General features: G+C 32.1%; 2 protein-coding genes across 3 annotated transcripts; one reads left to right on the top strand and one right to left on the bottom strand.

Annotated features, from left to right (window-relative positions):
- Positions 1 to 22,261: 22,261 nt before the first annotated feature.
- On the bottom strand, positions 22,262 to 23,806 carry LOC118185561 (zinc finger BED domain-containing protein 5-like). The gene is made up of 2 exons (XM_035355437.2): positions 22,483 to 23,806; positions 22,262 to 22,419 (listed from the first exon to the last, which is right to left on the bottom strand). The coding sequence occupies exons 1-2, from the start codon at positions 23,804 to 23,806 to the stop codon at positions 22,262 to 22,264; spliced, it is 1,482 nt and encodes a 493-aa protein (XP_035211328.2).
- Positions 23,807 to 58,596: 34,790 nt separating this feature from the next.
- On the top strand, positions 58,597 to 140,438 carry Sec24AB (Protein transport protein Sec24AB). 2 transcript variants are annotated; one of them, XM_035355430.2, is made up of 24 exons: positions 58,597 to 58,752; positions 62,735 to 63,413; positions 70,387 to 70,455; positions 76,806 to 76,895; positions 81,785 to 82,035; positions 86,984 to 87,307; positions 89,343 to 89,449; positions 89,587 to 89,689; positions 89,784 to 89,910; positions 92,649 to 92,758; positions 93,061 to 93,127; positions 95,873 to 96,037; positions 99,045 to 99,100; positions 99,200 to 99,301; positions 102,489 to 102,590; positions 105,888 to 106,011; positions 112,547 to 112,705; positions 116,645 to 116,818; positions 117,952 to 118,062; positions 125,114 to 125,289; positions 128,614 to 128,751; positions 133,717 to 133,917; positions 136,426 to 136,529; positions 139,255 to 140,438. In XM_035355430.2, the coding sequence occupies exons 2-24, from the start codon at positions 62,744 to 62,746 to the stop codon at positions 139,367 to 139,369; spliced, it is 3,645 nt and encodes a 1,214-aa protein (XP_035211321.1). In that variant the 5' UTR covers positions 58,597 to 58,752; positions 62,735 to 62,743; the 3' UTR covers positions 139,370 to 140,438. The 2 variants fall into 2 exon arrangements, with proteins under 2 accessions (XP_035211321.1, XP_035211322.1); XM_035355431.2 differs by lacking the exon at positions 76,806 to 76,895.
- The last annotated feature ends 3,741 nt before the right edge of the window (positions 140,439 to 144,179 follow it).

Here is a 144,179-nt window from a genome sequence, read left to right as displayed (position 1 = left end):
GGCTTCTTTGAGATTAGCCATCTGAATACGAAAAAGGTTTGTGAAGATATCTAAGCATGTAACATATTTGATTCAGGGAAATAAATATGCTTCTGCAAGTATTTTTCGTAGAAAGAAGGATTCTTTCTAGTTTCTGGCAGGCTTTTCGAAATAGCCGTACTTTTCTCATTTCCAGAATTTGCAAAAGCGTCCAGGGCCGGTGCTTGGTTTTTACCATCTAGTGCAAACTCCGCGAGTTCTAATTTATGCTGTCCGGTGCCTCCCTAAGATCTAAAAATTGTGACAGCCTCTAAATTATGCTAAATTATGCAGTGGCTTTCTAAGTTCTAAACATTTTGTCACTCCTAAACCTTCCTGGTGGGTGTTTCACTGAATTCTAAAAATTTTGCTGCTCCTAAATTTTGCCTTCCGGTGCGACCGTGCCGGTCTTCCAGCAATTACCTGCCAATTGTCCTTTAATTAATTACAGTGGGAAAACGGTTTCTTTAATAAAAAATTTGATGTGTACACCACATGACTTCCTTGTACGGAATATTAAATTATACGCATTTTTTCTTGCATTTTATTTAAACTTATTAGATTGAATTAAACCTACTTCGCCGAAAGCGTATAAACCACAATAGAATAAATGCATTCTTTAAAATTCCCTTTGTTTACCATAGCGACACTCTGGCGCTAGGTTTACTTAACATTCCATTCATATTATAACTCAGAATGCACAAAATGTATATCATTTAAAGAATTATCTAATCCCACACGTTCTATTCAAATACTATAATAAAGCTAGAACTATGTATAAAAGAAATTAAGCAAACAAAACAAAATAGAAACAGTTTTTCACAGACGATTGAGTATTTCTCATTTAATTAATTCAGTTCTCACTTCGCAAGAAGGCAAAAATACATAAAAACTCAAAATATCTATATTAAAAATTACGAAGTAAATCTCAAACGCTTATTTCCTCGAAAAAATTCCAGAAAGAATTAAGCATGATTTAATTGGCAATAATAAATGAATGCGTTATCTTTGTTGTTGCGAAGCTAAGTTACTCTAGATTGGCAACAAATCCACTAGTCTCCTGCTTCAAATGGCCGCCATTAAAAACAGGCTTAGCGGCAATTAAACAACTTTAAAATTGCTTATAATTCTAAAAATATTGCACACAGATTTACTAAAGGCATAAAATCCTTAACCGGAAGATAAAAACAACATAATTCAATCATTCTTAAAGCAAAAAATGTACAATTTACAAACATATAAGAGTAAAGAAACTGAGATGACTGAGCCGGGTAACAGAGTGGATATATATATAAATATATTTATATACGTTTGGTGAGGCCGATTGCAACCAAAATACGAGGTGCACATCTACATGTTATAGCAGTCCTATATACAAAATTTCAACGTTCTGAGGCTACTCGTTTTTGAGTTATGCGAGATACGTACGTACGTACATACGTTCGTACAGACGCCACGAAAAATTCTCTTCAGAATTAATTTTAAAGCAGTTTTATAATTTTTTTGAAGGAAAAGAGTATTTTATTCGGTCCTTACGTACAGATATGACGCAAAAACATCGTATATAAACATCGTATATAAAATAAATTGCATTCGATAGCGGTCAAAATGGATATTTTCGTTGAAATATGCTGCCTGAAACTTTTCGAGATTACAATACTTCCTTTTTACTTCGTACAAAGAAGTAAAAAAGAGAATATAAAATCTTTTCTTCTATAGAATTAAAAATCTCTCGTTTATCACATAATGGTAAATGACTAATTTGAAACACTTTGTACTTTTTTTTATGTATTTCTTTGTTGAGGCATTAGGTATTTTGGATACGGGAGACGTGAAAAATGAGCAGTGTCCTCGCCGAGACTCGAACCTCGGACCTTTCGAATACGCGCCGAGTGTGCTGACCATTACACCACGAAGGCATGCTAAGAAAGCGAGATAAATATCTCATATACTTCCCCTTTTAAAGGGCGACTGGAGATTAGGGGACCCAGTAGCCAAATCCTGGTGGCGGAGAATTATCATCCACCACCTTTTTAGTTCGGGCGCCACTGTAGAGACGTTAGGTCATTTTGAAGCAGGAGACATGAAAAATGTGCAGTGCCCTCACCGGGACTCGAACCTCAGACTTCTCGAATGCGTGCCGAGCGTACTGACCACTACACCACGAAGGCATGCTAAGAAGGCGGGAGAAATACCTTATATCGTTAACAATTGATTGTAATAATTTTATTTTATTGTAATAATTCACTCGAAAGACTTCCATAATTCGAAGCATATGACTATACGACCAAGGATGTCAAAAATAGAGGCCGAGTAATAACTTTCAAGCCGGGTAAGGGGATGGTATATGTATCTATCTATATATATACATGAACATTTGGTACTGCCAATTGCAATAAAAAAAGGGAGGTACACAACTAGATGTTATAGCAGTCCCATATACTAACCCATATTTCATCATGAAGCTCCTGTACCTGTTTGCCCTCGAAATCGATAGAGTCTTCAGTAAACTCCACACCAAGCACAAAGTTGATACTTTGCTCATTTTATGTATCTGTCTCCGATTCAGGTTTTTTTCTATAAATTGCTGTAAGACAGAAGACGTTCAAGCACTATTCTTTGTTAAAAGTTTGGCGAATTGGTAGAAATTCATCATGCACGATGTCTCGACAATCAAGGAAAATAGTGAATATTACCTTGATTTTTGACAGGCTTTGACGATGTCTTTTTGGCCTTAATTTACTTTCTCAACGATATGCAAATGAGCTGCCTTTCACCTGTTAACACCTCACCTATCCAAGTATTCACAACTCAAAAATCTCTCTTTAGACTTTGGGCTGTGAAAAAGTGGACTTGTATAAAAACTTATTGATGCAATTACTAATATTGGCTCTGATTGTACATAACCTTCATTCGATAAACACAGTATAAAACAAGTAGTAACGTTCACTCGATAACACAGTATCAAGCGAGAGTAACTGTCACAAATTATTAATGGAGTTTCGAGAAATTACAAAGACTCCATACGTTGATCAGGAAGAAAAACATTCTGTTGTGCACTACATCCCGGCCGTTGGACCTCCAGCCAAGGCACTTCGATTCGCGCCTGACCGCCTACGCATTGCTAAGGGCAAATTTCGAAATATGATCAATGCGTCCTCCAAAGAATCTCTCTACCCTGCATATGGTTCGAAGAAAGAAGCACAGAATGGGGACCAGTAAATAATTATCGTGCTCTTAATACCCAGACAGTCAAAGGCAACTATGGAGTTTCCAACATCTTAAACTTCACTTTGGAATTACATGCCTCAAAAATATTTTCTCATGAAGAACTTATAATAGGGTACAATGAAATCCGAATAAATTCAGATGACATCTATAAAAGTAACATAGTAACACCCTGTGGGCTATTCGAAAGTATCAGCACTAAGTTAGGCTTTTGCAATGCTGCAGCTATATTCCAGCGGTTCGTTGACGACGTAACTCGCGGTCTAAAATTTGTTTATGCATTCGTCGATGACATTTTATTAGCTTTTAAATATCCAAAGGAGCATATAGAACATCTTAAAATTTTAATTCAAAGCCTACGGAACTACGGTCTAAGCTTAAAACTCTCTACATGCACATTCAGGGCTTCATCCATAAATGTTTAAGATTCCAAGTATCTGAGCATGGTATCGAACCCTTGAAAGACAGAGTATATTGCATTTTCAATTTTCCAAAACCTGGCACCATCACACAAATAAGAAGTTTTCTTGGCCTTTCTAATTTCTTCCGTTGGTTTGTGCCAAAAGCTGAAGACATCCTAGCATCCGTAAACAAATTTTCAGAGGGAATTCAGAACAACAACAACAAAAATTCTAAATGACAAATACAAACAGATACATAAAATACACTTCAGGGGACTGAAGTTGTTCAGCAGGCATTTGAGGATGCCAAGAATATTTTAGTAGGATCAACCCTTCTGAAATACCTGGTGCCAGACTTTGTGTATGGGTGACGCCAGTGACTTCGCTGCTGGTAGTTCCTTGATGCAGCTGAGCTGAAAACAGCTGGGAACCAATTGTCTTCCTGTCAGTAAAACTCGCAAACAGCCAACGGAGATTCTCCACATACGATCGAAAACTGTTAACAGTATACACACAGGGAAAAGATTTGACAGATGCTTAAAGGTCAGAATTTCACCCTTTAGTACATCGACAAAAAAAAGGGTACTTGTCTGGTTATGTATTTCAGTTAAAACCCTACAAGTGCAGCTCATGTCAATGGCGACAACTGGATCGCATCTGTCATTTTAGTACCGATATTTATCATATAAATGGAGTAAACAACATCGTAGCGGATGCGCTTTTCAGTATCAAGTACATACAAGTTGATCCATCCATTCTAGGTAAGTGTGGCCAAACATGAGAAAAAAAAATCAAAGAATGTGTCAAAAGTTGCAAAGCCTGTCACCGATCCAAAATTCATCGGCACACAAAATCACGTTTATGCTCTTTCACCTGCACATTGATATCACTGGCCCTTTACCTCCATCAGAAGGGAAAATATACTGTCTCACAATCATCGACAGATACACAAGATAGGCTGAAGTAGTGTCTATTTCTGTAGAAGCAATTTTCAGTGCACAGCTCAGTGGTTGGATACCTCGCATTAGATGTCCTGCTACTATAACTACAGATCAGGGATGGCAGTTTGAATCTTCCCTCTTTAAAGAGCTGACCCAGCTCATGGAAACCACGAGAACTAGAGCCAATGCTTTTCATCCACAAGCAAGTGGTTTGGTTAAACGATTCCACCAAATGCTAAAGAGCTCAATAAAAAAAGCTCATGAAATTCCCAGGTGGACAGAAAGCCACGCAACAACCTGTTTCAGCTTCTAATTTTATTAAACATTTGCTAGAAAGGATGAAATGCATGAAACCTTGTCTTACAGCATGTCTTAAGGAAAAGATATTTGCGTATACTGAATTAAAAACCTGCACACATGTTTTTCTTCGTGTAGACAAAATCATTCCACCCTTATCTCAGTCATATACTGGTCGCATATAAACCCTTATCTCAGCTATGTACTGGCCGCACATAAACCCTTATCTCGGCCATATACTGGTCGCATATAAGCAAACTGTGCACTGCTGGGACAACTATTCTCAGTTAGCCAATAAGAGTCTAAATAAGTGTCATCGTTAACTCTGCCTACAATGAGGATATCACGCGCTATATTGCTTATATTCTGCTATTGCCTGAGTTAATTCTGCTATTACTGAGATAGCGCTATTACAATACCATGTGTGCATAAATCGAATCCACCCACAGTACTTTTTCCATTAAAAGATATATTTAATTCTGAATGCGAAACAAAGCTTAGTTAGGTCTCAATTCCATGAAATATGGTGGGCGGGGTTATAAGCTGCACTTATTGGCTAATTTCGAGTGGTTGTCCTAGTAATGTACAAATTGCTTATATGCATACGGTTCACACGAAGTCCTGTCAGGAAGCGACAAAACCAGGAAAATTGATATAAATGGAAGAATAAGTTGTGTTTCCATTGACAGAGTGTGAAGCCCAGCGTTTACATATAATGATACTCATGAGTCAAACCTTTTTGGAAACAAGCCTGCAGCTAAAACAGCTGATAAACCAGAAAGTGGACAGAATGAAACCACAAGATCAGGTCAAGTATTAAAATTTAGTAATGACTGATCACAAATATCAATGCCGACTTTGGCATCATGGACAATTTTAGCAGTGAAAGTAGGATTGTGTTATTTCAATAATCAATTGTCATAACATTTTCACTTACTCCTTATTTTTAAAATTCATGCACAGTCATCATCTTTGACTTCTTTCCCTCCTCAAATTATTATTTTTTTTCATGTTTATTTTAGTCCAGTAGAATGATCAAATGCATAATGCATACTCTTTTTATATTGCATTTTCATGCGTGTATCTAAAATTTGTTTTGTTAAGCATATTCAGTAACCAACGCCTACGTACAAAAAAATTATATAGTTGTTTTTATTTTCCCATATAAATAAACTCATTATCTCAATCAGATTGTCGTTTTTATTCCTTGCTGGGGTGGGGGTACTCTTGTTATGCATATTCCAAAAATCAAATTGTTCATCAAAATGTCAATAGATGGCACTACCCAATAAGTGAATAAAATTTTGAGAGAGTTGTTCCCTGAATGCGTGTGCCATTTTTCTATATTTATACATACAGCGTTTAGTTGAAAATTTTGAATTTTCGTCAATCGATCTTCTCATCATCAGAGGTAGTTAATAAACTTGTAAACTTATTTATTACTACATATACACCTGGGAAATCAAAAGTCATAAATAGTAAGTAAATTCAATTCTAGAGGACGGGATTTATGAATAACCTTTTTTATAGCGCATTCTAAATCTTAAATATTAAATTTAAATATAACTAATATGGCGAGAAACTTTCTAGTAATTAGAAAAGATTTGATTTGATTTTCTTGTAAGATAATTTTCTAAAATATTGCATTCGAGAAAATGGTACAAAAACAACTGCGATTTTAGAATGAAGCATCAGTGTTATCATAATATATTTACTTTCTTTTATCTTATTATTTTTATTTTATACTTTTTTCTAACGTCCCGCCAAAATATACATGGTAATGTTTTTAGTCCAAGTATTCCATAATGAGTTTCCAGTGTTTTTATAAGCAGGAAATAGGGTCTCCACAAACTTGTTTTTACTATTTCTACAATCACCTCTGGTCTGTCTGCGCCTCTGTATGTGTGTGAAAGTTTTTCGTCTGCGACAGCTGTCATATCAAACTTCTAAAAATGTCCATTTTTCGTATTTAAGCTTTCTACATTTATACAAAGAACTGATTAGATTTTGAGAAAAACTGGACAACCGAAAAGGTGCTTCACATGAAACCCATAACATTCATTAGCAAACAACCGGAAGTGATTCCTTGCTTAAAGTAACAATTTTTGATGAAAAATTACATAAATATATAATCCAAAACCTTTCAATTTTAGTGTTTAGATATCAATGGGAATAAGATATTAAATTTTGGCTAAAATAGATAAAACGGAAAATTTATCAGTTTTAGCCAACATTTAATGAACTACTTAATTTGGAGCTGTGAAGTTTAAATTACTTTATTTTATTTGAAACTGAGAAGTTTAAATTACTTTTAATTTTATTTTTACAAATACACGTTCGTAAACAAATATATTATGAGGTAATCCAAAACGTGTAAATTTAGTATTTAAAACAGATATGTGATTGAGAAAAAAAAATTTTATATTTATAAGGTCTGCTGATGTTGCTAGTAGGAAGGTTATCTGCTAGCCATATCAGACTTTTTTCTTAATGAAGAAACATTATACTGAAATCTAACAGAGAACCGGGTAACAAAAGCTTTGAATAAGTGGTGCAGAAATCAAATCAGAGATTCTAATTTTCGATAAAACATGCAATACCATTAAAAAGGTTTTAATGTTGTAAATATGTACTACTAGATGGCAGCACAATCCACTCAGTCTTCGATATGGTATGCACTTCCGACGTTTTCAAAGCTCTTTTTACTAATTTGATACATTTAAGAGTATCATCACGTAGGCTCACTGAAAGTTCAAACAAACAAGTCTTCCTTCATCTTCTTTAATATTTGGTAAAGGATAAGTTTATACTCCCAAAACTTAACAACTTTGTTACAACTATGGCAAGGCATATTTCGATTATTTTTCGTGGCCTAAAATCCACTATTTGAATGCATATTTTGAAATATATTAATCGTAAAATTATTTGTATAACAAGAAAATTTATATACATATACATATATGTACGTATATAGCTGTTAAATTATAAACTTTATTTTAAAAATGTATATCCGTTTTTTCGTATCAATAATTTGGCAATAGATGGCAGCACTATACATGTATTTGAAATTCCTTTTTCTCATTGACGTGAAACACACAGATTGCATTTGTTTGTACAGCTTGTTAAATGAAAATGAATCTTATGTTTCCCTTTCTTTAAACACAATGTGTATTCTTTTCATCTTAGTTTCTCTTCTGTTCAAAGTAAATGCTTCAGAACTAAACATTTTATATTCTTAAAATATGATAAATATGAAAGAATGTATAGAATAAGATACTGATTACCTGATATATAATTTAGACAAAAAACTTTTATTTCGCTAAATATAATTTAATGAACAGATACAGATAATGAATGATACAGATAATTTACAGATAATGAAACACTATATAAAAAAGACGTGTATTTTATCATCAAAACTATCCATCAATAAATTTAATTTACTTTATTATAGCTCACCTGGCTGCTAGCCATAAAACACTTTTTTTCTGAACACTTCGAAGGTTTTTCAGTTCAATTCGGTTCGATTTGAGTTCCAATAAAAAAACATGGAGACATCGCTGAGACTTATCTTCATCGAGAAATTAAGTACTTGGGAATGTATCATTAACGATTAATCAGTTACGTGAATAATGTTGCAAAGTAGGAAAGCTAAGAAAAATTTAATAACATCTGATGCGCTGAGTATATTCTCGAAAAATATATAGAAAAACTGCAGAGATGATGAGAAAAGTATCGATCAGGTAACCGAAAAAAGCTGAACATGTCAGCCTGAAAAATGTAGGCAAAAATACAGCATGTAAGGCACTGCAAATGTCATTAAGGCACAGTAACCGAAATAGAGATACATCAAAAAGGAATTATACGTAAAAACGCAGTGCCAAAGCAAGAATAACAAATCAACTAAAAACAACATATTTACAAAACTACGAAAAAAATGCAGGAAAAGCTCTGTGAAAGCACCTCTTGGGAACTTAAGATTACTAAAGGGGTTTTCAACAAAAATTTTTTCGAAAATATTGAAGCCTCCGTATAATGTGTCTATAGGGTTCGGGCCGTTACGACTGTCATCCATTCGTCTTGCTATTGTTCTAATTACATCGTACATGGAATACTCGAAAACTATATCTTAATTTCTTTAGTAATTTTTAGGAAATTGTTTTAAGCTCCAGAGATGCTTTCGAGTGGGTTGAAAAAATGGGTTTTTGTTTAAAATATAATTTAATCATTTGAAATATTCTATCTGGAATTTTTAACATTTATCAGCGAATGTTCCTTTGCATTATGGATGCCATAAATAAAAAGGGGGTAGATAGTGAAACGCAGGATATCAAGTAAAAATTTTCGGCCTAAGATTTACACTAAATATTTCACCAAATTTCGAAAATATTCCCGGTGTATTATTTGTGTTCATGATTTTATGACACTTTAAAGCCTAAGATTATACAGTAATAATTTCGCAAAAGTTTTCTCATTCAAAAACTTACATTTACAGTTTCCAAAAAATATCATCTAGCTACAAATTGATCAATGAACTAGCACGTTAATAGATACTCTTGCGTGCGTACGGGTTCGTAATAGATTGAATGCACAAGTCCGATAACAGGTTAATAAAAATTAATTTTTATCCAAAGAAATATTTCAGAACTCTGGGATTTTCCAAGGAATATTCGTACAAGAGTTCACAGTATCACACAGTTTAATCAGTCATTACACTACAAACTACTGAGAACGTTAAACACAATGCAATGCAAAGCGCACCTAAAGAGAAAGCTAACCCGATTTCACGCTGAACTCGCAAAAATAACAACAGCCGCTAACTAAACAACTGAGAGCAGACGCTCTCTCTTCAGCCCCAAACAGGCTCTTAACCCGCCACTAGACACTTCTAACCCCCTCTGTTTCTCGAAACAGACAGACAGACAAAGTAGACAGATGTCTTTTGTTGCACCCGTTAAGTCTTTCTGCACCGATGGGCGCACGGGAAAGCAACACTAGGGTGGAACCACGGTCACAGCCAACACAGTGTTCAATTACATTTATTCAGTTTCAATACGAATTTTTGTGATACCCGTTTACTCAATTTTAATCGCACTTGCCACTGTATTCTTACCCTTCCAGATAGCTTTCTCCCAAAATTTGTCCCGCGCCACATTACACAAAAAAAAATACAACATTTTTTACTTATAATTCCACTAAATTTACCTATCTAAGAAGAAAATTTGTAACAATACATTACATCACATATACATATTTCTAAACATTTATAAGCTGCTTAATATAATAGCGTTATTATTGCTTTACTCGAAATCAAGAACTCTACTTATATAAACAATGTTTTCACAAATTATAAACAATTAAAATCTGGAGAGTTCGATATGGATATGGAATCCCCATGAATGGGAGTTTTTTGTACTACTCTCCATGTCTAATGCATATACCATTCAATTTTCCTTAGAATGTCCTCTACGAAGGCTTCTTTCTTCTTAGGGATAAAGCTTTCTTGTGCTTTGCATAATTAGAACAGTAAATTTATCACCGCGTGAATTTTCTAGGATCATTTCCGCGAATTTCATGGGATTTTCTAAGATTTTGTGGAGGTCAAATTTTCTTGCGAATGTCAAATTTCGGATTTTTCATTGCAGTTGTGAATAATCTCACTTATCTGAGAGTATTCTACCCCCCCCCCCCCGGGGTCGACGAAGAGAAGCTACTGGCTAGGATTTGTAACTAGGCAGTCTCGACCACGGCCGTATAAAAATTACGAACTTAGTGGTTCTAAAGGCCCTAGAAAGGTCATTTGTTGTTGGAATTTCTCTTTAGGTGCACGTTCCAGAGCAGATGGCCCTAGTAGTCCGGGGGGGTAGTGCTTCGGTTTTGCTTGGTAATGCCCTTCTGCCTGCTACGGGCAGCCCGAAGGACTGGCAGGTATCAAATCATAGACAACGATTGGTGTCGCATAAGCGATGCGTCCCTCCCTCAAAGGTGCCAGGGCAGGGGTTGAACTCTTGTGCCTGGTTCTGAGGGGTGAGAGGAATCTTAGTGCCATAAGGCGGAAAGAGGGATGCCCAATTGCTGAGATATCGAAGATGTTATGTAAGAATTTAATTTAACATCATTTGCAATAAAATTATTTCATAAATTTGTACTTTTCAAGTACCTTTTTCCTATACTGTACATGGAAAGAAAACTTCAAATGAATACTTATAAAACGGTACAGTCTATTTTTTATGCTTCTAAAGCGAAATATCCTGGTGATAAAAAAAGTTTGTTGATGCAGAAATCAAGTGCATAAAGTATAAATTTGAATATATATATATATATAAAACAGTAACGTTTTTTAATAAAAATGTATAACTTAAAGAAGTTAAAAACTACAACATTCACCAGATTTTGTCATATGAACACTATTTAGCAAAGGATAAATGGAAATACATTCTTTGATGAAGTGTGGATTTGCAAACTAAGACCTACTCATTAAGCAATAAAAGAATTTCTATTTCTATCCGAAAACGAGGAGGAAAATATGCAGAAACCTGATTCCAACAATACAAAAGAAATTTCAATAACAGGTTTATCGTTGTTGCTGGTTTCTTCCCTCAGTGAGAAATTAAAAGTAAGAAGAGTAGAACAAAAGGTTAAAATCAGGAAAATGTTTTATGTCCAATTTTTACAGAAGATGTTATCTTTCTATACTCCAACTGCTTTTAGAGAATACTACTGCAGCAAGACAAAGCTATCAGTCATATTTCGAAAGTAACTACTGCATTTTTGGAGGAAAAAAATGCAGGATAGCTAAGAAAACTCCAGAAATTAAAGAGAGCTGTAGAGAAGAATTAAAATCTTATCTCCCAACCAGCTGAAGATATTACTGAAATCTTATCTATTTTCAAAGATCCAAAAGTCGTCGATTTACTAAACAACATTTCTACAACAGCTTAGAAAATCAAAATTGCAAAGACATGTAAAATGATTCTTGCCTTTCAAGCAGTTGAACTGAACTAAACTCAGTAGCGCAACAACCCTAGTGCACTTTTTCTGCAGTGCCCCTTGCTGACCTTTGAGTCCCGGAGTGCCCTGGACAGGTGGTCGGTCAGCTTGTCGCAGAACCCCGATGTTTAGTCTGGCCTTAGGGTCGCGCACCGATTAAAGAATGACGATCTCCAATCTCCGCAGGATCCGAGCTAAGTATTTCGTCATCCGGTGCATTCTTTCCAGGCCCTCAATTCTACTGCCCAATGCTTCCATAAATTCTGAAAATTTTGCCGCCCTTAAATTCTGCTGGCCAGTGCGTGCCCTAAGTTCTAAAAATTTTGTTATCCCTAAATTTTGTTGCTCAATGCTTCACTTAATTCTAAAATTTTTGTCGCCTCAAGCAGTAGCACTGGTTGCACCGGCTCTGACGCCCACCCTGATTTCATGCATATCCTTTCAACATATTCCTGCACAGTTCTATGACATTTCACTTATGCCGGTGCCTCTGATCTTGCTGAAGAGGGGTCTATAAACCCAAACCTACCACGATTGACAGAAAGCAATTAACCTTAGAAAGTTAAAGAAGAATAGAAAGTTAAAGAAAAATGGAAGCAATACCTCTTAGAAATTTTACTAGAAACCGTCCTATTATGGAAATTATGATGCAAACTTATAATAAATAAAGAAATTTCTCATTTGAATAATAACTATTTACATTTTAAACATTAATTAAACACCCTAAAAACATTCTGCGAATGTGTCCATATTCCCTGTATTTGTTTATACTTATCTCTTGACTCATAATCTTTGCAACAAATGTTTTGTAAATTTACAAGATGACCCAATAAAAGGATATCAAAAAATACAGCAAGTCCTTTCTACTGAATGTATACACTCATGTGCAAGATTTATTTTATTTTTGCCAATATTACGACACGTACGTGTCGTCATCAATACAGAGCAATTGTTTTTTTCACCTCATTTGAGAACTATAGTTCAAGTTAATTCGTGGACTTTTACTGAGCAAAACGAGCTAAATCGAAATGAAGTGGGAAAGAAACAGTTAGAGGAATCGACCATCTGCCGCAGCTGTCGTTACTATAGTTATAAGGGGGGGGGGAACGCTCCTGTTGTACTTATTCTAAAGTAACAGACTACAGTTAGAGTTGAATAATGTACGAGATTTATCAATTTATTTTTAACTAATAGTTCATTTTAAGTTGAAAGACTTTCCCATTTCTCTCTTTTCGTCCACGCTTTCCATGCCAGGATGTAGTTTATTCAGATTAAGATTAATTAAGATTAAGATTAAGATTAAGATTAAGTTTATTCAGATTAAGGTACAAAGAAGTGCTATTTAAGCAAGAGTTTCGAAACTTAGTTTTAGAGCTTGTTTGCCTATTACAGGCCACGTTGTGCTCTGATTATTAGCCACTAGCGTTAGCGGCGTTGAGTGTTCTAGCCAGTCAGCTTTGTCTCGCCGGTTTTACTACAAACCAGAGTCCTTCGTGAGCGTTAAAGTATTCTATAAGCTGTTAGACTAATCTACCACACCTGAAATTATTATTTGTCTGGTATTCCTGTTAAGTCAGAAGTGCTTGTCTTATTGTAACCCACTTTATTTTTAATTTGTTAAATTGGGTCATTTGTTAAATTGCGTTCGAATAAAAGGGTCTTATACATCCTTCTTCTGATTTCTGTTTTCTTTCATAAGGCTAGAAGATAATTCTTCAATAATAAGTCTATATTGTATATTTTCAAAGAGACATAGACTTTATCAGTGTTATAAGTTCTAAGACCTTAGTGCTGTTATCGGAAACCACCAGGAATGTTCGATTCTAGGAGAGAAATGAATGTTTTTCTATCCTGTACCCTGTAAAGACTGAGACTCTTTCTTTGTTATTTACTGAAAATGTTCTGAGTCCCCCCCTTTTTTTTTTCTGATGTATGTGCATGTGTATGTCTGATTGTTGATTTCTTGTGTGCTATGTAGCATTTAGAAAACGAGAAACTGTAGCAAGTTCTCTTACCAAAACATAAAATAAACCTATATATCTCGGAAAAACTGGCTACCTGATTTTGCAAATGGATTGCGTTTCCATGCCATGTGCAGAGATACATTAAACATGAGTAGATTGTATGTAAATATTAAATATTTTTCATTGAAAAATCCTTTGCTTTTCCTATAGGAATTTTTCAGTTTCGAAAGTAGTCTTATAACGCGATTCTAATAATAAATCCATTCCCTTCTTATAACAAAAATAATATAGCATGTGATTTTTTTTTTTCTTAGTCCAAAGGGATTTGAATCCCGAAGGACTATTACTTTCGTTTTGGCATTTTGCGTCGGACTCCTATAAATGTCGGTTCACTTTTCAAACTGTTGCCACCAAATGTTAGAGTCCTGCATTATATTTGAAGAAATTAAATAATGAAACATCTGCATAAATGTATGTATATTTCTCGCATTGTGATAAAACAACGGTACCTAGAGCCATCCAATTTTGAATGACGTAATCCAACTGCGAATATGGGCATGTGGAAGACAAAATTTGAAATTTGGAATTTGTTTCATTATCGATTTCCTATTTTGTAAAATTTCAACGAATTTTTTAATAACAAACTCAACGATTTCAAAGCGAGCAATGACAACACTCTACGGGGGGGAAAAAAAAACTTTTTATCTCCAGCACGCGGAACTTGTATCGGAAATCCTAAAGATAGGCTTATTTTAAAATTATTTTGCGACATTGCTCTTGAACTGAATTTTATGGTTTAATTGCAAAGAACATGATATTTAATAAATAAAGGTAACACACAAAACGTTAAAAAAAGCCCCTTTGGACGTAATTTAAAATCTGAAACATTTCAGATTTTTTTTTTTTTTTTTTTTTTTTTTTTTTTTTTTTGTTGTTGTTCCCATAAATAATTTTTTTAGGAATATCGTGGTAATACTGGCGACGAAGTACATGATTAATTCAAAATCATGGTTGATTTGACGGTAGTTTTTAATATTTATAATAATTACCTGCATTTTAATAATTACCTATTAATAATTTACCTGCATTTTCAGACAGTTTAATTGTACAGAATTAGCTAAATTAAATCATTACTCAAAATACTAAATAATGGAAGTAGAAATGTCATTAGGAATGAAGAAAATGCATTATAAATAATATTAAGGAATAGTATTTACAAGAAAGCATGAACATTGTTATTGATTTTGATTCACGTAAAAAACTTTCTTAGAACATCCTGTTCTTTTATTATATGACTATATAACATTTTTTTACTTCCTTGTACCCAGTAAAAAGGCAGTATTGTAATCGCGAAAAGTTTCAGGCAGCATATTTCAACGAAAATATCCATTTTTACCGCTATCGAATGTAATTTAACGATGTTTTTGCGTGATATCTGTACGCAAGGACAGAATAAAAGACTCGTTTCCTCCAAAAAAATTATAAAACTTCTTTAAAATTAATTCTGAAGAGAATTTTTCGTGGCGTCTGTACGAAAGTATGTACGTACGTACGTATCTCGCATAACTCAAAAACGAGTAGCCTCAGAACGTTGAAATTTTGTATATAGGACTGCTATAACATGTAGATGTGCACCTCGTATTTTGGTTGCAATCGGCCTCACCAAACGTATATAAATATATTTATATATATATCCACTCTGTTACCCGGCTCAGTGATCTCAGTTTCTTTACTCTTATATGTTTGTAAATTGTACATTTTTTGCTTTAAGAATAATTGAATTATGTTGTTTTTATCTTCCGGTTAAGGATTTTATGCCTTTAGTAAATCTGTGTGCAATATTTTTAGAATTATAAGCAATTTTAAAGTTGTTTAATTGCCGCTAAGCCTGTTTTTAATGGCGGCCATTTGAAGCAGGAGACTAGTGGATTTGTTGCCAATCTAGAGTAACTTAGCTTCGCAACAACAAAGATAACGCATTCATTTATTATTGCCAATTAAATCATGCTTAATCCTTTCTGGAATTTTTTCGAGGAAGTAAGTGTATAAGATTTACTTCGTAAATTTTAATATAGATATTTTGAGTTTTTATGTATTTTTGCCTTCTCGCGAAGTGAGAACTGAATTAATTGAATGAGAAATACTCAATCGTCTGTGAAAAACTTTCTTTTTTGTTTTATTTGCTTAATTTCTCTTATACATCATTCTAGCTTTATTATAGTATTTGAATAGAACATGTGGCAACGATTAGATAATTTTATTCTTTAAATGATATAAATTTTGTGCATTATAAGTTATAATATGAACGAAATATAATACTGTTAAGTGAATCTAGCGCCAGAGTGTTGCTATGGTAAACAAATACTAGTGTGAATTTTAAAGAATGCATTTATTCTGTTGTGGTTTATGCGCTGTCGGCGAAGTAGATTTAATTCAATCCAATAAGTTTAAATGAAATGCAAGAAAAAATGCGTATAATTTAATATTCCGTACAAGGAAGTCATGTGGTGTGCACATCAGATTTTTTTTATTATATGATTATATAATATCAGACTAAATGTAGTTAAATTATGCACTGTTGTGGAGAAAAATAGCTGCTATGTTCCATAATATCATCTGCTATCCTTCGGCGAACTTTTTTCTTTCTTTTTTGTATGTTCAGTAGACAACTTTGTTTTATGCTGATGGTAAATAATAGTAACTTTTTTTTTGTTCCACAATAAGCAAAATTACTTTTTTAACAAGGCCTGGTTAATTTACAGCTCGATTGAACCACCTTCGATCAATAAAGAGTTAATTGTAAATACTAATTTTGCGCATAAAACCCTTCCGTCCATTTCAATAAAATCTTATAATCGAAAGATCATTTAACTCCTCATAGCGTGCCGCCAACGCATACAGATCAGAAGATTAATAGTGAAGTTAACAGTGTGTAACATCCTGTGCCGAAATAACAGCTGAGTCTGAAATTTATCCGTTCAAAGATACGTTAAGAATTAAAAATGAATATTTCAAAAATGTATCTGTCTGAAAGTGTTTACGGCTTCTGCGCAGGCATTCTTGTCCCAAGATATTTGATTTCTCGAGATAGCTTTCACAGTTTGTTTCCTTTCGGGGCCAGATTTTGAATAATAAAAGAAACTCGAAAAGATAGGGAAGGTATTAAGTCTTTTGAATCTTGAAATATTTGTGTAATATCTTCCATATTCAAGGATATGTTGCATAGTGCACATAAAGGAAGGAATCCGAATGTGTAAATCGGAATATGACAACGCATGCCATATTTTATGTTGTAAAATTAGATACTTAAAAATCTTACACTTTGAAAATTAAAACAAACAAATAGTAGACAAATAGACAAAATGGCGCTACTTGTCTCCGAAGTTCTACAATAATTCTATTTAGGACAAGCAACATATAAAATCCTACACAAGTAGTGGTTCAATAATAATTCTGTATTCAAATATCCAATCTAGTTGTGAAAACGAATTTATTTGAATATCACAGGTTCTATAATCTAATCTAACATCTCATCGGCAGCATTCAAACTGCGTCAAAGCAAATCGAAAATCAAGTTCTCGTGTTTAGACTGTTGCCATTCAGAGGCAGAGAAAAGTTTCTATTCAAACCGGAACAAAAATATTCATTGTAACTTTGTTATTAGATTTCTCTGTTACCCATTGTGGTATTTTTGTTCAAGTATTACTAACCTAAACTTAAACTCAACGTATAAACCATACCGCCAATGCTGGCAAATCGGTAAAATTAAGGAACAATCAAAGAACCAAATAAACTAATTAACCAAATTAAAAAAACTGGGCAGGTCTCGCTAAACTCGTCCTCCGAGGAAGATTCTCTGGCTTCGCCAGCAGGCTTACCTCGACCTTTATTGTGAATAGATTCAACATAACAGCTAGAATAAATATAATAGAATTAAAAATTTTGTTTTAACAATTTTGTGAATCCAGATTTTCCATCTTTCTAAAACATTGAATCACTTATTTATTTAAATTAATGAATTTTACATAATTTTTAACATGAGTTCATAGTTGTGAAACCTATTATTGCTTATTGCATAATCTTTCTAACTAAATTACATAAGTAATCACAAATATACAATTCAATTTAGTTATTTTAGAAATTTACTACATAATCGATCCACTTCAAAATATTCGTATCCAACTAGATTATATATAAGCTCCATTATAAGATAATTCTTTCTATTCCTTTTCATACAACTATTTGAGTATGCTTTTATTTTTAGAATTATCTTCATTTATCAATCTATTTAATTTATTAACAATTTTTAAACCTTTGACTTAACATTTGTCAAATGTGGAATCCAGCTAAAGTTTGTGTCCATAATTATTCCCAAATATGTTATAGTGGCTTTACTAATAATATTCCTGTCTTTTCACGATACTGAATGTGGACGAACTAGCGTCGATTTCTTTGGAAAAGTTATCATGAATATTTTATCTTCACTAATTTACAACTTATTTTCTTCACTCCGCTTACAAAAAACATCCAAAGCTTTTCTCGTTTTTTCCTCTATAACTAATCTGCTTCCTCCAAAGAAAAATAAAGCAAAATCATCAGCATAAGCTTGTAGTTTTACTCCCTCATCAAATTTCAAGTTCGAAGCTTTATCTGTAACCAAATTCCATAAAGTAGAACCAAGGACAGACCCTTGGAGTGCGCCTTTATTATAATTTTTCTCTCTATATATATTCCATCTCTATTATATATTATTTTTTGATTTTCTAAATAGCTAGAAATAATTTTATACAAATTTATTGGACATTTTAATGTGAGTAGATTCAACTTTATGCTTGTTCACCAAAGTTCATTAAAAACATTTCTAATATCTACTAATATCAATGCAGAACGTAAATTATTTCTTTTATTTTTTCCACAATTCCTTTTACATTTTTAATTGCTAATATTGTATCTTTTCCAGACGTGAATCCATACTGGTTTTATTCATTAATTTACTATTTTTCAGATGAAAACATAATCTATCATTAATCAGCTTGTCCAAACATTTTCCAAAGGAGAACAGTAAACATATAGGTCTATATGCCGAAGGATTAGTTGGATTTTTTACCTCGTTTTGAAAACAGAATTAAAGAGACAGCTTTCCAAACCTTAGGGAAATATCCCTCTTCTAAACGTCTGTTAAACAGGCTAGTAATCGAATTCTCCTTCACAAACATTGATCAAACCAAGTTCTTGAAACAGATCCAAAGGAATTCCGTCAGGTCCAAGAGCCCTATTTCTTCTCATATTTTCAAGAGCATTGGTAATTTTCTGGAGTACAAAGAGAACATCCATTTTATCTCTTTAGAATATATCAAGTAATAGTTCAAGTTAAATATTCAAGTTCTATTTTCTTACTTTGTTTTGATCTAGATTTAACTTTTTCTGTGGGTAGGTTTCTCTTGTTTTTCTTTTTCATCTATCAAATAATTTTCTCTTTCTTTCAACTGACCTCTCAATTCGCTATTTTCTATTAAAATATTAATCATTAAGTTTTGAAACTTTTGAAGTATTTTCCTTATTTCATTGCCAGTTGTTTTGTTAAATTTTACAGCGGAATCTCCTAAGAAAAAACTTAGTGTACGGATAGTTCTTAATATTCTGTGTGAAAGTGATTATATGGAAGAGAAGCATGAAGAAAAACTTTCATTTCAGAAAGAAACAGAAAAAAAAAACGGCTACACTTTGCAAACTTAATGTTAGTTACCCAGCAGAATTTTGGAATAAAGTCATATCCCCAGATGAATCAAAGTTCAGTATATGGGCCGCGATATGTACGGAGAAAGCCTACTATAGAGCTTGAAACACCAAATATAACACCTCTGTGAAACACAGAGGTGGAAGCGTGTAATTTTGGGGCTGTTTTGGTGGCTACTAGAGCTGGTAATCTGTACTTCATTTGAAGATAAAATAATAATACTTACATGCATCGATATAATGCTCTGTAGTTTAATGGCAAGTTCTCAAAACTTTTGCTTGGGAATGTCGGTTGTTTTTCAGCAGAACAATGACCCCCAAGTATATAACGTACAAAGCATGGAAATGGTTACGCGACCACAGTGGTCTTCAAACTGTGAGGGTTCCGCGAATCCAACTTGGGGTTTCACAAAATGTGTCATAAATCAAATTAAAAATTTGACATGTGACAAATGTCAAAGACAATGGCTTAGAATGCTTTGCAAACCTGAACAGTTTTCTAATGGTAATAGTAGAAAAATACAGTTGCCAGTCTGTCTCAGACAGAGAGGAACTATTAGGAGCGGAGCATACGCTTTAATTGTAAGCTACGCTGATCGTTTGTGAAAAATTGTTTCTTTTTTACTTCCTTGTACGAAGTAAAGGAGGTATTGTAATCACGAAAAATTTCGGGTATCATATTTCGACGAAAATATCTATTTTCACTGCAATCGAATGCAATTTGACGATATTTTCGCGTGACATCTGTACGTAAGGACAGAATAAGGGATTCTTTTTGCCAAAACGGAATTTGATGATGATTGGAAAACAAAGATGATTTAAAGATGACATGATGATTTAAAAAGACAAAGATGGATTTAAAATGGATTCAGAAGAGATATTTTTCGTGACGTTTGTATGTACGTACGTATGTATCTCGCATAACTCAAAAAATGAGTAGCCTGAAAGCGTTGAAAATTTTATACATAGGACAGCTATAACACGTAGTTGTGTACCGCCCTTTTTGGTTTAAATCAGCATCACCAAAAGTATATATATATATATATATACCATAAATTACTTCACCCAAGTCTTACCGACTGATATTATTCAAAGCCCCTACTGCCGCTAAGAATTTTCGGACAACCTACACTTCTGAGTCAGACACGAAGAGAACACTTTGCCAACTCCCCCACTAGAAAGAATGTAAGAATGTAAGTTACTTAATACCTTTCTGGCCTTTATATCTTCATGTACATTCACTGATCTTATTTATATTATTTTCTATATTGTTTTTATATTATTTTTATGTTTTCTTTGATTTGTTTTTACAAAGTTTGCATTGTTTATCTTTTTTATAATCTTCTATGTTTATTTCAACTTTACTTTGAATTCGATTTCATACTGACAATTTCCAATGTTTAATTTCTACAAATAATATAGTACTCAAATACATAAAGATGATAGTGTCGGGGACGGTTACTCGAGGTTTACAGGATTTCTCTACAGTAATTGATTTTCACTCCAAATTGAATTGACTAAAATACTTCATGAGAATAAGTTCTTTGAGTAGCAACTATTTGCGGAAATTTTTGGCCTGACTAGAATTGCCGGTTTGGCTTTAACTTATAACTCGAGTAAAGACGAAACACTTTCATATTTACGTATTTTTATCAATTATTGTTCATTGAACGGGAGTTCATTGAACGGTTTGTTCCCCTTGAAAAGTCAACTAATTTCCGATCAATGACAATAATTACATGTTTTAATTTTTCCTTTTACAATTGATATATTATTCTTCGTGATGATTTAACTCCAGTCCCCGTTAAAACATTATTAACATTTTGCTTTCAAATTACTTCAAAACATCTTTCAAAATATAACTTACCAGTATGGATGCACACTTTTAAAATAATTCTACTTTAATTAAACTTAGGAGATAATATAATCAATTAATCAATACTGTTTAGGAAATAAATTATTATATATATATATATATCCCCACTCTCTTACTCGGCTCGGTGAGCTCAGTTTTTTTTATTCTTACATATTTGTAAATAGTTTTTTTTTTTTTTTTAGCCTTAACAGTTATTGAATTATGCTGTTCTTATGTTGCGGTTAAAGTTTTCATGCCTTTAGTTATTCTGCACACAATAGCTGCAGAACTATCAATAATTTAAACCTTGTTTAAGTTCGACTACGCCTAACAGAGCAGCCATATTTGTTTGCATTTGAAACATAGTAGAATAGTGCAGCGTTTCCCAACCTTTTTTGGCCAAGGCACACTTGTCGCGGGGAAAAAAATCACGAGGCACACCACCATTAGAAAATGTTAAAAAATTAACTCTGTGCCTATATTGACTATAATAAAGTAATTCTCTTGAATAGGAATCAAATAAGCACAAAGAAGGTATTTTATAATTACTTTATTATGAAATATTAAGTAAACAGGATAGTGAAAAATTATAAAATACTTTCAGTGCGAAACCTGGGCCTGTTTGGCTGAACACAAAGCTGATATTCTGGCTGGAATCGAAGAAAGACACACACGTAGCTCTTCGTCAACAGTTCTCAGTCTCTCTCTGTATTTGGTTTTCATAGCAATCATGCTTGAAAAGCTAATCTCACACAGATATGTAGTGGAAAAAGGGAGCAATGTCAAAATAGCTTTGTTTGCCAGAAGGGGGAACTCCTTGGCAGTATTCAATTAAAAACTGTCCAAAGATAGATCAGCAAATCTTAGCTTGGAACCACGATTTTGTCTCAGTTCAATTAGTTCCTCCTGCTCCTGTAAAGTCATTTCCTTTCCAACAACTGATGCTGAGCTATAAGGGTCCCTAACCCAGTCAAGGCATTCAGTGGAGACTGAAGAGAAATAAAATGACAACTTCTCCTCAAGAGTTTTTAAATGCTTAACTATTATCTCACACAGTGCAGCAGTGTGAACACCTTGCCATTGCATGGTGAGTGTGAACATTTCAAGATTGCCACTTTCCACGTGTTGATGCCAAAGTTGCACCTTTGAACGGAATCCATTTATTTTATCTGTACTTGTAAGCAGGTTTTCATTTCGGCCTTGCATTCGGGTGTTCAATTCATTCAGATGATGTAATATATCTGCCAGGTATGCCAGCCTTGCACACCACTCATCACTTGCAAGCTGCTTTGCGTAATCTGACCCCTCATTTGTCAGAAATACTTTAAGTTCCTCCCGCAGCTCATACACACGAACCAAGACCTTGCCACGCGACAACCACCGGACCTCCGTATGAAACAGCAAGGTTTTATGCTTTGCTCCCATCTCCTCACACAAAGTTGCAAATATGCGACTTTTCATGGGTCGTGACTTTACAATGTTTACCATGCGCACAACATCATCCAACACATGAACTAAGGCTGATGGTAAAGTCTTGGCTACGAGGGCCTCGCGGTGTAAAAAACAATGCGTAATAATCACATCTGGATTTCTTTCCTTCACTCTGCTTACAAAGCCTTTGGTGCGCCCGACCATGGCTGCAGCTCCATCGGTGCAGACACTTGCGCAGTTTTCCCACTTAAGTCCTCCTTGTTCAAGGTATTCTGATGTGACCCGAAAAATTTCTTCTCCTGTTGTTTTTTCTGGCAATACCTTGCAAAAAAAGAAGTTTTCTCTAATTGCATCACTATCAACAAAACGCACATTAGCTAAGAGTTGAGCATGTCCACTGATATCAGTAGACTCGTCAAGTTGCAATGCAAATTTCTCACTGATACGGATGTTTTCCAAAACCACACTTTCGATGTCTGCAGACATGTCATTAATACGTCTGGAAATTGTGTTGATTGAGAGAGGGACTTTGGCTATTTCCTTTGCTGCTTCAGGTCCGAGCATCTCCTCTACAATAGCTTTGCAGGCAGGAAGTATTAATGTCTCTGCCACAGTGTGCGACTTTTTTGTCTTGGCTATAAGTTCAGCAACTTGATAGCTAGCTTTAAGAGCTCTTTCATTTACCTTTGTTGTTTTTCTCATAAAAGTTGCCTGTTTCTCCATGTTGTCACGCAGGCGAACAAAATAGTCCACATTCTTGTTTTGAAGCAAGGGGTGTTTCGTTTGGAGATGGCGTTTAAGTTTGCTTGGGACCATAGCACTGTTAGCTAGCTTTTCACCACACACCACGCACAGTGGAGTTGGTTTGTGTTCATCTCCAGTGAAAGTAAATCCAACTGAAATATAGCTTTCGCTATATTGCCTTGCGCCAGAGAATTTAACCATCTTTGCTTTCTTTTAACCCCCACTCATACTCGGGCTCTCATCTGGCTCCAGATTTTGTTCAGAGTCCAGTTCTTTCCTTTTTAAAAACTTGTCCATCACTGCAGTATCAGTGTCTCTCTCCTCACAGCAGCCGTTGTCTCTCTGACACTGTGTGAGGCGTTTGCCTGCGTCTCATGGGGGCGGGGACACGGCGGACACTTGTCAAGATTGGCAGGGGGAGGAGTTATAGCACTGCACAGCGCCGTGACCACCTATGACACTGGCGGGGGGAGTGACGGGAGGAGTTATAGCGGGCGAACAGCACCGTGACACCCAGACCCGGCGGCACACCACGGTGCTTCAGACGGCACACTGGTGTGCCGCGGAACAGCGGTTGGGAACCGCTGGAATAGTGAATTAGTTTCTGCACCTTCAGTGTCTTTTTACCAATTGGGACCAAAAGGAAAGTTTGGTTTTGTGCACCGAAAAATCTGCCTTCTTGCCCGCTGGCTGAATTGCTTGTTTTAGAGCAAAAACTCTAATTTTAATTGTAAAAAAAAAAAAAATGTTTAAACTGTTTTAATTGTATTTGGTGTTTTATATTTCCCTACATTTTTCAATTTTTAATCAAGATGTTTTGATGTTTTATGTATTTTTGCCTTGCCACGAAGTCGGAACGGAAATTTAGAAATATATCTCTAATGAAATTCGAGGAAATAAGTTTAAATTAAATTCAGCGAAAACTATGTATAATTTAATAGGCCGTACAAGGAAATTACGTGGTGTCTACATCCGACTTTTATTTGTTTGGTTTCTGTTATACATCGTTTTAGTTTTATTATAGTATTGGAAGAGTACATGTGGCAACGATTAGATAATTCATCAGTGATAGCTATTCTTACGTAATCTTTTCCTGCAGTGATGGTTGTTTTCTAAACTACCTCCTGAGTGTCAGTAAATAAACAAAGTGAATTTTTCATTTAGTCTATAGTGTGTTTGTGTGTATATCTATCGACGGAGTCAATTCAGTTGAAATCAGAAATGAAATACATTTAGATGATCTTATTAAAAATTATGTAATGGACCACCGTTTTCAGTTGAAGAAGACTATAAGAAAGTATTTCCCAGAACAAGAAACTAAGTATGACTGGATAAAAAGTCATTCGAGCCCTACGATAAATTAGAAGACGAGCCAATGGAGGAAAGGGAGCAACGTATAGACGTATCCAAACAAATTCGACGTTCAAATCTAAATTTAAGCAAGAGCAGCTCCAAAATATTTGGTTGCAGATTCATGAAGAATACCTAAAAGTTTCTCAAACAGCTATAAACATTTTAACGCCATTCGGAACAACGTATTTAAGTGAAAAATCTTTCGCAACGTATGTGTAAAAAAAAAAATAAAAATAATGAAAAGCAGAATATTAATACGACTGCAGAAGACATCAACAGAGCCAAGACTTCGGCAGTTTACGGAAAAAAATGCAAGCAAATTCCAGTCACTAGAGTAGGTGACATCTGGTGCACGAGTTAATGCTATCAATGGGTAAATTACATCAATTTTATATTTAAAAGCTTTTAATAAAAATTATATTACTTTTCTTTAAATGTTATTATATGAAGTACCTATAACATGATTTTAACCAAAGTTTCCCGCCACCTCCAAATATCATCTGCGCAAAGAGTTCACGTTGGGGTGTTCAGTCATACTTTGTCAAACGATTATTGGCATTTGAAAGAAAGACTTGCTTTAAAACACTGAGTTGCGAAATGTTTAAAAAAATATCGTTCTCACTAAGTACAAGGTGTCTGAAATGGAACTATCATGCTACCAGAATAGAATCATCATTTACTTCTACTTCTGTTTCAAAACGTCAGCTACAGAATGTCACCAAATCCTGTGTACAGCTTTAGGTACTAATTTTTATCATATGACACTGTGAAGGTTTTGTGCCCAAAGCTCAAAAACAAGGATTATAACATTAAAATGCAGAGCGCTTTGACCGGCCTACTGATGTTGATAAGGCCCGCCTGCGAGAACTTGTGAAAAAGATCACTATGCAGTCAATCACTCGAGAGCTTGCTAAGGAGTTAGACGTTAGTGCGATGTTCATTAGTCGTGCTATGTATCGCGTAAACTTCACGTACAAGTTCAATCGCTGAGTGCCGCATGAGCTGACTCAAGCAGATAAGGACAGACGTGTTCGGGCCTGCACTAATCGGTTGGAATGTCAACGCAAGGACAAAATTATAGACTGGATCGTCTCCTGTAATGAAACGTGGATTTACTTCATCAACACAGGCCGAAAATAGGGTTGGTCTGCGCCCGATGAGCAAAGCGCAATTTGGCTAACAAATAGATCATGCCTTGTATTTGGTGGGATTGCCGCGGTGTTATTCACAAAGAGTATTTGGAAAAAAGTAAAACCCTCGACAGTAAGGTGTACAACGAGATGCTATCCGTGTTGATGCTGCTATCAAGGAAAAACGTCTAACTGAGTTCCTGGGCAAAAATGTAATGTTCCATCAAGATAATGCAAGAGCACATGGGTCTGCATTCACCGGCTGGACTCTGTACGGACTGGAATGAGATCTTTTGCCACATCCACCATATACTTCCCGAAATCGCTCCTTCGGACTTCTACCTTTTTTCATACCTGCAGCTACATCTTCGTGGTGCTATCTTCCATTCTGTGCGGGACGTCCGAAATGAGGCTGATCTGTTTTTAGACTCGTGGCCACCAAGTTTCTGGGCCGAATTCTTTGAAAAACTGCCAAAGCGTTGACAGAAAATCATAGATTTGGGTGGTAATTACTATCCGCACTAAAGGTACTAACTTTATTAAGAACGTTTTTTGGCGAACAACTTTAGTTACAGTTAGATATATTTTCTAAGGGTAAGACTGAGTTCCCCCAAAAACGTTTTTGTTCTAAGGTTTCTGTGAGTTGACAAAGTCTGAAGACCATTATTCTGTAATATATCTCGCCAGTTGAAAACATCATTTCAATCACCGGACCTTCAATTGAAGTTTATAGCACCCAGTTGGATCTACTTGTCAGTAGAAACTAAATTTCGTCTAAAGAAGGAGTTTAAGTAAACTTCTGCAAGAATGACAAAAGATTTCGATGATATGGCAGAGACTGTGGTTTCATCAGCGAAGAATAGACTACAAGCAGTCATAAATGCAAAAGGTATGCAGACAAAGTATTAAATATCCACTTTAATGGGGATGTATTGTATTTTGTATGATTTTGAAAATACTTTTTTAACATGGATATTTATGTTTTGATTTCGTTTTACTTCTCAAGGGCATATTAAAATCAACAGTTTCATTATATTTGAGTTTTGACTTCCTTTCTGCTTCATTACATTTTGCTTAAATTATCAGTTATTTCCTCTTAGGTATTTGTCAATACTTTTTTAACCCATCATATATTCCTTTACTTTCTATTGAGCCCAAAGCAGCGTTAGCTCAGACGACTGTTAATCTCGAAACGGGATTTTTCCTTTCATCACTATGAACGGGTAACTCACTTTTCAGATTGTTGCCACCAAATATTAACACCCTGGATTAAATTTTAAAGAAATAAATAATGAAGAATCTATATTAATGTATGTTATGTTTCTCGTAATGTGAAAAAACGACGGTACGTAAAGCATTTTGAATAACGTAATCCTTCACCCGAACATGGGCATTTGGAAGCCCCAATTTTGAGTTTCGATTTTGTTCTATTATCTATTTCATATTTTGTAAACCTTTAATAAATTTTTGATTAACAAACTCAACGATTTTAAAGCGAACATTGGCAACACTGTACGAAGGAAAAAAATATCTCCAGCGCGCGAGACTGTCTGTCGGAAATTCTAAAGCTATACTTTAAAATATTTTGTGGCATTGCTGTTGAATTGAATTGTATATGGTTTATGTGCGAAGAACATGATATTTAATAAATAAAGGTAACGCATAAAACGTTAAATATAAAAATCTGAAGGCTTTCCGATTTTTTTTTATTGTTTAATTTACATTAACTGACCGATTACAATTTTTAATTAGTTATGCATACTTTCGTATCACATAGTACAATTGTGTGTCATAGAAATATCAATATTATATCAGCTGCACATTATACAAATAATTATCATACATTTCAATAGTTATCATGCAATACAACTGTATTTCGCACTAATTTCAAGTTTCAGAACTTTTATCATATCCACTAAATCTATAACAGTAGCATCGATATTGACACATATAATATTTGAGAATAACTTTTGCGAATTCAGAGTATTCTAAACACAGATTTTACGCGAAGAAGTTATTGTATATTTCCCAATAAAGTAATGATTTTATCGATTATTATCCATTTATAAAATTACTTTCTACATCGCGTAGGAAAGGAAACATAACAAACAATAGGTAAATTTAATACTGTTTCAGTAAGTGGTTTGTTCTATTCTGTTGTCCTTCTTCGCTATCGTAAACTAACCGGATTGGTCGCTCAAATTATTGATAGAACTTCTAAGTCAACAAACACGTCTCAAGGTAAAACTGCTGCGTAAATGGGAGATACTGCTCTGCTGTGTTAAAGTTTTTCATCTGTTAGGTCTAGGAAGGAGAGAAAAACACTATTCTTGACTTAAAAAAATTATCTCATCAATTTATATTATACAAGATTTTGCAAAATGGTCGCTATAATTTTTACATCCTTAACTACTGATACATAGGTTTTATACAAAAACAGACTTTTTTGATAAACCGGTTTTCGAATTCAGTATTTCGAAAAAAACCGGTTTTAACCGGTTTTCGAATTTTTGTCAAAAAAATATAATAGGGAAAAATATTTTATTTAATTTATATAAAATAACAAAATCCGAAATCAATATCAAAGTCAAAATATTAAAAAAAAATTAAGGATTGCATATACATATTACTTACACAAAATAGCGAAAACTCAAACAAAAATTTCAAATCATATTTATATTTTTTCACTAATTTTAATTTCTCGGAAGAAAATAGAATGTAAATAAACATAAAATATCCACTGAATGGTGGCTTAATTTTGTTTTTATTTTGGACACACTATTATCTGAAATTGAAAATACTCTTTCGCTAGCTACTGACCTTGGTTTTATAGATTTTATGGCGTCAAATAACAAATCTAGGTTTTCTGTTTTTTAATTCGCTGCCTCAAATACTGAAAATTCAGCTTTCAATGTCGCTGGATTTGTAAGTTTTACTTTAGGGTCTTCAAAAAAATTATGAATTGATTTTTCTATGGCTTCTTTTAAAAAAGCTTTACTCTGATGAGTAGTTTCTTCGATTTGCTCTTCCTCAAAATCGGTTTCCACGTAAGAATTTGGAAATATACTAGAAAATATCTTTCTAGATAACTTAATAATTTCGGTTTTTGAAATTAAAGTACAGTAGATTTCTTCACTGAACTAGGTATGTTTTGTGGATTTTGCAAATACAGCAAAAGAGTTGATAATTTCATTTGTCTTCTTTCTTGAATTCATTCTTTTAAAGCATATCATAATCTCAAACTTACTTCAGTGTTTAAATTTTTTAGATCATTTAACAGAAATTCAAATATACCTTCACTTGTTAGTAAATTGCATCTCGTCGCCCCAGGCCTTCAGTTGCTAGAAGAATCGGTCCTAAGACTTCATGGAGCTCTAAAAGTTTAGGATATTGAGCTTCATTCCACATATAACTCTTCATTGATCTTCATTGAAGAACCAATATCATTCAATACTAAAACAACACATTTTCCAATCATGCCATCGATACTATTCCACCTTGCTTTGCAGTCAAGAATTAAATTTAATTCCTTTCTTTTTATTACTTTCTTGTACAAAATAAAAAGGAGCTATTGTAATCGCGAAAAGTTTCAGGCAGCATATTTCAACGAAAATATCCATTTTGACCGCTATCGAATGCAATTTAACAATGTTTTTGCGTGACATCTGTACGTAAGGACAGAATAAAAGCCTCTTTTTCTCAAAAAAAGTTATAAAACTGCTTTAAAATGAATTCTGAAGAAAATTTTTCGTGGTGTCTGTACGTACGTATGTATCTCGCATAAGTAAAAAATGAGTAGCCTCAGAACGTTGAAATTTTATATATAGGAATGCAATAACATGTAGATGTGCACCTCGTATTTTGGGTGCAATCGGCCGCAGCAAACGTATATAAATATATATGCATTTTTTGCTTCAAAAATGATTGAATTATGTTGTTCTTATCCTCCGGTTAAGGTTTTTATGCCTTTAGAAAATCTGCAAGCAATATTTGCAGAATTATCAAAAATTTAAAAGCTGTTTAAGTGCGGTTAAGCCTAATTTTAAAATAACATGGAAATGTTTGTTTACATTTGAAACAGTAGAATAGTAGATTTGTTGCCAATTTAGAGAGACTAAGCTGCGGAACAAAACGATAACGCTTTCATTTATTATTGCGAATTAAATCATGCTTAATTTTTTCTGGAATTTTTTTCGAGAAAATAAGTGTTTAAGATTTACTTCGTAATTTTTAATACAGATATTTTGAGTTTTTATGTATTTTTGCCTTGTCGCGAAATGAGAACTGGATTAATTGAATGAGAAATACTGTACAGTATGTGAAAAACTGTTCCTTTTATTGTTTTGTTTGCTTAATTTCTTTTTTGTACATCGTTCTAGATTTATTATAGTATTTGAACAGAACATGTGGCAACGATTAGATAATTCTTCAAATGATATAAATTTTTTGCATTCTGAGTTATAATATGAACGAAATATAACGCTGTTAGTGAACCTAGCGCCAGAGTGTCGCTATGCTAAACAAATATAGTGAATAAGAGTGTATTTATTCTATTGTGGTTTATGCGCTATCGACGAAGTAGATTTAATTCAATCCAATAAGTTTAAATGAAATGCAAGAAAAAATTCGTATAAATTAATATTCCGTACAAGGAAGTCATGTTGTGTACACATCAGAATTTTTTATATAATATTTAAGAATAATGTTCTTAGATTTTTAAATTATTTTTTACGTATCAATCCTTTTAACCGGTTTTCTAATGTGACAAACTTATTTTAAAACCGGGTCAAACCCTACTGATACCAGACAATACACATGTAACAGTTGACTTTTAAATTCAGCAAATATTATGACGGACAATATACTTCTAACTTTTATGCTTATTAACGATTATTTTATTATTTTTAGCCCAAAATAGCATTAGTCCGAATGGGCTATTAATCTCAAAACGAAATTTTGCGTCGTCCACTATAAACGGCTGTATCACTTTTCAAATTGTTGCCACCAAATATTATAGCTGTGTATTATTTAAAAAAATTAAATAATGAAGTATCTACATGAATGTATATATGTTTTTCGCACTGTGAAAAAAAAACTATACCTAGAGCTATCAAATTTTGGATAATGTACACCTTCACCCAGATTTAAAAGTGCTCCCACTATAATCCACTCAATCAATACTTAATTTTTATTATACTGAAATGGAGGCAAATTTGTCCTCATATATATATAATAAAGAAATAATTATTTCTTGTAGATGTCTAACAGGAAGTACATATGCCAAAACTGAAACAAGAACAAAACAACTGAATGCAATAACGCAATAAAAATAACATGCCAAATTTTTGAAAATTCTGTAGTCTTTTTCAAGGAGCAGATGAAGAACTTTCAACAGACCTACGTTTCTAAATAATATCAACATGATTATAAATTCTTGAAATAATTCAAGAGAAAAAAAAAAAAAAGGAGTAAAAATTTTTAAAAAAAATCTGAAAGCTTTTATATTTTATATTACGCCCAAAAGGGCGTAATATAAAGGGCGTCTTTTAACGTTTTTTGTGTTATCTTTACTTATTATCATGCTCTTCGTACTTAAATCATAAAATTCAATTCAACAGTCACAAAATATTTAAAAGAGCATGACATGGAATATGAACCTACCCTTATTTGGAAAATTGTCAGAACTCTTAAAAGGCCATATGAGGTTGGCATCGGCCTCTCTCAATGAACTGGTTTATTCTGAACAGGAAATGAGAGAAGTTTTAGCTCAACACCTTGAATACACGTTTACTCCTAATTCCAGTTTCGATGCAGAAACTTAACAAGAAGTCCAACGAGAATTTAATTCATCTCACTGACGTAAATTACTTATTACCTACTTTCCCTACAGAAGTACAGAACATCATTGAGGATGTTCTGTACTTCTGTATCGTAGCCTTGTGCTTTTCTAATCTTGAGATCATTGAGGATCTCAAGATTAGAAAAGCAATATCCAGTAAATATATCAGAAAATTTTCCTGGCGTTACATCGTATTATTAATAAATCTCTTTAATGCTTGCTTTCGTTTAAATTATTTTCCACATCAATGGAAGCATGCTATAGTCATAAACTTCCTCAAACCAGGTAAAAATCCAAAAGAAAAAGCCAGTTACCACCCAGTAAGCCTGCTGCCCTGCATTGGTAAAATTTTCGAAAAAACGATTCAAATTCGACTAATTAATCACCTAGAAAAGAATAATATCAACGACTCCGAACAATATGGATTTCGCCCAGGATATAGTACCACACACCAGCTTAATGTGACTGAATTTATTGCTGACGCTTTTATTAAGAAAAATACTGTTACTGCATGCGTTTCAGACATAGAAAAGACATAGGATAGAGTATGGCACGCCAAGCCTTCTTTTCAAAATGCAAAAAGCATTTCTTCCTATCAATCTCATCAAATTAATATACTCCTATTTAAAAAATTGTACATTTCAAGTGAGAATTGGAAAACCTCTCTCCAATAGAAAGATCATTATAAGTGGCGTCCCTCAAGGGCGCCTTTTAGCGCCGATCCTATTTAACATCTTTATAAATAACATGCCGCAGCCGTTAAACGCAAAAATCGCTAAATATGCTGATGATACTGTCATTCTTACGAAGTCTTTAAAACCGCAACTTACTATTGACTAACTAATTTCAAGATCCGGAGAATTGAATTAAACCCAAATAAGTTTAACGTCACTATTTTTAGAAGACATAAAAAGAATACTCCTGTCGACATTGACATTCAAATTAATAATGTGCAAATATCAGTTAACAGCTCCTAGGTGCGTTCTTTGACTAACAACTATTGTTAAACAAAATATGCATGCATTACGAAACGCTGACGCAGGGGTCATTGCCCTTTATCCTCCCCTACGAAGAAACTCGAAACTCTACATAAGAACAATACGTATGCTATATCTCACTATGATTCGACCCATTTTACCATACGGTATTTTTGCCTGCAGTATTGTTGCTAAAACCTATCGTAAAAAATTTGAAGTTTTTTCAAAATAAATGACTAAGGATGATTTTAAACGCCTCATGGTATGTTCGGAACAAGCAAATACTTAAAGAAATGAAGATCGATTCTATACATGACGAAATACTTTCTACTTGCCATAAGGATTTCGAAAAAAAAAAAAAAAAAAAAATTCAGAATATCATCATATGAGAACTTGTAAACTGTGACCCAACTATTGAACATGCTGTCAGAAGGCCAAGAACCATTTCTCACAATCCAAAATGGTAAATTTTTAATTGTTTCTCAAGCTTAAATCTTCAAATTCAGGCTCATTTCCCAGCATCATTACCGTGGTCAGCACTTGGGTGGGAGACTGACAAGTGACTGACACGGACGAATCTTCTTTCTTCTGTGTTTACGTTTGTTTACAATCTGACAGAGTAGGGTATGAACCGTGTTTACTCAATTTTTTACAAAGCAGAGACTTTGTTCTTCATGTATTCATTTATTATCATCATTTCCAAATGCATAATTTCAAGTTTATGTATTTTATCACCTGACTAAGCGGGTTATAGACCTTGCAATACCTGACTAAACAGGTTTTTGACTTAGTGATTTGTATTGTGTATTTCATTTGCAAAGTATTATAGTTCCAAGTATAATATTTCAGCATACTCCAAATATTACAAGAAATATGTGTTCCAACTGGAAGTTATATTTTCATAGTTTTCATTCACTAATGGCGGCACTCGTCCATGGATTCGCCTTTTCGGCATGAGCACTTCTGTACTCGTAAACATTCCTGTAATCTGAACGCCAGCGCCCTTGGGCAAAAACTTCAAATATAGTTTAAAGCATACTTTAAAATATAAATGCCTATTGCATCCTGATGACAAAAGAGCATATCTTTATAATTTCCGATACACATTCTCGCGTACTGGAGATAAAAATGTTTTTTTTTCGTACAGTGTTGCCATTGCTCGCTTTGAAATCATCGGGTTTGCTAATCAAAAATTCTTTAATGTTTGACAAAATAAGAAGTAGATCATAAAACATATTCCAGATTTTAAATTTGGGCTTCCAGATGCCCATATTCGATATGCCCGTCTGCGTTATTCAAATTTGATGGTTCTAGGTACCGTTATTTTATCGCAGTGTGAGCAACATACATACATTTATGCAGATTCTTCATTATTTAATTTCTTCAAATATAATACAGGGCTCTAATAATTGGTGGCAACAATTTAAAAAGTGATTCCCTGCAAAATGCCAAAACGAAATTAATAACCTTTCTGGGCAAACTGCCATTTTGGGCTAATAAGAATTAAAAAATGTCGTTAATTTAAAACTGTTAAGATATTTTGACTAAAAAAGAATGCAATAAACATAAAATGAAATGCTTTTTAAAATTTTTATTAATCGCTAAGATATAATCGCCTCCGATGTGACCTCAAAACAAATAATAACGTAAAAATAAGCTATAAGCTATATTACAATTAACAGAACAATATTATTACAAATTTATTTATATTTTCAAGCAATTAAATCAGGATTCGAAACAAAAAGAGCACACTGTAACTAATGAAAAAAAGGAACATAATTAGAAATAAAGAAACTAAGTTATAAAAGGCATTACAGTAATATTTACAATAATAGAGCCTGAATAATAACGTTGAGTTCAAAACCGCGTACAAAGGTAATTAGAACTTTCCATTTCTTTATTTGGTGGGTTTATATGATATATAAGAACTTGTAATACTCTTAAGAAAACCCTGTAATGAATGGGAAGAAAAGGCACAAAGAAATTTCTAGGTTCTAACCTGGAATCAAGCCCACCAGCGGCCGAGCGGTAAAGTCGCTGAACACTGGTAGTTCGGTCCGAGGTTCGAATCCCGCGAACGGGCTGGCTGCATGGGCGTTTTCGTGGTTTTCCCCATGTGTAACGTGTATACGAGCCAGTTTCCCTTAGAAAGTCCTCCACGAAGGCATCCCTCCTCTTAGGCAGATAGCCCTCGTGTGCTTTGCCATAATTAAATACACACAAACCTGGAATCAACAGAAAAGATAATTTCGCTCAAATCCTTTATTGCAGTGGTTTTCAGCCCAATTCCATAAAGACGTACGATGTTGGGCGGCCGTTGGAACACAAACAACTGACACTGAATTATCTCCAATGCTCGAGATTGTGTATCGGAAATTCTAAAGATATGCTCTTTTGAAATATTTTGTGATATTGGTGTTGAACTGAATTTTACGGTTTAAGTGCGAAGAACATATTTAATAAATAAAGGTAACACACAAAACGTTAAAAAAAAAAACGCCCCTTTGGGCATGATGTAAATTTTTTTAAATATTTTTTTTTTCATATTGTAAAATGAAGTAATGTAAAAATGTAATGGTTATTAATTTTATTTTAAAAATAGAATCTTTTAATATTTCTTGAAACAGAACTCATGATTTGTACCTAAAAAAATAAAATAAAATGCATTTTGTTTTGAATTTTGCTAACACCAAGCAAATGATGACTTTTATACCTATCTTACTTGCTGAGTTATTGCTGCTTTTCATAAATTTATGTTAATTTTCTGCAACTGAGTCTATGTTCCTGCTAATTTGTAAATAAAAATTTTAAAACATAAAAGACCAAAAGGTAACCTATCTGTTAATCAATAAATTTTTTAAATTAATTTATAGAAACACATAGAAGTATGTTAAGATATTTGTACGCTTATTACCAGCGTACGCATAATACAAAACGCTGAAAGGAAGTTATTCTACTACATGTAAAACGGTGTAGTGGTGTATTTAATTATGGCAAAGCACACTAGGGCTATCTGCCTAAGGGAAGGGATGCCTTCTTGGAGGACTTTCTAAGGGAAACTGGCTCATATACACGTTACACATGGGGAAAACCACGAAAACACCCATGCAGCCAGTCCATTCGCGGGATTCGAACGTCGGACCGAACTACCAGTGTTCAGAGACTATACCGCTCGGCCGCTGGTGGTCCCTACATGTAAAACGGGGTAAACATATAAAGCTGGTACTCTCTAATTCTAGATAAAGAATGAGAATGCATTTAAGTGGATTTTCTGAAAGAAAACTTACTATCATTCTATAAAATATTACACAAAGAGTGGAAGTGGATTTGTTGAAATAAAATTTGCTGTTAATCTATAAAGCATCCGAATGCTGTAAATTTTGTTATTTATTAAAGTATTGACTAGAATTAAAACAAAATTTGCATCACTAATACTTATTGATGTTGCTGTTTTTACTCTAAAGCAGAGTTTCTTAAACTTTTTTCACTCGCGACCCCTTTTTATTAGCGATATTTTTTTCGCGACCCCTGGACCCCATAATATTTAAGAAAATTTTGTGGCATAAGCATTGCGCAAATCCGACACACGCGTGAGAGAAACCATCAATTTTTTTTCACTTGTACTGAAATATACTCTTACATTTTTAGGTCATTAACTTTAATTTCTAATTTTAACACATAGAACAATGTGAAAATTTTAAGTAACAGACGAAATGACAGCGTCACGTGCAAAGCAAATAAAATGATAATAATTTGTTTGTATTGTCTTATCTTTATCTATTTTCAGATACATTGTATAAAAAGATTTAGCAATTGTAAAATTATTATAATAAGTTAAAGAAATATCAAAACTGCTAAAATATTTGGCGAACCCATGCTGCAGGTCCCGCGACTCTCATGGGAGTCGCGACACGGAGTTTAAGAAACCTTGGTCTAAAGGACTATTATTTTCGTTTTGGCATTTTGCGTTGGTTCACTATAAATCTCGGATTCATTTTTCAAATTGTTGCCACCAAATATTATCGCCCTGTATTATTAATTTCAGATTTTGTAAAACTTTAACGAATTTTGGATTAACAAACTCAATGACTTAAAAGCGAGCAATGGCAACACTCTACGGGGGTGGGAGGTGGGGGGGGGGTAAAAACCTTTTTATCTCCAGCGCGCGGAACTGTATCGGAAATTCTAAAGATATGCTTCTTTTAAAATTATTATTTTGCGATATTGCTGTTGAACTGAATTTTATGGTTTAAGTGCGGAGAACATGATATTTAATAAATAAAGGTAACACTCAATACGTTAAAAAAAACGCCCCTTTGGACGTAATTTAAAATATGAAACATTTCAGATTTTTTTTTTTTTTTTTTTTTTTAGTCCAAAGGGGCTTTGTCCCCGAAGGACTATTGTTTTCGTTTTGCGATTTTACGTTGAATCACTATAAATGTCCGTTTCACTTTTCAAACTGTTGCCACCAAATGTTAGAGTCCTGCATTATATTTGAAGAAATTAAATAATGAGAAATCTGCATAATGTATGTATATTTCTCGCATTCTGATAAAACAAAGGTACATAGAGGCATCGAATTTTGAATGACGTAATCTTCCTACGAATATGGGCATGTGGAAGACCAAATTTGAAATTTGGAATTTGTTTTATTATCGATTTCATATTTTGTAAAACTTCAACGAATTTTTGATTAACAAAATCAAGGATTTTAAAACGAGCAATGGCAACACTCTACGGGGGAAAAAGAAAAAAAGAAAAAAAAAAAAAAAAAACCTTTTTATCTTTAGCGCGCGGAACTGTGTATCGGAAATTCGAAAGATATGCTCATTTTAAAATTATTTTGTGACATTTCAATTGAACTGAATTTCATGGTTTAAGTACAAAGAACATGATATTTAATAAATAAAGGTAAGACACAAAACGTTAAAGAAAGGCCCCTTTGGACGTAATTTAAAATCTGAAACCTTTGAGATTTTTTTTTTCCATTTATAAAAACGTTTCGTGACGAATCGATAAAATCTTCAACTTCAGAAGATTGAAACCCTGTCGAACGTAATTAATTTAGTTCCTTTGAGTCGGTGCTTCATTTAATGAAATGCACTTTTGAACATTTGAATTTTGGAATTCACTTTTACCCGTAACATCTATCATGTTTCCCTAATGTATTCTGAGGTTTTTTGAACATATTTTATTAATTTTCGCTTTTGATCCCATTTTAGCCCTTATCTTATATCTTATTGTGAAACAATTATTGACATAAAACTTGTTGACAAATTTGTTCTTCGATTATAATTGTCATGACAGTATAAGCAAATGCTGCTAAACTAAAAACGCTAAAAAGTAATCACACCTAAATAATTATGAAATGGAACTGACATCTGAAAGGTCTCAAAAATCAATAACATGTAACAGAACCGCTCATAAATGCGCAGATTTTGAGATAGAGTTTTATTAGCAATGTAAAATGTTCTTTTCGAATTTAAGAGAGTATGGCAGCAACAAGTAGTCAATCAACACAATTTATCATCTACCGCCTTATTTTTCTTAGATATGATGGAATATGACAAGCTGCTGACATACTGATCTGAAAATGGCAGTAATCCATCTTTCGTAAACAGTATCGAATTGACGACTGTTTTTCTTTGAACTTGGTTACTGATATTTTTCGCCTCCTATTTATTAACCTTTTTAGCTCACCTTTAAATTAAAATGTTTTAATAAAATAAATAAAAAATTAAGTTAAAAAGATACTTTCTTTTTTCTGTGTAATGAAATTAATTTAACGTTCTTTCAAGGATTTCGTTCTCAAAGTTTCGTGATTCAAGAGAGTAGATTTTGATTAATTAATGCCAGCTATTTTGTTTTTTGTTTTCTATAAATCTAGAAAATTAATACTTAATCTATAGCTAAAATAAAATCTTGAAAGGCTGTTCAAAATTCGAAGTTGTAATTAATAACTGGCAATCTGAAAATTGGATAATATAATGTTACATGATATTTTCTCCCTGCTTTCCGTATGGCTTCGTGGTGTAATTGGAAGCACACTCGACGCGTATTCGAGAGATCCAGGATTCGAGTGCCGGTGACGGCATTGCATATTTTTCACCTCTATAGCATCAAAAACACTAATGACTTCACAATGTAACACTTAGTAGTTTTCCATTAAAAATTATAATAATAAAAAATATAAAAAAGAATGCAAGCATTCCTTAAATATACTTTGTTTATTTGATCTAAAAGTGCAAAATTTAAAATGTATATCAACATTAAAACCCTATTCAAAAAGAATTTCAATTTTAAAAGATGTGTTTATTTCTGCATTTCGTTTTTGAACTTGAAATGATAAAAGTAGAAAAATCTGTCTGCAACATTAAATTTTAAGTACTTACTCAATGATCCACCAATGAGAAGCCTTCTTGATTTTCATTGTTTAAGCTTTCTACAAAACAATTCTCTTCATACGAAATCGCTAAATTGTTTGTCAGACGCTCAGTTTTTAAAATAACTTTTGTCAAATGCACGATTTTTATCTTCTTTTAAAAAAATTAATGGGTTATGACATTCAAAATCACTGCAAAATTGACACAACAATTTTCTAAATGTATGCTTGCATTTGAAGAACAGAAAGTAGGATTAATACATCCCTTTCTCCTTCATTACCAATATTTAAATATTCATTGGGAAATTTGTTTTCAATCAGTTCTTCTGTGGGCGTATTTTTGACATCATTAGATTGGCATCATACCTCAACGAACTCCTTGAGAAATAATGTCTGCGTCTAGAAAATAAAGTCCTCTGCATCTACGATCATAATTTAATCATCGCCTTTTCTACCGAGAGTTTCGTCTGAACTCTGTATCTCAAGTATGTTTACTTTTTACTGAGTAAATCCTGCCAAAATGATTTGAAAGGTGGTTTGGATTCCTATGCAACGATTTTAAATTCTTGATGACGCCAATGCATTTGGGTATTAGTTTGATGGTGGAAACAACAACAACTACAATTTTTCAAATAATTTGTTACTAGTAGATGGGCAAGGCACTTATATATGAAAAAAAGGAAATACGATATTGTTACGTTTTTCTTCTGACACCAGTTGTTACGTTATTTTCTTTCTTCACGTTCGTACGGGGTTTGTATGGATTTGGAGTGAATAATGACGACACTACTTGATGAAGTATCCAAACACACTTTATTAGCCACTTTTGTCAGGACAGTTCCAAAACACGTTTACGGTCATCGAAGATCTATTATACACCTGCTGGAACAATCAGCGACACGGCCTTCAGGTTATCAGGCTATAACGGTGGAGACAGCTTCACTGCAAAGCACCCGAGTACAGCTCCCAACTTTGCTTGGTTGTTCTCGGAACTTCACGTACTCTCGAGACTCTCCACGCGATGCACTCGACGATACACAAGAGTATAGCTCTCGACTGAGCACAGTTTAAGACAAAACTCGACGATGCACTAATTCGCGATGCACTAAAAGACTCTCTCGATGCACTCGACGACCAACTCGGCGCTAGACTTCGAGACACTCGCTCAATGACTGACTATCAGCTCGCTAGACGAGGCACACACACACTGACTGCGGGCCAGCAGGGTTTATATAGCTTTCGGCTTGTGTTCGAGAACATTCTGGGCTAAAGCGGTAAGAATTTGTTCCAAAAGCTTCTCCATCCGTCCATGGCATATCGCCAATTTTGTCGGCCAAATGTCGCCAATTGGGCAATTTCTCGCCAAATGTGGCAACCTTGCCTTCCATTGTTATTTTAAGGCAACCGTAAAACTGCTTTGCAAGGAAGCTACCTCACCGCGCCTGTAAATTCCGTAACAAAATTTTATTCAGTTGTTGCTATGACCATTTTCTATAGTTATTCTGTAAAAATCTTCAAAGCCATCCACACTTCATTATTTTCTTCATGCAATAATGATGGGTTTAAACACCTTTGAAGCATTTTGATTTCTGCCACTTGTCTACAAACAGAAGGGTCAAATTTTCTATTTTTCAGCATTTGCACAACATAAAGCAGAAAAGCAAACTTCCCTTTCTTGACGCACTACACTGATCGCTGGAAGAGTATGATAGTTTTAAGCATGAGGTGAAGAAAATGCAATGAATTTTTTCTTTACTTAATACGTGCTTTCCTAGTGTAATTGATAGGTGCCTCCGGTGTAACATGTGTGGAACTTCCGTGATGGAAACAACAAAGACCAGTTGTCTTTTTAAATATTTATTTTCAAACTTGAAGTTTTCTTGATTAAATAAAAGGTAAATGTAACAACTGAATTATAGAAGAGGAAAGACAGTAGCTTTCCCGCCGCGTGATGCGACTTAATCCTCCGGTATTTCTCAAAAAGCGCTTTTTTTTTTTTTTTTAACTTTTCCATTTTCGTCACGGAAAGCGCACAAGGGTGGGTGTCCTTAATGAAAATCTCCTTAATCACTTTCTGGCCATTTCGGCGGACACAGTCGTTCATTCCCTAGAGAAACAGGAATTTGTCTAATATGAACCTGATGTTACACCGGTGAGCAACCAGAAGGTTTTGCGCTCGAATCCCTGCTAGAACATCGGGGACATTCATGTTTCCTTTTCTGAAATAAGTCTACTGATTCTACACGAATACAAATGTCACCGATGATAATTATCACGACCAGGATTTATGGACTGGTTTTTTTCTCCCCAATCCCCCACCAGCGGCCGAGCGGTAAAGACACTTCGGTCCGAGATTCGAATTCGGCGAACGGGCTGGCTGCATGGGCGTTTTCGTGGTTTTCCCCATGTGTAACGTGTATTCGAACCAGTTTTCCTTAGAAAGTCCTCCACGAAGGCATCCCTCCTTTTAGGCAGATAGCCCTCCTGTGCTTTGCCATAATTAAAATAATCCAATCCAATCTTCTTCCCAATTATTCTTTAATTGAAAGGGAATGAAAAAACTTTTCTCCTTCCTTACTGCATGCTTTCGTGGTGTAAAAAGAAAGCAAATCCAGTTAGCAGTCGCGAAGCCCGGAGTTCGAATCTCGATGAGGGTATTGTTAACTCTAAAGTTCCAGTATCAGACCAAAGTTTGATACTTGGTTTAAAGAACTTTTTACTAAACTGAACTTTTAACATGAAAGGCACATATCGTGCTGGACAAACCACAACTCGATTTGTGGTCAAGAACTTTTGCGCATAGAGCTGCAAAAATTAGAAAACAAGGTAAAAAAAAATATTCTCAGTACTTCCGCTAAAAAGTTGCTTTGATACTGTGGTTCCGGTGAAAAAAAAAAATTATGATAAGTAAAATAAAGTGCAATGAAAAGTGTAAACACTAAATAAACAATATTATCACTAGAATATTTACAAATAAAATTCAGATCTAATTGTAAGTAATATGTTGTTCAAAGTAAGGCAAACTTTAAACAAGAGAATAAAAGTGTTATATAAGACTTGAGCAAAAATACAAAAACAAAAAAGCGGTAAATGGAAATTAGCCCAATTCGAATCTCGTTACAGACTCTTCAGGGGAAATTTATAATGATTTTCGAATCCAGCTAATTCCATATCGCGTTTCGTCGAAACAGACAATTGAAACTGTACACGAAACTCTTTTTGAATATTAACTGAAAAAACTTAGTCAAAACCTATAGTCTCAATTCTCTGTTTCATTTCCTGACGCGCCCGCTTGAAAATGCAAATGAAAAAACACATTAATGGTGTAAGAAAAAACTATATTGGCTTGGTTAGGCAAATGTACAAAATAAAATAAAATAAATAGCGATTTGCTATTAGTCAAAAATGCAAGATTTTTAGGGAGGACCTACTAGCTTATAGAGTTTAAACATATATAAAAAGAAATATATAAATAGGCTAAAAATTCGAATAATTTTTTTTTAAACCCGTCCTGCACTATAGCTGCAGGATGGAAGTAGAATGAAATTAAAGCATCTAAATTAATTAGTAAATTAGAATAACAGCAAGGCAATTCTTCTATAATATTGTAAGGATCTTTAAGTTTTACTAACGTTTATTTTATTTTAAATCTTTACTATCACTTCTTATTTTCTACTTCCGGCCAGAATTAAAAGCGTTAACTTATTTATGCAAAATTTGTCTGGCGAACGCCAAGTACTTAAGTTGTGGCTTTTTGCCAAGCGAGAGAGAGGAAGGAGTTAGTCGAAGCAGGCCGCTTACCTTAGAAGTTTTACTCAGTTGCTGGTTGCCTTCCAGGCCAGAGGTTTAATCCTCTTGATAATTTTAAACGTATTGTAGTGTTAACAGTTCTCTGTACTACATACGGCTTCCTGTTAATATAAGGCCAATCTTCCACGTTTATTATTTCAAAGTTAAGTTAGAGTTTAGTTATATTTTTATATTCTTACGTTTAGACCACAAGTAGTGGGTCTTTGTATTCCGAAGTACGGAAATTATTGTAAAGAGAGAAAAATAAAGGGTTTTGTATACCCTTTTTGTGTATCCTGTCTACTTCCCACAGTTATTGAACATAGCTTTAGTAAGCTCTCTGTTCCGAGTCAGGTCCTTGCATGTTCCCAAAGAAAGTAAGACGGAACATTGAACCTGATAATATAATAATTGCAACCGTGTATAAGAGGTTTAACAGAATATCAGAACTAATCCAATTAAAGAGAGAATTCATAGTAGAACAATCTCGAAAGATAAAAATGCGAAAGAGAAAATATACAAAATTATACAAATAAAAATTAATCTTCTTTTATTGAAACTCGAATTCAGAACTTATCACGGGAAAATGAATTAAAGCTTGTAGAGACATCAGGTTAATGTTTTGGAAGCAGGAGAGATGAAAAATTGACAATGCCCTCGCCGGGACACGAACCATGGACCTCTCGAATGAGCTGGCCGCTACACCACGAAAGCGCGCTAAGAAGGCGGCAGAAATACCTTATATACCCCCCCTTTTAAAGTACCACTGGAGATTAGGGGACCCAATCGCTAAATCCTGGTGATGGAGAATCACCATCCACCACCTTTTAGTTCGTGCGCTATTGTAGAAGGTTATTTTTTGGAAGCAGGAGAGATGAAAAAGGAACAATGCCCTCGCGAAACTCGAACCACGGATCTATCGAATACACGTCGAGCGTGCTGACCACTACACCACTAAGGCAGGCTAAATATGTTTCGTTCTCCTGGTCCATTTGCGATCAAACACTGTAAAAAGATTTCATCAAATTTTTTGCAAAAGTGCACAGCTGGATGTTATAACAGTCTCTTATACAAAATACGTTATACCTCTAAACATTTTTGAGTCATGCGAGATACATGCTTACGTACGTACGGATGTCACGAAAATGCACATTTTACAATTCATACTGGAATAAAGATTTTTTTTTATTCTATCCATATGTACAGACGTGACGAGAAAAAAATAGTCAAAATGCATTCGGGAACGCTCAAAATTTATATTTCCTTTGAAATCTGATAACCATAATGTTTCGCGATTACAATAATTCCTTTACTTCGTACTAGGAAGTAAAAGGGAAATACCTAAAAATGATAACTATGATTTAAAAATATAAAATAAAAATGTTTCCAAGAAAGAAGAAACCAGACCTTTTTCCGTTACATGTAGAATGAAAGGAAAAGGCGAAAAGCGCACATACAACTGAGAATTTCGCCAAGTGAATTACTATTGGTGAAAGGTAAAAATATGCCCTAAACTGTATTCTCGAATTACTCCGTTGTGGTCTCCATCAAATTTTACAAAATTTGGTTTGTAGGCATAATTTGAGTCGTAGAATCAATATATATATAAAAATCGGGTTGTTCTTTCAAAAACAGTTTATTTTGTGTCGACGCTTTCGAGAAATATAAAACGCAAGTCGAATTTCGTTGACTGTACTAGTAGAACATTTTTTTTTTTTTTTAACTTGGTACACATGATAGCGTAACGTAATGTGAAGAACATAAATATCCAGAATTTTTGTAAAAAAACGCCACTAAGGAGGTGTCTAACAACTAAAAAAATTTTATAGCTATACTTCAAATTGTTATTATAATAAACTTCGAACAGCTGAAAGGAAACGGTGGCGATTTATTTAAGCTCATAAATTCTACATCATCATCCTCTTCCTCGTTGGAAAAAAATAATAAGGCACTATCTGATCGTCTGTTTTATTTGAAGTTTATTTGATATAATAACCTACAATGAAAGAACCCTTAGTTTCACTTTCATAGAGTAACCAAAAACACAAAAAGAAAAAGAAAAAAAAAAAAAAAGAAAAAAAAGAAAAGAAAAGCTTTGTTGCGGTCAATTATCATTTTTTCGGTGTATTACTTTTTTACTTCCTTGTACGAAGTAAAAAGGAAGTATTGTAATCGCGAAAAGTTTCAGGCATCATATTTCAACGAAAATATCCATTTTGACCGATATCGAATGCAATTTAACGATGTTTTTGCGTGATATCTGTACGTAAGGACAGAATAAAATACTCTTTTCCTTCAAAAAAAATTATAAAACTGCTTTAAAATTAATTCTGAAGAGAATTTTTCGTGGCGTCTGTACGAACGTATGTACGTACGTGCGTACGTACGTATCTCGCATAACTCAAAAACGAGTAGCCTCAGAACGTTGAAATGTTGTATATAGGACTACTATAACATGTAGATGTGCACCTCGTATTTTGGTTGCAATCGGCCGCACCAAACGTATATATTTATATATATATCCACTCTTTTACCCGGCTCAGTCATCTCAGTTTCTTTACTCTTATATGTTTGTAAATTGATTGTAAAAATGATTGAATTATATTGCTTTTATCTTCCGGTTAAGGATTTTATGCCTTTAGTAAATCTGGGTGCAATATTTTTAGAATTATCAGCAATTTTAAAGTTGTTTAATTGCCGATAAGCCTGTTTTTAATGGCGGCCATTGATGTTTACATTTGAAACAGACTAGTGGATTTGTTGCCAATCTAGAGAAACTTAGCTTCGCAACAACAAAGATAACGCATTCATTTATTATTGCCAATTAAATCATGCTTAATTCTTTCTGGAATTTTTTCGAGGAAATAAGCGTTTGAGATTTACTTCGTAATTTTTAATATAGATATTTTGAGTTTTTATGTACTTCTCGCGAAGTAAGAACTGAATTAATTAAATGAGAAATACTCAATCGTCTGTGAAAAACTGTTTCTTTTTTGTTTTATTTGCTTAATTTCTTTTATAAATTGTTCTAGCTTTATTATAGTATTTGAATAGAACATGTGGCAACGATTAGATAATCCTTTAAATGATATACATTTTGTGCATTCTGAGTTATAATATGAATGAAATATAATACTGTTAAGTAAACCTAGCGCCAGAGTGTCGCTATGGTAAACAAAGTGAATTTTAAAGAATGCATTTATTCTATTGTGGTTTATGCGCTGTCGGCGAAGTAGGTTTAATTCAATCTAATAAGTTTAAATAAAATGCAAGAAAAATGCGTATAATTTAATATTCCGTACAAGGAAGTCATGTGGTGTACACATCAGATTTTTTTAAATCAGAAATCGATCTACATTGCGCAAAAATATTTTGACCAAAATTGGTCTTTTTTGTATTGTTCTTACAACTTTACTTATAATAATAATAATAATAATAGTAATAATATATATATATATATATATAATTTATCAAGCATATATATATATATATATACACAATTGCCTGTTGACAATGTATAATGAAAGTCAAACTAAAGTCAAAGCAAACTTAAATATCGCCTTCAGTTTTGAACTTAATTTGAATTTTATTGTAGCCACTTTGCCAATACGTTATTGCAGCTTGAAACACAGAATTTGGATTTTGATTTTTTGAATATATTTTAACCTTATTTTATACATATACTATATATAGATAGATAGATGTAGGTATACATATAGAAGATACAGAAGTTGGCCACCCCTTTGCTATAGAATCACTAATAGAATTCATATTGCTATAAATTTCGGTAAATATTTAATTCTAGCAATGCGCTTATAACGCATGTAAGGCTCATAATTTCCTTTTATAACACGTGTAAAGTTTATAATGCATGGATGTTTATACCGTTCGAAAAATTATGTGGTCGAATGTTTGCTTTTCAGACGATAACGTAAATCTCTTATAATGTTTATATGCATAAATCGCTTTCAACTTTCTTTCAGTTTCGTGTTGAATCACTTGTGTGGGACTAATTGAAAAGTGAGCGCGATTATAAGCACACTTATAACATATCTTCAGTTTTGCTTTGAATCATTTTTCGAATAACAAATGGACACTTATAACGGTCAAAAATATCTTGTTGAATGCTTGCTTTTCCGTCGATAACGTCTATCGCTGATAATGCTTATAGCTTATTGTAATAACGTTTAACTTACGTGACCTTCATATATGATATTAATACATGTGTATACATATATATATATAGAGAGAGAGAGCGAGAGAGAGAGAAAGGCCGCATCAGAGGGTTGATTTATATTGATGTATGTATAACAACCGTCTCGGTCGGCATTTCTGGACAGGGAACGAATAACGAGATTCTAAATTGCCAGACGGAATTAAATTAAGAAGTGAAAGAGTTTTTATTCCATATAAAGTTTTTAAAGAAATCACCCCGAGACAACAATATCTACATAAATTTTTATGCCTTTTTTCTTCCATCGAAACTTTTGAATGAAAATTAGAAATATCAACTAAATTATAATCACTGTGGCATTCATTACGAAGAATTTTTCTTTAGAAAAGAAGTATTTCTGAGTTTTATTTCCGTTATTGCTAGGGAAATCGAAACAAGAACATGAAAGAGCAATCCTTTTGAATTTCGCAATTTTTCTAAAATGCAATTTCCAAAACAAAGTTCCAAGTATAGTGCGAATTTTCTTCTTGATTGTTGTAAGTATTGCTAGCTGTGATTGTATTTTTCTGTACCAAAATCATTTAAGAAATATTTAAGAAGTAGAAATGTATATCTTCATTTAAGAAATCTTTTTCTATAGTCTACAAAACAATAAAAGCAATCAAATAGACCTTTACAATGTCACTGATGGTTTTGCGAATAAAGGTTTTTTCCCATGCAAATGGAAAAATAATAACTTAAAAATTTTGGTTGGAGGGGGGGGGAATTTCTTCAAAAGTAAACGTAAAGTTCTAATTTATTTTTCTACATGCCGTTTTGACATCTTTTAGCCAAAAGTGGCAGTTTGCTTAGAAGGGCTGTTAATTTCGTTTTCAGATTTTGCATCATGCGCTATGAAATGGCATTTCACTTTTCAGTTTCTTGCCCAAATATTACAGCCCTGCATTATATTTAAAGAAATTAAATAATGAAGAATCTGCATGAATGCATGTATGTTTCTCGCATTGTGAAAAGTACGACGGTACCTAGAGACATCCAATTTCGAATAACGTAGTCCTCCACTCGAATATGGGCATCTGGAAGCCCAAATTTGGAATTTGTTTTATTAGTTCACATTTTGTAAAACTTTAATGAATTTTTGATTAACAAACTCAACTATTTCAAAGCGAGCAATGGCAACACTGTACGGGGGAACCCCCCCCCCCCAAAAAAAAAAATTTACATCCAGCCCGTGAGACCGTGTATCGGAAATTCTAAAGATTTGCTCTTTTTAAATATTTTGCGATACTGCTGTTGAATTGAATTTTATGGTTAAGTGCGAAATACGTGATATTTAATAAATAAAGGTAGCACACAAAACATTAAAAAAAAGCCCCTTTGGACGTTATAAAATCTGAAAGCTTTCAGATTTTTTTCTTTTCTTGTTATAGTTATACGTTCGTATATCAAAACGGGCATTAAATTCAGGGACAAAGTGGCAAACTCATGGACCTCCCCAAACTTTCTAGTTATGCCACTGCGATTACTTAAGGATTTTCTTTAATTTTAATGAACAAGCATATTCTTTCGCTCCTCACAGGGAACGTAAGAGGGATCATAGCTTCTAAATTTATTCATCATCTTTTATTATATCTGCAATCTTATTCTGGATAATAGATCCGTTTTTAAATGCTTAAGAAATATAACAATGAATTTGCTATATTATCAACTACTGTTTCTCTACTGCTGTTATCAGGGACGATTATAAAATGAGTTTTAGAAACTGCTGATATGCTGCAAATTTTAGATCGTTATACTATCTGTGATTCTGTCTCAAATTTCCGGGTGCCAAATTCGTCTACAAAAGATTTTATAATATATCAATTACGCCATAACAAGTTCTAAATATAATGAATGATTAAATAGCGTTTTTTTTTTTTTTTTTTTTTTTTTTTTTTTTTTTTTTTTAAATAGAATAACCAAACTATCGAATACACATACAGGGGGGTCATAAAAATGCTTCCCTGATATATAAAGTCCTAGCAGTCTACCCGCTGAACCAATGTAAATTAAATTTCAGATATTGTTATTTGAAGATATGCGTTAAAGATTGTGATGATTTAAAACAATAGAGCTCTCACGGTTACCGTTACAACGAAAACGTTTCGAAATTTTCGAATGGCAACATCCACTTTTTTCTTGCTCAAACTGATCAGCGCATTGAAAAACCGTAAATGGGATTAGAACAAACGTAATTATTCCAAGTATTTCCGCGCATTATGCTGCTGACAATTTATAAGTATAGAGAAAAAGTAAAAAATTTAGAAGCAGTTTTACCCAAAGACGCAAAAGAAATGAAACTCAGTACCAATAAATTTCAAAAGATCTTATAAATATGCAAAATAAGAATTGAAGAAATGTCAAACTAAAACCTAAAAATTATAAAAACCTAAAAAAAAAATATACCAAGACCAGGAAAAATAAAAAAGAAGACGAATTCAATCACATTTGATACACACACTGGCCAATGAATTAGATACCTTTGAGATTTTCATTTGAATGCGCGCTGGGGATGCAGTAGGCAATTTTTTTTATGACGTAGATTACATATGGTTAGAATGCTAGTATAAGTAAGGTGTAAGAGTGCTTTTCACGATGAATGAAGTAAAATAGTAAAAACGACAGATCTTTCACCATTTGAAAAAAGGGCTTGTTGTTGGTGCCCGTTTAGCAATGGCGTCGATTTCCAAGAGAACATATCTTACTGGGTTCTCAAACGCAGCCGTATCAAAGGTTTTCAAAAGTTGGAATCAGAACCCACAGTCCTTCTCTAGAAGACGTAACTGCGGTTCGAGCACAGTTTTCTAAGAGGATGATCGGTGTCGTCTCCGACGAATTCTACAGCAGAACAGGAGCTCTACTCTGCTTCAACTGACACATATCGTCAACGAAGGCTCTTCCGAACAGATTTCATCTCGAACCATGCGCAGAGAATTGCAGAGGATAGGAATGCATAGTCGGGTGCCTGTGAGAAAACCACTCATTTTTGCCCGACATGCAAGGATTCGTTTGCAGTGGTGTCGGGAAAGAAGACACTGGGCATCTGAAAGTTGGAAACGGGTAATGTGTGGTCGGATGAATCACGGTACACCTTATTTTGCACGATGGAAGGCGTCGAATTTGGCGAGAATCCCATGAACTCATGAAGCCGTCTTGCCTTAGTCACACTGTGCAAGGATCTGGTGGGAGTATCATGATATGGGCTATGTTCTGCTGGCATGCAATTAGTGCCCCGGTGTTCCTCGATGGTAAACAAACGGCCATGAGATACCTAGATATATTGGCAGATCAAGTGCACCCTACAATGTTGCATTTTTACCCTGATGGCGACGGATATTTCATGGACGATAATGCAACTATACATCGTGCCAGAAGTGTTCAAAATGGGTTCGCTGAACATCAGTCTGACTTCCAACACCTTCCCTGGCTACCTCATAGCCCGGATCTTAACTCCATAGAAAATGTGTGGGATATGGTGAAAAGATGCATCCAAGAGCTTTGTCCGCTTCCATCTAATTTATAAGATCTAAAAAGCTGTATAGCCAATGCATGGTATTCTCTGAACGTAAATGCACTCCAGAAGCATGTAGACTCGATGCCCAGAGTAGTTATCCGTGCAAAAGGTGGTTCAGAAAAATATTAATTTTGGGTTTGTAATTTTTGGATTTCATTGGCCAGTGAATGTAAAATGTTATTAAGAGGAGGATACATCAGACTCAGTTACATTCCCCCTTACACTAGAAAAACTACAGAGTTTCTGTATCCAAAATTAGCTGATGAACAATTCTAAAGTATTTAATTATAACAGTTCATCTGAAAATTTTGAAGTACTCCCCGACGCAGGTCAAATTAAGCAAAAGAATTCAATTAGATATTTTTTTACTGAATTTTAAAATTGAAACAATGTGGAAATACAAAAATTTAAATACAAAAAAAATAATAAACCGAGAACATGAATTAAAAACTTACCCAGAGGGCGCAGAAAGTAGTGAAACGTCTATATCCAAATGAATGAAATCCCAAATTTGAAGTAAATAATTAAGTATATATATATATATTTTATTTTTAATATTTTAATTTGTTTAAGTTTTAATAATTTTTTAGTTTCACATTTCTTTAATCCTTATTTTGCATATTTATAGGATCTTTATATATATATATATATATATATATATATATATAGTCCGTTCGTTGGAATATGTGTCTGCGACAAATTACTGTTCAGAATTTTAGCACAGCTATTCAGCGGATTTATTCAGACAACAGCTGACAGGCACCTGTTGCACATCCATGTATGTCAGCATATGCATCAAAAAACGAAACTACTTAGCTACTTAGAAACGAAGCTTCTTTACACCACCGCTAATATTATATCAAATGAAATTTCTGGGTACAATATCATACAGTTTTCAATCTAAATTACTACTAGTCCATTCCACCTATTCTTATTCATCGCTGCTCTGAAATACTTTTAATTAATTTTGGTTCCCTAAAGCGTCTTTCTACATTAGCAACTCTTACGGGAATCGTCCGCTAACATTCGCGGCCTTAGAGGCAAATTTGTATATATATCGGAAACGTTTTTATCAAAAATTATTTTTAAGGTTTCTTTAAGATTATTAATCTCAACAGTTGCCTGGCGGTTACGATCACTGAATACTGGGAGTCCGACACGATTTCAAACCCAGGAGATTGAGCTGACTGCATGGTTTCTTTTTCCGAAATTTTCCCATGAGCCAGTTTCCTTAAAATATCCTCCACGAAGGCATCCTTCCCTTTAGGACAGATAGCTTTCGTGTGCTTTGCATTATTCAAGTAATCAAACCAAATCAGTCTTGAAGAATATTTCTCCACGTATTTGCTTTTTAATTCCGGCAATTTTGTGGTATCAGGTACAGATTTATTACTTCAAGACGGAATTTTGCTGAACGTTTTATGATAATTTGCTTGAAAATGATGTCTTTTAATTAGATAATACCATATAAAATGTTAAAACTGCCAGATTCATTTTTAAATATTGAAATATGTTTGCTAAAGCCTTTGATATTCATTATATACACTAAACTGTGATATAATTTGGTATTTGTCTGTTTTTGTTGTTTTCTGTCATCCGTGTCTAATTCTTGCAAATGCTCGACAAGCCAAGAAACTTTTTCAGATTTCCTAAAAAGATGAGATTTTTATTTTATTCCCTTTCCTTGCTAATACTGTAGGCTCCGCTTAATAAAATCGCTACTTCTTAAAATAAACCGTTTATTAAAATCAAAGCCCAAGGAATGAATTCAAATGAATACAATATCATGATAAAATAACCGCTTAATGAAATCAATACTACCGCTTATAAAAATCAAATCGCAAGTCAAAATCCTAAATTTGAGTTTCAGGTTTAACAATTTTGTTTCAGGTTTAAAGGTTTAAATTTTGTTAAAAGCCGATTCACTTTCTCACGTGGAGGTGCAAATGCTAGTATGTTCTCATCTGGAACTGTCAAAACTCTCAGATCTTCGTTTCAAGGTCAATGATTTCCTTCAAGGTCCATTCACTTTTACATGTGGCTCTGCAAATGATAGAATTTTCTTTCTTGGACCGATTATGGGTGATGCGGGTTATAAGAGGTTTGTCAGAACTGGCTCAGATTAATTGGAGAAAAGGGGAAATATTAAAAAAAGGACTTGAGGGAGAATTTATCTTAAAAAAATCGTCTTTTTTGGCTCACACAGCTCGTTCAATTCATCCATCCACATCGTCCTTTTGCTGTTTGGTTTTGCCTTAAAATATCCAAATGCAAGGATTTAAGCTTAAGAAGATAAAGAAGATTTGTTGGAGCAATATGATTCTTTACCAAAATGCAGCCAGCGGAAAGCTTCTGTACCACTCGACATTTAGCAGTCTGCATTATGTAGGTTTCTGAAAAGAAAGTAGGCAGTTTCGGAGGAATAGATGACAAGTGCAAATGTCTCACGCAAGCGAAAGTGAAGTCAAACTGTCCTCTTTGAGTGGTTTCGAAATGCCAGGAACAAGAACCCCTCGATGTCGCGAGAAATCCTGTATCAAAAGGCAACGAAATTCGCCAAAATGGCTCGGGGCGGATTTTGTCCCTACCGCTGGATGGCTTACAAGGTAGAAAGAAAGAAACAATGTTGTTTTCCTAAAATTACATTGTAAAGTTGCGCGCTTCCAACCTGCACGCAACAAAGTGGTGACTGCAGAAAACTGGAAATTAGACAGTCTTGAGAAGGGTTTAAGTCCCTTTTTATTCAACTTTAGAAATTACAATTGCGTGCTCTTCACGCTCACAAACTACGGCGACCCGGCGGTAAAATAAAAATAAGAAACTAAAAAGATAATAACGAGTGACTAACTACGAGGCTCTCTAAACGTAACTAACCTCACCGCGTTCTAAAATACCGCTGATAATTCAGCAGTCTCTGAATACCACGTTGAAAGATTAACAATTTGCCGAGGCAAGCACACAAGCCGAAACGCGTGGTTATTCAATTTCTAACTAGCCACCTTCACACTCGTGAAGCAAGAAAGCAGACCTTCGAACTCGTTTCCTTTCTATTTAACTCAGAATACTTCTGCTGATAATTTGAATCCTTGCGCGTTCTACTAAAATTTACATACTCTGGCATTGGCAGTTTCAGGGGAAAGTAAGGCTTGACAGGAGAGATAGTTTAAACTTAAAATAAATGTTAGTTAAAATAAATATAAACCCTACAACATGAAGGGAAACAAGATGCAGACTCTAATGAAGCCGATAATTGGATAGAAAAGAATTTAGCCGGATTTTTGCAAGGGTACAAACCGCATCAAATTTCTAATTCTGAGGAGACTGGTTTTTGTTAGCGAGCCTTACCTCAGCACACTTTAGTGTTTAAAAGTGTGTCGTCAACTTGTTGTACAAAAATGAAACAACGTATTACTGTGTTATTACAGTGCAATATAGACGGAACAGTTAGACTCCATTAGTAATCGGCGCAAGCAAAAACCTTCGTTATCTGAAACGTGTCAGGCATTTGCCTGTGACTGATTGCAACAATAAAAATGCTTGGATGAGAAGCTATATATTTAGCGGTATTCTTACGAAGTGGGATAAAGAACTTCAGAAAGAAAAGGTGGCGCTCTTGTTAGATATCCAACTGATTTCTCATTGAAGAACATAAAATTAGTTTTCTCCCTTCTAATACAAGTTCCATCTTTAACCATTAGATCATGGTGTTATAAAAGCATGCAACTGTAACGGCATTCAACTGTAGGAAGTAATTTTGCAAACGATTTCGAATTGTTTTAAAAAAGTCGGCTTCCATCCAAAGCAGATTTCTGAACACTCTCAAGATGTGCCAGAAGACAAGGGTGACGATGAAGAAATGCATGACAAACCTTCCTTAAATATTTGGGAATCGATGAAAATGTCCAGAATTGCTTCGAAAAGAGTGATGTAGATATCATCGAAATCATCAGAGATAGCAAAGAATTTAGTGAAAATGAAAGTGAGTTCTAAGATGAGAATCCCGATCCTGTACCAACCAAAATAGTATCTAATAGATATAACTCTGAATGCGATTTACAAAAATGCCTACCAGGAATTTAGAAAAAGGGAGGAAAGGATTTCTTGGTCAAAAGGCGCCAACAGATATTTTGCCGAGTATCGGCGAGTATTTGACAACCAAGAAGTACCTTACATTCTGTCTCAAATATTCCCAAGGATAAATCGGAAGTTAATCTGGATTTTAATGCTGAACAGGAGGCTTCTTCTTAAAACTTTTTCAGAGATTCAAGATTCTTCAAAATCATTCGAAAGCTCAAAATTCTTCGGAATTTTAAGCTTTCTTGCTTCTTCATGTCTTCTGTCTAAACCATTTTTAGTAATTTATATCGTATGTAAAAGAATACTCAGTATCTGCCTTCTATAGTTGGTTTAGCCAGCGAAAACGGCCTTGGTGCGCTTCGAGCTTAAGAAAACCAGAAAACATTAATAGTCCGAGCATGTAGAAATATGTTAGAAAAATCTATTTATCATTAAATGTGCAGTAAATTAGTATATTTATCATTTTATTTAATGCGATAATGTTAGCAATTTATTAAAAAATAAGTAGCATACAGGGAAGTCCGTTCTTACTCATGTCTTCTTGTGGCTACAGCTCAGCAATTGCTGCTAATAATGCCGCTAGCAAATTATCAAGGCCGGCATGATGGCTGAACATGAAAGTTACGTAATAAGTCTCCAGGAGATTATCAAGTCGTATCGTCGTATCGCTATGGTTTTTATTTCGTCGTTTCGCTAGTCCCTACAAGCTTTCTTTTTTTGAGCTCCAATTGCAGGATTCACAAAGTTGTAAGTATGGTTTACTGCAAAATAATAGAAAGCAGGTTCCATTGCCATATGGCTTATTTTCAAATACACAATTGCTTATTATGTCTATTTCCACAAATTCTCTCGCTTAGGAAAAAAAAAAAAAAAAAAAAAAAAAAAATTGGTGGGGGGGGAAAAGGTATAGAAACCTTTTCTGTCAATGGAAAAATGCTTCCAGAAAAGCGCCTATTGCACTTTCTCGCCAAGTCAGTTTAAAAGAAGGCAAACACAGAATAGTCTGTATGACAAATGTGCAGGTCATAATTTACAAAATTAAAGTATCGAAACCATATGGAAGGCAGTCCAGAAAGATGAATAAAAATAAAGAAATAAAATAATTAATGATTAAAGTTAAAAGAAATGTAAAGATATTTTAAAAAATCAATAAATTAAATTAATGAAAAATAGTGAAGTAATTAAAATATGGATCGCATCTGATTTGAAGCTTTAGCTGGAATTACAATTTCACTCAAAAGCTGAAAAGTACCGGAGACATGTTCTGGTGGACTTTCCTGAATGTACAGCATAATTTTCAATTTTAAGAGTTTGGTGGAAAAGCAAATCATTTCTTTTCCAACACACAAATGAAGTAAACAAAAAAAAAAAAAAAAAAAAAAAAAAAAAAAAATTAAAGCATTGCTAATGTGACTAAATTTTGTCCCAAAATTTGGCGAGAAATTGTCAAAATTCGGAAAGTTTGGCGACATTTGGGTCCGATGCCTTTGCAGGTGTAACTGAATCGATCCCCACGTACTGTGTTTGATCTTATGCAGCTGTAACTATGTATGCCTTCCAGAAATTTCAAGACATCAAGGGTACTGGAAATTTCCCGGCGAATGTGGGAAAACAGGACCGGAGACCGGAGAGACCATCAGGCTGCAGTTTTCCTGGATCGCGTCTGGCATGAGGGGTAAATTACAAACTTATATATATCGGGTTGCACAGAGATTTGGTTTTACTCCTTTTTTCCCCTTCTCAAAAATCGCATCTATATTGTTGCAAAGGGTAATATTAACTCAAAAGTGCATCAAATCAAATCTGGTGTGCCCCAAAGGTTGGTTTCAGAACCTTTGATCTACTTATTTTATATATGCTACTTCCCCAAAGCCAAGTTTGATAATTATTCACTACTAGCACGCTATGCCGGCAATACGGTCATTGCCATTCAGTAAATGCTAATTATGCTATTCTAAAACTGCAAAACAAATTTAAGATATAAAAAATTGGTGTAAGACCTTGAAGAGTCAAGATTAATGCAGATAAATCACATTCGCTTATAATAAGAAAGACTAGAAAATCGAAAGTGATTCATAGAACTTTAACCCATTTCAATGAATCTGTCCTACTAATGGATTAAACCAAATATCTGGGAATCATTTTAACCAACACTCCTACCTAGAATGACCATATTGATAGTACGAGAAGTAAAACATTAGGAACTTTAAATCATTGTCTGCCAGTTTCAGGCTGATTTTCAAAGTTCAACCTATATATACCACGGACATCTCGAATACACGCCGAGTGTCTGACCACTTCACCACGAAAGCATGCTAAAAAGGAGGGAGAAATACTTTATATACTGCCCTTTTAAAGGGCGACTGGAGATTAGGCACCCAATCGCCAAATCCTGGTGGTGGAGAATAATCGTTTTAGCCACTGTGAAGACATTAGGATTCTTTTTGAAGCAGGAATCTTGAAAATGTATCTTGTGTTATACCTTCACCGGAACTCGAACACGGACCTCTCAAATACGCGCCGAGCGTGTCCCTTTCTCAGGGCGTACAGAAAAGCCTCCACTTGGGCTTAAATTCAAAAGTGAAAGAAATAAGAACTTAACTAAAGAGATGTAGCCGAAGCTAACCTTTCTAGCCTAGCTATATATTTTACCTTTCTCCCTAGCTGCTATTCCTTATACTATAATACTTGCGTTGGCATGATAAAATTGTTGCCCACATTCTTAAAGGAGAACCAAATGGTCTCTATCAAGGCTGTTTTTGGAACATTGCCCAAGTTCTGACGCGTCCATCTACACAGAAGACCAAAATTGTGCAGAGATATCACCCCCAGTACAGTAAAATGTTTCCTACATTTAATATATAATTTCAAACTGAAATTTAAAAAAGTATGGAATGCAATTCATTTTACTTGCTTAAAACCAATCAGTTACGAAGGCAAGTACTTCCTGTAATTCGAATCCAAACAAGCAGCACATTAAATTCAGCTGATGGCTAGAGTTTTAATAATCGATTTTTTGACAGTGTGTTATATTGGTTTTGATATGTTACATTTCTAAACTTTATAGCTTCCTTTAATATGTGAAATTTAGATGTCCACAATAGGTCAATACATAAAACAATGACCTAGTAATGGCGTAGTATATAATGCGTTTACTTTTTAGAGCCATGTTCGAAATCCTGTTTAAGATAGGGAGATATAGCAACTTCATTGCTTTTAAAACTAACATAGTTTATACAGTGGGGGAGAGGGGTTTGTAAAGCAGACGTTGTCACTTCACCTGAACTTTCGAGGGCCTAACTTTTTTTTTTTTTTCAACTAATGTTTTGAGGACTGCTTTGGAATGTGTAATTGCGAAACTCCATTAATTCTTCCCTAAGTTTAAACGATCTCAGTAATTAGATTTAAGTTTGTGATAATGCCAAGATATTTAGATTTATTTAAATATAGGTTATCTTCGTTTTTGTATTTCAAAGCAGCTTTAATATTATCTTTGATTGAGCTGCAAGAAGTCAGATTTATTGCATGATTAACAATTAACTTTTACTCGTAGTAAACTATAGCTAAGAACAAACATCTATTTAACAAAGCCATACTTAAGAATAATTGCTTCTTTTGTACGATTTAAAACTAACTTTGAAATTTATACGCAATATTTTTTATCTCGTGTTTAATATTTCTCTCTAATCAGGCAGCACGCCACGTCATTTTCAGTTTGCACATGCGCAAATGTCTTTTCGTGTGATTACAGTCGGTCGTGTTGGCTGCTCTGAAAGTTTCTAAACGTCATCAATTAAATGTTCAAGGTTCAGGAAAAATATGAATTTTGGATGGAGAAAATAGCTAGTATCCCTGAATAATCGCCGTCTAGTAAGTGCATTTTTGTCCTCTATAAAGGCTTTCTAAAAATTCTATCTCTGATTTTATTTTAGGTAAGGATGAAAATCTAATGAATTCAGAAATTTATCAACTAGTTGAACATTTAAAGACCATTTACATTTAAAAATGTCCCATAAAAGTTGACATTTTGATTAATGTCCAATTTGTAAGATTATTAGGGTTAGTTACTGGTGTATACGTATAATCTGAAGTATTAAGATAGGGCATTTAAATGTATCATCTCTACTTGGTTTAGTTATACGGGAGTAAATATAAATTTTGTGTTAAATTTATGTTTTTAAACTGTCTAAATATGCACATTCGTGATTTACAAGTAAAAATTATTTTGTTTGATGTGTAGTATTGCATTGTTATCAGATCATCTGTATATTAAATTAATCCGGGTATCTGTGTGTGTATCTTTAAGTTAATTTCGCTCAGTTTTTAAACAGTTCTGTAGAGAAAATGTTGCCTTGTCAGTATCCAAAACTAGAACCGATTTTCAAAGGGAAATATCTTTAATATGTTGTATGATATTTTGGTATGTTTTTCAATCTTGTATTTTTCATATACATTATTCATCTTAATAGGTATTTTTTATATAGTCATGTTTGTCCTAGGTACACTTTTAGATGTCGTTAAGTAGGTAGTACTGTTAGTAAAATTTATATTTGTTTATCTGTCACCCTTCAGCTATGTAATAAACTGGCAAATCCAATAGATTTTTCAATCTACATTATCACCAAAAAACACTGAACACTGTGTTGTTATTCATCCAGGATGATTCATTTGTTGCTTAATTATATTGAGACAAGCCTTTTGATTTACTGCATATGTCTATCAACAGATCAGTGACAAATATACAGAGAAAATATTGCTTTGAATGAATTTAAGTTCAATTTCCGAATCTCGTTTTTTTTTTCCTTTTTGTATTTCCATCTAAAATTTAAAAATTCTTCTTAAACATTCATGTATTATTATCTGATAAATATGACATTACTTTCACTTACAAAACAATTAACTACACATTTCATATCTGCTAACACTTCTGATTTTTGCTGGAAAACTTGCAATTTTTCATTACATTTCCCAGTCTCCGGTAGATTGCTGAATCTCCAGTTTTTTATCTTTAGCCTTTACTAAGGAAAATATTTCTGATGAATAAATGATATTTATTGAATTAATGAAACTTAAATTGTGCAGATTCTATTCTCCTAGCCCTAGTTATTTCCAGTATGATTTTTCCTATTAATTTTACTTGATATGAATAGTCTTAAATCTTATAGGCATTTGTAGAACATTTTATGAAGATTCGACTAATGTTTACTCGGTTAATATTTGTATTTAGTTTTTACATCAGTAAATGGTATTTTACTAAATTTATCCACATGTAGATTAATTTGCTTTCATCATTTTTGAATTTACTTTGCTAAATAAAAGTTTTCTTTTAATATTGAGGATTTTATCAATGAAGTAAAAATTGCAAAATGAAATTACCTAAAGAACATGAAATTTAGAATATCTAATTAAATGTTAATATATTTTAAATTTGAATCATATTATAAATAGTTCAGTAGTCCTGAAATACACAATATAAAGTTAATGTAAGTCAGTTTGAAATTCTTTTGAAATGAAGTCGCCGTGCAGTGCAAGAAACCTCCCTGACTGCTGTGATTTTTGTTCGAGAAAATCCCAGTTTTTCACTTTTCAAGGTCTTCAGCTTTGATATTTCATTAATGACATTAGCAACTATGTTTTTACGTATAATTAATTATCCATTTCTATTTATCAGTGTGGAGATTTGATAGCTTATTAAGTTTCAGATGCAAATTTAAACTTGATGTAACATGGAACTTAACTAAAAAAAGAAATTGTATCTACGTAGATACATATTTATACTGCGTAATATATTACTGAAATCTTCCATAATTATTTGAGGTATGTAAAGGTAGGAAATTCATCGGATTGTTTTAAAAAAGTTGAATACGTATAAATATGCAGAAAACTCAATTTTAATATTTTTAATGTTAGTGGACCAGAGCAGACTGCGTAAAATTATTCTACTAATGCTTGTAAATATATTTAAAAATTATTTTGTAAAATTATTTTTATAATCATTTTACGTTAGTTTCCTGGTACTTATTTGTGTATGGGGCACAGCACCGAACAGAAATTTTGATGCGAAAATGTAACTAGATGGTAGGAACCATAATGGAGCTCTAAACTTGATGAAAAAAAAATAACTACAGTAATGTATCGTGTAATATTTATGCAATGGTCAATGTGTGAAATGGCAAAGCTGAATGTAGTGCAATTCTCTCATCTTTTTTTTTTAAGTGAAAACATAAGAAAATTGCAGAAATTTGACACTGTTCACGGACTTGGCACACTGCACATTAAACATTGCACAGCGAGTCGTTATGCAATATAAGCAGACAATAAAATTTGGTGCTTTAGCACACAACATATTTTCTTCCTTTCCACATGCCTTTGTTGTGTAACTGGAAGCATATTTGACATGTATTTAGAAGTTCAAATCCCAGCCAGGGCATTGCACATTTTTTACGTCTCCAGCATGAAAAAAGAGGTACTATTCGGTTTCGAGGGCCGTAAAAATTCGCCAAATTATTGTTGATGCCAATACTGCCAAAAAGAATTGTGGCAACCCTAATAATTGAGGCAAGAAAGGAAGTATAATAGTAAATAACTATCTAAGATTGATGTTTTAATTTAGATGAAAGGTTAATTTCATATAATACTTTTCTATTATAACTTATATGAAAAAGGTTAAACATGACTGAGTGAAAGCAGAAGAGTAAATAACTATTTCAAATCATTATTATAATTTATATAAAAATTGCTAAACATAACTGAATGGATGCCTGCATCGCTATTTGCTACCGACTTATCGCTAACGCATAATTTCATCCCGTTGGTTGTTCAAACGTAATTTTCTGTAATGAATGATGCCGTTTCTTTGAAAATATTCTCGGTAAAGTGCTAAATTGCTCACTTATTTGTTTGCTGCATTTTACAAGGGTAAAAACAATTGGATTTTTGTCAACTTTCTTTTATTTTTTAAGTGAAAATAGGTCGATGTGTACATAGATAAAGTCAAGGGTGTGCACAGTGCCATTTTTGTGCAATTCTAGGATTTTTTTTTTAAGTGAAAGTAGGTCGATGTGCACATGGATACCGAGTACGTGCAATTCTTAAAAACGCGTGAAGCAGTGGGTGATTCTGCAATTTACCCAAAATTCTATTGCCGACTTTCCATCATGAGCAATTCTCAAATTGTTAAATCCATAGGATATCAAAAAAGGATTTAAAATCAAAAAAGGATTTAAAAATTAAACTAGTATTTCAATGGCATCTTAAGAAATGTAGAACTATAGAGACTTACGCAATCTGAAATCAACGCATACACTAGATTTGGCGCACGGTTAAATGGGCGCGTTTGCTAGATTTGGCGCTTTTGCGCATACATTTTCACTGCAATTTTCTTACGGCCCTCAAAACAGAATAGTACCAAAAAAACTTAATACTCTACAGTGGTAGTCAAGTGAAAAAAGGTGGTAGATGATAAATCGTCATCACCAGGATTTGGCAATTCAGTTCTGTCATCCCCAGTCACCCTTTGAAAGGGGGAGCATATAAGGTATTTTCTCTTTCATTTCTGCATGCTTTTGTGGTTTAACTGGAAGCTCACTGGATGCTCATTCAGGAGGTCCATAGTTTGAATCCTAGGAAAGGCATTGCATATTTTTCATGTATCTACTATATTAGAAAAAATAATAATGACTAGGCAAGGGCATATTCGGCAACTGCCACCTTGTTAACAGAAAAGGCTTCTTTAAATGAAAAATTTATGTTATTGTTTTTATTCTTTGAACTATATGCATTATTTGCCATTTAGATTTCCTGTGCAAATATGTCATAAATTTATTAATTAATTTTTTTTTTTTTTTTTTAGGTTTGGAAAATGTCTGCTCCGAATCCTAATCTATCCCAGCCACTTATGTATTCGAGTAACCAAAATGCCTATTTACCGAATGCAGGTACAGGAAGCCAATTATCTATGTCTGGAAATGTGGTGAGTGGGCAACAACAGTGCTCTCCCTTGAATCCCGGAGTGCCACCACCAAATATGTCTCAGCCTTTTCCGCATCCAGGTTTATCTCCTAATGTTGCTCAAAACTACAGTTATCCTGTCAGTCCGTTAGAATCCTCAATGAAATCTCCTGCACAAAACTTTACCAGTGGGATTAATACTAATTTGCATTCTGCTAGTCCAAAGAATCCGGTTTCTTCGTTTAGTACAGAGAAACAACCACATAGTCAGCAGAATGGACCTGTATCTAATCCTGTATTCAGTAGTGCAAATGCTGGACCAAGCATTAATGGTACAGATTCATTTCAGTTAAATGGTATTAGTGGGACAAATCATCCTGTATTATCCAACCAGAACAGCCCGGCTTCTCCGTGGACACTACAATCAAGAATGCCTCCTCCACCAGGTCAACTAAATCAAAAATTGCCACCATCTGGCACAGGTGTATCTCCATTGTCTCATCAGTTTCCTGGTGTATCGTCCCAATCTATAGCTGCTGATGGCAAGACAGTGCCTAAGCAAATGCAGGTGCCTTCTCCAGGTATAACTTTGTTTGCTAAATTTAATCCATTTATAAGTTTATATAGAAATGTTAAAAAAAACCCTTAAAATTCAACACAATAAGGAAATTTTTTTTTTGTAAAATGTTAGTTGCATTAATGTTCAGTTATCAGGTTTGGCAAATTTCTTTTGTAAAAAAAGACATGGAAATAAACTGCAGGAAGAAGTTTTTTAGCATATTTCGTTTTTATATAATTTTATCTACAATTTGTTCATATATTAATGCTTATATTACTAATTTAAATATTTTAATTTTCTGTGCAATTTAAGAAATCTCATTTGTATGCTTGCAATAACCCTCTTTTTAATGTTATATATAATCAAAGGATAATAATTAAATCATGAAAGTAGATATATGTATATATTATTTATATGTGATGTCGTAGTTTTTGTGAAAGATGAAACCAGTTCACTCTTTGAGCAAAACTGCTGCACAGTTGACTGGAGGGAAAATCACAATTGGCTTGATTGTTAAAACATTTTTATTTTGAACAAGAAAATTTTTTTAGAAAGACATTTTTGTATTAACTAGTACCATAGTAGGAATGCTAAATTTTCTCCATAATTTCTCAAGGCTTGCTGCATAATTTCTATGTATGCATTTTACATGCCAGATAATAAAGAAAAGAGCTGAGTTGAGAAACAAGGTTTATTCAAGCAGCTTCAGGCGAGAAAACATGATGCATACTAACTATAGTTGTATTTATAAGCTGGAAAGTCTCAGCAATTGGGCTAAAAGTTTCGAAGTGCGGGGAAAAAGTGACTTGCTGGTGACTGATGTTTAAAATGGTGGAAAGCATATCTTTGAAGCAGGGATGTATTTAAATTTATGAATTTAAAGGTCTATTGCCATTTGATTCCAGATGATTTCAAAACAGATGAAGACCACCCTTTTGGGAATTGGAGTGGGTGAAGTGTAAATGTATGCCTACTCTCATTTCCCAGTAAGCTTTGGAATTCTGATAAGGTTTAAGGACATCTAGATCTGTCTGGTCACCTTGTCACAGAACAAGTGCCCTTTGTTAGAGGAACAGGGGAAGATGGAGGCGGGGTGTTGTTAAGTGACGTACTAAAAAGTGAGTTCAAAGGTTGTTTTATAGTCTTTAACGATTTTGAGTTCTATGCGAAACATTTGGTTTAAACTTTTCTTTCTTTCGCGCGATATTGTTTCCTAAGATGGCAGGGCGAAAGCAACTATCTTTTCGAGATAAACTGAACGTTATCAATGATATTGATGAGGAATGAAACAGATTGATGCGGCTAAGAAACATGGATTATCGCAACGTTCCTAAAGAAGAGAAAGCAAATCGAAGATGCTGTAACTTCAAATGAAATTAACCCAGAGCAAAAACGACTGAAAGTTGCGACAAATGAAAACATTGATGCTGCTTTTTTAAAATGGTTTCAAGAGATGAGAGCAACAAATGTCCCAATAAATGGACCTTTATTATGTGCAAAAGCACGGAAATTTGCAGCAATGCTAGGGAACGAAACTTTCAAAGCTAGCAATGGTTGGTTAATGCGTTTTCGAGATCGTCATGGAATAACTTTCCAAGAAGTTCACGGAGAGAAAAAGTCAGCCCCGATAAACGACGCAAATGAATGACGACAAAACAAGATTAAAGAAATCTTAGAAAAGTATGCTCCAGAAGACATTTATAATGCAGATGAAGCTGGGCTGTTTTTCCAACTCCTACCCGATCGAACATTGGCATTCAAGGGTGAAAAGTGTTATGGAGGGAAGAAATCAAAGCAGAGACTGTTCTTCTGTGTACAAATAGCACAGGAACGCATAGAATACAACCTCTCGTCATTGTTAAATCATTGAAGCCAAGGTGCTTTAAGAACATGAAAAGTCTTCCCGTGGAGTATAAAGCAAATAAGAAGGCTTGGAGGACGTCTAAATTTTTTTCCGAATGGTTACAGAAGTTAGACAATGAAATGAAGAAGAGAAAGAAAAAAATCGTTTTGTTGATAGATAACTGCGGTGCTCAAATTCCAAATTAAGTACCAGAATCCTACCTAGTTACTTCATTGATTTATACTTAGAAAGTATGTCTATTGATTGTTCGATCATAATGTGAATTATACAGAAACAAATTAATATATAAAATAAGTATTTTATAATAAATAGTTACAATTAATTTTGACTTCCACCCCTTTTTGATTTGGGATTACAAAAGGAGGAACCTTTCCTTTAGAGGGTCGCCTTTAATAATTTTCAGGTTAGAGTCTAAGGAATACAAAGAAACTTTTCCTATTTTCTGCTGACTGCTATCCCTAAACTGAGGTAGGTCATGAAGTTACTATTTCATAGTCGAATGATGGAATATTAACTTTTGCAAACACTGAATTTAGCTGTTTCATGTGCTTTCAAGAGCATCCTAACTGCATCATATAGAGAATTGCATCACTGTACCATATAGGTAGGGGGCCCTTAAAAGAAAACGAATTCTATTATGTACATATACTTAAAGATTCTAAAGTTAAAAGTAAATTGGAATCAAAGCAAGGCTATTCATCAACTATATTAATATTAGCAATCGTGTAAAAGGGTTTTAACACAAAATCCAAACATATCAAAATTAAAATAAGAATTCATAGTAGTACAAATTCTAAAAATAAAAATTAAAAGCAAAAGGTTTCCTCTTTTGCTTTTAATACAAGATAAAAAATATAAAAATAATAATCTTCTTTTATTGAAACTCCAATTCCGAACTCATCAGAAGAAAATGAATTAAAGCTTCGGTACTTTTCCGTTTTGCCGGCGCAAACGATAAAGTCGCCAATATTGGTACAACTGATGCCAAATGGAATATCTTAGCTGGTAACCTTTAACGACTCATTTTCAAAACAAGTAAGTCGCAGCCATTTCTTTTCAGATTTATTGTTTCTTTCAATACTGACATACAATTACGTAGAATTTTTACTAGATAGTTAAATTTTATGCCCTAAGACTATTCGCGGTAATTAAGTCAATTAGAATGCAATCACACAGCTCACCCGAAGGCGAAAATACAAAAAAGACAAAATCAAGGGTTAAATTCATCCATTCTAATGAGAATGCACTAGCGAAGTAAAGCACTGCGGTTTTACATACTTTCTGAGTAAGCTATTCGTAGGAATTGAAATAATTCTTGCATTTAAACTTGTATTCCAAATTAAGATTTAACTTGAAATGAATGTAGATAATGACTGAGAGAATTAGATTTTTGTAGTGTAGTTTACGTGAGATGAGATCACTTGGGATCACGTGATACGAACCGGAAAATTAGGATGTTAAACCATGAAAGCATAGTAAATTCTTAATTTAATGTCTTTTTACAAACTTATTGTCTTTATTTATTGGCTTTCTACAAAATTTTAAACCATATTAAAATGTTTATGCCTTCAAAATAAAAAATTCTTAGAATTAACATTTGTTAACATTTTATATGTGTATATTTTATGTTGTCGCCAACAAAGTATGCTTGGCGAGATTTGCGCCGGCGAAATGGAAAAGTACCAAAGCTTCTATATATATGTAATAGAATTCCTCTTTTAAGTTTAAACATGTAAATGTAGTTCAGCAGGACATTTAAGGGCCCCCTAAGCCTTCGGCATTCCTTGCATACCCTTATTTATGCCACTGATTGTATGAAAAGATCTATTTACTGAGTCTGTTATATCTTTTGAATATTCAAATATGTTATGCAGAAAATAGACAATTTTATCGGCCTCATGCATGAAATAGTGTTATGACATTTCCTAGCATTTTTTATGTTTATTTCAGATGTGTCATTTTACTTTCTGATGACTTTTTTGGGGGGAGGGGGTTGAACATTGTGGAAGTAAAAATTTGATAAATATCTTTAAAAAAAATCACCTAAACTTGAGACTGATGCTAATTATCTGTAAAATCTTATTTTTTTTTATATATTTCTGAATATTATCTTTTTGAATTTTTTTTTTTTTTTTTAAATTTTATTTTTGTTTTCCTTCTGTTCTGTAAATCTTCTGTTTTGAAAACTTTTACTTGGGCTTCAGTGCAAACAGGAGTGAAGATGAATGTATCTTTCAGTTGTGAATAATTTATTCATCAAAGATATGTAACAGATCATTCAGATTTTTGATAACTTGATTAAAGTTTTATGCTTTTTTTTTTTTTTTTTTTTTTTTTTTAACTTTTGGAAGCAGGTAATAGAATTGAAAATAATCTCCAAATCATCTTCCTTTGATTATTCTTTATGTTTTAATGAAAAGTGTTTTAATATTTTTATTAGTTTTTCATGTATTTTAATAAGGAGTATTTTAGCTCTGAACCAGGAGCTTTAAAGTACTAATAACTTGCCAAATGCCTGCCTTTCTTGTACAGTTACAGACTTAACCTTTACCAAATTCTTTTAAGGAAATTTTTAATTTATGTATTAGCTGTGATGAATCAATCCATTGATATATCTATTCATTTTATTATTTTGTTCACAAGTTTGGCATCTTCTGAATAGTGAAATGAAAACTCTGAAATTTGTTGAAAAAAGTATGGGAAAAATGCGGAAAAGCAGATAATGTTCTAAATTCCCATACCAGGGGGGCAGTTTCATAGTTCAGGGAGGGGGAATACAGTCAGTTTTTCATTTAGCTATTAATGTTTATGAATATAAAAAACTACTTTTGTTGAAATTGTGGCATTTACCAATGTTTTCTTTATTTTTTGTTTAGTTTATAAAACATGTTAGGAAATAATCTAAATCTAAGTAAATGTATATATGTATTTTTCATGTTTTGGAATGAGGGGGTTGATCTAGCAATGGCAAAAGAGGTGAGTGGGGGCAAAAATGGTTTAGAACCCCTGTCCTATACAAAAGAAATTATACTTTAGTGTTAAAAAAAAAAAGTGAAAGTGCAGAGATTGAGAAATAGAAATCATTTTGAATGAAGCAGTATTTCATTTACTACTGTGGTATAAAATTCTTACTACAGTCAAAAGTCATTAATTCGGACACCCATAATCCGGAATGATCTATAATCCGGACCTCAAAGTTACAAACTTTCTGCGCATGCGTCTCATTGACGCATGTGCATACGCGTGACGCATGCGCATAGGCGTTTGTTTACATGTGTGCGTAAGACCTTTACAGCTGAGAATATGCATGTACGTGTGCGCATAAAACGTTTACACATGCGCGTTTAATGTATAACGGATAGTATGAGCTAAGAAAATTATCTAATTCAGTTAATGTTGTAGATTGCGTTGTTCTTAATCTTCGAATTGGATCCAGCTTATTATTTTTTGCAGACTGTTAGAGCAATTTTATAAAAGTAAGCTTGAACTTTCAATTATATCAAATAGAATTTCCGATACATATTTGCTAATATGTAAAGGATCTAAAGCGGAAGTATGTTTCGAAATCCGAAATCTGTTTATCAATTTCACGCTGCTCAGCGGGGGGAACGCTGCAGCGCGCAATGAATTGGAAGTTGATCTGTCAGAACTATCCTTATCTTCACGGCAGATGTTTTTATTTTATTTGGCTTATAATTCCTTACTAAATGTAGTATTTCATCTCAATGTACTCCATCTTTGATATGATTTAAAACAAGGTCCTCGTCATTATAATTCGCTTCCGATAGTGAGAAAAGTGACAGAGGTTATTGAAAACGAAAAAATTTCGATTGATAAATTAGTCGGTATAGATAAATTAGTCGGTTATTTCTCGACACAGTAATTATAGGACTTGAACAGCAGAACTTTGTAACTAAACAAGAAATTATGTCTGTTTAATAGAATTAAAGAGAAAGTATTATCACATGAAACGAAGCAACTTAAATAATTTACATTGAAAGAAATGTTTAATAAAGTAAACAAATAAATATTAAGCTTTTTCTTTTTGTAAATTTTGATACCCTTTAGATCATAATTGTTCTCTATTTCATAAATTATGGTTTCATATTTTTAATTTTGTAATTTCTGCATGCCATGTTACCAGATTTAAACTGATGATCTATAATCTGGAAAAATCGATAATCCGGAATCGCTGAAGTCCCGACGAGTCCGGATTAACGACTTTTGACTGTAGTATTATCCAGACTACTGCCATAGATACCTCTCCTAACAATTGAATCTAGCATCTATCTCCATCCTCTCTGTGGATAGCTTAGTTCTCTCTAGCATTTGTGTCTGTGAATTTCTGTGGTTCTGGATTCTCTTTCCTAATATATGCTCATCGTAAATAAGATGCATGTACTTCATTTTTTAATTATTTCATATTTCCTTCCTAATTCTTTGATATATTTACCCTTTTAATATTAAATCCTGGTTTTCATCAGTAATAAATAAATGATAAATTGTCATGATAATGGTCTTTTAGTTAAGACTCAGATAAAAATATTCATCATTACAAAGCAAACAGAAAAAAATGATTTAGATATTTTACATTGTAGTGCTGTTATCCACGATTAAAATATTAAGTAACTTATTTCACTGGAAAACAATATTAAACATTAAATATTTTTATTTGATTGGGCTAAAGACATTCCAAAAGGCTTTTTTAACCATAGTTTAATGCTATGTCTTTTTCTGTCACAAATTCAGTTTGGTGCGCTGAAATATATTTACTTATTTTTTACATTATTTATTACAGCTAAAGCTGTTATGTTTTCTACTGTTTAATTATTAAGTAATTTTTGTATTTCCTTTTAAAAATTTAGCATACACTGTAATTCCAATAAAGTATTTTTCATCTATTGTATCATTCTTTCTTACACTTATTGATTTATTGAAGTTATTTTTTCTGTTGTGAATTGTTTAAAGAATTTTTTAATATGATAATGATTCGCAATTTAAAATTTTATATTATCTTAGTTTAACTCTGATATATTGATCTTCTTTTAAACTTTGCTTGTGAGACTATTTGCAAATAGTACTTTGCAATCAATCTATTATGAACTGGTAATTCAATTTCCAATTTTTTTAGGTTTACCAATGCCTTATGGTAATCAGAATACCAGTTCATGTAGCCCACAAGTAACACCAGGAACATCTCGTAAGTAGAAAATTTGTAATTTACAGTTTTGCTTAGTTGTGCTGCTTCACTTACAATTTAAGAGTAATTTAATTTTTGTTGTTGAAAATGTCTATTTAATTTTTGTCGTTAGAAATGTCTATAGTATGTTCCCCCTTCTCGAATGTTTTACTGCTATTGCATTTATTATCAAAGCTTGTCATTTGTATGGTGTAGTAAATGTTACCAAAAAGTAAGATATATTTTTCAATCACATTGCCTGTGCCACTAATGTAACATGTTTCATTGCGGCTGATTATTTTTCAATCACATTGCCTGTGCCACTAATGTAACATGTTTCATTGCGGCTGATTATTTTTCAATCACATTGCCTGTGCCACTAATGTAACATGTTTCATTGCGGCTGATTCACTAAATAAATCATATTACACATGAACTGTATTTCCTTCACTTTTATTTAATTACACTAATTCTGAATAGGAAATACGCAATACGAAATGAGTGATACAAAATAGTGTGCCATTTTACATAGCTGTCACAAACACAGGAATCAACCAACCACTAATCTTATTGCCACATGCAAAAAGTGGGAACAGAGAAACTTACACACATTATATAATGATAAATCATATATGAATTATTTTAACTTCTTGTGGGAGTGGACTGATGATTTAGTCATCAAAGGAGCAAGTTAAGCAATCTTGGGTTATATATGCTGCTCGTAGTACTCACACTGGCCTCTGTTAAAATTCCAGGAGATTTCCAACAATTGGAGTATTTTGCAACTTCTTATTCTGTAATGAAAATCTTATTAATAAAACATGAATAAAATTAACAAAATGCAAAAATATTAGATGCAAGATAGTTCACAGTTTTTAGTTTGTATAGGAAAAGGAAACAATATCACAATAGGTTGTTTTATGACACCATGACCAGTTTTAGTGCTAACAACTCCGACTTTCCGGTCTGAGCTTGGATGAACAGCAGTTATCTGCCTAACCTCCATTTAAGAGGGGAAGATTATCTTCTTTGATGAGATGATGATGATTTACATATACTGGCTTAGTTGTCTGTGACTCGGATTTGCAGTGTCTGAAATTATCCATCCCATCCTTCAATGTATCGCGAATGAAAGATTTGAGCCATGTTTGACAATTTCTCCCATCATTAAATGCAGAAATGCATTTATGCCGGGACTCGTCGGGACTTCAGCGATTCCGGATTTGGGATTTTCCCGGATAATAGATCATCTGTTTAAATCTAGTAAGGTGGCATGCAAAAATTATAAAATTAAAAATATGAAATTGTGATGTATGAAATAATGAAGTATTTATGATTTAAATGTAATCTTTGAGTCTGTGAGTATCATCAACAAAATCTATTTTTTAGCACGTGGAAAGATTTTTTTTGTAAATTTTTCAAAATTTTTTAGCGCAATTGAAAACTGTAATCATTGCCAATCATAATGTCAATATAAAAGGTTACCACACTCCTTTATTATTAAAATACTAACATGAAAAAATTGTTTGGGTTTAGCTACATAAGTCGTTACTCAAGTTGCCATGTTTTGATAAACATGCGGTAATGAAAGGAAAGTATAATAAATAATGATTCGCCAGGTTGGCGTAAGATCAACAATGTATCTGTGGAATGTGTCGGCATGCTAAGTAAATACGCAGCAACGGAGCCAAATTTATTATGCAGCAATGGAGCCAAAATTACAAATTTATACTAAAAGGATTGTTTCTTATATAGTTTTGAAGTGAAATTAAGAATCGGGACTCCCCAGATGCTTTATTATGTGCGGAGGGGGAAATTAAATGTGCATGCATAAAGCCTACTAGAGAAATTTTGTTGGTGGTTTTGAGGTCCGGATTTTAGATCATTCCGGATGATGGATGTCCGGATTTTGGACTTTGTACTGTATTACCTCCTAAGGTCAGTAATGTTAACTTTAGGAGTTTAATATTGTCAAGAACCTGTTCTAAAATTACACTATCAGATTTATTTTTACTACTTTAATTTTTTAATTCTTTTTATGTTTAAATTTCCATAAGTAATTTTTCTCTGCATACTCCTTAACATTATCTATTTTATTTTCTAATTCCTTAGTGTTTTTAATTAAACCTTCAATTTCAACATCAAGCTTCCTCGGCTCTGTTTCTTTTTGTTTCAGTAATTAAACATATTCTTCTAGTTCTATTAAATTAATTTATCAGCTGTTATAATAATTTCTATTTTCTTAATATTATTAGTGATATTCCTATCTAAAGTAGTTCTTTTTGTTTTGAAAATTATAAGTGCACTCATAATTGCTCAATGCAAAAAAAAAAAAAAAAAAAAAAAAAACTCAAATTATACACCAATATTAAGACGAAATCAAAACACTTTTATGCTCCATTATAACAGTGTTAAAAATCACTTATGTTCAGTATCCACATACCTAACAAACTCAAGTAATTTTTCATGGCCAACATGCATAGTTGCGTAGCTATAATGCGTTTCAAGCAGTTAGTCGCTGTCTTCACTGGCACTCAGGCTAGGACTTAACTAAAAAAATGGCACTAAATATGCTTCACTGTGGTTGGTTCACTAAATAAATCATTTGACATATAGACTTTATTTCCTTCACTTTTATTAAATTGCACTAATTCTAAATATGAAATAAGCGATGTAAAATAGTTAATACGAAATGGCGAGCCATTCTACGTGGCTATCACAAACACTATAATCTGCCAACACTAGTCTTACTGCCAATCATGGTTCCATATGATTTTGGGCATTTCTCATAGTATTTTCAGAAATAATGGTCTCTGACAGAGGTGATCATCTATGAGAAATGGTTAGATTTCATGCATTATAAATAATATTTTGTAAATTAAATAAACTAGCTATAAATTATATAAACTAGCTCATATAATTACAACATGTAAAATATAAATTGCTCAGTTAAGTAAGCCATCGTTTTAATTTGGAAGATTAGGAAGTTATGAAATTCTCTGATGTCCATTCTGAATAATAACAAAACTGGAAATGGTCTATGTGAATGATAAATTAAAAAGTTAATGCTTTACAGAACGTAGCTTTTTGCTAGCTATCATATCATATTGCAATGGTGATAAAAAATTTAGACTAAGCTATAGATATTTCTAACTCCAAAACCATCATAATAGAATATTTTATTATGCATTGCTATATTATTAAAATATATCTGAAATTGCTTTATGTTTGCATGTAAAAATAGTAGCGTGGGAGAATATATTTTCCCTGTCTATCTGCTTTCTTGTCTGTCATTATTATTATTATTATTATTTTGCATGTGGATGTTAAAAACTGAATTAGAGTAATTTAGCTGTAATTAAATATATTCTTATCTGCATAAAAAAAGTGCATTATAAGAAATTATGCACTTATAAGTTCAGTACTAAAAATCTAATTATCAAATGGCATCATGCATTACAAGTCCTTTATAGCCTGAAGCAAAACTAAGCACCAATATTGTTGTACATTTGATAGATATCAGAAAGAAGATTAGTTAGTGTTTGTTGAAGATGCATTTTTTTCGCACCTCGATGTAAATTAGTGTTGTATGATATTGGCAATATATCTTTTTATATATGTAAATTCTTGACTGATTTTTGCCCAAGTGTAAATTTATTTTTTTCTCAGTTGCTAAAATTTTGCATCAGAAAATGTAGTTAAAATCTATCTTTTTAAATACATAAAAGCATTCTTATGGGAGGAAACATTTCCAGTAAGTTTCAAGTTTAATATATTTATACAAGATGAATGTCTAGAATTACTTCCTTGATTTTTTACACATTTTTACTTGACTTCAGTATCTTTAGCACAGTAATCCATTACAGATCAAATTCCAGTGGCAGAAAAGATGTCACATCCTTCAGACATTTGAGAATGGCAAGTCATTTTTTGAAACTATTCAAATCATTATCTCTGTAGTGTGAACCATGCAAATACTGTGTCAGTTTTTGAGATGAGACACTTTGAGCCAAGTAAACCTTATGTGCTGGGACATTATTTGTGTGAAAACACTTTCCTGCTGAATTTTCGTTGGTGTTTTAGCTGAATTTGTATGGTTGAGGAGATCTATTATGTTTCTAGTCCGTACTCTCTCTTTTATTTCTTGAGTCTCAGCTATGTTTCATCTCCTGTCACTAGCTGCAAATTAAAATTTTTATGTGTTTATCAATGATAAATTTTTTAGAACATTCAACCCATTGTTTTTCATTTTTTACATTTGCATTTTGGGTCTTATTTGGTTATATTTGATGACATCATCATAAGTGCTATTATCATAGACCGAAGATATGCTTTCAAAAATATTTGTTGGTGTTTATGCCTTTTTTTTAAATCAAGATCTCAGTTATTGAGTAGTGTTAGATATTTTCAGTATTAACAGTCTTGACTGATAATATTTAATAGCTTCTGAAAAAGCGAATAACACTAGCTGTGTATGTATGTCCTTTTATATTTTCAATGTCTAGGGTTTGAACATATTGTATACTCTTTGTATATATGAAATAAGCCTATGAGTAATATTTTTACTTTGGTGTGTTATATTTACAGTTTAGCATTTTGATTGTGTATAAGCTTATGCATCTTGAAATATCCTGGTTTTTATAAATTAGCAAAAATTAGGAAACTTACTATGAAATAGGGAAAAGTATCTGAAAGATTTTGATTACATTTAATAGAAACATCAGTTATATTATCACTTTCAGATTGGGCATAAAATAGATTTTCATTAGAATTAGCATGTATGTAAGGAATTATTGCTTTTCCTATTTGTGTTCCTCTTGTTTGATTGATGTTATATCCAGCTAGCATTCTAAAAGAACCATGGTTTAAATCCCAGTTAGAGTATAGCTGATTTTTTAAGTTTCCTCCTACAAATAATAACTTAATAGCTGTTGTGACACTCAAACTGAAATATTGATATTAAATTTGACATAAACATTGACAGGATTAAGTCTGGATATGGCCAACTTGCTCCTGTTGCTCTCTTTCCATTTGTCCTTTAAGTGGGAGACAAAATATGGAAATATTCTCATGGTGTAATTGGTAACTTGTCTGGTGGGAATTGGATGTAGTAAATTTGGCCAGATGTGGGACTTTAGAATGCTTCAGTGTAGACTGCAGTTGCCTTTTTTCAGTAGTGGTGCAGAAATAATCTGTTAACCGTTTTTCATGAGATCAATATGCTGACTAAAAGGTAAGGATTTCTCACTTGACAGAAGACAAGAATTATTTTAACTGAGGAGCTGAATTGGCATTAGATTAAGAGCTTGATTTGGGCAAGCCATTTAAGCATAATGCTTAAATGTGTTGCTATGCTAGCTGTGAACAACATGAAAAAGGAATATTCTGTAATACAAAATTTAATCTCTTGCACTTTAATAATGTATACATTTATGAATATTTAAGCTCCCACATGCCAACACATACATATTCTGAATTTATGTGTAAAGAGAGATCTCTTATTTACTTTTAAGGCTAGTGTATTTGTGCATATATTTGTTTTATCCTGTGACATGGTAATTTAACTCTTTTATCTTGAGAGTATAACTCTTTCTTTTCTGAAGCTTTGTATGCTCAATAAAAGATGTATTGCTTCCAGTATATCCCTTTGTATGCTTCCAGTAACTGACAGATTGACAATTAATTTGAAGTTTTTTTTTGTTTTTTTGTTTGCAGCTATTTGTCTTTTACAGTGGCCATAAATTTGTCTTTCTTTCCAAACTTTTTCTAGGCAGAAGCTCATATTCACTTATAATGTTATACCTGAATAATTAGTGTACTTCCTTTTCATTTTGCAAATAATGTTTCAAGATACAATGGTATACTGGAAAATATCTGTATATGTGCTGTTCTCAGGCAGTGGACATTAATGCTAGTCTAACATATTTTTAAAGAACATATTAATTTGATATTATTGGTAGTTAAATTTGTTAGGTTTAGTGATACATATATTTGAAGAAAAATTGTTCTATTAAGGTAGTTATCAATTTTCTTTTTAATTTGTGGAAGTCAACATGTACAGACTACTATAAATGGCAATGTATTTTTTTACTTTTGAGTAATAATGAGTATAAATTAAATATTTAGTAATCTGTTTCTCTTATTACATTAAATTCTGTAATACTGGCCATAGACCAAGTATTTAATTTCTAGTTTTTATGTTATTAGTATGACGTGTTTTAACCTTATGCATATATGATTCTTTTGCTTGCTTTAATAAATTAGTGCTGTAGTGTATGTAGCATGCATTTTTATTTTTTTTTTCTGCTTTATACCAGCAAATAATGTCAATTTCTGCTTTATAACCTTTTTGGCATGTTCTAATCTTTTAGAACCTCCCTCTGCCCGCTCCTCACGAAACCCTTCTCCAATTTCTACTCAGCGGTATGACTACATGGAAGGGCAGTTTTCAAATAAACCTAGTAGGTGATATTTACCTTAAATACCTATTTGAATATTTTTACTAGTATTAATCAGGGAGTTGTACACAAAAAATGTTTTTTGTTTATAAATATGTATTGAGGGCCTGCAGAGTATAAATGTTTCTATTCATTTTTATTTTTATGTATGAAAACAGTTTAGGTATTTATTTGCATAAAATGTAACTTTTGTTGCTAGACATTTTAACATATCAGTTAATGTTTGTTGCATAGAGAATGTTATGAGGCGTATTCAGAAAATAAGTCCTATACAGTAGCAGGTGTCGCATAAAATTTTTGTCCTCTATATTATGGACATACAATGCTTTTTGTAGACTTTCCAGACTCAGATAATATCCCCTTTATTCCCATGAAATTGAGGATTATTTTCCTGACTGAAATGTTTGACAGAATTAAGAATTTTCCAAATATAAAACGTGTTCTGATATTAATTTTTCAAATGTGGAAAGTGTGCTACCAGCAGATGTTTATTGTCAGATTTGCAAAATGTATGGATTGTGATGTCTGATTCAGTGATAAAAGGATAGGTTAAAGAATTTAATAAAAGCTACAATGTGATTCACAGTGAATAGCACAGTAGCAGACAGTCTTTTTGAAAGATGTTTTATTGTTTATTATCATCAGAATAATTCATAAGAATTTGCATTCCAGATTTCATCATTCTTCATTAAATGTTCCAAAAGTGTCTTTTGTATTGAACTGTCAAAAATTAGTCTTTATTGTTTATTACCAGCTAGAAGTAATGGATACTCAAACCATATTGCAAATGATAGAACATACTGTAATACCAGTATTTAAATATCAGTCCATGGAATAAATGTATTTTATCTCCTTTCAAAGTAAAAAATTCAAGCAAATAATCAAGAAATGTGCATGACATTTTGAGTCGTAAGTTATAAATTCAAAAAGCAAGAAATTTTAACCAAGAGGATTATATACATGGCAATTAGAGACCAAAATAGAATTTTAATTATGAAGCTTTTGCCTCTGGCAAAATATGAAGTCAATCATGCCAAGATGAAATTCGCTCACTTTTCTGTTATTGGATGGTGCTTAATTTCTGAGTATGCTATATACCTTCTGTGTCTTTAAAGAAAGTAATAATTTAAAGTTCCCATTTTAATATAATCTAAAACACCATCTAAAACTTTTTTCTGACATATTGATTGTGATAATTAGGAATTTAAAAATATTTTTCAAAGTGTTAAATCTGAATTATAATGGTAATGTTAAATCAGAATTGAAATTTTGTAATTCATAAAATGTATGTTTGGTGATAGTATTTTGTGTATTAAATGCATGCTGAATTGCTAATTGACAACAAAATTTTATGTTTTGATCAGAATTTGTTATGCATATACTTATTGCAATAATTATACCTTCTTATCATGCCAATACCTGAGTAATTAATAACACATCCATATCTTCTTGTTGTACTGTTATTCATGTTAATGCTGATCTTGTATCTTCTCAAAGTCTGGTGCAGTAGAAATGGAATTAATCTAATTATACAACTAGGTGCCACTCAGCAGAAATCTAGTCTAATGTTTTCAATGCCAGACAAGTCAGTGTTTGTTAATGTGCAGTAAACTTTGTTCATACAGTAAACTTTGTTACTGTAAACTGTAACAAATGATAAGCTAGAAAGGTCAAGATTTCATAGTTTGTTTTGCACCATCTATTTGCAGTATTCTTTTGAGCTCAGATACTGAATCTGGAGATAATCAATGGCACCCTTTAATTGTTACTGATCTGGAGAGTGTATATTACTCTTTCATGTGTATGGCTCTAGCTATTGTTTCCTCACTATTTGTTGATGTGATTGATATTGAATCATGAAATAAATCCAGAAGACTATCAATCGAGCGGCCTTTCAAAAACTTAAAAGTTGTTGCCACTTCAGAGACTGCTGTGTGTCTGGGGTAAGTAATATGCTCACGATTAATGCTGTTAAGGTCACCACATTTATCAGTTTTAATTGATTGCAATATATCGGGTTTTAACAAAAGTTTCTTGCTACCGCAAATATCGTCTGTATAAACAGTTCACGTTGGTGTGTTTAATCATAATTTGTCAAATGATTTTTGGCATTTGAAAGAAAGAGACTTGCTTTAGAACACAGTGTTGTGAAATTTGTAAAAAAATATCATTAGGTACAAGGTGTCTAAAATGGAACTATCATGCTAGCTGATTAGAACCGTATTTACTTCCAATTCTGTTGCAAAAAGTCAGCTACAGAATGTATCACCAAATCATTTGTACAGATTTACAAAATGTATCAAATGACATTGGGAAGGTTTGTTACTGAAAGTTCAAAAACGAGGACCATGACATTCAAAAAGCAGAGTGCTCTGGCCAACCTACTGATGTTGATGAGGCCCGCCTGTGAAAACTTATGGAAGAAGATCAGTGTGCAATAACGCGACATTAGTGCCATGTCCATTAATCGTGCTATGTATTGCATAAGCTTGATGTACCAATCGCTGGGTACCACATAAGCTGACTCGAGCAGATAAGGTTAGATGTGTTCGGGCCTGCACTAATCTGCTCAAACATCAATACAAGTACAAAATTATGGATGGATTGTTATTTGTGATGAAAAATGGATTTACTTCACAGGTCAAGTGGGATGGTCTGCACCCAATGAGCTTGTCAGCAGTGTCAAAAAGCACAATTTGACTAACAAACACATCATGCTATCTATCTGGTGGGATAGCTGTGGTGTTATTCACAAAGTGTATCTTTATAAAGGTAATACTTTTGACAGTTAGGTGTACAGCAAGATGCTAGTCCCTATTGACACTGCTATTAAGGAAAAATATCGAACTGAGTTCCAATGCAAAAAGGTAATGTTCCATCAAGTTAATGCAAGATGACGTGCATTCGCTAGCTAGAATCTGTATGGACACAAATGGGATCTTTTTCCACACCTACCGTATAGCTTCGACATTGCTCCTTTGAAGTTCTACCTTTTTTCACACTTGCAGCTACATTTTGGTGGTGCTATCTTCCATTTTGCACAAGATGTCCAAAGTGATCTGTTTTGGACTAGTGGCCACCTGAAGTTTCTGGACTGAAGGCTTTGAAAAACTACCAAACTGTTTTCAGAAAATCATAGATTTGTGTGATGATTTCTACCTAAACTAAAAATACTGCTTTCATCTTTTTTTCCTAACTTGGCAGAAAACTTTCATTACAACCAGATACTACGAGAAGCCTCGATAGCTCTCAGTTTATTAAGTTTTTTTTGCATATCATTTTTAGTGGTGCTAATATACGTATGTTTTGTTTTTAATATCACAGTTATTCGTCAGATATAAAATGAGGGTATTTAATTGATCATGTAACAGAAACTTGCCTATAGAATTATCTGTAGATTTCTGTAGCTGAATGACTATTAAGCTTTAGGTTAGGCATACTTTGTAATCTAATTTGCTATTGGAATTTTCTGATAATGATTTATTATTCAGAATCCAGTTAACTATGGCCAGAAATCTGAATTTGGTTATTTTACTGATGCTTGCATAATTTGACAACTATTCCATTTGTTCACTTGCATAGGTTTTTTTGATGCCAATATCTTAATGAGAATAAACTTTAATAAACCAATATTGAGTGACTTATTTGAATCTGAGCTTTTTGTTTATTCATAGTGTTTTCTGTGTTTTAATGTCCAAAAGAGACCTTCAGCCAGAGATTGCATAACCCTTTTATTGATTTTTCTCATGTAATGTAAATGTGGATCAGTTTCACATAAATAAACCTTTTTGAAAGCGTCCCTTTCATGAGGGATATAAGCCTGTTTAATTATTATTCAAATTGTAGATGTGTGATTGTAGATTGTGGATTGACTGTGATTGTAGATGTGTTTCAATCTATTAAGGAGCTAGAAACAGGGAACTTACCATCTTTGGTTAATGAAAAATTGTTTCTAGGAAGCTAATAATTATTCGAAAAAATGAATAAATATTTTGTTTCAGGTAGTAGCAACACATTACTTTTAAATAGCTTAGTTTGTTGATTATATCTGAAAAACAAATATTTTATGCTTTGCTGATACATTACTTTAAAATCGCTAATTCAGTGGTAATAAATTCAAAACATAAATATCTTATGTTCTGATGAGTGGCAACACATTGTTTTTAAATTGCTAAGTTTGTTCTTAACAATTCATTAAATTTGCACAAAATGTGAACTAAATACGAACTCGGAATTCAAAATTCGGGCTTCAAGGTGCACATACTTGATGACTTGGACATGCAGTTGCACATTAGAGGACTTAGTGGCTGTAGATGCTATCATTTTTCTGTAATGCAAGAAACATATATTGGGATTCTTTATTATTTAACAATAAAGATTGCATGAATGGATTAGCCAGCTAGCTGTCTGGACAAATATGCGGGATGCCTTAGGCTGCTAAATTGTTGTTTATTGTATGCTCCTTCAGACCTCCAAGGATCTAAAAAGTGCACCTTCAGGAAAATGGCATGCAAACCACAAAATTTGATGAACAGCTTGATACATTCTATGAAATCGAAGCGTGAGATTTGCATTTCTGTCAGAGGTGAACATGCACCATATTAAAGAGAGATTTGTTGCAAAGGAAGGATAATCATTTCTCCATTTTAAATTTCCATAATTTCATTCTCCTTTTTAAATTTCCATATTTTGAAATTAAATCAACTGGCATATATGGTAATTTATGTTAAATGATACTTTTTTGCAAATTGTTTTAATCATTTAGAAATTAACAGTTAAGTTTTATTTTGGATGTTAACTTTTAGTTTTAATTAGCAGTGTATTTTAATATTTTGTTCAATAATATTTTACGATCTGATCGTTATAAAATGACATTTGTGTGTGCAATGCAGGTCCATCAAATTCTTCTCTTAGTCTTCAAAATATGGGCATGAGTCCAAGTATGGGTTCTGGTCCACCAAATTTTAAAAATGCCGGTGACACTGGCCAGACTATGTCACCTCACACTCCAAATATGTATCCTGGACCCGGCATGTCTTATCCGCCCACAAGCTCCCATATAACTTCCCAGGCAGGTACTACACCTGGACCACCACCTGTCACACCACAGACTGGACCAATTAGGCCTCGTTATCCTCAGCAGGTATGTTCAATTGTTTAATAGCATTTTTTAATTGTATAGTAACTTTTTGAATGATATGTCTACTTTTTAGATATCTTCCCATCACTTCAGTTTCTTTGAGATATATTTTATTCTGTTTCATGATTTGGAGTTAATTCATATATCAGTAGAATGGAGATAAGCAATATTTTGCGACCACCTTACAATAAATATAATGCAAATATGGCATTTGATAACAATATTGGAATTAATTCTGTTCAAAATATTATGTACAATTATGAATATTAATTTTCTTAAAAAAATTGGAAAATTGCCAACCGCAAATTCTATAACTTGGATAAAGCTTCAAGTAGAAAACTCAAGGAAATTAAAAAAAGCAGAGAAAAATTAAATACTGTGTATAAGCTCACAATTTTTGGAACTTTTCCTAGGGCTAAATTATTACATTGTTGGCTTTTTTATATGGATCTGCTAACCTCACAAAAAATGTAGGTATTTTTCCATTAGCCATGTGCAAGCTATAAATCTCCAGACATCACATTTCCCCTCTTTAATTTATGAAAAAATAATAAAAAATAAAATGCTGTTTTATTTCCAAAATTGTTTATAATGTTGGTTTGTTGCGTTGTCATCAAAATGGAAAACTTGATGTTGGCGAAATTTGTGTCTGCCTTCCTCAACACTTGAATTTGTTTTTCGTTTGTGGAGAAATGCAAGCAGCTATACTGTTGTAGAATTTTCAGCAAGTGCAAGCACTTTTAGTTTAAAATATGCCATTTAAGAATTTCTCTACCCAGTTATCTTTCAAATAATAATAATTAAAAAAGGTGCAGAAGATAACATAGATCATGTGCCAGAAAACAAATGAAAAAATATGCTTTCTTCAGAGAGATTACTGGAAAGTCATTTTACTTGCTGAATCAAATTCAGCTGTCACTTCATTCTTTGTTAATGTTATTCGTAGTGCAATCTTTTACATAATCAAAATTATTTATTTGAAAAATTTTTAATGTCATAATTTATAGTTGATTTTATTTGATTAAGGATAAGAGAAATCATCAGTGAGGTGAGTAAGTAATGCGTAACATTATTTATAAATAATATTGTATGTATTGAAAATCATTTGCTTGAACACTTTTAGTTTGATCCAGAGCTTGAGTCCTGGTAGAGGGGCTGCCTACATGGGCATTTTATGTGTAACATAGATACAATCCAGTTTTCCCTAAAAGGTCCTCCGCCTCCTTTAGGCAGATACTGTTGTGTGTGTTGCCATAATAACAGTTAAAAAAAAAGGAATTTGTAAAATGGTCAGGATGTACTGAAAAAAAATCTGGTAGAATTAAAGTAATCTAAATTTGGAAGGAGCTCCATATTGATAAAGAGAATTCATCTGCTTTTGCGTCATAGCTAATAGAAGCAGTGGAGACCATCTAGATCAGTGTTGGCTGTAGCCAGCTCTCGGACCGAATGCAACCTGCTTATTGCTTAATCCAGCTTATTAAGAAATCCTGTGCAGTGACATTTTCATCCCTTCCCTATTTTGTACTCAAACTACTGAAATCAACAGCATAATAACATTTTATTTCTAAATTTTTATTTAAAAATGGTACTTCAATTCAAATTCAGTTCAAATTGACTAATTTTAAGTTGTTTCATTCAAGTAAAAGAATAGTTTTCTATGGTTCCTTAAATGCAGATAAATTCAAAAATTTTTCAGATTATGTAAAAAAGCATTTAGTTTTATTTGGGTTGATATATTTATCTGAAAGAACATTTTCATTAATGAAGTACACGAAAACTAAATGTTGATCGCTAATTACTGAAAAAGATTGCAGAATAAATTGGAACCTGATTTGGATAAAACATCTGCAAATGAACGCAAATGAGAGATTTCAATTCTCACATTAAATATATATTAATATTTGTTCTTACAAGGTGGTGTTTGTCATAAAGATAAAAATATATGCAAAGCTATAAATTTATAAAAATGTTTTATTTGTTACTCATGCCTTTTCTTGTAATTTAAGTGTGCATTTTATTTTTGGTTAGTTGATCCGCATGCAGGTCCTTTGCTCTTGTGTTCATCATCTGGGAGTTATTTAAAAGTAAAAATAATGAATAAAATGCTATTGTAAATTTTAATATAAAAAAGTTACTGATGAGAGTTGTTCTCCCCATCACATCCTGGCAAACAATAGAAACACCACAAAGAATCATCATACAAGCACCATTGAACCTTGCAACGGCCCTGCCAGCATGATGCTCTAAAAAAGACCTTTTTGACTTGTGGTTAAAAATATTTGCCCACCTCTGATTTGGAGCACTCCTTTGGATAAAAAATGACCAGAAAAATAAAAACAAATCGGTAAAATAAAAAAGGATTGATGATAGTGGTTGGCTTTTGAGACAGTTTTTCTGTCAGATTATAGTTTCTTCCAAAATTTAAAGCATATCTGCCAATTTTTATGAATTTTTCTTAATTTTTAGAAAACTATTTTTAAGATCTTATGCTGGAAATTAATTTTTTTATGAATTTTCCATTCTTTTTTTGTAAAGGGCGCTAAAAATGTAGCCAATTTGGTGATTTGTCGTTAGATTTTTATTTAAAGTAGGTACTTACACCCAAAATTTCGGGTTAGTTCTAATTAATTACCCATTTAGTTGTTTATTGTGTTAAAAACGATCTTTTTTCCTTTTCCCTGCATGTTGTGCATTAATAGATTTGATGATTAATCAAGATTTTTTTAAATTTTAAGATCAGTTTGCTCATGAAAACCGTTATTTCATGACATTTATCTGATTATTTGTGAATTTCATGATTATTTTAATGAATGTAACAATGTAATTTTGTCATATAAACAACAGCATATTAAAATTTGTGTTTACATCCATCATGCTTTGAAATGTAAAATTGTGTTTCATTTTTGTGGCTTTGAATATCTTGATTCTGAAATTTAAACAAGGTAATAAATATCATAATTTGCTAGTTTCCACACCAAGAAGGCTCTTGATACGATTGTAATAATGGGGCTGTAATAATAAGGAAGTACCTTTTCTACTTTTGATCCCTTATGTCTGATACATTTCCTGCATTCTTTTATTTTAAGATTTTCATTGTCAAAAGTACAAAAATTGTTAAAATGATTCTATTATTGTCAATTGCTCTGGCATCTGTGAAAAGGAATTCTGTTATAAAGGTACTGAAAATCAAAAATTTAAAATGTTCAACAGAATTTTTGAAGTGAAATTCAGAGATGAAGCAAACTAATTGTTGAGAAGGAAATTAGTTGCAAAACCCAAAAGAAATTTTTTTTTCCAGATGAATACTGTTAAAACATTAACAGATTAACACATACTGTAGCAGATGATGGAGAGATTGATAGAAACATCGATTTGTTTGGTAAAGCAAATGAACTCAAGAAATGTAGGGAAAGAGAAAGAAATAGATCCAAATAAGTTCAAATATTTGAAAATTTTTCAGATTAAAAAGATGAAAATATTTTTTAATATTATGGACTGTATCTTCTAACATGATTGTTTAAATATCTTTTTTAAATCAGCATAATAAATTGAGCTTTGTTATTTTTCATATTACTAATTATTATGGTTTCTTACTCCGTGCTCTCAAGCCTCTTATGATTTTGCTTGTGCTTGCCTGCCTTGTGACGCATGGTCACCCCCTCCCTACCACCTTCTTCAAACTCTTATGGGCCTATTATTATTTTATATCCTTATCTTCTAACTAATTAATCAAGGTAAAACAAAACTGCTTACCTTGTTCCAATGGGTTCTGCCAGGGCCACCGGGTTGATCTCCTTCGTGCATCTCCCTGCAAATCTTGAGAGGGGATAATCCATAAATGATAAACTTTCTTAACACAAACATATTTAATGAAGACACAAATGGTTACAGAATATTTACATAATGAAAAGGTTTAAATGTCTGCACGACGCAGCGTGCGACTTCTCAGTTCCGAGTTCTCGTGATCTCTGAGCGAGAGTTCATAGTTCGAGATAACGTCACTCAGCCATCGGATCTCAGCAAGAGTTGAGTTGCAACAGGGCCGAACTACTTCATGTTATGTGCCTTATGGCTTTATTTTTAAAGAGCTGGAAACATCGTGCTTCTGCGTGATATAGCAGCAATATTTGTCCCGAATGAACATAGTAAATTTTATATGTAAATTGTCTATTATTTCAAATTGCAAACTTTTCTTACATAATGTTGCTTAGGTGTTGACTGTTACATCTGCAAGGAAGGTGAAGTTCTTTCTTAGTTTGGATGAAGAACATTGTGCGGGGATGGATTCAGGCATCTCCCACCCACTTTTCCTTGCCACCAAACCTCTTGAAAAGACTTTCAACTGAACAGTATTTTAAGTACTTGCATTGCAGAATGATACTAATAAAATAACTTTGAATGCCCTGTCCCAAGACTATGGCAGTTGACTCTATCAAGCCATAATGGCATTTTTAAATATGATTTTATAGTTGTCAAATATTTTTGTTCAATATTAAAGCATTCTGCATGTTTTTCTTAGACTGATATTGCAAGAGTAAAATCACTTGTGTATGTGATTTTGATAATTTTCTTCAGATCTGTTTGCTGTGAAGTCCTTAATTTGTTTCTTTGATAATTCTTAAAAATCCTTAAAATTAATTTGCATTTAAAGAAATGTGTACAGTTCACATCAACTGAACAGAAAATTTACTAACACACCTGTGGGCTCATTATCTTCTTAGTTTAAATAATGAGCCCACAAGTGAACACAAAGTTCTGTGAAGTTCATTAAATGAAATTTTTGAAAAATTTGTCTTTTTATTTTGGAAATCTTTTTTTTTTTTTTTTTTTAAGGGACGGGGATTTAATTAGAATTCAAAGTAAACTTAGTAAAACTTAGTAAGTAAGTCAGAGAGAAAAATATTTACTTTGTTGTGCAGTAATTTATAACAAAAAAATTCTATTTTAGGTTGGGTATAACCAGTCACCTTCTCAGTATACTAGTCCAGTAGTTAGTCAGCCTAGTAATTTACAGCCACCTAGTTCAATGTATAACAATTCACCACAAACTCCCTACCAGCCACAGCAACAACAGTCACCACAGGTGTCCTATCAGCAACAACAGCAACAAACATTGCCGGTATCCTATCAACAGCAGCAACAGCAGCCATATCAACAGAAATACTTTGGTGGTCTACCTGATGGTCCAGTTGGTGGAGTTGCTGGATATGATCCTCAGTTGCATGCAAAAATGGCTGGTCTGAGTGTTAACAGTAGTTTCTCTAGGCTTTGGGTGTGTAATTTTTTATAATTTATATTAAACTTGTATTTTTGTTCTGGTAAAATGTGTTACATCAAAATTTTTGAAACTAAAATGCCTTTCTTAAAAATCTTTACAAAATGAGTTGATAATTAAGGTTAATAAGATGCTAACAAGTCATTAGAAATAAAACATAATCTATGAAAGTACTAAGCACCAACTGTTTGCATATTCTGTTTAAGTGAATGTTTTATTATTTTTTTTTTTTATAACTAGAATTACTGTTTGCCCGTCTTTTAATTTTATTTGAACAGATAGATATTTTGATACAGGGATCTTGCATTTCTTGTTGTGATGTGATACTGTAAGGTGACTTAGAAATTGTTTTAATATAAAAAACCTTGAAATAATCAAGCTTATAACTGGGCGTACTTTTCCATAATGTACCTGCTATACATTTTGAAGGTACTGCTGTAATAATATGAATGTGTTTAATTATTCTTGTTTACATACACACACAGTCCCCACATAATGCTATAGTTGTCTCTTGGCATATGTTTGGCTTCTCTTGAAAGGGGCCAAAAAATATGGCAGATGCATGACAGACCAGGCAACCTGTTATTTTTTAAATGACATGCTTGTCCTGAGCTGTAAACACAATTGTGACATAATTTCTTTTTTGAATTTAGAGGTGTGTAATACTTTAAAAAGTTTATTTCAGAAATTAGCAGGTATATTTTCTAAGGTATATTTTTCAGGTATATTTTCTCAAGTGGGTTTAAATCTTGGAGAATGGGCTGGCTATATAAGAGTTAAACTAGTTTCCATGTATATATCTTTTCCCTTCATGCACTGCTATACTGTATGGATTAAAGTCATTTTAATGTATATTATTTTAAATGCTTATAGATCAGATGAAGTATTTTAACAGCTACCTACATATTAATTGCTAATGAAAAAAAAAAAAAAAAAATAAGTTGATTGCAATAGCTTAAAAGTCCTTTTGGAAACCACATCTTCAGCCTTTGCAATTTTTTTTTTTTCTTTTAAAGCTTGGAAGAGCTATTAGTCTCAAACCTGACTCCTCAAATTGTTGTGTTGTAACACTTTTAATGTCTATCACTTTTCAAATAAAGAGATGCCGTGACATTGATTAACCAAGTAGAAGCTTTAATCATCTGAAGAATGGTGCTCTCCGGGTTGCCAGACTTGAAGTGGTTTTCAGAATATCACATGGTTGGAAGTTTTGCAGCTATCTTGAAGCAACTGATGGAAATTTTTATTTCCCAACTTGTGAGAGAATTAAATATTAAAAGAAGCCAACAGGAGTGAATACAAGAACAAATTAATCATGTAAAATTAATGAAAGCATATAAAAAGTGCTCTTTTGGGTGACGTTAAAATCTAATTTAAATAGGTGACTTTTAAATCTTATTTTTGTATATTTTTAGCAATTGTAAAATAGCATTCTCAGACTTGTTCCATTATCTTTAGCATATTCCATATATATTTTTATTGGGTCTCTGAAATGTGTATAAAAAGGAAGTGCATTTTTTTTTAAAGAATTAAAACCTGTTGCTGATCACTGAGAGTGTTCTGATTCCTGTATAGTGCAATTATTCATCACTAAAGAAAATGTTGTAGAATTGTTATGTTAAAAACTGCAGATTGAAAAGAATCAGACTAAGAAACTTATTTGATTGATGTTGGACCATATTTCTGACAGCTGTATAATTGACCATTGGTGCCAAGAACTAGCATTACTTAAATTTTACCTTGAAGATCTAGATATATCAGACAACATGGAAACAGTTATATGAAAGAAAGTTGCATTACTGGAATACACAAAAATACATTTCTGGCATTCAGAGCAACAACTACAGTTTCTAGATCTCCACTAAAGTGTGTTACAAATTAAAGCTTTTGATTGTAAGGGTTTTGTTAAACTTGTAAAAATCTTTTAAAATTTCAGAATATATTTTGAAATTTATGTTGGAAATTTCATAAATCAATACTTTTAGAGTTATATGGTATACATTTAAGTATTAACTTAATATTAAAATTTTAGGGCAATGACAACATAAATCTCCTTCAAGATCGTAATATACTCCCTGCAGTTCCCCTAGAAGCACCCAAACCAGTTTTAACACCAGACCGACCAAACTGTAGTCCAGAGTAAGTTCATACTTTTTTAGTTATCTTGTTTTATTTCTTCGTTTTTATCTTGTTTTATTTCTTCGTTTTCGTTATTCATTGTCTTGTATATTTTCATATTTTTAATCATGGAAATAAGTATATGTTTTGTGTTTTAGTATTTTTAGATGTACTCTGACGAAAGTACCTGATACTAGCTCTCTTCTTCAGAAATCTAGATTGCCATTTGGTATTTTAATACATCCGTTTCGAGATGCCTCAGTAAGTGATGAATATAGTTATAATATTTTATTCAAATTTATTCATGTATAAATAAATGGATGTATTATTTCAAATACTTTTATTTTTCATTTAGAGTCTCTCTGTAATTCAATGCAATACAATTGTGAGATGCAGGAATTGTCGAACATATATTAATCCATTTGTATCATTCATTGATCAGCGTAGATGGAAATGTAACTTATGTTTTAGAGTCAATGATTGTAAGTAATATTTCTAATTTTTAGCAATTATGTATATATACTTTAAAATTTTTGTCTGAATCTTGGGTAAAAATTTTTATCTGCTCCTTGGGTAAAAATGAATAAAACAGGTAATTTAATGCCTCAAAGATTAATAAACATATAAAGACAATACTATTAAGTTAATTATGATTAATATGATAGAATAGCATATTGATCACTGCACATCCATGTTAAATCTGTGAATCATGTTAGATGCAGCATCTGCTTACCAGTAGCCAAGCAGATAAGATTGCTGAACCATATTAGTTCAACCCGCTTTCAGATCCTGGCTTTGGATTTTTGCATTTTTTTTCATGTGTAATGCGAGTTATCAACCAATTTCCTGATAAAGCCTTCCGCAAAGGCATTCCTTCTTGTACACATGTAGCATTTAATATTCTTTGTGATAATGTAATAAATCTATAATCCAATGGATTTTCTTTTCCATATGAATATTTTTAGGTAATTGAATTTTATAAAAACTACCAAACGCCCAGATCACTTAAGCAGAATATTAAGAAAGGAATAAAAGTCTTCAAGTTTTATTATTTGCAAGAGAATATTCATCTTTTATTGAAATTTAAAATTCTCTCAGTTTCATAATATTAAAAATTGCATTTTCATAGTCATAATACGATAGAATTCTCTCGAGGAAGCAAACTCAGATAGAATACTATCATTAAATCGATGTGGCAGACTTCTTGATATTATCATTTTGAAATTATATTTAAAGTTGGACAATAAGCTGTGTTCTTCAAAGATTTTATACTTTGATAGAAACTTGACTGCATTGGAGGTAAAGAACTTTTACTGATAAAAGGAAACAATTTTTGTTCATTCATTTTTATTTTTTGAAGTTACTATTTAAGAAATGCTGAAATTCTCTGATTCACTTTGAAAAGGTGGATGTTTGCTGTTTGAAGGGCTTCATTCAAAATATTCAGTTCTTATAAAAATCATGTAAGAAAGCTAATTTTTCCAAAGTATCTTTATTAACAAACTTTTTGGCATCTTTGTGTTTGAGAAAAATGTATTTAATATCTCAATTCAAATTTAAGTGACAAAAGCATTGCAGTGAGGGAGTATTTTGTATTGTAGCCAAGCAAAGTTCTGTGCTTGGTCTCCATATCCTTACAAATTTTTACTTTTGGTTGAAAAATTTTATTTTTAGTGAAAGTTAATTACATTCACTACACATTCTAAGATTGGATTCAATGCAAGAGGTGTAAATAATAATAAAATGGATTCATAGAAAATGGCTTTGCTTTCAGTAAGTGTCTGTAATCTTTCATAAGAACCCAACATAGAATAACTAACATAAATCCAGACATTATTATACTTAGCCCAACTGAAATTGTTTTCAGATATAAAAATTCCAAGGATTTTGAACAAGTCAGATATTGTTATAAAAGAGTATTATTACTTCTATGTATTGCATATTATCAAGGATTATTAACAAGTTTTTAGCATTTACACCAGCACAGATATTTCTGCAAACATCTACAGTATTTTTACTTTCTTTGAACTAATTAAATGAGAATTTTTATTATTATCCATGATTTCATCATAAGTCAATGTTAATTCCTTTCTGTCATTTTTTTCAGTCAGCTAGTCATTGAGAGCTTGCACTATACAAGTAACTGTGTTATTGGATAAAGCTGCTTTTAAAAGCACCTTTCCCAGCTGATTTCGCTGATAATGATGCTCACTATATCTGCAATTAACAGTAGTGTGACTTTTGTTATTATATGGGGATCTTATATTTATGACTTAATGGCACCTTGTAAAATGCCATTAAAGAAAATATATCTTGATATTGATGCCTGCTAAAGAAAAGTTTTTTCTTTTGTTATTTCAGTACTTTTGATTTTTCTGAAATTTTTTTTTTTTTTTTTTTTTTTTTTAGATTTGCTAGTCATATTGCTGTGATTGATTTCTAAGTAATGTTCCATTTTACTTTATGGCACACTGTTGCTGAAACGTTCAAACTTAATAGACACTGTTGTCTGCCCGTGCCATTTGTTTTTATCCGTGTAAACCAAAGTAAAAATAATTGCAACATATGGTATCTGCACTTTTTTGCGTTACTGGTGAATGGTACATGTTTTTTATGTTTATTTTCACACTGATTACTAATGTTCAATAAAATACTACATTTTTAAAAGTTCAAAAAGGAATATTTTTTAAAGAAATCTTTTTTTTTTTTTTTGTAATCTTGATTTATCAGCATGCTTGATCACTGTGTAATTCGGTTATTACCGTCTAAGGAAATTAATTTTACACTGTAAAAAACTGGAACTTGCTTATTATAAATGCAGAATACAAAGAAGATCTGGCAAGCTGTTGAAATAATTTAGAAACATGTATTTTAGATTGCCATCTGCTTTAGCTACCAATTGTTCATGTACACCAGCTCTTTTACATGTTGCATTTTATCACACTGAACTTGAATCAGAAGTACAGTTACGGAAATTTTATGAATATGATGCACATTTTGAGAACCACTGGTTTATACTGTTATAAATGATCTATGTAAATTATAATGTTTAATGTAACTATTGTTATATTGTATGTTTTTGTGTGCATTAATGTACACACTTAATTACTTATTCCTAATAAAAAAATTAAACATATTTTTAATGAAAATATAAAGAATAATGTCTTATTTATACTTTGAAATTTTGTATATGGATGTATCAAAATATTTGTTTTTGTAGTACCTGAAGAATTTCTTTATGATCCTGCTACAAGATCATATGGGGATCCTGCCCGTAGACCTGAAATAAAGAATGCTACCATTGAATTTATAGCTCCTTCAGACTATATGGTAAGTGCTTATAATACTGGAATTTATTATTAAGTTTAAAATGATTCTCATTTTAAAAACAAATTCACTAAATTTATGAAACTGGAAAGCATAATTTGGGTTTTGCATTATTCATATGAATAATCACTTCTGGTGTACTTCAAATAACTGTGAGGATGTCTCAAAATTTTATAAAATTTCAGCTTTTTTGTAACTTATGTTAAAATAAGATTGCAAAGTGTTTTACTTGATTATTCCCTTAACTTTTTGTTTTAATTTATAAATTTCAGTTTATCTGAGTGATATTTTTCTTTGAATTTTAGCTCAGGCCACCCCAGCCCGCAGTTTATCTTTTCTTGCTTGATGTTTCTCATGGTGCTGTAGAAACAGGTAAAATATTAATATAATAAATTATTTGAAATTGTTGCTGAAAATCATTATGATTTCTCTCTCATGCTAATCATCATAAGGCTGATGAGATATGATTTGTGTCGGATTGCTAGTATTGTATTTTAGTATAAAAGGATACACTTTATTTGATGCTTTATAATAATTTATATCAAAACTTCCCAAAGGTAAAATTTGCTCAATATTTTTTCAATTTAGAGATGATTAAAAATATATAAAGCTGCGATTGCTTGGGAAATTTTTTTTTTTTTTTTTGCATTTTTATATTTTTACTTATAAGTAATAATAAGGCTGAGTAATAATTAAAATTTATAATTCTCAGAAAAGTGTACTCTGAAATTCTCCAAGCTAAAACATTGACAGTTGAAACAACATTCTATATCTTTTCCATTTAAAAATTCCCCCTCCTCCACATGTGGGGAAGAATTTTATTCAGATATTTTTTGTGTAATATTTATCTTATGTCCTCAGGATTATTCTGTATTTAAACTGTATTTTTAATAGGGGGACTGGAAAGTTGAAGAAAAAATGTTGTTTCTGCTCATGTCGACAACAACGTGCTAGGGCAGAAGTGGAAGCAAATCCATGTCAAACACTCTTAACCAACTTTGGTCGACCATCCAAGAACATTTAAAGCAGAATGGGAAAATAAGCAAAACAGGTGTTTGAGTCCCCCATAATCTGTCCGAGGAGAACAAAGCCAACCGATCCATCACATGCAAAGTATTGCTTCAACGGCACCATACAGTACCGTTTTTTGATCGTTTGAATACTGGAGACGAAAAATGGGTCCTATATGATAATCCAAAATGCAAAAAGCAGTTTTAATAGGGGTTACAAAGGGTTTACATTCCAAAAAGGCAATTCTGTGTGTTTGGTGAAGTATTCGCAGAATTGTTCATTTTGAATTGCTGAAACCTGGACAAACTGTTAATGCAGATCTTTCTTGTGAACAATTGGATCGAGTTAACCAATCTTTAATCGAAAAATATCCAGCGATTGTCAATAAAAAAGGCATCATTCTGCAACACAACAATGCAAGACCGCACTGTGCAAGACAGACACTGGAAAAAATGAATGAATTGGGATGGGAGGTGCTGCATCACCCACCATATTCGCCCGATATCGTACACTCGGATTTCCATTTATTCCGATCCCTACAACATTTTCTTAGTGCCAAAAAATTTGAAAATTTGAATGATGTCCAAAATGCCATCTTGAGGTATTTAACTCAAAAACCAATTGATTTATATCGGTCCAGGGATTGAAAATCTGCACACTAGATGGCAAAAGGTTGTTGATAACGAGGTGATTACATTATTGATTAAAAATAAAAACGTGTTAAAAATTTATTCGTGTGAATTTAACGTAAGAAAGCAACATTACTTTCCAATCCCCCTATTATATGTTTTTCGTGAGATTCTGGTTTGTAAATGCCCTTGTAGTTTTTCTTTATTAGAAATATTCAAATAATTTTTAATGTGTTTATTATGTAATTTTATGAGGTTTGAAATTATTTTGAAATTTTTAAAACTTTTAATTATGTGTATTTGAAGATTGAGGAAGTAAAAAAAATATTGGAATCTAAAAAATGAGAAGATAATCATAAAATTGATCTGTTTTAAAAACTCAAAAGCATATTTAACATCTGTTTTCTGGGCAAGTATAAATGAAATCAAATATAGTTATATTAAATTATCTGCTGTGAAGATCATTTAAGATCTTCTGGTACTCTTCTCAGATTGGGAGCATCTTGAGAAATGTATGTAGCTATGCATGTGTGTCTGTACGTATGTGTGTGTGTGTTTACACGTATATATGCATATATTCTTGTATACATGCATACATGAACACATACATCCATGCACACAGCATATATTTCTGAATCTGGTCTGAATAACAGAAGAGTGACGATCTTTTATTCGTTTTTCAATTTCTACTATTTCTACTACAACGTGATTATGAATGCAATGAAATAAGTCATTTAGAAACACTTTTACAACATTTTCATGTTTTTATATGACAAAAAAGGTATTTATGAACAGCACGTTTGTCGTTTGAATTCTGGCCATTATCATAAAAGTGCATAAAAGCAGTTATTCTGCTGATGTTTATACATATTGGATCAGAGAAATTTTGGAACTAACTGCATATCTAAAAAGCAGAAAGCTTACATGTTTACAGGTATATTTAATGTAGCTAATTTTAAAGAAAAAGGGGAAATATATACAAATCCAAAGCACTAGTTTTCTGAACTGGTTACTTAATTCAAGAGTGACTTTTGTTGACTAGTTTAGAAAATAGATCCCTTAGACCAACATATTTCATATTCTATTTAACCTAAGTACACCTATTACATTGAGCATAAAACAGTTTATGTTATGTAGCCAAGACCATGGAATTCTTGATGGCATAATTGAAAGAGTAGATATAAGTTGTGATATTTGTGGAAATATATACAATTATAGTTGGCTTATGTGTAGCAAAATATTGAAAATAGAGAGGGTGTAAAACATTTAGTTTATTGTGCTATAAATAGAGCAAATGATCTAAGTTGCCTGTCTTTGAATTAGACTATATTTCGGACATAAGCAAGAAAAGAAAAGAAGAAATATAAAATGAATTGCTTTGCTGTGACATTTTTGTAGATATTTTGTGTATCATATCAGCTGCATAGTTTGTAATAATTAAGCATGTTCAAGTAGTAATAATGCATTTTCTTTTCAGGCTATCTTCATGCTTTTTGTAAGATTTTACTAGAAAACCTTGGTGACTTGCCTGGAGATTCTAGAACTAAAGTGGGCTTTATAACATTTGATGGCAGTATTCATTTTTATAATCTTGGTGAAGGTCTGAACCAACCTCATATGTTGGTTGTATCTGATGTGGAAGGTTAGATTTTTATTAATTTTCGTTATTTTAATGAAACTATTTCTAGCCTTTTAATTTTGTTGGATTTGTTTTAATAGATGAAGTATTAAATTACCAAAAGCAAGAGAAATGCTTGCTGCAGATGCAAATTGTCAAAAATATAAACCTGTATAATACAGAGTTCCCTCAGAGAACATGTAGACCAGGTGTTCTCAACTAGGGAAGAATTTCATAGTTTCAGCGAGGAATATGGTCAGCATTTTTATTTACTTTTTAAGTATTTAGATTTAGTTTGTGAATATAAAGAATTCTTATACTCAAGTTTTGGTATTTATTAATATTTTCTACAGTTCTTGTTTAATTTATAAAACACATTATAAAATCTAAATTTAAATAGATGCGTATATATTTTTCAAGGTTTTAAAGGAGCAGTGAATCTAACAGTGGTGAACTGAACTCATGGGGCAAAAAAGGTTGAGAACCACTGGTATAGACATTTTGCCAAGTGAACGTTTTGTGTTGTGTATGTTAAATTTATTCATGTCTTATGAGATGAGCACAAGTTACCTTTAATCTATAGAACTGCAGCATGTGTTGAAAGTGGTGGTCGGTAGTAGCGATACAATTACAATAATGAACCATTGTTCCAATAATTTCAACCTTTGGCTATTGCCATGCATGCCATTTAATTTCTTCAGTAAGGTCTGCTAGTGTAACCAGTTTTCTGCAGTACATATCTTTTAGGCCCATATCACACGGCGTTTGTTTCACACGAACAACTATTTCGGACAATTTTTCTGCCTGGTTTACTATTGAGAGAAAGACGTGTGACTTTTTCCTTCCTTTCCAAAAGAATTGCAAGTTGTTCGTTTTCAACCAATCAGCTACCAGTTTCGAATGCTATCAGCTTGTTTGTAATGGGGAACCAAGTAATTATTGTATAGGAGAAGCTATAAATACAAGACAAACTGCTGGTTGTATAATGTAGTCTGAACATCACAGCGAAATTATTTCAGGCTATTTACGATGCTTATAGTAATAATACAATATCTCTAGTGCATTTGAGCCCTTATTTATTCTTGCTTAGGACCATGACTCATGCCTGTATGTCTGGTCATTGTATTGTTGTACATTGTTGAGAATGTACATGGGTCTTTTTAAATGGTAATTTTGTTTTTGCTAGCTGTTGTATAGGTATGATCTGGGTCAGCAGTCCTGCAACAGACACACTGGTTACTGTCTCCGACACCAGGTAAATATAAATAGAAGGTAATTGGCCATGTTGTATCAGGTATGAAGAGCCACCATTTAAATTCTAGTTAACTTTGGATAAAAATTTTGCAGTCTTTTCCCTTGGTGCCTGACTCCCAGTAGTTTTGTCATTGCTTCAATAGTTTACCTCTAAGGACAATATGCGTCCCATTTCTCAGTTCCTGTAATTTGAACAGCTTGCTGTGCACTGGATAGGTGTTTCTGCAGAGACAGACACAGGGAACATATTATGCAAATGCAGTTTAAGTTCTTATAATTTGGTAGTTTTGGCCAAGATGTTAATTCAAAGTAGTGTACGGCCCACCAGCGGCCGAGTGGTAAAATCGCTAAACACTGGTAGTTCGGTCCAAGGTTTGAATCCCACAAACAGGCTGGCTGCATGGGCGTTTTCATGTTTTCCCCATGTGTAGCATGTATATGAGCCAGTTTCCTTTAGAAAGTCTTCCACGAAGGCATCCCTATCCTTAAGCAGATAGCCCTAGTGTGCTTTGCTGTATTCACGATACACCAAAGTAGTGTATAGCTGCATCCTTAATGGTGAAAAAGGAAACAAGTATAGAAAAAGATCACATTGTGGAAAAATTAAAAGATTCTCAAGTGTTGCCGAAAAGTTTTGTTTAACTTTTCTATTTCTTTTGAAATTTGTGTCATATGTCAGAATTTAGTTGGGTACTATTCAACTGAATTCCGTTTTTAAAATATATTTGTATTTTGTTTCTCTACAAAACGTGCCATTTCGAGATCAGTTTGCTGCTCATGCAGTTTATCAGAAATATTTTTTTTGGGGGGGGGGGGAAATCTGAATTATATTCAAAAATGTCTTTTTTTTTTAAAGAATTTCTCTGACTAGAATAAGGTTGAATGACATATTTTTGAGTTTTTTTTTTGTAATCTTGTTAAAATATTATGTAATAAAATATGGGTATAGTCTTACCATGTATATATTTATAATTCAAATTTTATTGAAACATACTTTTTAAAAAGTGCTTTCATTTTAAATCTGAGATTAAAAATTGTCTGTATGGAAGTATTGGTTCTTTTCTCTTAATGGTGTTGTAATTGAGCTCCAAAGTACCAAATGTGGTAGGTAGCCTTGTTTTACTTTTTGCTTTGTGAATGGCTATGTAGTGGTGTTGTTGCAAATAAGCTATAAAAAGTAATAACATCAGTAACATCATCCAACATTTGTCTTCTAGATTTTCAGCTGCCACCCCCCTTTTTTTTTTGTTAAAATGTGGATCTTGCATGAGAAACGATTCAGAATGTTGAAAGGTTGTGATACGCTGTATAAAATAGTGAAATAAATGCTGCTTCAGCACAGTTCACCACCAGCTAGTCCTATACAAATTCCTATTCATGTGGCATCGATTGCATGATAAGACACAGACGTTTTTGGCAGTCTTAAAATGAAATCTTAATTAATCTTATGTCTCTTGTATAATGTGAAATTTATCTAGTAAAATCTATTTCATATTTATTCTGAATTTAATAAAATAGTCACTCTTTTCATGAAGCTGTTAGCATTGTTAGAGTTAACATCTAGTTAGATTTTGCATCAATGTTTATATTTTGCACTTTTTATATAAATGTGCTTGACAGAGCATGCCTAATTTATGTAAAATAATTTTAAACAATTATTTAAAGAAAATCTTACTTGGACTTTTTAAATATTTTATGAAATAGTCATTATTTAACTGCAAAATGTTGCCATTTAATATGTTTATGCATTATCATACATTATTGAATTCTTTTCCAGACATTTTCCTCCCATCTCCAGACAGTTTGTTAGTAAACCTACATGAGAGCAAAGCAGTAAGTTTTAAATTCAATCCTTATTGTACTATCTTTTCTTAAACATTTATTTTTTAATTAGATGTGACCTTTGGTTAATTTCTCTCATTTTTATTTCAGTTAATTGCTGATCTTTTGAATGATCTTCCACAAAGATTTGCTTCAAATGGAGACATTAATTCTTGCTTGGGAGCTGCTTTGCAAGCTGCATACAAATTAATGGTAAATTTTGTTTTATAAATTGAAAAGACTTTAGTTCTGTTTACTTCATTTATGTATGCATATAGATTGCTTTTCCCCACTTTAAATAAATGCTTCATATTATGAAAATAAGTTTCTTACAAATTTGTACTTTTCTTCGTTTATGAAAGAAATCTGAATAATTTTTATGAAGAAAAGTGTAAAATTGAAAGCAAAATTCTGCATTTATTGCAGTGATTACTGAAATGTGTGAGTTATGACATTTCATGCTGATTTAAAGTGGTTTATGCTAGATGTTCGAATTGTGTATGAAGAACTATCCAGTAGGGGAAAATGTCAGTCTGTTATCTTATTGCAAGATTTTTAAATCGGACTATAACAGATTTTTGAAAGAAAGTTTTGATTTTAGGTTATAAATATTAAACATTAAACATTCAATAAACATATTTAACATTTTAGCTATTTAGAAATTTTAAGTACTTTGATCTGATGAATAAAATGACATCAAGACGAAAAGATGAGAGCTTTGTCTCATTTTTCCTTCAGTGTAGACCCTATACTAGTGAATGCCCAGTGGCTCAACCAGCTACAATCATAGCTACTATCTATTTAATTTCCCGTGTATTAGCTTTCTTTTCAATTTTAGGAATTTTAAATGACATTGTTCATGTGTTTTTACAATATATTCTTTATATAATTTTTTAAATGGTATTTTAGGTTTTAAAATAAATTTTTTTCTTGAAGATCAGAGAACTGTCAACTTTTTTTTCAAATAAATTAATATTAATTGCTTCTTCACTTTAAGCCATTTCAGTTGATAAAAGGTTTCATTCAAATTTCTTATTTTCATAAAGCATGGAAAACATGTATATTTGAATTTTGATTGTATGTATAGTTAGCTACAAAAAGCAATGTTTGTCTTGTATCTAAAATTTAAACATTTAAAGAAAATAAATTATTGAAAAAGACATCTTGTAAAGGGTGTTTTTGCCTCATTGTATTCAATATAAATATGCAGGTATTTTACAGTTTGTAAGTACAGCAATTGTTATTTTTACTTTCTTTTGTTTATAGTTACAATTGCCATTTTGAAAAAGCATAGTTTATACATGTTTTGTGAATAGTACTAAAATGTAATTGCATGGGCAATAGTATTATAGTATATGCATATGGAAGGAAGCTGTATGAAAATTTGAGAAAAATAATTGTATTTCTTACGATTGTTTCTGTGAATCGAATACAAATGTTAAAAAATTTTCTATTTCAATATCTTTTCAGTCACATATCTTTTTGACTAAAATTTTATTTGCAAGAAAAACACTTAAGTCATTCAATTTGAATGGACAAATTTTACTCTGGTTGAGTTATTTTATTGAATAAATTTAGTTCCATCTTTTATTTCCTGTATCTTATTTTCCTTTTGCCTCGCTTTATTCTTAAAATATTTATAACAAAACAAAATTATGATTAAAAGATTCTACAGCATTTATGACTTGGGTTTTAAGTAATTGCTGCTATATCATATTTACTCAGTAGCCGATTGTTAAAGCTTTGCAGATCTTGTATATTTCAAAAGTCTTTAATACACTACTAGATTATGTTACTTATTTAGTACTAGATTATGTTACTGAAGTTAAGCAGCGATACAACACTTTATTTCCACTTAGGAGGAACAGATAGGCTTTTTGCCGAAGTTTTTGAAACCATAATAGTAACTGTGGGTTATTATAAACATCTCGTAAATAATCAGCATAACTTTGTATTTCATATCTGTTAGAATTGTATGGAAATCTTTATGGTAGTCTTTAGATGTCGTTTATGCGTTAAAGAGACAGGGACATACTCTGTATGGATATGGTGGTTGAATCTCATTGCCTTGCCTTGCCTTTACTCCCCTCTCCCCAAAAAGGCCCTTTTCACAGCCATACAAAAATACAAAATTTTATAAAGGTATGCCTTTATTGCCATTGTTATATAATTTCATTCCAACAGTATTCCCGATTTAAATATATCGTTTGAAATAAGTCTATACTTAAACTGTATGAATCGAATTAAGGTGAGCATTTGATATTCCTTCTGTAATGTATTATTTACTGTCAGTTGTGGCACACTAATATAAAAAAAAAAAAAAAAAAAAAAAAAAAAAAAAAAAAAAAAAAACTGATTTATTTAAAAATAAATATTTCTTAAATCTTTCATCAAAAAGTATTGATTATTGTGCGGTGAGACAGAGACCTATGGAAATCTTTATAATAGTCTTTAGATGTTGTTTATGCATTAAAGAGACAGGGATGTACTCTGTATGGATTTGGTGGTTGAATCTCATTACCTTTGCCCTTCTCAGGGCCATACAAATTTTAAAAAAAGATATTCCTTTATTGCCATTATTGTATAATTTCATTCCAACAGTAGTTAATATCATTTGAAATAATTCTGCACCTAAACTGTATGAATCGAATTAAAATGAGCATGATATTTCTTCTGTAATGTATTATTTACTGTCAGTTGTGACACAGGAGATGGATACTGTTGGTTTATTATAGCTTTGCTTGGGATTGAGTAATGTAGATTTTGATTAATAAATTTAAAGCAGTCTTTGTTTTATGTATATCTGGAGACACCTATCTAAACTGTACCTTGCCCTTCTCAGGGAAATACAAATTTTAAAAAAGGTATGCTTTTATTGCCATTGTTGTATAATTTCATTCCAACAGTAGCTAATATCATTTGAAATAATTCTGCACCTAAACTGTATGAATCGAATTAAAATGAGCATGATATTCCTTCTGTAATGTATTATTTACTGTCATTTGTGACACAGGGGATGGATACTGTTGGTTTATTATAGCTTCACTTGGGATTGAGTAATATAGATTTTGATTAATAAATTTAGAGCAGTCTTTGTTTTATGTATATCTGGAGGCACCTATCTAAACTGTGCTAATGTCTTTAAATGTTAGTGTTATTAATAAATATTCATTTGGTTAATGTAACAGTTGGTATATTGAAAGATGTATATGTTCTTTTACTTTGTTTCATTTTATGATCTAATATAAATCTGCTTTTTCACAGCACAGTATTCAGAATAATATTTACTATATTAATTGTCATTTTGTTAAAAGATTTTTTCTCATGTCTATACCATAAATATTTTAAGTTATATGTATATTGTATAATATTTTTGAGGCAATTTTTTCTTTTTTTAAAGTCTCCTGTAGGTGGTAGGGTCACAGTTGTACAGACCTGTTTGCCAAATTATGGTCCTGGAGCTTTGAAGAATAGAGAAGACCCTAATCAAAGAGCTGCAAAGGTTTGAATAATAGCTTGCCTTTTTTTTTTTTTTATTTCAGTAGTGATTCTTTATTATGTTACTATGGGCACTATTTGTTGCTGTTTGATAGGGATAATTTTTAGAAAACAGCACATTATAGAAGTTAGTTTAAAATATTCAGCTTTGAAATAAAATATTTAGAATATGTAGACTATTATTAGATTTGAAAAACATTCAAGGTATTGCAGTAAAATTGTGTGACTATCCCATTCTTGTACCATCAGCAACATTGAGAAGCATTTACCTGTGATTCCATGTATCATCACTGAAATTCAAAATAGATCTTTCTGAGTACTGTGGTTAAGAATAGTATTAACAAAGTATAATTTCTGGAAAATCCCATGTATTTTCTTAACTTTTGATGAGCTGATTTTTATTTAATTTTTTTTCTCAAAATATATATTAGAAGGATGGCTATTCAAAGGCTGTTATTTTCCCTAAAATAGATTGTTATAAAGAATTATTGAAGAATGAGTTGTAGTATTGTTTCCAAGAGCTGAATGAGTATTTGGAAAAGTGTGTAAGACCAGAGGTTGTGTGGATTTCAGGGCAGAAAAGATAAATCCTATTATTTAGCCCAAAAGTACAAAATAAATACGGACATCGAGGACATATACAATTGAGACGTATAAAATATGGGACATTAATAAAGCATAAAATGTTCCCCCCTTTTTTTAACATTTAATTTTTCTGATAGAGGTTTGCTTTAAAACTTAAGGATGTTTCAGAGTATTTTGTATTATTATTATTATTTTTTTTTTTTTTAGATTATATAGAGTTGCGATTTCTTGCTCTGTAACAGAGCTCTGTTGTACTAAATATTTTAGATATTTTCCATCATGCTCTTACCTTCATTAAAAGATATTTCCTCACTTCTATCAGATTCGCTGTGTCGTTGGAATTGTTTTCTCTCTGTATTGAGTTCAGACCAGGGCCAATAATTTCATCATCGGTCATCTGATAGGCTCAGTGTTTGCTCAGCTGGACACATCATCCATTGAGTGATATCTTCTTCTTGCAAAACCGCCTCATTTGTTCTTCTTTCGAATATAGATGCAATTTTCTTGCTTTAACCTTTGCTGTACTGATCCTAAAACCAGAAAATTCACTGGTCATCACTCTCAGTTTCAATAAGCAGAGAAGATAGCTATGCATTATGCCAGCCCTTTACTAATGTTGTTTAGGAAACACAATTCCATGATTCTGCTAACAAATAGATGCTATCTTTGATGTTGAATTTTTTTTTTAAATAACCACAAAGGGAAATAGAATGGCTACTTGAAAGAATTTCTTTAGTATTAAATGAAAATAATACCCCATCACTTCACTGCTGTTGGAACTTTTTGTACAAGACAGCATTGAGGTTTGCCGATTTTGTCTCATGCAGAGATTTCCGCTTTTGGATTCCAGTGTTAGAATCAGTGTTCCTTTAAAGTTTCAATAGCCTTTCTTTATTTTTTCATATATATATGGTTGGTGTTGCAGTTCTGTATGATTCTGCTGTAAACTGAGGAGTAGGAGTGTCCTCTATTTTTTGCAAAATTTTTACTTTTTGCATTACTGTCAATGCAACAAGTTTAGGTTTTACAATGTTGCAAGCAGTAAAGTCATGAACTTGTCGCATTGTATTAAGAAGAACTGAAATGAAAAATATTTTTAATCTCCCCAAAAATCCAGATCAAACAACAAAATGACAACACCAAGCAATTTTTTTTGAAATAACAAAGCTAAAAAATATGACCACATGAGTTGTGAACTTGAAAGAGAAGTTGTCTGCTTCTTTATTTCGATGCAGACTGCAGGGGGGGGGGACTTTTTTCATGATGTCATTGATTTAGTAAGTATTTGTTATTACATCATTATTTGGTAAATATTTCTCTTTTGTTCCATATTTCATTCTCCATGTTGCATTTTCCTGAACCTATAAGCTGAATGTTTACATTTTTTAGAGGTTGTGTTGATTTCAGGTTGGTGGAATTTTAGTATTTGATTTTTCTAGGGGGAGGGAATTGAAATGTTTTTGGAGTTGCCTTATATTTATCACTGGGATTTAAAACAAAGGTATATTTTTAAAAATTTTTATACTTTCTGTTTTTCTTCACCACTCTTCAGAAAGTCACCAACTCATTGAAGACTGAGTCATTGAATAAATTTCTGCCCAAGCTAATATGCAAAAAGGTACTCTTTTAAAAATGGTGTTACCTCTTTCAAAAAATTCCAGTGTATTTTTTCCCCTTCCCACATACACTGCAATTTGCTGCCTCTTAAAAAATCAAAGAATCGCACAAATTTGGTATTGCTTACACTGTTATTCTTTCCATGCACACAGGATCTGTTTTTGCATGGAGAAGCATCAGAAAATTATGCAAATTTGTTATTGCACACAAATTTTTATCCATCAACTTCGATCATATAAAAAGTACAGTCTCTTGGAATGCGAATTTGTGAATTCTCTACTATTGCTATTGCACAAAAATTAGTATTTCTGAAGAAATGTAATGCTTTCTTTTTCATTAGCCAGCAAACTTTTTTAGTCTTATTAGAATGTCTTACAAGAAAAAAATTCTCAATGTGAGAACACTAATCAGAAAAATGACTATCAGTATGAAGGTGGAAATACACACTCATCAGCACATATGTCTGGGTTGCCACATAAATATATATTCATACTGTCATAGATTGCCTCTTTTAGTGACATTGTGCTTTGTCTCTTGAATACTTTTTGGGGGTGTGTGAATAATGATGAGAATGAACCAAATTTTGTTGCCTGTTTATATTTTGGTATGTGAATAATGCCTAAATCCATTGTGTTGGTGATACAATTTTTTAACTTCAATAAATTTTTGTGTAAAATGCTTTTTAAAAAATAAATTTTATTTTTTATATTTAAATGTTTATATCTTTAAAATGCAAAATATTTTGTTTCATATAGAAATGCAATTGGAATGTGTCATCTTGAAATTTATTGTGTTCAGGAATGTGTACAATATCACTATTACATTTAAGCAGTTTATATGTAGAAGCAGTTTAAAAAAATTAGGTATTTTAGTATCTGAAGCTGTCTTGTAATGTTTGAATTTGTAAATACAATTTGAATTCGAGTTTCTGACTTTTCGTTTTAATGAAAACTTATACGAGTACGATCTGTTTCACGTTCGTTTTGATAATAAAGATGTGCAAACAATGTTTTAGAATGAAAATATTTCATGATTTTATTCAATATTTTAAATTTAACCTCCATTCTTCTTTAAAATTTTTCATTTTAATTGAATTTAGGATGTTTCCAATGTGGGACCTGCTAATGACTTCTACAAGAAACTTGCGTTGGATTGCTCAGGGCAACAAATTTGTGTAGATTTATTTTTGCTCTGCTCTCAGTACATCGATATTGCTACTATCAGTAAGTACTTTTCTGGTGAAGTAATTTAGTAATTTTCTTCAGCAAGTAAAATTCCATTTTTAATAATTCTAAAATCCTGAAATTAATTTTACCTTCACTGGACAACTCTCCATATTTACAATGTACATAAATCTTTCATGCCAAGGAAAAGATTTTAAACTGTTCTGTTTCATTTTTGAAGTTTTCCATGTGTTGAAAGTGGCAAAGAATCGTTGCTAGTAACATATGGACATGAATGTCTTGAAATATAACATAGAATGTCAGAAAAGGCTTCTTTTTAAATTTCATGGGGAAAAATTAATACTTGAAATTTTTTTTTTTGTTTTCTTATCATGAAAGAAAATAATTTCTGTTAAAATAGGAAGTTGCTGCTGTAAGTATACAAGCTCTCTTTATTTTCAAGTTTTTCTTTTTTCAAATCAGTGTTTTTAGAAACATATCTAATTCAGTTATCCTGCCCCATTGAAGAAGATACGATGATTGAGTGCTTGTAGTTTTTATGTAAAATGAATTTATAACGTTCTTCTGTATTTTCATTCTGGTAGGTGACTATATAGAGTCATGATATATTATATCAATTTAGCTACTGTCATTAAAAAATTATCACATTTTTGAATAGGATGAGAATTTTTATGTCTACTGTTTAAGAAATGTTTACCCCTACTTTTCTGTCATCATTTGATCAAAACTATTTTCCCCTTTAGAGACTTTTTTCGTTTGTTGTATTTAGAATTTTAAGAGTAAGGAAAGGTAAGAAATCATCAGTGCCATCGCTAGGATTTGAAATTCAGACCTTCCGATTGCTAGCTGGAAGTACTTGCAATTACAACATGAAGGCACACATTGAGGAAGGAAAAAATTCTGTTCATTTTCTCCCTCTTAGGGGGGCAGGACTGTAGAGGACAGGACCCAGTCACCAAATCCAGGTGGTGATGACTTATCATCCACTGCATTTTAGTTCAAGCACTAAAAGTTTTGAGAATTCTGTGGAGCTGGGAAGGAGAGAAATCAAAAGAGCCTTCTACACATTCCAATTGCTATTTGGATATGCTTCCAGTTGCATTATGAAGGCATGTAAAAAGGAAGGAGAAAATTCCTTACAAAGCGACCAAGGTAAAAAGTTGAATGGAGACTCAAGCTTTGTCAGCTGTTTTGAACAGAATGTTCTCTGATTGAATCACATTTTGTCTCATGTTGTTGCTGAAAATAAGCATCATTCTACAATGGTGGGTATTCAGCATCCATTGCCATATATTTTCACTGTTCTTCAGGGACAGATTCCAGTGGTTTGTTTTTCTATCTGGGGCAATTTATAGTCATATTTAGATGCATTTGCATCCTATTTAAACCATTTTGGTAACAGTTATTTTGTTGTACATACAATTCTGAAGTTAATTAACGGCTAACTAATCATATGTCTAGAATATAGCTTTTATATCAATTCAGCTTGAATGTGGTAATTTCCATGCATGTTGTTGCAGCACTCTTGAATGGAAGTATTTTTATTGCACTATTTATATACAGTACAAAGTCCAAAATCCAAACGTCTATTATCCGGAATGATCAGAAATCCGGACCTCAAAACCACCAATATTGTTTTTCTCCTAGGCTTTACACGTGCACATTTGATTCCCCCCCTTTGCGCATAATAAAACATCTGGAGAGTCCCGATTCTTAATTTCCTTTCGACATTAAATAAAATACCTTGTTATCGAAGAAACAAACATTTTAGCATAAATCAGTAAGTAATTTGGCTTCGTTGCTGCATATCTCAAACTGAAACATTTCACATAGATACATCGTTGATCTGATGCCAACCTGGCGAATCATCATTTATTATATTTTCCTTTCATTACTGCAGGCCCACCATCACAGTGGCCAGCGGTAAAGACGCTAAACACTGGTTGTTTGGTCCGAGGTTAAAATTTTGCGAACGGGCTGGCTGCATGGGCGTTTTCGTGGTTTTTCCCATGTGTAACGTGTATATGAGCCAGTTTCCCTTAAAAAGTCCTCTACGAAGGCATCCCTTCCTTTAGGCAGATAGCCCTCATGTGCTTTGCCATAATTAAATAATCGAATCCTTTGATCACTGCATGTTTATCAAAACATGACAACTTGAGTAATGAATCATGTAGCAATGCCTAAACAATTTTTTTTTTTTTATGTTAGTAACTGAATAATAAAGGAGTATTTAGTAATTAAATAAAGGAACTTTTTATGTTGACATTATGCTTGGTGATGATTACAGATTTAAGTTAAATGTGCTAACAAATGTTGACGAGGAAAAATTTACCAAAAATTTCTTTCCATATTCTAAAAATAGATTTTGTTGATGATACTCATAGACTACATTTAGGGCTATTTGAATTAAGAATTAACTATTTTGTTATTTACATAAACCTAGAACTAGCACCAGGGCTCGTATGGCTGCACAGAGTTGCAGAATTTAGGACCCACAGAGACTGCATCAGGCGGTGGTTAAGATATCTAGTGTCGGCCCTTATTAAGGCTTAAGTATGTGTGGGAATTTATTTATTCAGAACTCTGATAAGCCTTAAGCATATGCAAGAAATAGACATAAGTATAATAAATAACTAAACTAATACAATTCAAGCTTAGTTGTCTTAGTGCGCGATAGAAGCAAGATGAAATTTAACACAACAACTTGTTGTTAGTGGCCAAGCTCATGATGCATAGCCAAGTACGTATAGTGATTGGTAGCTAAATTTGATGATGATAGCCAGTAATGTTAAAGGTTTTCGGATATCACAAAACAAAGGTGAAATTTTCAAATTAACGGTTTTTATAAAGAAATGTGGTGAAGCGGTAATAAATGAAGATGATATAAAAGAAGTTTTTCACTGTGATGACAATATTTCTCAATCATCAGTCAGTTAATAAATGGTGAAAACTGTAATAGGGTTCTAGATCCAGAAAATACCGCTACCAATAGTAAAGAAAATGATGAAGAAATTGCTGAAAACGAGGAAATTTTGATTGATAAGTTAGTTGGAATTCTCGAAACAGCAGTTACAGGACTTCAACAATCTAACTGAACAAGAGATTATGTCTGTCTAGAGAATTAAAGAGAAAATATTAGCACAAAAAATAAGTAACTTAAACAACTTACATTAAAAGAAATGTTTAATTAGATAAACAAATAAATATTAAGCTTTTTTTGTAAATTTTGGTAATTTAAATCATAAATACTTCATTATTTCATAAATCACGATTTCATATTTTTAATTTTATAATTTTTACATGCTATCTTACTAGATTTAAACTGATGATCTAATATCCGGAAATATTTGAAATCCGGAATCGCGGCAGTCCCGACGAGTCCGGATTTCCAACTTTGTACTATATATATATATATATAGTCCCCCTAAAATTTAAATTCCAAGTTCCCATAAAACGTCTTTTTCATAATTTACATCCAAGTTACTTTAAAACACAATTTTCGGAATTAAACTTCCTACATATGGGTTCTCTCTTTTTTATACTTCTACTAAATTTATATTAGGAGATAATACAGTACAAAGTCCGTAATACAGACGTCCATTATCCGGAATGATCTATAATCCGGACCTCAAAGCCACAAACTTACGCATGCGCGTTTAATGTGCATGTCGCAACGCATGCGCTTGAAGTATTTACTCATGCACGCTTCCGATAAAAAGTGACAGAGAGGTTATTGAAAACGAAAAAATTTTGATTGAAAAGTTAGTCGGTATTCTCGACACAGCAATTACAAAACTTGAACAGTGGAACTTTGTAACTGAACAAGAAATTTGTCTTCTTCCTGTAAATGAGTTTCTTGTTCATGTTTGTAAAATCCTTATCAACCCTTTTATTCTATGCTTAAATGCTTTTCTTAGTTACTTTTCTTTTAAACAGATATCGGTGAATTACATTTGACATATACTAAATAGTTGAAGTAGATATTAACTACTATTTTTGTTACCATTTAGGTAATTGAATGTATGCTTCTCATGGATACTGAGGTGTTCTGTATTGCTGTTGTTTCTTCAAGTGTATTTTAGTCCATGATAAACTTTAACCGCTATTTATTGCCTCTGTATGGATAAACTCTTCTTTTATGTATGCTGGTGTTCTACCATAAACTAATCTTAACTTACTGTATGATATCCATAATTCCATCTTTCTATGACTCTTCAGATGCTTATTCTGCTACTTAAACTAACAAAATATATGTTTTCTGAAAAATTTTTTACAACACTTATTTTTTGGAAAAGAATGAAGTCTTCCTTTCCTTTCTTATGGGGGAAGGGGGGAGGTAAAAGTAGTTTTTGTTATCAGTTTACTTGAACCTTCTAAAAGTTTTATTTCCTTCAAACATTATACCACTTAATAATAAATTTGGAGACTATTTATAGGTCTAAAATGTGCGTAATGTAAACTTATTTGCAATATAGCAGCATCTTGAATTAAATATTTAAAAAAAAATATGCTTTTTTTTAAACTTGTGTAGTTTTTATTTTATGTTATTTACTGTTGGATCAACCAAAAGCTAAATTATTTTACTTTTCCTCAGGGCAGTTTTTTTTCCTGCATGGAAAATAATATATCCTACTAAGTGTTTAAAAAATAAGATTGGGAAAATAAATGGGGCACTAATGGCTAAATGTGCATGAAGCATCAATTGTGATAATGTGATTGTGAATTGCCAATTTAATATGCACAATACCGAAGCTACTCGTGGTGCTGAATTTGTGCAGTCATTTTTGTTCAAAAATCATTTGAGATTTGCTTTAATTTGGCATTTTGCAGTCTAGGTGTGGTGCTCATTAAAAGGATGTTTTATTTTTGTGTTTATTTTTATTCTTTGTATTTATTCTGGATTTAATAAAATAGTTCTCTTCATTGTTTTGCTTTTTGTATTAGGTTGCCCGGAAAATAATGCAGGTTTTTAACCTATATCTTTAAAGTATCATAACTCAACTCAAAAACAATTTTATTATTCAATATAAGCACCAGCCGAATCAATGCATTTTTGCCAATAAGTTTATTTATGCTGGTAGAATAAAATTCTGGCGTTCTGAATGTGATACAGTTTGTTAAAGGCATTTTTGGCCTCGTCTTGGTTTCTGAAGCATTTCTTCTGCAAAAAATTATCCAGATGTTTGAAAAAGTGGTAATCGGTTGGCGAGAGGTCAGGCGGATATGGAGGATGAGAGGGAGAGTTTCATATCTCAATTCGTTAAATTTCTGTAGGGTTAGTTGTGCGATGTGTGGCCGAGCATCGTCGTGGAGAAAAACTGGCCCCTTTCTGCTGACCAATGCTGATCACATCCGTTGCAATTTTTGGTACATTTTTTCGATTTGCTGACAATACTTATCTGTCGTAATCATTTTGCCCGGATTTAGGTAGCAGTAGTGGATGAGATCGGCTGCAGACCACCAAACAGTCACCATAATTTTCTTTTGGTGCAAATTTGGCTTTGGAAAGTGTGATGTCTGATTGCGGTCCAACCACCGAGCCGAACATTGCCGGTTGTTATAGAGAATCCACTTTTCATCGCACTTAACAATTCAATCAAGAAAAGGGTCATTTTTGTTGTGGAGAAGAAGAGCAGACGACACTTCAAAATGGAGATTTTTTTTTCGCTCAATTTGTGTGGCATCCACTTATCGAGTGTGTTTGACTTTCCAGTACAATTCAAGTGATCAGAAATCATTGTTTTGTTTACGCCAAGCTCCTCGGCAAGCTCTCGAACAGTTGTGCACAAATTTGTTTCAACTAAATTCTTCAAATCATCATCTTCAACAGCTGAAGGGTGTTCACGACCCTCTTGATCTTCCAGTTCAAATTCTCCATGGCGAAACTTTTGGTACCACTGTTGAACTGTCGATTCATTAACACTTTTCTTGCCCCGTACTTCATTGACATTTCGAGCCACTTTTGCTGCACTGTGGCCTAGCTTGTACTCAGTAAATTTCCTGAAAATCCCGTTAAAAAAAAAAAAAAAAAAAAAAAAAACTAGTAAATATTTTAAAAAATAATTCTGGAACAAAATGATTGTTATAGAAATATAGAGCGAAAATAGAGCTTCAAAATGATATATAAACCAATGTAATTCAAAATATTTTTGTTGATAAAAATGTACAGGAAAGATAAACAATTGCAAAAAACCTGCTTTATTTTCTGGACAACCCGATATTTATTCTGAACTTAATAAAATAGTTATTCTTTTTATGAATCTTTTATGTATCATTAAGGTTTCTACCATCTAGTTTGTAGATTTCGTTCCAAGTGGCACCCTGTTTGCAGAAAAGGATTAAGAATTATTTGGAACTTGCAGTGAATTCATACATGTAATAAGTACAATGTATAAATCAAAATAAATTATCTTTTAACAGTCCATATTTTACAGTTTTCCTATGGAAACATAAAGTGATTTAATTTCGATAAGTACAACTGGTTATATTACGTTATTTTCATTCAGAGCTGTCATTTGCAATTTAAATTCTTCTGTGCTAATATAAGTTAATAAATCTTTTTATTTACCTACAGGTTGCATTTCAAAATTTTCGTCTGGTTGTATAAACTATTATCCTGGTTATCATCTTCAACTTGGTAAGGTACAAGTAGAAAAATTTTCAGGAGATTTCAAGAGGTATTTGACAAGGCGTATTGGATTTGAAGCTGTCATGCGTATAAGGTGCACTCGAGGTAAATTTAAAAATGTATTAAAAAAAGTTTTAAATTTTAGAAATGCTGCATATTTTGTGATAATTTGTAAGTCTTCTTTTAATAAGTTATACTGTTAAACAGTATGAACTATGTACTATGCAGTATTCGCTTTTAATAAATATGTGATTTGTTGGGGGAAAGAGTATTCTTAAAAACAAAATTAAAAAGTTCTTAATCGGTATTCAAATACAGAAAGCTGTTTAACATGTTGACTGCCACGGCACTTTTTGGATTCCGGTCCGAGAAGCCAAATAAATTTAATCATATTATATTATTAAAAACACTAATTATGATTCATAACAATAATTAAAAAGTTTACAGGATTTTTTTTTTTTTTTTTTTGTGGAAAAAAGAATCTTTGGAATTATCTCATAGTCGGCTTTTGTTAAACAAAGCTCTTTGCAGAATCCCACTACGAGTTGATTTGTATGGACATCTGCCTCGATTTGACTTGCCTCCTCGATACAGCTAAAACAAGCGCTAAGCGAGTAAGTAACTCGTGGTGCTAAAGTGGCAAGTCAAGAAACTACGAGATAACTTGTATTGGGCGTCCTAAAGAAGAGCACTAATATGAGTTACCTCTTGTTGGGCAGTCAACGTGTTAAAAAAATAATTGCAAAAATCTTTATTCGATTTGTATCTTGTGATACATACAAAAACAAACTTTTTGCATAAATATTGTCTGAGATTGCATCAAGATTTTTCTTCTGTTTGCATTACAGTGTATTGTAAGGCCAAGGCCCTTTCGACAAACTTCCTTGACAAGCTTGTCTGCCAGCAATTGATTTTTAAAGTTTTGAGATCTGCCTCCACACAGTCTATTCATTTTTTGTGAAATCTTCCTCTTTTCCTGATACCCTCTGCATATGCGAGGGTCACCTTTTTAACAGGGTTTAAGTTGTCACGTTTAAAAATATGTCCAAGCCACCTGATACCATAAAATTTGATGACTAGGACAATATTAGATTGTATCTTCTATATTACTGTGGTTAAACAAAATTCTCCATCTCTTATTTTCTCTAACCGAGCCATATATTTGTCAGAGATTTTTCTTTCAAAGCTTAGAAGTCTTGATCTGTTTTGTTAATGGATAGCAATCATTACCATACAGTATGATAGGTCTAATAAGAGTTATGTAAAGATTTGTTTTTGTCTTGAAGTTCAATAATTTAGATATTAATAAATTCTTTAAACCATAATAACATCTATTACCTCTAAATAATCTATTGTCTTTTTCAAATTTAATATTGTTATCATAAGAGATGATAGTACCGAGATACGTAAACTGAGCAACATCCTTGAAAGTCTAAGAATTTATTTGTAATGGGAGGGTATTATGTGCTATAGCTCTTATTACCATAAATTTTTTTTTATATAGGACCTTGTTGATGTTTTTACATACATAGCTGCCAACAGTCCTTTTTTTTCGCCCCGCATCATTGCATCTTCCAGTTTCTAATTTTTAGTCTTTTGTTAGCTTAAGGGAAATGTTTCTGAGCAATAAATGTAGTTTATTAAATTAATATAACTTTTGCAAAATCTAACGACCTCCCATTGATTCTTTGATTAAATTTTAATTGATCTGAATTGTTTTAATCTATTGTAGACATGTATAGAGCTTTTTATGAAGACTCAACAAATGTTTAATTAGTTAATATTTGTATTTAATTTTGTATTGCACCAATAAAATGGTACATTGTGAAGTTTACCTTGTCAGTTTTATGTATATTAGCTTTTCTCATCATATTTAAACTTAGTTTGATATGTAAAAGTTTTTCTAAGTATAAAAGTGTATGAAAACAACAAAATGAAATTGGGCATAGAACATAAAATTTAGAAAAATGTAATTAATAATCGATGCACCAAAATCACAATATAAGTAGTTCAGTTACATGAATCATGCATTATACTTGTTTTTCATATTTCAAGGTTAGCAACATTGTATATACAATTTTTAAGATCATTTCCAGTTTGCTAGGTTGATGATACATTTAGCCTTTTTAATCAGAAAGAATTAATTGTTTGTAATTTTATTTGATATAAAATCCATTCATCTTCCTGCTCTGTTTACACCCAGTGAGTTTAATTTCAGTAGTGCAACTTATTAGACATTTTTTTTTTTTTTAATTTGCCTTTCTCTATATGTAAAAATCTTGTGATTTATGCATACACACACATATATATAGATGTATAAATTTATTAAGTTAAATTAAAACTAAACAGGCAAGGAATGAAGTAGAAATTTTGACATTTAATTAAATTATCTAAAATACAAGTAAATATAGTGGCCTCTTCTAAATTAAGCTGTACTGAGTTGGAAAAATGATATGTAAAAATATAAAAATGCACAATAATAAATACAGTAACAAAAAAGCTGTATTATCGTTGCCAGATTCAAATTTTTTCAAGAGGTTGAAAAATCTAACAATGATATGTCCATTTTTTCTGGCATAATCAGTTATGTTTCTCTTCACTTCCAATTAGCTGAGACACCAAAATTAATTATTTTAAATTATATGTGCATCTGAGAAATAAAATGCCATTTCTGTATAACAAATTTGTGAAAACAAAAGTAATTCAATTATAATTCTTCAAATAGAAATTAAATGATACAAAAATGCGATAAGTATGCAAAACAAAAAAAAAAAAAAAAAAAAAAAAAAAAAGTCTTCAATTCCAAAAAGAAATACCATACATGAAAAATCTGTACGCAATGGCAAAAAAATAGAAATTTGACAATTTGGAATTAATTAAATTTAATTCGCAAATTACAAAAAGAAGTGAAATAAGCCATTTAAAACTGAACTTACTCCTAAATGAAAGCTTTAAAATAATAATAATAATAAAAGAAAATCGGAAAGATTTCAGATTTTAAATTACGCCCAAAAGGCTTTTTTTTTAACATTTTGTGTGCTACCTTTATCTATTAAATATCATGTTTTTCCTACTTGTGAGTTGACAGATTTGTGGATGTTAGAGTGTTACGTTTTAGAGTCTTCTTGTATCTTTTGGGAGTATACACCCTTAAACATAATGTCAAAGACTAAGTAGTGAATTCTCACTGTATCTTTAAGAATAAATACTATAGATGAAAGGTTTAAATAATATTTTTATTTAAATCCAAATTAAACAGATGCACACACTTTGTGCTCACAAATCACCACCACTTGTGGCTACGTAACAGAAAATAAGAAAGTAACAATTCAGTAATTTAATCTAATGACTGGCTCCTTAGCTTAACTAGCGCTAAATCGACTGCATATAGCAAAGTGTAGCCGAGAAATATCACTATAAACTGAAAGATGTCAAACACTAAACTAGAGGCTAATTTTAAACTCTCAGCATAAACATTGGGATTTAAGTCTGCTACTGCCCTTTTGAACTCAGAACACAGCTTAAATACTGCTTCTGAAACATGTTTAAAATTTACATCATACAAAATTTACATTCCTACAGAAAGCTGAAATCGGGAGAAACAGGAAAGTAGTAAAACTAAAAATAACTGGTTAGAATAAAGTAAAGCCTTACATCTTGAGTGATTTGAAAATTTGTGCTGTTAGTTTTAGGATATCCAAAATAATAATTAGAATGTATTTTGCTTACATGGTAAATCAGGCATGCTAAACTTCTTCATAAATTTATCTGTACTATTAAACTTTTGTCTGAACAGAAATAGGTTAAAACGATTATTTTTTAGACCAAAAAATATCCACCCAAATGAAAATTTTGTGCAGTAAATTCTTAGTTACAAATTAGTCCAGATTCGTTGAAAACAAATTTTTCTTATTTGATAACAAAATTTGTTACTGAGTTCATAATGGATGACATTTCAATTTTTTCATAAAAGCTTCATTTTTTAATGTATACTTGTTATGTTAAAAGATGAAAAAACTGGTAACTTTTTTTTTTCTTTTGTAGGTTTAGCCATTCATACTTTTCATGGTAATTTCTTTGTGAGATCTACAGATCTATTGTCATTGCCAAATGTAAATCCAGATACAGGATATGGCATGCAGATAGCTATTGAAGAAAATTTAACTGAATACAATTCTGTTTGTTTCCAAGCTGCTGTTCTCTACACATCTAGTAATGGTATGGAAATTTTTTTAATGATATACATGTAATAGTTTATTAAAGTGCATTAACAGGCAAAAATAAAGAATGAGAGTTCTCTGTGTATTTTTAGAAGATGCCTTTATGTATATTTTCTTTGCTACAGGTGACATGTATTATTCTTTCTCATATTCAGATTTGATAGATGTGCAACAAGTGGAATTGCATTTGTAACCATTTGCTTAATTTTTTTAAGTTGTCTGTTAATTCCGAATATTAACCTATGTCTAGTGTTTGAAGCTGCTTATTTAATATTTGCATGGTACTTGTTTGGAAACCACTAATGTTAGTTTTATGTCTACGTATTAGAGTATTCTTTTTTAAATTTTAATCTGTATATTACCTCAAATGATAATTTTATAAGCTATTTTTGTTTTCATATAATCTTTTATTCAATTTGAAATCAGTTTCCTGATTAGAGTTTTTATTTAAAGAAGCTATTATTATTTTTTTTTCTAGTACTCTTTGCACCAACATTGGAGAGATTTTATAATTGTGTCATCTATTAATGCAATCTCATCTTTGTCCCAGTTAGCAGTATTCCTGATCATTTGCATTTCTAATCACTCTCAGTAGACACTTTTAACACTCTGAGCATCACGGGTTTGGCCCTGAAATTTAAAAATTACCCAAAATTTCACTAATAAGTGTTATTTTCTTGATTATAATTCAAAACTGGATACTTGCAGTTTGTATCCTCACTCCTTTTCTTCCAATATCCATCCATCCTGAAATCGAGTCAATCAGATACTGGAAGAAGCTTTCATGTGTTATGGAGTTTTATGTGCATAAACCTTGGAGGGTTTAAGGGAATTTGAAATCAAAATTTAGAATTTTAAAATTGCTTATGTACATATTTTTTAATATATTGGTAAAATGATACACCTGGACTTCAGTGTTATATAAAATGTGTGAAGCAGAATTTTTCTGCAGATTGCCTTCTCATTGTTTTGCGAACTGTAGAGTAATATACATGTGTATGTATATATATATATATTACATATACATAAATATATATATATTACATATACATAAATATATATATATTACATATACATAAACTGAAAGTCGTAATTTTGTTGTGCAGTGTTAAAGATACTTTTCCTTTTTAGGAGAGAGACGGATTAGAGTCCACACACTGAGCTTGCCTGTTGTATCAATTTTACAAGATGTGCTTGGAGGAGCTGACCAGGAAACCATTATTGGTTTAGTTGCAAAAATGGGTAAATATCATTCCTAGCATTATTAAAGAATAAAGTTTGAGGTTTTGCAATTGTGTTACCATTCGTGATGATACTACTGAATTTAATTTTCATGATGTTGCTTGCCGTTTTAACTTCCATGCCATTCATTGGTTTTATTTCCAGTATTAGTTTCAATTTCATTTTTTTTAAAGCTCACAAGTAGTGAATCTAGTGTTTTCAAATAGATTAAAAAAAAATTTCCACCCAAAAATTTATGTAATCACATAATCCACATGCACTATCAAATTTCATTCATTGTTGTTCATACCTTCATTCATGACTTTGCATAAAAACTTTCAAATTTTCCATTTCAGGAACTGTTTGTATTGTAAATTTGGAATTTCGTTTAAACTTTTAAAAGTTAATGTTTGATCTTTTTAACTTGCTGCATAGTATTCATGAGTATTTGTACATAGGTTCTTATTTATTTGTGAAAATAGAAGAAAATGAATTTATTTCATTTTATATCACTTTTCAATACATATTGCTAAGCAGATTTGAATGTTTTTTTATTCAAATGTGCAGAGGAACTACCAAATTGGTCTTTTCTTTAATGTTTGTTTTGGTAATTAATGATTCTGTATTGGGTAAAACATCATATCTTAATAGCTAACCCAAGAAATTGTTAATTACAAAATACATTTACAAATATTGCATATAAAAGTATAATTAAATTGGCTGAATGAAAAACTTGACATTAGAAGCATGTGTTTAATCTGCAATTAAGGAAAATATACTTTTTTTAATACTTTGTGCTATAAGGGGTTTGCAACAAATAATTAGATTGATTAACTTTCATGGCAGTGTGTACTTACCATTTATAACCACTATTTCCAAAAAACAGCTATTTTGGAGATTTAACTGTGATTTTAACTGTTGCTTATGTTCTTGTGTAGAGCAAAATTCATTTGCATTAAAATTCAAGTATTTTAACATTTTTTTTACCCTTTGGTATTTATATTTTAATACTTTGATATAGTGCAATTTAAATATTAATTGACAATTGAATTCACTGTTGTAACTTTTGATATTTATCTGCATACTGAAAGGTTTATCTTGAGTTTTGATTTCATTTCTCTTTAATTTTTTTATCAATTTGAATTTGAATGTTGGAACCTCTAATACAGTCAAATACCGAAAATTCGTCAACCTGAAATCCACTAACACCTGAAATCCACGTTGCCTCTCAAAATATAAACATTCAATTCATAGGTTCTGGAAACTGCAACATTGAGTATGAAATATCGAAGAAAAAATATTTACTGACATGGATCTTATAAGAAATAGACTAACCCAATGGGTTTTCTCCCTCATCTGAGGCATTCCTGGCTGTCACCTTGATCACATCCAGAGGAGTAGGGACGACTTGCAGAAATTTAACAGTGGTTGCCTATTGCAGCGTATATAATTGTCAAGCAAAAGCTGGTTGTAGCACCTTATTTCACAAATTAGAATTATTGAAATTGAGATTGATTTTTAAAAATTTAGCATATTTATCCAGCATATTTAACGCTCCAAATAATTATAAAGCTATTGCATGCTTTCAGGGCTGGGTATTTTTTTAGCTTTTCCTATGCTGTAAGGAAATTTGTAACTACTTCGTTTAGAAAATAATATTTTAAATCTGAACTAATAGAAAATTTCAAACAAGCAATTTTCTCTTGCAATTTTTATGCTTTTTATTGGTGTAAATAAGTAAAAAATACTAAAATATTTAAAAACGAATTTTTGAAAGTTTTGTTTAAAATTCTAAATTGTGATGCTTTTTTAAAATTATAGATGAGTATTATAGCACGATTTCTATAAAGGAATTTTATTTCAATTATATTACATAATACATCATAGTGATAAACACTTTTGACTCCTTTTATACATTTAATTCCAATATTAAAATTGTATTTAACCGTAATAATTAATTTTGCTTGTATTTTATAATGATTATTTTTTAAATTAATTTTTAGTTCTGCATAAGATTCTTTTTTGCTTATTGTTAATTTATTAGCCCAAAGGGGCGGTAGCCTAGAAAAGTTGTTAGTTTCGAAGTGGCATTTTGCACTGTTTTATTATAAATGTCCGTGTCTCCTTGCAAATTGTTGTTACCAAATATTATTGCCTTTTACTACATTTAAATAAATAATGAAGAAACTGCATGAATACATGTATGTTTCTCGCCTGTGACAAAAACGACAGTATCTAGAGCCATCTAATTTTGAATAATGTAATCCTCCACCCAGACATGGGCATCTGGACGGCTGAATTTTGAATTTGTTTTAATCTATTTCATATTTTGTAAAACTAACGAATTTTTGATTAACAAATTCAACGAGTTCAGAGAGAGCATTGTATGGAAAATAACAGTTTTATCTCCACTGAGGAAATTCTAAAGATATGCTGTTTTCAAATGTATGTGGTTTATGGGCCGAAGAAAATGGTATTCAATAAATATAGGTAACACACAAAACGTTAAAAAAAGGTTCCTTTTGGCGTAATATAAAATCTGAGTGCTTCTAGATTTTACCTTTTTTCCCCCCTTCATTACACTCAAAAAATTTTATGCTTCGAATTTTATAAATTACTAAAATAAATATTCCACTTTAATGTTAATAAGTTAATGATGATATAATCAAATAAATGATTGTTTTGTAATGTTATTATAGTTTTAAAAATCACTGCCTGAAAATGGTCATTAAATTTTTTTAAAAAGTTATCAGATCTTGTTTAATTTTACCTTATTTATTTCAAAGCATCACATATTATCAATCTTATTTAATTTTACGTTATTTGTACGCAAAATTAAGTTAATAAATTTTGTGCATAGAGTTTTTACCGTTTTACCAGGGTAAAGATGTTTGTACAAGAATTACGCGTGAAAAAAATGCGCAAAATGCAGTAAAAAGTGCTTTAATGAGATGTATTAAATCCTATTTGGAAAAAACTGTGGCTTTCATAATCTCATCACTATACAACGTATCACATTTAATAATTAAAAAGCGTTATGTGATACAAGTGCCGTAGGTTTCAGTGTTAAAGTAAACCAGATCGTCCCTACTCTTTTTTGCGGACATGTCGGTGACGCTCGCCCCGCCCACTGGGTTAGTCTATATCTTTTATAAGGTCCATACTTGCCGAATAATGACATCATAATTACCGAATAATAATGAGCCATAATGGAAATACCAAATCGTTGACATCATGATAAAAGTGTTTTCTCCTCTTATCTGCATCGAGGTAAGAAAGCAGACGATTCACTCAACTCTTCTTTCAAGTTCACGATTCATGTTATTGTATTTTCTGAGCTTTGTTACTTCATGAGATTATTTAGTGCTGCCTTTTTTTTTTAATCCAGATATTTTGTGGATAAATTAAGAATATTTTAAATTTCAGCCCTTTTTAATATAATTACAGATTAGAAACGCACTCATGATTTTACTGCTTGCAATATTGAAAAACTTAAACACGTTGCATTGACGATAATGCAAAAAGTGCAAATTCTGCAAAAGATGAAGACAGATGCTACTCCTTGGTAGATGCTACTCCTCGGTTTATAGCAGAACCGTATGGAATTGCAATACGATTGTGTATGATATACGGAAAAATAAAGAAAAGCTGTTGAAATTTTACAGCAACTATGATTCTAACTCTGGAAATCTTTGCATGAGGCGAAATCGGCAAACCTCGATGCTGTGTATATATAATACAATGAATAATGTAATCAATTTATATATGTAATAATAATGAGATTAATAATGAATTTAATGCATATAATAAATTATTGGAATAATGCATATAATAATTTAATTAAATGTATCTAATACACCTTATTTATTTTGCACTTTTAGTTTGAATATTATGATTTATCTTTTCTGTCCTGAAATACGCACAACCTCTGGTCCCAAGCTTTGCGGATTTCTGGAATTTTGCTGTATTCTGTTTCCATTACCTGCTTGTTATGAGTTACAATTTGCATTAATTTTTTTTTTTTAAACAGAAAATCCTTTGAATGAAAATAAGTGTTATTTAGTATTTGTAGGAAATACAGGTGGCCCTCGACTTTCACTTATTCAACTTTTGCACAATTTGCTATTTTGCATGTATTTAAAATTCAATTTTTTAAAGATTTTTGTCGGTAATGAAAAAATTGGTTCGTTTATCAACCATTTTCGGCTTACTCCTTCTATGTTTTTTCCTTAGTCTCATCATTCATTTTCCCTTAGTCAGGAGGCATTCGCGGCCATGACGACGTGAAAGGTGAGGTAACGTATGCCGCAGACATACATTACTTCCTACTGTAGCGGGCTTCTCGGATCGTAATCACTATTATGTTGTTCCAAGTAAGATGTAAGATGTCAAAACTGTCTTACATTAGGGCATGCATTCATCTATCTTAAACTCTTAAACTTCTTATAGTCGAGACAAGGATGGAAATAATTAAGCATTCTGAAAATGTTGAATCTTTTTCTTTAATCGGTCATTTGTACAATGTGAACAGATCTATGATATGTTCAGTCTTGAAAAAAAAAAAAAAGAGTAAAATTAATGAATACATTCAAAATTGTGGGAATATATCTTAAAAGATGTAATGTTGGGGAAGCAAGTAATGTTGGGTTTGACTAATTTCAAATGAAATATTCTTTACATAATATTAAATTCAGTGCAGAATCGGCTGATGCAGATAAAGGTTCTGCGAAATAATTTATTTTCTCATTGTCCAAAATTATTGTAGATGAAGAATATTCTTTTAGTCAGATATTCAATGTATATGAGACAGGTTTATTTTAGAAAAAAAATAATTAAACATACATTTTTATCGAAGGAAGAATTAGTTGCCCCTGGACATGAAACTTCCAAAACTGACTGACATGGTGGAAACTTAGCTGGTGATTTAAAATTGAAGCCATTGTTAGCTTACCAAGCAGAAAATTCCATTGAAGAGGAAAGATAGAGAATTGCTTCCAGTCATTTGGAAATCAAATGCCTGGGTTACTTCTTTAATATTTAAAAATTGGTTTGCTTTTTATTTCATACAGACAGTTAAGCAATAGTATAAAAATAAAAAATTTACAATTTAAAGCATTATTAATCTTAGGCAATGCTCCAGAACACCCAAAATCTTTGCTGAATTTATACCTGGAAATAAGTGTTGTTTCTTTCTCCCAATACTACCAGCTTCATATAGCCCATGGATCAAACAGTGATAGCTATGTTTAAATGACACTATGTGATGACATAAATGAATCAAACTATATCTTGCAGAGTAGGTGGGCTTGTTATAAGAGATTTTCAGAAGAATTGTAATATATGAAACGCAATAAACAGTATTGTAGACTCGTGGGCTGAAATAAAAGAGTCGACAATAAAAGGTTCCTGATAACAATTATGCCCACAAATGAATCATTTTATGAATTTTAAAGAAACACTGAAAGCTATAGCAGATGAAATAGTTAGCCTAATGAATAAACTAAATTTGGATGTCAACGAAGGTGTTAATGAGTTTGAATCTTACTCAGCATCTTGATAAAATTTTGACTATCATGGGAAAATGTGATCCCAATGGAAAATACATAGGCTGAGTACATAAGGTGATTGAGAAAGACATAGTATGTTATAGAAATCTTTATCTAGAAAAGAAGGGAAAAAAAAAATGTTGTATTCAACTAACTCTTGACAAATTTAAACCCAAAAGCACTTAACATGCCTTATTAACTTCATTATGTGTACATATTGATTAATGAATATTTTAGAAATAGTTTTTTATCTATATTTTTTTTACATCCCTCTACTTTCAAACAGTGCTGCCCAGTGGTTTGGGAAGCCTGACTTCGATACTAAAGGGCCTGGGTTCGAATCCTGAAGAAGGCATGGTTGTAACTGTCTGTCCCTTCATAGGAGGCAATGGTGGCCTGCCTATTAGGTGCCTCCATAATAAAAAGACCACCACATCTGGCCTTGTATAGATTAATGGACTGTATTAACACTGTAACTGTTCACAATCTGCCATTGGGGGGGGGGGGAACTTTCAAACAGTTCTTCATTCCCACACACTTTCAGGAGCCAATTATGTGTGAGTTGAGGGCTGTGCGTACTGTTAGTGTTTATTAGCATCTAATATTTTTAGCTTTAATTTTTTTTTTTTTTTTTGAGTTCAAAACTTTCATGGTGGACAGAAACAGGGAAAGGTCTGGAATCCCCTTTTTAATAATTATCTCCACATTCTGTTTTAAGATTAATCAATAAAGCATCTGTGGAATTTGTTTGAATTATATACATCTAAGATTGAAAGTGAATTAATTGAGAAATGCATGGCCATTGAAAAAGTGGACCTGATTTTAAGTACTTATATTAGAAAAAGTATTTCAGGCAAGATTAACAGTAAATTTCAGTATAAGTGTCATCAGTTGCCCTTCTGATAATAAAGCAAGGATTATGCTGTTGCACAAAGGAAATATGACATGATTTTATAGAAGATGGCTGTGTTTCATTTTTAACAGGTTCAAATTATGCATACTACAATATGCACTGAACTTGCTGTTATGCAGCCTCCATGTTTATATGAATTAGCTAATTAAAGGTGATGATTCATCATTACTCAGCAAATCTTCTGTGCATGCTAAAGTAACCTTCTATACCTACAGTTAAACATGGATACTTGTAGAAGCTATTGGATTTTTTGGAGTAGGAAACATAAGAAATCAGTAATGACTTCATCAGGATAGAAACTCCAGCTATTTCAATTGCTAGTTGGATGTGCTACCACTTATACCACAAAGGCATGCAGTGATTAGAATAAAAATTTAAACATTTTCTAATTATTTTGGCATAAAAACCAAAAAGTTTGGTTTATAATGAAATGGTATACAGTGAAATAAAACCAGGTTATCTTTTTCCATGCCTCTTATATTTTAATATACTATTTTATCTTTTCACTTAATTTGTTATTAGTATCATTAGTTGTTTAAATTTTAGAACTGTATGTAATTATGCAACTAGAAATATGATCATAATCATTCAAATATACTTTTTTTGTCTACAGCTGTCGACCGCAGTATATCATCTTCACTGACGGATGCAAGAGATGCTCTCATCAATGTGTGTATTGATGTATTAGGTGTTTATAAACTGACTATGTCTGGTCAAGTGGCTGGTGCTCTCATGACACCTTATTCAACCAGATTGTTACCTTTGTTCATCCTAGCCTTGTTGAAACATGTGAGTTTCATTGAAAAGTTATTGTTTTCTTGTACCTCTTTCTTGTCTTTACATTTCTAAAAAAGAACTGGGGGGGGGGATCACAAAATACTTTCAATTAAATACTGGAAAAAAGTTAGAGCAGTCATTTTGCTGTTTTAATTTTCTATTTAGAAATTCTTATTATTGAATCTTTTAAAATAAAGTTAAATTTTGAACAATATATATTTAACATGTGCTTTATTTTAAAAGATTCAATTTAAGTTTTTCAAGTAATATAAAATTCTATATTAAAGCTACTGATATCAGGATGTCTTTATAGGATGCTTATATCCTCATGTAAGTCAGCCACTGTTCAGAAACCTCCATAGGAGTATGCCAGTATAAAGGTGCCTGAGCTCTTATCAAGATCACTTTCTAATTTGTAAAAAACGCAACTTTCATAAGAAATGGGATGGATTCATTAAAATATATGGGGATCTTTATGCTGGGGCATGCTTATGAGAGCCCGATTTTCTGCCTGCATGACTGATTAGTTAATTAGAAAGGAGATAAAATAAATCTTTGATATCTTTATGAGAAATCACTTGCACTGAGGTGTAGTCTTTTAAGAAATACGGGAAATGGAATCTTTCTGCAGGACAACATCCCACGTCACAAAGCTTGAATTTTGCTGGAGTGGTTTGAGGAGCATAAGGATGAATTCTAATTAATGTCTTGGCCACTTAACTCGCTGGATCTTAACCCGATAGAACACATTTGGGATGTCATGGAGCGGCAGGCCAGAGCTCAAACACCATGTCAGAATATTTTGACTTTGTGTGACTGCTGCTTGGACATTTAGTACAACCTGTCTGCAGTAATCTACCAAGAAGTGGTGTCATCCATGCCAAGGCAAATTGCAGCTGTTTTGTAGGCCAAAGGTTGTGCAGTGTGTTATTGAGTAGGTGGTCATAATGTTTTGGCTCTTCAGGATATTTAGAGCATAGGAATGTTTTATTTGTTGATATCTTGAAGTTTGCTCTTGCACAGAAAGCATCCATTTAACTTCCAAAAGTTAATGTCTGGAGGAATGCATATTAACTTTTGCAACTTCTGAAAAATGAAGAAAAAAGGTTGCAAGTGGTCTGAATTTTAGATCATTCTGGATATTGGATGTTTTTATTTCGGATTTTGTGCTGCATTTAATTTTGGTTTATGAATATAAAAATCTAATTTGATTCACATTTTGGTATTTGTCAGTATTTTCTATACTTTTATTGTTTTAATTTATAAATCACATTAAAAATAAATCTAAAGTTTGATAAATATATATGTATTTCTCAAGTTTTTGAAAGATAAAGGGGAGTGATTATTTAGTAGTGGTGAAAGGTGTATATGGGGGGGGGGAGTTAAGAACCAATGCTTTAGAAACTTCTGATAGGATAGCTAAACCTATTTTTTAGAATCTTTTGAAGATTTCACTTTAAATGCTCAACTGTTAACAGTATCTTAGGTTATGAAAACAAACTCATACTTCATACCTTCCAGAACATTAAATTTTAGGTGCATTCAAGGTAATAATTCCAAGGTTTTTTTTTTTTTTTTTTTTTTTTTTTTGGCACATGTGTGTGTTAGTGTTGAAAGTTGAGATCTTAATTTAACCTTCCAGCATGCGCGTATGCGCAAATTTATGACAAATTCAGTTTTTAATGCACATTTTTTGCATATCGAAGCTGAGACATCTGAATGTCATTTCTATTCCCTCCTTTCTACCCTTTCCCACATCATGGAATGTTCCAACACGAAGTCATTTGACTTTTTTTAAAAATTTTTTAATTGGGCTTTTGCGCTAGGTGGCAGCTTTTTCATAAAAGTTCACACGCGTGTGGTTGTTTTAAAATTCGGAAAATATTTTTTTCCTAAATATTTTGTAATTTTGTGTTATTAATTGTCATGTATTATTTTAATTTAAATACATTTGGCTCTGTAAATTTTATATCAGTTTTCATGGCAAAAAAATATGTGCAGCCAGCTGATTTTGCTCGGAATCTTCAAGAATTATCTGATGAAGGAAAGGAAGACAAGGAAACCTTTGGATGAGAGAACAATAGCGATTTCCATTGCTTATTTTCTTTTATTTCTATTTTTTAGAAATAAATAAAAACATTAAAGTTAGTTTAAAGCGTGTTTTTGTAACCAGTAAGAAGTAAATTTCCTTGCAGAAATAAGTAATGCTAAACTTACTTTTTTTCCTACCAAGGTGTTTTCCTTTTTTTTTTTTTTTTTTTTTTTTTTGGTCTATACTTGTCTTTGATGAATATTAAAATTAGCTTTGATTTTAAAATATAATTATTGAATAATAAATTTAAAATTTTCTGTAATGTAGCATTTTTGCATTTCTATCTCACTAACATAAGAACTTAAAAATAATTTAATTATATTTGAATGTGATATTTGTCTTTTGCAATAATAAGATTAATATTTTATTTCTTAACAAATTTATTATCAATATTCACTCATTTCTGTCATTTTTCGTGCCCCAAACGGTAAAATAACGGATGTAAAAAATATGACGCACGTGCTCATGTAAAATTGCCAAGCGCGCGTGCTGGAAGGTTAAAAGATAGTTTTGCATGTATCTATTGGCTTTAATTCAGTTGTATGATTTGCTGGGAAACCTGATTTTCACATTTCTCATGTAACTAACTTTTGATCTAGCAAAACATTGATTAGCGATAGGCAAAATGTTTTTGCTACAGTAATTCTCTTTTAAGGTGGTTGCAGATGGTTTTGCTCCTCTCTGGTCTTAGAGAAGGGACATTGAATATGGGTGTTATATATATTCTCAGATATATTGGTCATTTTCAGAAGTGGTTATTTTAGGGAAGTGGTCATCTTGTGAGTGGGTTTATTGTATATATTTTTGTGAAAAGTTTTTTATATATGTGTGCAGTCATTTTTATAATACTATTGAAAAAGGGTAAATTGGAGGAAGTGTAAATATTTTTGCACAAATTGAAAATTTTCATCTTTCATTTTAAATTGAAAATTTCATTCATTTTATGATAAAAAATTCAAAGTTGCTAAATTGGAGATGATTTCATATGCATTCAACCCAGTCAATGGAAATAAGCATTGAGGATATTATTAAGTCAGGACATTTTATAACTGCAATATTTTATGTGAACAACGTGTTATTAATATTAAAATGTAATATCTTTGTCTAAACATTTTTATCATAGTGATAAAATGTGCTATTTGTTATCCACTAAATAATATTTATTATAGATATGAAATATTAATAATTATTACCTATTTGAATACACTTTTAATTAAAACTGAACTCTATTGTTTGTACTATAGGTGGCCTTCCGAACGGGTGTTAGCACAAAACTTGATGAGAGAGTTTTTGCTATGGATCGCATGAAAACATTACCATTGCCATATTTAATGAAATACATTTACCCAACACTTTATCCAGTTCATGCGTTGGATGATAAGGTAATATTTGAGAATTATTTTTTAATCCTTATATGAAGATATAAGTATATTTTAATGATTTATGTGTCTTCATCAGAGTAAAGAGAGGATTTAATAATTCCAATACATTTCAGACTGATGGCTCTCAAAGCAGTTTTATGTAGCCTGCAAATACATTTACTGTAAATTAATTAGAATTATTATTATGACATTATTTGTATGATAAAAATTTGAGGAAAGGTTTAAGATTTTAATGATTTTAAGTCCAATTTCACATTTTCATTACCGTTAAAAATGAAAATATGTAATGCCCCAGAAAATCTACAATTCAGGCTAATTAATTTATATTGTTATAAAGATATGAAGATGTAGATTTGTTTAGCCTTGTTTTGTACTTGTCCAAAGATAAGTATCCTTAATTATGAACTTTTCAATGAGAATAATCACTTTGTTTATTAATACATTTATACACTCACTTCCAAAAGTTAAGCACAGTGTAAAATGCAAAAAAATCAACAAATACTGCTTTGATTGACACAAAATTCGTCAGAAAAGTAGCATATATATTTATGCATAAAACAAAATCAATAATTATATACAGAAATGAAAACAATATTAAATTTTTGTAAGTTATCAGATAATGACATATTGGAGACAAACAGAACCTTGTGACCATGCTTTCAATTAGGTGGTCAACCACCGCAGAGTTAAGCAATCGCCATTCTTCTTGTAGAGCAGTTTCCAGCTCAATAAGAGTAGCTGGAGGTGGAAAACATGAAGATAAGCACAGCCGAGAGCATCCCAAAGATTTTCAATGGGATTAAGGCCGGGCGAATATGCTGGCCACACCGTACGTGCAATACCTTCACTCTCCAGGTAGTCGTCGACGATGTCAGCTCTATGGGGATGTACTTTATCATCCATTAAAACAAAAGTAGGGCCAACTGCTGCAGCGTACAATCTCACAATGTGTTCTAGAACTTTATCTTGATACCGGACAGCCGTCAAAGAACCTCGTTTAAAAATGTGCAGGTCGGTGCGTTATCCTAATGAAATCCCTGCCCACACCATAATGCTTCTGCCTCGAAATGCATGATGTTCGGTGATGTTTTGGGACTGATTTGCGTGTTCGTTGTTTACGCCGTATCCTTATATGCTTGTCATCTGGCTCCAGAGCAAATCTTGACCTACAGTAAACATGACATTGTCCCAGTCAGACACATTCCATTTGACATGTTCCCGGCGCTACTGTAATCAAAGCCCCTCTTGATTGGACGGATAGAGGAACACAAACTCGATGTACTTGGGCATACAGTCCACTCATGTGTAATCTTCAGTATACAGTAGCTGCAGATATCGCCTTACCAATGGATGCTGTAACCATAGTTCTCACACGTGTGAAGGTCTGTTTGCAATTCCACTTGGCTACAGTAGCAATGTATCGATCTTCCATGGGGGTTGTAACCCTTGGGCTACCGGCTACGGGCCTTCGGACAACTGTCTGTGTGGTTTGGAATTGTTTCCATAAATGTGACATTACAGAATGATGAACGCCGAAGAAAAGAGCAACATCTGTGATCGACTGGCTTGCTTCAATGTGCCCCACAGCACGCCAGTGCTCAGAATCTTCCATTCATCTGCTGGAAGTCATAGAAACGCGTATGTCTTGAAAGCAAATTGTGCGAAAGTTTTAAACACCTATCAGCACTTACAATTAACTTCTGTAACCCTTCATAAAGCTGGCTTCTCATAAGACTGCCTTTTTTGCATATTCCTTGACATGAAAGCACGATTGCCTGTTACCTAACATATTTGCATACTTCCATCTATCTCTGCAGCGAATTGCATCTTCTTCAATTCTGATTGGCTTCTGGAAATTAGCATTTTCCTCTCCATGCTTAACTTTTGGAAGTGAGTGTATATGAAAAATTTTTTCCCATAGTTGAAAATTATTAAGCATTAAAATAAAACCAGGATGATCAATTATAATCTATAATTTGTGATAAAGATAGTTTTTATTAATTTTTCTCTAAGGTTATAAACTTTAATGCAACTAAAATGCCATGAGATGTAGCTGAAAACTGTTGTAAGAGATAAAGAAATTTGTAATTATTTACACACAAATATGCTTTTTTTTTTGGTATAACCCAAAGAAGAATTTAAAAGGTATATAATAGGTTGCCATTCATTCTCAAATTTTGTTTCACTACTAGTTTTTGTAATTTGTTTAAATAAATCATTTAGTGGTTAAATTAATACATTGGAATTATTTCAAATAGATATCAGTTTCAAAATTTAATATTTAGTTATTAGTACATTTGAATTACAAAGTGTATCCAACAGAAAATTCTTGTAGATCCCAACCTTTAGATTTGAGGCAGAAAATAAATACAAATGGGCGTTTTTCGCCTTTGCATCATTAATTATTACTACTGTTTATGTATGTTCTGATGAATAATTAGTAAATAGGATTTAAAATTTAATTAAAAAAATTGTTTCCATAAAACTTTAAATTTTTTTTTTTTTTTTCATTTTGCTCCACTTCTTGGGGGGGGGGGAGGAATTGACCTGGCTGTTAATTTTGGATTGTGTATTCAGCCCATAATCAGTTTGACTTAAGACCACTGACATAAAGCATTTCAGTGACTTTTGAAAATGATTGTTGTGTTTCAGGATGTTTTATTTAATAATTATTATCAGTGTCATTGGAATTGGAGGTTAATTTTAAAGAGAGTTCATTATGTGTTCAGAAATTACTGATGTTGGGTTTTAATGAAAGTCATCATTTGTGCAAACAGTTCATATTTTCATATTTAATCACATTTTGTCAAACAATTTTTGGCATTTGAAAGAGACTTGTTTTAGAACACTGTGATGTGAATTTGTGAAAAAAAAAATATTATCATTAAGTACAAGGTGTATGAAACGATTTTTATTTTAATTTTAATATTTTTAAGCGATTTTTTTAATTTGAATCTTTTTTTTTTTTTTTTTTTTTTATTTTGAATCTAATTCTGTAATTTTTGTGTATCTTCTTAAATATTGTAATTTTGCTGTCTAAAGGATTACAAATCCAAGTAGGAAAAAGGTCTGAGCATTTGAGAGCCACTGAAAGTTATTTTAAATTGAAAAATTTATTTTGAAATTTATAGTCTTGAATCTCGTATGTCTCAGAGGAACAAAACTAGTGTTCATTGATCAATTTGGTTTTGGACTTAAAAACACTTTTCCCTTAACAAGTTCTGTCTGAAGCACTGAACTGAGGAGATAATTTTTTTTTCCTAATTTTATTGTGTAATTTTTTTTTTCCTAATTTTATTGTGTAATTTTTGTAAATATTAAATATTGTAATTTTTTCAATATTGTAATTTTACTTGTACTACCTTTTGTACTGCTTGCACTACTTTTTTGGGCAAGACTTTCTTCGAGATACAAAACAGTTAGGACCTTCATAAGAAAGAAGTTGTAAACTTCCATTTAAACTCCAACTTTTACCTTTTCTTTTAAAAAAATGTATGTAAATACTTTTTAAAAGAAACTCTGTTACTCGGCTCAGTGAGCTCAGTTTTTTTATTCTTATATGTTGTTAAATTGTGCATTTTTTGTTTTAAAAATGATTGAACTCTTAACTTCTGTTGTTATGCCTTTTAGTTAATATGCATGCAGTAGTTGTAGAATTGTGAACAACTTAAAAACTGTTTAAGCGTGGCTAAGCTCTTTTTTTTTTTAAACCATACTCATATTTATTTACATTTAAAACTTGGCGGAATAGTGAATTAAGTCTTTCTGCACCTTCTGTGTCTTTTTGTTGAGTGGGACCAAAAGGAAACTTTTAGTTTTGTGTACCAAAAAACCTGCTTTCTTGCTTGCTGGTCGAATTGCAGGCATTTGTATAGAAACTGTAATTTTTAATTGTAAAGTTTTTTTAATTGTTTAAACTCTATTTGGTGTTTTATGTTTTTCTGTATCTATCAATTTTTAATGAAAATAGTAAAATATTTTGAGTTTTAATGTATTTTTGCTTTGCGGTGAAGTGAGAACTGAATTAATTGAATGAGAAATGTGTTAAAATGAATTGCAGAAAAAAATGCGTATAATTTTAATATTCTGTACAAGGAAGTCGTGGTATCATCAGATTTTTTCACATTGAATTAAAGATGAGTTATTACATCCTGTCTGTACGTATGTATCTCGCGTAACTCGAAACAATTAGCTATACAGTGTTGAAATTTCGTATATGGGATTACTGTAACATCTAGTTGTGCACCTTGCTTTTTTATTGCATTTGGCAGTACCAGATGTACCCATCTTCTTGAGGCTTTGAAGTCATTACCTGGCAGTTATTTTCATAATCGTTGGTCATAGTCATGTACCTTCACATTCCTGTAGTGTTTTAAATGATGAAAATGTTCATGGTTTGGAAATGTCAAATTAAGAAAAAATTAATTATCAACAAATAACGAAATCTAACATAGTGCAATCTCTCAGTTCTTATACCAGTGCTATTTGAGAAAGTTGTAGAGTTGTTATGAAAAAGTAAAGTTATAAGAAATTTTGACACTGGCATGAAAAAAACTGACTGGGTAGTGTAATTTCAAAATTTGCAGTTTCTGATGTGTCATGAGGGATCATTTATTCAAGTAATTCGAGGAAATAGATGATGTGCAGCAAAAAATGTGTATAATTTAATAGGCCATACAAGAAAGTCTTATGATATCCACATCAGAATTTTTTTAATTGTAATTAAATTTATCTTAAAAAAAATCTGGTTTTATGATTCAGATGAGTATGTAAAATATGACTGTGATCTTTTATGCTATCCTCTAGTTGGAGAATTTTTAATGAAATTTTTCATTATGATTTATGACAACTTGCATCCTGTTCATTGGTCAGAATCATTTATCTATTCATAAATTGAAGGTTGATGTTGAAAAATGGATATTTTATCAGTGGTAATTAATTATTATTCTTTTTTTTTAAATTTAGAATGCTATTCATCAGGATGATGATGCTGTTATACCTCAGCCTCCTATTTTGCAGTTATCGAGTGAAAAAGTTGATCGTCATGGAGCTTATATTTTAGATACTTTTGATGTCCTGTATTTATACATAGGACGTGCAATTAACGATCATTTTTGCTCGAGCATTCTCAATGTCCCGAACTTTAGTGCCATTCCAGAAGATATGGTAAGTTACATTATTTTATAAATTTAGTATTTTGTATGTTAATAGGTAGTGTCAAATGAAATTAAACAGTAAATGGTAAGGCTTAGGGAAATTAATGCATGAATTAGGACTAGTTTGATGTCTGGCATCGGCATTATTTTTGATGACATGGCAGAGACTGTCTATCATCAGCCACATTTCACTTGGAGCCTTTAATGTATTTTTTGTGGCTTTCAAGGAGATAAGAATTTATTACTACAGTAGAAAGTCTGTAATCCAGACTTGTCGGGACTTTGGCGATTCCGGATCAGGGTTTTTTCCGGATTATAGATCATCAATTTAAATCTGGTAAGATGGCATGCAGAAATTATACAATTAAAAATATGAAACCATAATTTTTGAAATAAAGAGCAATTATGATCTGAAGGGTATCAAAATTTACAAAAAAAAAAAAAAGCTTAATATTTATTTGTTTACTTTATTAAACATTTCTTTCAATTAAGTTGTTTAAATTGCTTCGTTTTTTTGTGCTAATACTTTCTCTTTAATAAACAGACATAATTTCTTGTTCAGTTACAAAGTTCCACTGTTCAAATCCTATAATTGCTGTGTCGAGAATACCGACTAACTTGTCAATCAAAATTTTTTCGTTTTCAATAACCTTTCTGTCACTTTCTTCACTATCGGAAGCGCAAAAGTGTAAGCGCTTTACTGGCTTTATGCGCATGCATAGCAGACACGCACATGTTTTGAGGTCCGGATTATAGATAATTCCGGTTAATGGATGTCCAGATTACGGACTTTATATTGTACTGTCATTATTACTGACTTTTTGGATGAGTATGTATATTTTTTAACACTTCAGCATCATCATCAGAATTTATTGGAGATATGAACATTTGTTTGCACTCTTGAAATATTGACAAACTTATTTAGGCAGATTTCTCATTAACTGGTATTATTACATACTAAAGTAGGAAACTTGAGGATATAAATATTTCATAATTCAAAATATTTAAAATTTCTCATGTGTAATTTTACAAAGGATCTTGGTGTTAGAAGATGTAAATTTTTCTCTGTAACAGTACCATCTGTTGTCAGAAAAAAGAACTATTTCTTTATTTTAGAGAATTGCAGTTGTAACGTTTAAACATCATTTGTTTAGAGAGAATGTCCTGAAATGGCTGATGTTCAGTGACATATTTTAACAGCTCTTTTGGAGTTCCTTGGTTCTTTGATTAGTATTTTTTTCAGTTGAGCTAAAACTAATTCCTGTATGAGTGTCAAGCATATTGATATTGCTTATAGTCAGCAGTGCCATTATAATGTTGCTGCATCAGTATAATGCTGATAACAGGGATAATTTATAACATACAGCTATGCATTCTGTAGCTGCAAATAAGGAAAAAAAAAAAGAAAAGTCTCATAAACATGTAAAAGAAATATATAGTTTGATATGTGGATATTGAAAAATAATGACATGAGGATAAACAAATAGTTTTTTATGATTGTTTTTTGGTCCTGTGATGAATTCTCGCATCTTTTGATTTCTCCAAATAGCATGGCTTTATGCATCTGCTTGTGGGAAGTTGCATTTAAACAGCATTTATTAACTAGATTTTTATATGTTATTATTTTATTCTTTGTTTTTAGAACCTTCCCTTTATTAGGATAATATTTATATCATTAAAAATAGAAATAAAATATTTTGATTAGCAGGCTAATATATATATGAAGTGACAACAGATCTTGTGATAAAAGCAGTCATGCTACTGCAAGAGTTTAACGTTAAGATACTTTTTTCATTCATTTTGACGGCATAATGAGGATGTTCTACAAATATGCAGCAGTGTATGAGAAGCAGGCAACTAGCATTCCCATATGCTTGTTATATGGGAATGTATATCATATATATAGTGGCTTATAAACTATGCATTTTCCACTGTATCTTTCTAAGCTACTTCTTCTCCCCCCTTTGGCCACAAAATGCATTATTGGCATCTGGCTGTTTTATTCAAAAGGACCAATTTGCTTTTGGAGATCTTGTAGCAATTTATTTGACATTTTAAAATTAAAAATTATAATCTGACTGAAAAAAAAAGGTTATAGAACAAAATGGGCAGATCACAGATTCATTTTTGCTCTTTATATAAATAAATGACTTGAAAAAGAAAACAGAAAAGTATACTGTTTCAAGAACAACTGAAGATACTAGGTGCGTTTTGTATTAGAAAGCTGTAAATATTCAAAGCATTCTTAGTTATTCTGAATTTTTTTTTTTAAATATAAGATAGTGTTGTAAACATATTATGTTATAGACATTAATTATACAAATTGTATGTATTGAAGATGTTGGACATTATAAGTAGGTGCTCGTATTTAAGAGCTAAATATTGATTCTTTGCGTGGAATTAAGATTTCTGATATTATAAAAGTTGTAGCAATAAAAATTTATCTTTTAAATAATATTGAAAAGTATTTAAATCATGTACCTTAATTCTTTTTTTTTTTTTTTTCCCTCACATTTAGAGTTTTTTACCTGAATTACCAACTCCTGAATCTGAACGCATGAGAAATTTTGTTTCTTGGTTGCAAGATCAAAGACCTAACCACAGTCCCCTTAAGATAATAAGGTAAGTAATTCAGCATTAATAAATGCCATTACTGTTTGTATTAAAAACTAATTTATAATGCTAACTTGTAGTTTTTTTCAGAATATTTGAGCTAGAATAATAGAAGAATATGCTAGAATATTTCAGAATATTCTAGTATATTTGAGTGCAAAGTATTTCATTTTCACGTATTTCCCCACAAGTGTTCAGATAATTTCCCCAGAATAACAAATTACTTTTCTCAAGTGTACACAGATGTGCAGCAGTTTGCTTTTCAAGTAATTTTGAGTTTTGTTAACTGTGGACTTGTAGTATTTATAATAAGGCAATTCTCTGCAATGGAAATGTGAATTTGTCTCACCATGTTGTTAAACTTATTTGTGGTACAAAGAGCTTTGAAAACTGTGGATAGAGTTTTAAACCACCAAGGTTTCTTAAACTTTTTTCAGTCACAACCCCTTTTTATCACTAGATTTTTTCATGACCCCCCCCCCCAGGATTCCATAATATTTACAAAAATTTAGTCGAACCCCATAAGTATTGCACAAATCCGACACACGCATGAGTGAAGCTGTCAATTCTTTCACTTGTACTGTAATATACTATTGCAGTTTTAGGTCCTTAACTTTAACTTCGAATTTTAAGACATAGAACAATGGGAAAATTTTAAATAAGTAACAGATGAAATGACAGCGTCACGTGCAAAGCAAATAAAATGAACGTTTATAGTATAAAAAGGAATGGGTCAAAACAATTTCACCTTTTCTTTGTCTGTATTGCCTTATCTTTATCTATTTTTAGATACATTTTATAAAAATATTTGCTAATTGTAAAATTATTATAATAAGTTAAAGAAATATCAAAACTGTTAAAATTTTGGCGACCCCCTGCTGCAGGTTCTTGAGGGTAGTGAGTTTTAGAAACTCTGTTTGAAACCAATAGGGCGGCTTGTCGCCTCTTTTTTGTACCTGAATTCAAATTTTGATAAACATGTTGGCAGCATGGGAGCTTTATTGATTTTCTCCATGTCTAATGAAGTAAGTACTAAATGCTTGTCACCAATGAATATTATGTACCAAATATAAATGTATATATGCTTTTGTCCATATGAAATTGTGTCTGTATGTCCTTGTTTATATGTAATTGTACCCATGTATCTACTAGTAGTATCACATATCTTGGCACTGTATAGTTAATACACATCTATTATGCACTGAATAATCATGTACCTAATGTGTCTGTACTCAAAATGTCTGTATATATGTATATGAATTTATGTTCTGTATATATGATAATGTAACTATGCATTTGCACATTTTATCCTGTAACACGGCACCGTATCGCAAAAATCAAACTAGGGTTCCCCTTTAAAATTAATTGCACCAATTATCTGTTCAGCATTGTATTAAGTACCTATTGTTAATGTATGTTAAAAGTAGCACCTACCTAATGCTTGGGTACCCACTGATTACTGTGTACCTAATACACGTATTTTAATATCTTTGCACATTGGTTAATGTACTTAGGAAACAGCACAAATAATGCAGTAGCAAGACACTGTACTACACAGTACTAATCTAGGGCTTAACTTTTAATTCACTGTACTAATTACTTACTCCAGCATAGCATTGCACACCTAATATTTCAGTATGTACATGTATTGTGTATCTAATGATAATGCTTCAAAGGATCATAGTTTACTCAACATATGAGTATGCATGTTATGTATATATGCTACCGTATCCAGGCTTTTGCATACACCTTGTAACATGGCTATGTATTATCCAGTCTCTAACATTAATTAGCTTTAACGCCACTGTATTAAGTACAAAATTTGTATGTATGTTTATGTATTAGTGTATTAGCATAGTTACCACGTATGATTATCTAGATAAAGGTTGACGTGGCACTATACCAATTAACCGTATTGGTAGAGGGGTGGTGCCCACGTCCTCCGTCACATGTAAACACAAGCCAATTTTTGTTAGGAAAAGTCCTCCATCGCATGTAAACACAAGCCAATTTCTGTTAGGAAAATCTTCCAGAAAGGCACTCTTACCTTAAGCACGTAGCCCTCATGAGCTTTCTTGTAATCCAAGTAAACCAATACAATTCTTTCAATTTTTTCCCATTTATAGATACTTAAAGTAATGTGCATGCTAGAAATAAGCTAAATAAATAAATGGATTGCTTACATGGTTGGTTTTTGTAGTTTTCCTAATGTGTAATGTGAATATGAGTTAACTTCTTTTAGAAAGCTCTCCATTAAGTCATCCCTTCCCCTTAAACAGATAGCCTTTTTGTGTTTTTCCATATTCCACTAACCATAATCAACATACCAACAGAGGTATTGAATAGGATGATAAGTATAACATGGATCCCTCTGAAATTCTAACGGCCCACCAGTGGCCGAGCGGTAAAGTCGCTGAACACTGGTAGTTCGGTCCGAGGTTCGAATCCCGCGAACTGGCTGCCTGTATGGGTGTTTTCGTGGTTTTCCCCATGTGTAACGTGTATACAAGCCAGTTTCCCTTAGAAAGTCCTACCACGAAGGCACCCTTTTTTTTAGGCAGATAGCTCTCAAGGCTTTGCCGTAATTAATAACCTAACCTAACCTGAAATTCTAACCTTTAGTGTCTGACCAGTTAGAATAGTGATTGCCAGTTAGACCTTGAAGATCTCTATTTTTATCTTTATCAGCTTATGTATAAAATATTTATTACTGAATAATTCTTTTAATTTGCAGGGAAGATGGCCGGGATCGACATATATTCTTGCAGTACATGCTAGATGACAGGACAGAATCTTTATTTTCCTATTACGAGTTCCTGCAACACGTACGACAACAAATTTCGAAGTGAAAGGTGCTGAGGTTAATACTCACATGATGATTGTTAAATACCTCTATTTAAAACAAAAATTGTATTATTGTTAGACTTGAAATTGCTGAGTCTATTAATTGAGGGATTCTTTGGAAGTGGTATGCATACTCTTGTGGACCAAAAATTAAAATGTTTCTCCAACTTGTATGTGAAATGAGAAACGAACCAGAATTCTTATTCAAAGACTGACTGGTATGTGCAACATCATATAATGAGCAGATTGAAAAAGAAAATAACTTTATAATTCAGTTTTTATATTTGCTTTTTTGTCTCGTTGGTATTTTAAACCTATAAATTACGGTTTACAATCAATTCTATTTAGCCAAATTATAATTATTTCTGTGATTGGAATATAAGAATTACTTTTAATTATTTAACTGTCCCAATTTTTTGCCAGTTACAGAATAGAGGATTGTAATTTTATAGAAATAAAGGATTGTTATATTGTATATTTGTCATTTGAGTGATCGTAAAAAAAAATCATGTTATCTTAGATATTGTACATAAAAATACATTATACGTGGAGGATATATTTGAAAGAAAATAAAGCCAAAGCCAGTGCTATGTAAAATACTTTATAGCAGAAATGCTGAAGTCAAGTGCTAAGTATGAGCTATTGTACAAATCATCTTGTATCTGTGATTGTGTCAGAATTGCTTCTGCTGAAGTTTGATTGAAAGCAGATCTAGATTCTAATTTAATGAACACATAAATATCGTGTCATAGTGATATATTGTGAAAAGATTTCTGATAGTTTGAATATTTGGCAGTCGATGAAATTTGAGATATGAAGGACAGAGCATTATCAAATAGTAATAAAATATTTATTAAGTCTAGTTTTTATTCTATGGACTGTCAAAATGGTTTATCTGAAAAATCTGCCCCAGTTTCAAGTTCTCCCCATGCCATACAAGACAATTTCGAGAAGTTATTCTTCTCAAGCCAAGTATCAAGTGCAACTGCATCTCATACTGGAAGAAAATATGCCTTTGCGTTCTGCTTTTTAAATTTGTGTAAGTATTAAATAATAAAAAGGTGACTGGTCACACTTTGTTTTGATGTGTTTTTTTAAATTTGACTTAGTAAAGATTGCAAATACTTTATGTATTATGTACTTCGTCTGGCTTTTAAATGTACGGGAAAAATGGCTGAAGGGAACACCAAACGTTAAATTTAAAAACCGCATAGAATTTTACTCTGGAGAACAACTTCATAAAAATAAGTTATTACGTATAACAAAATTACAATGAAATAAGCAATATCCCTTAAGACAAATATTAATTATCCTAATAAATAAATTAACCAACTTCCCTTTGCAAAATCTTAAGAACTCAAATGGTATAAAGGAGGTTAAGAACTTTGTTACCTAAAAAAAATCACTCAAAACTTTTCAATATCTTAGAGACAGTGAAATGAGCAATAAATAACATAAAAGAATACAAAAAACAAAAAATTCTGAAATGCAAAGTATAATTAATGATATTTTATCTTATATTTTAAAGAGAAAAAAATTAAAATGAAATAAGCTATATCCGTTAATACAAATATTAATTATCCTAATGAAAAAAATTAACCAACTTTCCGTTAAAGAAAAAAATCATCAAAACTTTTCAATATCTTACAAGTAGTGAAATAAGCAAAAAATAACATGAAAGAAACTCAAAAAACAAAAAATTCGGCGCAGAATTTTACTCTGCAGAACAACTTTATCAAAAAGAACCCAATAAAAATGTATTATATAGTATATAAAAAAATGACAATGAAATTTGCGAATCTCTTAAAAACAGTGACATAAGAAATACAATGAAAAATTATTGCCAAATCCATATTTCTAAAAGAATGAAACTATTTAAAATGATGTGAGTTCATCAAAAATCTATCAACAACAATAAGACAGGAAAATTGTTGCCAAAATCACATTTTTAAAGATGTGAGATGTGAGAAATGTGAGATGTGTGTTCTTTTAGAAATATGGATTTGGCAATAATTTTTCATTGTATTTCTTATGTCACTGTTTTTAAGAGATTGTCATATTTCATTGTCATTTTTTTATATATACTCAGAAGCTTCATTTAAAAAATCTTTTAAAAATACAAAATATTATCATTTTTCCGAAATTCTTTTCGTAAAAGCATTCGCAAGGATGAAAGTTTAACATGTCCAAAAATCAAAGAAAAATAAACTGTAAATTTTTAAAAATAAACTTTTTTAGAAAAAATCCTGTTGAAAAAGTGTTAAGGTCCCTTTATTAAATAAATTCATATTTAATCGATTTATTGGAACACGAAATTTATTTTACGTTTGTAAAATAGCTAAGTTCCTACGTTTCGTGACGATGTGAAAATGGAGTGCGTAGAGTAAAATCTCGCTTTCCTGTAGAAAATCTCATAAAGAATTCTATAGAAAATCTCGTTTCCTATAGAAAATCTCGTCTCAGTAAAATTTCGCTTTCCCATTATGTCTCAAAATGACACGATTTCGTCACAAGGTGAAAAGGGATATATTAGAATAGAAAAACAGTTTAGGGCATAATGTAACCATCTACATTCACAACTCTCAGTCTTTTTATTAAGAGAGCTACCTTTTTATTTTTTAAATTTTTACACTATTATTTAGTGTAAATTTTATATATAGAAATGCAATATTATTTTCAGTTCTACTGTGGAGTTAAATTATTAAAGGAAATAAAAATATTTCTAACTCGAGTTTTTCTAAAAACTGAAATTTTCCATTATAACTATTTAAAAAAGAATATTTTATGTATTTGTGTGCAATTTCATGCTTTTTTGCTTAATCATTTTGCAAACAGACCAATTAAACAGCAAGCAATTTCTATATATTTGGAGTTGAAAGAGAACATAGACTGGTTATCACACATGGTATTATCCATTCAGCTCCATATTAGCTGGGGGATTGAACCAGGCTCCTATCTAAAAAAAAAAAAAAAAAAAAAAAAAAATTATGTTTGTTTATATAAAACAATTACTGTTCCAAATCATCAGCATAAAACATGCATATTTTTTCATTCTTGCTTCCTTTACATGCATTTCATGTATAAAACTCTTGTGTGAAAAATACAAAAATAGTAGTCATAGCAGATGCTTTCTAATTGGGAGTTGATTTTATCAACAATAGTTCATAGTTTAATTGTAGGAATCCAGAATCATTAATTTTCTGTTTCACATTAACTTATATTGAACTATAAGAATAATGTAAACAAAATTATTATTACTTTTATTTTGAATACTGATTTAATTTATGTAACATATAAATTTATTCTCCGTAATAAAATGGTGCTAGAAAATAGAGATATCAGATTAATAGATATTTCTGTTAATTATGTGATGAGTTCTTTCTCTTTCCTGCATTGTTTTAAAACTGTCTTCTGATTAGCAATGATTTTGAATTAACTATGGATATTTTTCCCACTGTAATACCAGTGAATTGCAAGTTGTCTTTACATGTTAACTTTTAACTGCCGTTATTAGAAATTCATTATATATCAGCAGTAGTGCAGTTTGTCTAGCAGTCATTTTTATTTTTTTTAATGTGATGAAATAAAAATTTTACTAAAGGCAACTTTTATAATATTGCTGTAATTTTGACTCTCTCCCTCCAATTCGTGTATTTTTGTAATTAAAAAAAATAATACAAAGTTTTAATTTTTTATGCCAAAATGAAGTGTTACATTTCATAAAGAAATAGTAAAACAGAAGTACTATGTGATAAAGTATTGTAGTATTGAAACAGTATTACAGTAATGGCAAAGTTAAGGGATGACAAAGCTATGAGAAAATATGTAATATTAAAAAAATATTTTCTCATAAGCTGTGAGAGAACATGAGCATTAAAAAATGCAAATATGAAAAAGCATGCAAAGACTTTAATGTTCACTCTCTGTTAGGTAGTTCTGCAATCTATGCATACTTTTCTGGTACATAAAGGCACAAGTTTTTAACAAAATATTCAGTTTTTTTCTTTTCTTCCTTTGTATCTTCCTTTTTCATTTAAAAAGGCATAGTTGCAAATTTTTCATGGTTTTAACTTTGGAACAGGATTCTGATTCAAATATAAAGAATTTTTCCTGAAATGTCTCAACTCCTATTAATAGCCATCTTTGCATACGAGATTGGATTGCATGAATAAACTCTTCATGTAATCTCACCAGGTGTATGCAAAAGCTTCAGGAAATTATTTTTTATAAAATTGCTGCACTTTTTTAACATGTCAATATTCCAGGGAAAGAATGCCATTGGACAGCATCATGTGCAGTGACCACTTTCATAAATTTAACATTTTCTGCTGAGTTTTTCTTCATTTTCTTTCACTGTATCAAATTTGCCTTGTATCAAATTCTTCACCAGTTTTTACTGAAAGATGCATAAACAATACAAATACACATTTTCTGTTTTTATTTATTAATTTTTTTTACAGTACATGACAAACGTATAAGATATATGTTTCTTCTTGCTAGTACTTCTAGTAGTATGATATTCAAGGGAACTTTTCTTTTTTTACTGTTCCAAGAAATGCGAGGCCTCTTTGCTTACTTTTCTACGAGTTCAGAAGATGTGAACAAATGATCTGTAGCTATATTTCTGTGTTTTTTTTTGGAAAGTTTAATTAATTGGAGGTAAGCTTGAGTTAGTCTATGCCAATCTGTTAACCGTTCGAGTCCCAAGCAGTGTGATTAGACTGTTGGGATTTTACGTTGAGAAAACGCAGTACATTTTGAACCTTTCCAATTCATTTTACCTTTTTGTTGACACACCAAATTTTAAAAAGTTAA

Source organism: Stegodyphus dumicola, chromosome 8 (assembly GCF_044657685.1).
Source record: "Stegodyphus dumicola isolate Sdum_Otavi_A_Nest chromosome 8, ASM4465768v1".
Lineage (NCBI taxonomy): Eukaryota > Metazoa > Arthropoda > Arachnida > Araneae > Eresidae > Stegodyphus > Stegodyphus dumicola.
Note: the sequence above shows the minus strand (reverse complement) of the source record. Positions and strands in the feature narration are given on the sequence as shown.

Excerpts from the sequence above, each read along its gene's own strand:
- LOC118185561 (XM_035355437.2), bottom strand. The coding sequence starts at position 23,806 with ATGGTTAAATTCTCTGGCGCAAGGCAATATAGCGAAAGCTATATTTCA. Across the intron at positions 22,420-22,482 it reads TGTTCACACTGCTGCACTGT|TCTCCACTGAATGCCTTGAC; the intron begins GTGAGATAATAG and ends ATTTCTCTTCAG.
- Sec24AB (XM_035355430.2), top strand. The coding sequence starts at position 62,744 with ATGTCTGCTCCGAATCCTAATCTATCCCAGCCACTTATGTATTCGAGT. Across the intron at positions 99,101-99,199 it reads ACCTACATGAGAGCAAAGCA|TTAATTGCTGATCTTTTGAA; the intron begins GTAAGTTTTAAA and ends TTTTTATTTCAG. Across the intron at positions 125,290-128,613 it reads TCCTAGCCTTGTTGAAACAT|GTGGCCTTCCGAACGGGTGT; the intron begins GTGAGTTTCATT and ends TTTGTACTATAG.